Below are 104,067 nucleotides of genomic sequence, written 5' to 3' on the forward strand. Positions count from 1 at the left end.
ACCACGTTCCAGGCAAGATCAGGGACCTCATACTGGACTACTACAGCTGCTTCAGCTTGAGATTCACCTCTGGAACAGTAACTTCATCGGCTTGAGAAGGGCATTATCACTGGATGCACTATTTCGGTGATATTGTTGGCCATGAATATGGTGGTGAAGTCGGCAGAGGCCCACTCACCAACTCTGTCATGTGCAGACCCCCCATCAGAGCAATTATGGTTCACCTGACAGTGACTTACAACATCAGTCCCGGGCTGTAGATGGATCCTGCAAGGCCTAGAGCGTCTTATTAGCTGGGCACGGATGGACTTCAAGCCAGCCAAGTCCAGGTCACTGGTGGTGATGAGGGGGAAGGTAGCAGAGAAGTTTCCCTTTACAATAGGAGGTGTCCAGATCCCAACTGTGAGAGAGAAGCCAGTAAAGAGCCTGGGCAAGATCTACGACTGCACCTTGAAGGACACAACAGAGGAGTTGGGAACCTGGCTCACAGGGGTGGATAAGTCGGGACTTCCAGGCAAGTTTAAAGCCTGGATCTACCAGCACGGCATCTTGCCACGACTCCTCTGGCCACTGCTGGTGTATGATGTGCCAATGACCACCGTCGAGTGCTTCGAGAGGAAAGTCAGCTGTTTCCTCAGGAAGTGGTTGGGCCTACCCCGAAGCCTCAGCAGCATTGCCCTGTACGGGAAAAACAACAAACTAAAACTGCCCTTCAGTAGTCTGACGGAGGAGTTTATGGTTACCCGAGCTAGAGAGGTGCTGCTGTACAGGGACTCCACCGACCACGAGGTCTCTTCGGCAGGCATAGAAGTGAGGACCGGCAGGAAGTGGAAGGCTCAGGAGGCTGTCAACAAGCCTGAGGCACGGTTGCGACACATTGAGCTGGTGGGAACAGTAGCATTTGGACGGGCAGGTCTCGGAAGTAACCCAAGACCTCGCTACAACAAGTCCCAGGGAAAGGAGAAGCGACAGCTGATCCAGGAGGAAGTCCGAGCAGGGGTGGAGGAAGCCCGCTGCAGTAGGACAGTAGGGATGCGGCAGCAGGGCGCATGGACCCCGATGGGAAGAGGCAGCTGACCGGAAGATCTCATGGTCAGAGCTATGGAGATCTGAGCCACATCGGATCAAGTTCCTTATACAGTTGGTGTATGATGTACTCCCAAGCCCATCCAACCTCTTCCGCTGGGGCTTAGCCTAGACCCCACTGTGCTCTCTCTGCCAGAAAGCCGGATCGTTGGAGCACATCCTGAGCTGCTGCCCACGTGGACTTGGAGATGGGCGTTACCGTTGGCGCCATGACCAGGTGCTGTGGGTCATTGCAGAGGTCATAAGCACAGGGATCTCCACCCTCAAAAATCAACAACCAACAAGGCAGTCCATCGCCTTTGTAAGAGCTGGGGAAAAGCCACAGCAGCGCAGGACTCAAGCAGGGGGGCTGCTGGCAACAGCTCAGGACTGGCAGCTGAAGGTGGACCTAGGAAGACGGCTCAAGTTCCCTGATAACATCGCGGTGACCAAACACAGGCCAGACATAGTCCTGGTGTCTGAAACAACAAAAGAAGTGGTCCTGCCGGAGCTGACTGTCCCCTGGGAAGACCGGATGGATGAGGGCCAAGTATGAGGAGCTGGCAGGCGAATGCCGAAGCAGGGGATGGAGGACACGATGCAACCCAATCGAGGTCGGGTGCAGAGGGTTCGTCGGCCAGTCTCTCATCAGGGCACTCGAAATGTTGGGAGTGAAGGGACTGCAGATAAGGAAAGCCACCAGATTATCACCGACGCAGCAGAATAAACGTCAAGGTGGCTGTGGATCAAGCGGGGAGATCCGTGGGCTAAACAAGCTACTTAGACATGAGCCGGGGCCTGATCAACCCTTGGCTGGGTCACATGGGCGAGGGTGTCTGTTGCGAGACCCGAAACACCCTATGAACCCAGGCTACAACACTGATGATGTGTCTAAGCTGCACCAAGAGTGTTTGCTGTCACATGATTCTGTTGTTGACTTCTACAAAAGAGGAAGTATTTTAAGTCAACGTGGAATCTGCTTTTGAATTTCACTTGTGAGTATTAATCTCTATAACCTGTCAGATTAAAAGTAGCCTTTAGTTCAGTGTTGGACACAAACATGAGCGACTCAGAGATATTTAAGAGTCAATTTTGTGTTTTCAATGAATCCAGTTTCCTCCCACAGTCCAAACACATACAGAGGTTGATTTGGAACTTTGGGGAAATTGTCCATAGGTATGAGTGTGTGTGTGAATGGTTGTCTGTCTTTGTGTGCCCTGCGACAGACTGGCGTCCTGTCCAGGGTGTCCCCTGCCTCTCGCCCAATGAAGCTGGGATCGGCTTCCCGCGACCCCGATAAGGGATAAAGCGGTAGAAAATGAATGAATGAATGAAAAACATGAAGGCCAAATCAATCAATCGAAAATGAAGAACTGATATAAAAATTAAATGTGTCACATATTTAATATCTTATTTATATATATATATTTATTTATATATCATGTATTTTTTCCACTTCTCTGAGCACTCTGGCTTCCTCTTCTGTCGGTTAATGATTGGATTTTTAGCAGGTTCTTCTGGTGGAGATGAAGCACGTCATGGCTCATTTAGACTCTTAAGAGGCAGTAACTGCAGATACATTTTTTAAATAAGATCAATGAGCGTGAAATGTGCTACAAAATAAAGTGGAACATCGACCAGATGGTTTGTTTAAAATCGAACTGTGTTCGTGTTGATGTGATGTGACAGTAAAACTGAGGTTGATGGGAGTTTGATACTTCCTGTTAAGACAGTTTGGTAAATGTGAAATGTGTGTTAGCAAGAGAGCAAAAACATTTTGACACCCATGATCTAAACATCATGCGCTGAACCTTCAACGGTCATTGACTTTGTTCTAAACTAACTAGTGCAACATGGTTATTCATTTATTCAAAGCATCTGTAGTTTTGTTTTCATTTCTAGCTTCTTCCAGGGATGAGAAGCAGTGAAACGTATAATAAATTCAACTCTCATTGTACACAAAATAGTTTTTAAAGGACAGAATCAGTCTTGTATGTTGAAAGTTCGCTTTAAAATTAACATATACATGTAAAACTATGAGCAATTTTGAAAATGAAAGTATACATTACATTTCCACCTTTAATTTCTTTCAAACGTCTGTAGAAATGAAGCAAGATGTGAGAAACGACTCTGGAGTCTGTTGGAGTTTTGAAAATAATTGTGGTTTATAAAACCCAGATATGACAGGATCACCAAAAGTGTGTACAGAAATACAAATACCATCATAGAACAGTGTTATACACTCGACAAACTACTCTGGAAGAAAGGGGGGGGGGGTTCTGGGAAGGATGATTAAAAAACTAAGACATTTTTTTCTTCTTCTTTTGAACGTCTTAACATCTCTTCGATCACATTGAGCCACAGTGAAATATCTTTACGGTTCATATCAGAACATCCACGAAACTACAGCTACTGTCACGGTCCACTAGATAGGAGCTACAAACGACAGACATCGAGCACTTTCAGTCCACGAGCAACATTTCCTCATCAATGAATCCCATTTATGTGGAGAATTTGAACCCCCGGGGGTCAAAGTGCGCCCGACAACAACAGATCCACAACATCTTCATGCACATTCACAAATGTACAACAACATCACGGCTTCAGCATCAGAACCTGTCCTCCCTCTTTTATTCTGTGAAAGAAAACCAACATCTCCCCTTTTTCTTTTTTTTTTTTTTTTAACAAACACATTGAAAACAGCTTTACACATGGAAAAAGTGCAGGGTCACAAAAAATGTCCTACAAAATACTGCTCGTATGAAATCTGAGGCATCGATGAGGCTAATGTACAGAACATCGGGTCAAATAATTTAATCGTTATGTACAATGTAGACAGAAAAAGCAGCATGCAGGTCTTTGTACAAAACTATGGGCTGTGGTGTTGTGCTCTCTGACTGTGTGTGTGTGTGTGTGTGTGTCTGTGTGTGTCTGTGTGTGTTACATGTGTGTCCAGCAGATCAGTCTGTTTAATTGTTTAACATCTTTTTTTTCTCATTTAAATTAAAATATTTAGGATAACATGTTTCAGGTAGTTTTAATTTTTGATAAGATCAGACTATATTTTTGATGGATTTTTAATGAAGGGAATCAGGAGTAAAAGACTGAAGAATGGATCTGTTTTTTTTTTACTTCTCTGTAAGTCATGGTTATATAATTATTATATATGTTTTAAACGGCAAAACAAACACATGTTTTGTTTGCTCTTTAGTTTATTGTGATTATTTTTTTCTCTTTGCACTGATTTCTTTGTGGGAAATGTCGCCTCCGGGGATGATGGGTGGACAAGAAAACGAATTCATTTGGAATAATAAAAAGCACTGAGATCAAAAACATTCCTGAAAAATATCCAACAGCTGCACTAAGCGAAAAAGTCACAGATTATAAGCAGTTTTAGCAACGAAACAAAACATTCACCTGTCACATAATCATAAACAAAGTTCTTTAAGCAGAAACACACAATTTTTAGACTCATTTTCTTTGTCATAAATGTTGAACCACATGAGGGTCAAAATGTTACTTAGTGCTGCTTTAAACGAAGAACATTTTGACAAGAACTGATAGTATATTTCCCTTTTTTTTCATTTTAAAGTATTACAGTTGTGCACGTCACTCGGACCAGCACTCGAGTGAACATTTGTGTCTCAGCCGTTACATTACGACCACCGTAGAGCATAGACGCTTGTGGTCCTATTGTCATGGCACAGGTTTGTTATAAGCAGCAAATAATTGAACAGTGACTAAATCTAGGGTCATATTGGGATATATATGATATTGTCAAAGGTCGACCCCCGGCAGCCGTGTGTCGATCATGTATCTGGTCATATAAATATGGCACTTTTGCCAGGAAAACATTCGTCACTGAACAACTTTGGCAGAGTGATAATGCACTTACAAAGACCACGACTGATGTGTGAGTTCGGGGGGCGACTCCAGGACTTTAGTAAAAACATGATACAGTAAAACATTAAAAAAAAAAAAAAAAAACATTCCACAGGTTATAAAATACATAAAAACAATCATGGCAGAGGCTGAAACTAGTCTCACGAGTATAAACAACACAAGTAGAAATACTCCACCACAGTCGAAGTGAAGCACGTCCAGTTTACAAAGCAAATCTTCTGGTAGTTTAAGTGCACTTTTCCCGCAAGTGCGTCTCCGCGTGACGAAACAAAGATGGCGTATTCAAAGAATCAACCGGCTGAAACCGGCTGACTTCTCCTGACGTGATGTTCGAGCGGCTCCTGCGTCGCCTCACGAGTCTGTTGTTGGCTTTTGTCGGGATTTGTCCTGATGTAAACAGTCGTCTGCAGCCGCGAGGGTGAAGGGTGTGTGTGTGTGTGTGTGTGTGTGTGTGTGTGTGTGTGTGTGTGTGTGTGTGTGTGTGTGTGTGTGTGTGTGTGTGTGTGCTATTCCACTATGCTTGTGCTTCTGTAAGATATTTGTCGTGTTAGATGTGATCCTAGGTTCCAACTGAGAGTAAAGATGAGGTAAACTTTGACCCTGAATAGGATCAAACCAGATAAAATATGTTGATAAAAACTTCTATGAGGTTTAAGAGTGGTCAGCAGGTTGACGTGTGTGTGTGTCGGCGGCTCAACTGAAGGCCTCGTCGTCCGTGTCGTCGATCAGGACCTTTGTGTCTTTCTTGGACCTGAAATCGATGAATACTTTGTTGAACCTGGACTCGATCTGTAATAACTTCTTTAAACTCTTACTGTGACGTGGACAGCAGGGGGCGCCGCAGGGACAGGCTATAGGATCTCTTCCAGGCCTTCTTGCCGGAGCGGTTCCGCACTCCCTCGTCCTGGTCCATCATCTGCTCCAGCAGGGTCTGGTCGTCGGCGTTGAGGGGCGCCACGGAAATATCTCTCACCGCTCGGAACTCGCCGCAGTTGTTCAGGTGCTCGTTCTCCAGGCGGAAGAAGTTCCAGACAAAACGCCTGCGAGGGGTGAGAAGTTATAATTAAAAACGGAACCAGAACTTCTTTGATTCCTCTTTGTCCCAACACACCTGAAGACCTCCAGCGGAGCCAGGACGGTGGCGATGATGTCGCCCACCGAGTGGATCTTGGTGGTCGTGGTCAGAGTGATTTGGATCGTCCAGGCGAAGCGAAGGATGACGTCTTCTATGATGGCGCAGTAGTAGTAAGCCTGGTGGAGGACGGCACAGAGAAGAGTTTATTCTCCTTATAATCTTTAAAAAATACATTTTCTATGCTATCAAATCAGATCTGGGTAAAATAGATCTATAAATATATATTATGTGTGTTGTATTTTTGTCATTTCTGCACTCGGTAGATGTCGTATTTCATATTAAATAATGTGTATATGCTAAGTGTGGGGTCCACAAAAAGGCCCTTTGACTGTGTTCATGAGATCAGAGTAGAACTGATCCGAGTAGAGTGTGTTGAAAACATCTAGCTGACAATTTTATCTTAAATACATTAACTTAATATATTTAAGTATTAGGTTATTTTCTAGATAATCTTTCTTTTGTTTAATATTTGTTGCTCCTCATAATAATTTGAGTCAACATTGAGATCATATTTGTAACTTTTTATTTTGTCATTATTTATCACTTTAAATGTAAAGTTTATATTTATTAATTTCAAATATATATATATTTGGCATATTTGGGTTTTATTTTCATTGTTTATTACCCCTAGTTTGATACTTTTTGGGGGCACTTACAACAGTCCAATATCAAATGAGGACCCTGAAGATTTTTTGTTATTATTAAAGAAGCAATAACATTTTTAAAGTTAACATTTAATCTAATTTTATTTTATTGTTTTGTTTTTTACAACATTGACAATAAACGTTTTCTGAGCTCGATGAATAATATCATTACATATTTTTTCTTGATATATATAAAACACTTTTTTTATTTAACCAATATTACCATTATTCTTTCATATATCATATAAATATCTGAACTATATCCTATTATATTCAACAGTTTTTTTCAGCCTTTGAAATATAATTGATAGCAATGAGCTCAACAGGCCAGCAGGTGGCAGTAGCGTAACAATCACTCGTCAGACATGAACGACTAATACTAATATTAAATGTAACTTGTTTACACTGAGGCTCTTAATCCCAAGTCAAGTGCACCTTGTGTGGGTAGACGATTTCTTCTCGGAGGAACGTGTTCTCTCCGGCGCCGCGGTCAAACAGACCCCAGTCCATCCGCAGATCCCAGATCAGCGTGTACAGGGAGCTGATGGTGGAGAAGATGATCAGCAGGTAGAAGAACGTGTCGGCGTCTGTGTGTCCTTGTTCTGGAATGACAAGAGGAAACATCTCTGATCGACACACGTGGAGTATTTAGTGTTCACGGTCCAGACTTGAACCTCACTTAACCTCATGGTAACACAAAATGAGTTCATTTTGACTCACAACTGCTTCGTTCTGTTTCTTAAATATTGTTTTTTTTAATTTACTTCTTTAGAGCTTGTACCATCATCTCCATGATGCACGTCTACAGTCCACAAACTTGTTGGTGGAGGTCATGATGTGTGTGTAATGAAACACACTGACTCACACTCAGAGGCCTCTGCTCTGCACCATCAGTCACCGTCACCTTCTCCTCCTGCTCGGAGCCAACAAGACGCCGAAGAGACGAACATCTCCGGCTGCAGTGACTCAACAATTCATCCACAATTAACGACTTGTTGGCGTAGACCTCCCTCCTCAGACCTCCTTCCTCAGACCTCCCTCCTCAGACCTCCCTCCTCAGACCTCCTTCCTCAGACCTCCTTCCTCAGACCTCCTTCCTCAGGCCTCCCTCCTCAGACCTCCTTCCTCAGACCTCCCTCCTCAGACCTCCCTCCTCAGACCTCCTTCCTCAGACCTCCCTCCTCAGACCTCCCTCCTCAGACCTCCTTCCTCAGACCTCCTTCCTCAGACCTCCTTCCTCAGACCTCCCTCCTCAGGCCTCCCTCCTCAGACCTCCTTCCTCAGACCTCCCTCCTCAGACCTCCTTCCTCAGACCTCCTTCCTCAGACCTCCTTCCTCAGACCTCCCTCCTCAGACCTCCTTCCTCAGACCTCCCTCCTCAGACCTCCCTCCTCAGACCTCCCTCCTCAGACCTCCCTCCTCAGACCTCCTTCCTCAGGCCTCCCTCCTCAGACCTCCCTCCTCAGACCTCCCTCCTCAGACCTCCCTCCTCAGGCCTCCCTCCTCAGACCTCCCTCCTCAGACCTCCCTCCTCAGACCTCCCTCCTCAGACCTCCCTCCTCAGACCTCTCTCCTCAGGCCCCTCCGACAACACCAGTCTTTTCACAGCCTGGACTGAAACCATCTCCATCCTGCTCTGCCGTTTCAGATCCTAAACTTCTTATCCTTCGATTCCCTTCCTGACGTCGGGACGAAAAGATGAAGTTTTCAAATGCGTCCGACCTCATCTGCATTCCAGGTGAGTCCGGCGCGTTATTCTGCCTCCGGCGGGCAATTACTCCGTCTCCACACCTGCTCCGCCGTTGGTCTCGTATCTATCAAATCCCTGAACCGACGTTCCTTTTATCTCCTTCGACCTCCTCTTCCTCTGTAACCTCTTCACCTCCTCCTTGAGACCGACGGCTCTACCGCCTTCATCGTGCGTCTGTTTAAAATGATTCAAACCGTTTGTAGACGATGAGGATCAGCTCAGCTAAAGTCGAGACCATGGTTCTCAGGCAGAAAAGAAGTGGATTTTCTTTGCTCGGTTAGAAATGTGTAACGGATCTGACGGATCCAATGTTCGCCTCAATGTAACAGGAGAACGTTCAAATGGAACTCCTTGGCTCTGATCAATGATAATTCAATGGAACTGGACATTATTTTCAAACTTGGATCATAACACAGTTGTTTCACGAAGCTTCATCAACACAGTACTAGTGATGTGTCTAATGGTGTCGAAGCTTCGAAGCGCGAAGCGTGTATCGATGCATGTGTTGGTGACGTATTTCTCTAGGCCTCTTGAACCAGCCTATCACGTGACAAAGTCAGGATGCCCTCGAAATCTGAAATGTAGTTGCCTTGAAACGCAATCTTTTAGATTTAGCATATTTTCTCTTTATAATCTTTAAAAAAATACATTTTCTATGCTTAAATAATCTCAAAAGAATAAACCGCCTGAAGCCAAGCACTGTAGAAAATTACCTATTCCTGAATAACAATTAGTAATTGTTCCACCGAACACACGAGCAATTCAAACACATTTTTGTTAATTATCAGAAGTATTTACCGTATTTTCCGCACTACTAGGAGCACCGGATTATAAGGCGCGCCTTCAATGAATGGCCTATTTTTGAAATGTTTTCATAAATAGGTCGCACCGGATTATAAGGCGCATAGAATAAAAGATACAGTCAAACGTTTGACTGGGGTTACGTTATGCATCCACTAGATAAAGTTGTGCTAAAATGAATGTTTAAGATGCTTCAAGCAGCAGCGCGTGAGACTGGTGTTGTGACAAATGTTGAGTGCGCGGCAGTGAAGTTGAGCGCGTGCATGACAGCTAGAGTGCATTTGTATGACATGTTGTATGCACGTGTATGACTGGTTGAGTGCACAGCAGAGTGATTATGCCCCCAAAAAAATGTTTAGACACACTCGCTCAAACCGATGGCAGTAATCTTACTCCATAGACGTCCGCCATGATGTGACGTGCGTTGTTAATACCACCCTGTGATGACGCAATGACGTAATCCCGCCCACAACATGTCGACACTGTCGTTTTTTTTTAATTTAAAGGCTTTTAAGTGCGCCTTATAGTGCGGAAAATACTGTAAGCACAAATGAGCTTCACACTTATTGACCACTTGATGGGGAAGTAGAGCAAGTGAAGTATCACTTTCATAATGCAAAGAAAACTTATAATAATGTATGTATGTTTTTGCTGTTTAAGTATCACCTAAAACATTCATAATTTCCCAAATGAATTTGGGAAATGATAAAGTTACATCTAATCTAATCAAAACATCGTATTGTCCGTGAAATGAATATTTTTATTTTCAATGATCTGTGTTGATGGAGCTGGATCTGAAACGGCAGCAGTTTTTCTGTGGAGTGAAGCGAACGCTTGTATTGATCCTGAGATCATCTGCCACGTTAATGGCACATGGATTTGGAATTCTTTGCTTCGACAGGAAATCCTGTGAGCCGGAAACTCAGACTGGCGTCAGTTAACATTGCCTCGACCTAACCCGACTGTAATGTCTCCATGTGAGCAAACAATAGTTCTTTATTAAATAGTAGTTCTTTAAGTGTGGCTAGGCTAGTTAGCAACAATAGCTTCCTGACTGAGTCGACTAATTACAAAAATAAATGTATTTAGTTTCAAAAGTATTTCTGCTCATAACCTGAAGTATTAATCACAAATTATATCTTTAGTCACGTTAGTACTAGTACCAAAATGATGCAAACAAGCTAACTAGCCATAGCAACACTGTCTTTGCTTGATCGCTTTGTGCCTCTACTGGCTGAAGACGGTACTGCACTTAATATTTACTAATAGTTAAATATTTTATATATTTTTAAATAGTCACCTACCATTGAATCGAATATCTTAATGTCATTTAAATACACTCAAATTACCGGGCTAATACTTAAAATGTATTTTTCTTTTTAAAATATTTTCAAAACTATTTTATTGAAAGTGTCAAATCATCAACGAAGTTACCTCAAGACAGTTTAAGTAAGAAAGTATGAAAGTGTTTACTTAATCTGGACACTGATGTAGCTTTGTTTAATATAATTACAATAATTATATACAATTATTCAACAGCTTTAATTAAACTTATTTCACTGCAACATGAAAGAAGATGCCACTGAAAGAGCTGAAAAATCAACATATATTGAGGGTAAAAAAACAAGTTTTACCTCAATATATGTGTTTTTTTTAGCCTTTAGGTCTGAAACACTGATTCAAGATTACAAATCTGATACTGGTGTTATTTTAGCAGGTATTTGATGGATCATCGGTCACTACGTCCCTGTTTTCCTGCAAAAACACATTTCATTGAAGTAAATGTACTCAAATTTGACCAATACTTGGCAAACATTCAATCTTTCTGACCAAACTACTTCTTTTTTTTCTGTAATTTCTCGCCATAATTACATCAACAATGTTCAAAATCTCCGTATCCTTTCACTTAGCGTGAGAGTTTCCAGCTCCTCACTCGCGCAGAGTGACTCCATTACTGCGTGGGATGAAAACGTCTTCACAGAGAATAAGACATGAGTCGAGGCCATTAGTGCGCGAGCTCACAGGATACAGTTTAATGGACGCCTCTCGTAGCCACCGGTTTCATCGGCTCGGCTAATGAATCATGGACTTGATCGGAGTTTAAGAAAGTCGATGGATGGAGAAACATTTTCATGCTAACGTTGCAGGATCGGCTACAAATTAAACGGTGTTTTAAGTGGAAACATGAACTTGTTAGAGTGGATGTAAAAGGAAGGAAGGATGGAAGAGGAAGCTTTTATCTTCTCTTCAGCTTGAACGTCTTGTGAAGTGGACTTTGATTCAGAGTCGTAACAGGCTAATCGAGCAGCAGACCATTGAAACCTCTCGCTCCAGTTCAGTCAGTGTTTTACTATTATTGTGTTTCCTGCCAATCTGTTTTCTAACCTTTTACCTTCGAGATGGAATCTTGTTTATCCAGCTCCGTGTTTGACGAAAACCTTTTTCTTCTAGTTTCAATTATCGAGCTTCCGGCAAAACCGAGCCGAGGCCGACCTTCTTCCAGGAGCTGAAGGTCATCGGTGCTTTCAGTGCGGCGCTCGCCTGTGTTGACGGAAGTCTGAGACGAATCGTGACTCACGGGTTCATCAGGTGCACTGGGTGTTATTACACAACTCGTGTTTGAAATCTGTTTTGACGGAGTGAGGGGGAGACGATGGAAGAGACTGCAACAGTTTTTTCTCCTCCTCACGGTTAATTTCTCACCGACTCTAAACATGCCTGCAAGTGACCTGGAGCGTCTGCCGACCAATGAGGCGCGTGGGTTTGGGTCATGTGATGTGGGAGACGGGAGCGACTGGTGTCGATAAAGTTTTGACGCTTTATTGACAGCGACACAAGCTTTTAAGAACGATTATTAAAAAATATGAGAAGTAAAACAGAGGATTATTTAGGAACATGAATCCCTGTTGTAGTATCGGTTACGCGACGGTTAGAAGCCTCGACTACACGTGTAGAACGGGTTAAAAACATTGACACGCCTAATACATACATAAAGTGAAATTATTATTTTCATTTAATTTAATTTAATGATGTTCTTTGTTGCTTTATTATCAAGTCTCCTTTTCTACGTTCCTTTAGAACACTGCAGAGGAATTGAATTTCCTCAGGGGCCACATGTATTACAGCGGTTGTTGTGAGGGGCCGTCAAGCAGAAAAATGAAGGGAAAATAAATAAGTAATACAAAATGCACTTAAATGATTGCTTTTTATCTTATTATTTTAAATAACTTATACTTTTAAATATTCACTAGATAGATTCTCACAAAAGGACAAAAGTTCTGAAACAAAATTGTCATATTGACAGACAATAAATGAATAATAGAAAAATAAATACAAAATAAAATGGTTATTTTCCATGTGATCTGTGACTTCATAAGGGCCACACATGTCCAGTTCGAGGGCCGCAGACCTGAATAACTCGACCCGTGTCTCTGCGCTCACCTCGGTGTGTGGCGTACAGTGCGGCGAAGGTGACCACGAAGAAGGTCGTGGAATATTTCCCAGCATTCACCAGGTGTGGAAAGGCCCTCTTGGTGTCCCGGTAGCGCCTCAAGCACTGGATGAAGCGGAACCAGGCGGGCAGACACTGGATGACGGCGCGCAGGCCGTACGAGTAGCTGTGGCAGAAGAAGCCTCTGGAGTCTGCAGAGAAGTTGAAGGTTTCACTGGGAACGTTGTCGAGATGCTGGGGTGAAGGGTCAGAGAGCGGCACCTGTCAAGGTCGGCAGCAGACCCTTGCTGTTGCTCCACTGCAGCTCGAAGATGTAGAAACACACCAGGTACTCCAGGTCCATGAGAACCACCACCAGAGAGTTGAGCTGATCCGCCAGCCAGAAGTCTGCGAACTCCACCCGGTGAAACGGCGCCGTGAACACACGGAACTGGAAGATAAAGACACCTGGTCAGTGAACTCAATCTTCTTTTTTAAAAGACAAAATAATAGAAAAATATTACATTTTTGACTGTTGGCATCTGATAAATCTTGATTTTATTTCTAATATTGCAGAATTAAAACTCACAACTTCCTGCTAGAACTTAATACAAAGTGCAAGCTCAGCATTTTTAGTTCACGATCATTTCAATACAGGAAATACATTTTTATATAAATATATATACAAGTATTCATGATATGGGATATTTTCAAACGCATATAAAGTAAATTATTATACAATTTTATTTTTTTAGTCTCGCACAGGCCGGCGCTAAAGATGGAAACTAATATTGATACATTCTTACTGGGGATAAGTCGTCACGAAAACAGATTCAACAAATAAACATATCATATTGAGACATACAGGACACATATTAAAAGTAATAAATTATAAAAAATAATAAATATAATGCAAATAAATACAATAAATATAAACAATAATCCTTATAGAATAATACAAAATTACAACATAAATAATCGTAACAATCATAATAAACACTAATTTAATGTTATTTATATAATATTTATTAAATATACTTTACTTGATAAAATTATCATGACAATGTTGTCATCTTTTTCTGTTGTACCACAATTTATACAGTACTATTGTGACGACCTGTCAATAAGTCATACATTGTTTTATTGTGTATAGTATATATTTTTTAATATTGCGATACAAATATTTGGAAATTAAGGACAATATTACACTAAAATAAATCCGTGGAAAATAAAACTTTATAAGGTTAAACACAATATCAGGGTCATATAGAGTTTGAACTAGAAAACAATATAACAAAGTGTATATATTTAAATAATAGTTATATTGTTTTAAACAGTAGATAAATACACGTAAACTAAACTGAATAATAAAACATGAATCATAAACCCCCGACACTATCTATGATGTATTAATTAACTCTGAGATAAGACGAGCTGAACACACAAACATTACATCAGGTTTGCTGCTGAACACTCTCTTGTAAAGCAGGCCGTGAGTGAAGGAGGCGCGACACTGCTCCGGATAATGAGCGTGTAATTGAAGGATCCTCCATCAAGTCATTGTTGAGACTCCAGCAGCTTATCACGGAGCCTCAGGAACCCGAGTCACACTCACTGTGCGTTTGTTTGTTTGTGTGTCAACGCTTCTGTGGGAACGTTATTTGGGGACGTGACTTTGGCAGGAGCCACGCTATTGACCAGACTTGGGAAGTTGATCCGACCCGACCGACTCTTTCCATTAACCCTGACGCTCCCTCGGGCCCCGTGTGACATTTTCAAAAGTCCCCGCACGGCCCCTGAACCCTCGGCGCGAACCTGCGCACGAGGGTGGATTGATCCGTCATCGGCACCAATTAAATCGGTCGTTATCGATCAGGCCCCGTCAATCAAGTAAGTATCGATCGAGGGGTTTCGCAATATGAGCGGCTCAGATTTTCATTTCTTCCTCAAACATCGTAATCCAGCCGCTACGAGAACCGACCCTGCCTGGCTTTTGTTCGCTCCTTCGAATTTGTTTCGATGAACCAATCGGGCGAGGCGTGATGGAGAGGACGAGGCTCGGAGGGAAGGGTTGGGCGCAGGAGAGGAGGAAGAGGAGCGATGAAGAGGAGGATGAGGAGGAAGGAGGAGGGACAAAGAAGCTCGGGGGTCTCAGCGTACTGATAGATCTATGACTATAATGATTGCACAGTCACAGCCTCCACGTCCCCCGAGACCGGGGCTGCATTCTATTATCCCTCAACTCGCTGCCCTCACACACACACACACACGCTGACACACACACACACACACACACACACTCACTCACACCGACACACACACTGCAGTGCGGCCCTGCAGCTCGGCCTAGACAAAGAAGAAAGAGACGTCGGAGGATTTGTAAACACAACTCGACTAAATTATACATGTTTCAATGTTTGACACGAGAAGAAACACACACTGGAATTGTTGCTGCAGAGAAAAAAAAAAAAAGAAAAGAAATTCCATCATTGTTGCTTCTTCTTTTTCATCAAGAAAAAGAATCAAACGTCACATTTCTAGAACGGAGTGAGAGGTGTAGTTAGTCTGCTGAAAACTACAGATTATTTTTATTACGATAATTTTCAAAAAGGTTTATTGTGACTTTACTACACACCTTATGTTTAAAAATCTCTCGTTTTTTTGTTTCCGGATCTTAAGAAAGATGGATTATAGGCTCCTGATGACACACAACACTTGATGTTTAGTCATTTTCTTCGGTGTGGGAGAAAAAAAGCCGTCAAAAATATTTCTCATTCAGTTATTTTGACTTTAAACATATGTTTCTTGTTGTTTAAGGAAATATGATTGTGCTTTAAAAAAATATTAATGATTTAAAACATTTTCTTGATCCGCTTTTTTGTCATGACGACTGGACTGAAACGGTTGAGGTCTGATAACACAACGTAATATTTACGGTTGATTTTTACTGAACAGACATTACCCTTGTGTAATCTCAGGGTCAAGATGACCCGAAGGCCTTAAAACAAATGTGTTTGGGGTATCCCTTTTGTTGTCTCAGGGACAAGGTGACCTGAAGGCCCGGTAACAAAGGTGTTTGTGGTATCCCTTGTGTTGTCTCTGGGTCTAGATGACTGACCTCTATCACTGCATATGTATTTATGAAAGCCAGGGAAGTCGTTCACCTTGACCAAGATACAACACAAAGGATACCCCAAACACATTTGTTTTTGGGCCTTCGGGTCACCTTGACCCTGAGACAACACAAATGATACCACAAACACATTTATTTTCGGGCCTTCAGGTCACTTTGACCCTGAGATAACACAAAGGATACCTCAAACACATTTATTTTCGGGCCTTCTGGTCACTTTGACCCAGAGATAACACAAGGTATACCTGAAACTTATTTATTTTCGGGTCTTTGGGTCAACTTGACCCAGAGATAACACAAGGGACACCTGAAACACATTTGCTTCCGGGCCTTGGGGTCACTTTGACCCTGAGACAACCCCCCGTTCAAGCTCTTAAATAATCCTACTGAATGCCTTATTTTCAAAAAATAAATCCCAATAAATACATTTAATTCCGAACACACAGAGACAACAGAACTGACCAGAAGCTTGAGGAGCCAGAAGCGTGACTTGTAGTAGCAGGTCTTGAAGGGGTTGATGAGGAACAGCACCATGAAGCCGTAGAGGATGAGAGGGTTGATCTGCATGGGTATGTAGGTGTACTCGGAGTAGAGGCAGGAGAGGATGCTGACACACCAGAGTACCCCGAGGAAACCAGCGATCTGTGAAAACAAGGATATAAATGTAGAGAAAACAGGATATTGTCGCGTGACGTTACGAGTCGCACCTCGAACAGATGCTGGTGCGAGAGGTTGTTCCGAGGGTTGATCTCAAATATCAGCACGTGGTTGACGCCCGCCTGTCTCCAGCCGTACGTGTTGATGCCCAGCAGGAACAGGAACTGGATCAATAGGAAGCCGCCGCGGTAGATCCGCACCAGCGGCCACACATTCTCGTGGTGGATGAAAACAGCACCTGAACAAAAAACAACAACATCCATCAGAGACCATTTTTTGAAATTTCAGTTCATTTTAACGACGTTGAGTGACATACCAGTGAGGACGAAAGCGATGGCCAGGATCATGAAGACGCCGCAGTAAAGACCGACACGGAAGGTGGTCCACGCCAGAGCGGGCTGATTGGAAAAAAAAAGTTTGTATTTATAAGTTCAACTCCCTTTCTTCAGACTCTCCCATGAAGCCACGCCTCCATAGGGCTTGGCTATGATTAATTGATCCCTTTATTATGGTGGAATTTTCAAGAGCGAGGGGGAGGCGGGACAAACGGCTGCTGAGTTTGACGGACATATCGCCCTCAAATCGTCTTGGTGGGTTGATGAAAATACAACAAACCATAACCGCAGCCACTCTGCTGTGATTGGTCAAACATCAAGGTTTGTCACCACGCGTCATCAATCCCGGAAGTCTCCATCTCCAAGGGATCCGTTGTATAAACAAAGCGGGGTGTGATTACAGATGGCTGGAGGAGGAGTGAAGCCATTATTACGTCATAATGGACTCCGCTCTCGTAACCTCTCGTTCGCCCAGATTTCAGACGGGGGAGAACTTTATAAAGTAATAAGTTCAAAACATGGTCATGATGAGAGACTTACTGCATCTTGGAGAGGAAGACTTCAACATTTGAAACCTGAGAGTTGACATTAACTTCCTTGAGTGTGACCTCTGACCTGAGCTGCCCCCAGCGGAGGAACCCTCAACCTCTTCATGGCCCTCTGGCGGTCTCCGCCCTCCAGCTCCGTGGTCACGAGAGTCTGCAACGAACAGACGAACCAGGGGTCACGAGCGGTTCTTTCAGAGGAACGTGCTGAAGAAGTACTTCAGTCTCGTTGATCAGCTGAGTGATCTTCTTGCAGGTGTAGAACGGAGCCACCTCCACGTGGGCCACGCGCCAGTCCGCCCCGCGGGGGGTGTCCAGGATCTTGTCGTGCTTCTTCAGGATCTTGCGGAAGCCGGTGAAATTCAGATTCTGGGGAAGACGAAGGGCGGGATCAAAGGTCGTTCTCTGTGCGAGCGCGAGTCTTACCTGGTAGTTCTGCAGCAGGATGAGGCTGAGGTAGAACTCGCTGAAGGCGAGCTTCAGGTCCTTGATGTTGTGGTGTTTGCAGCGTTCCTCCTGGGACAGGTGGAACATGGTCTTGCGTCGACGCAGGCCCGGAGGAGCGTTGCTCTCGCGCTGGGCGTCCAGAGACGACTGCAGCTCATTCTGCAGGGTCGCGAACCGCCTCTGAGCCTCGGCCAGTTTCTCTGGAGACACAAATGACTGAGATGATGACTCGGCTCTGAACCCTGTCCTAGAAGTATCAGCATGTGGACTACTGATCGCTCAGGTCAAGTTGTTTGGGGGAGGCAACTCCATTAGGTCAAGGAAAGGGGGCAGAAGACCCCCATGAAAATCAAAACTTAAATTTCATTTAAGTTAAAAAAAAAAAAACCATAAATATATCACACATATCACCCAAAAATTGAAAAGGTCCAATTTCAATCAAATCTACAACATATTTAATAAATATTATAAATGGATGACCCAAGGATCTGAATTCACTCCCTCTCTCTCTCTAGAGTAGTTTTCAGGCTGAGTTTGTTTTCAAATGCTTTATCACACTGTGGGAACACTTTCTTTTCCAGCCAGTTGTAAAATTAAATCTAGACTATTTAGCCTTTTCACAAAGAACAGTTTCCAAAAAAAAGAAGTGCACAAAGACAGGTCAAGTTCCAAAGAACTTTTGGTTTTTATTTCAGTGTTTCCTCGTCTCTTCCAGTCAAGTCTCAGAGACTCTGGTCTCAGACACAGACACCAGCGGAAACACTATCCTGTCTATTTCAAAGAGATAAACCGACGTCTCCTCTCGCTGGTTTCCTGTCGAACCTCAATCTTATTAGAGAACCTGCTCCTCACTTCCACTCCTACCTCCTGCTGAGCTACAAGCAGGTCCATCCTTAGGTCTCTTTTGACGGGAACAAACGTCTTTTTAGTTCAAGAATATGCTTAGTTTCTGGTGGACAATTATAACTAATATTAAAACACTTGTTGAGGTGATTCTTATCAGGCTCCTTGTCAAAATTGATCATGAACAAATGGATACAACATATAAAATAAAATAAAATAATGTAAAAGTAAATACAAAAGAAGTAAAATTAGAGGCTGAGAAACATCTTTCAGAAAAAAATGGAAAAGAAAATGCTCTTCTTGTGAAGAAATATTAAAAAAAAAAAACAGAAAAGAAAAGGAACAATATAGAAACAATATAATAACACGAAAGTACATTTTAAGGGTGGACAATTACATTTCCAGTGAGAGTAACATCATAAATAGTACTGTTGAACAACCTTTAATGATTGGACAAATAAAGTAAATTAAAAAACCCTATAATACTTTTGTATAGGTTTATTATTACTTAATTATTATATTATATAGTAATACTTAAATAATAAGATGTTAAGAGGAAAGGGTAAAAAGAAAAATCGGTGAATTTACATAATGTAATTTAATACAAAGTATTTTATATGTATAAAGGAAAATACATTATTATTTAACAACACAAATAATAAAAAAAAACTTAATATATAAGGCATATAAAGGAAATATAAATTGGATTTTAGTTATAAAAAATGCATTGATATAAATTGAAAATGAAATATACATGCAAAAAAGGAAGGGAAATTATAAATTAGATCGACTGAACATACCATTTTGAAACATTTTTACACTCTTAAGTTAACAAATGAGGTCCAGATATACTTGTGTCCTCCTCGTGTCTCAGTGTAAATACTATTGGACGTCTCTGTGATAAAGCGTCAGATCAAATATTCTTCCATCACAACTATAACAGCCGCCCCTCTGTGCCATCACTCCTGTAGTTAAGCTGCAGTTTTATTGCCAGTCTCGTTCTTCATTATGACTCCAGCCGGTGAACCTTGACCCTCAGATGACCTGCTTGTCATGTCATGGGCAGCCTCTAGAGGGAGCTGTGTGTAGGGTGCTCACACTTGTCCTGCGGTGCAGTTGAAGAGCAGCGAGGGAATCTTTCACTACCAGAATATATTATGACCCCCATCTCGTGTTACACGCCCACACACTCCCTGAAATACACTCACGCCAGCCTCTGCATCCCAACACGACACGACCGTTTCATTAAGACCTCAGTTAAGGGATGTGGGGGTGAGGAAGAAGAAGAAGGGTTGACGGTAAATACCTGAATAAAAAGTGTTGATTTTCAAAAGCTCCTTCTCGCAGGTCTGGAAGAAACGCTCCTCAAACTTGGCGTAGTATCTCTTGACCGTGTCTTCATCCGTGACTGAGGACAGAGAGAAGTATTAGTGTTTGACAGCTCGAAACATGTTTCTGAAGGTCGATCATTTCGTGGGTCGACATTATGAACAACATGCTTTCATAAAGCCGTTCATGTCGGTTCACATCACGACGAGATGAACTCAGTGGACCAAAGATTCAAATATAGAATCTACATTATATGATATTAACACAACGTGAATTCATCTTTTTGCCTTCTTGTGAGGTTGAATGTCTTAGGTTAGAAGATCGACTTCACTTTTTGGGGAATATTACTTAGTAAAATTAATTAGATTTGTTTTCAAACAAGTAAAATCAGAATGAAAAAATCAACAAAATAAAAGTAATGACTGCTGCCTAGCGGCCGGAGGTTTAATTGCAACAGAAAAAATAATAAAAATGGCAAAATTCGAAACAGCCCCCCCTCATCCTCTTGGACCTGTATAAAATATTTTTAAAAGGATATTTGAATTGACAATACTATACATTTAACGATACAGGGTCAACGTTACAATATATTGCGATACTGTAAGTTTATATTTGTAGTATTGTCGAGTACTTGACTGTGGTGTTGCAGAATTTACAGACCGCATGACTCTGTCTGGCTGTTTTAATTTGTTTTAAAAACCAAAATGTGTCCAAAAATCAGATGCAAAATATGTTGGAGTCGACTGTATCCTCTCATCCTCAGTCGAAAGTCGAGGTGCAGGTCTAAAGTTAGCGGAGAATCAAAATGTATAGCTCTGAAAGTAAGAACCAGAATTTTAAAATGGATCCTGAAAGAAACTGGCAGCCAGTGAAGAGTTTTAAGGATCGGAGAAATGTGAGTTCTTCTACTAGAGCAGGTCAGAATTCTCGCTGCAGAGTTTCGTATTGTGGGGATTTCGCAGAATTTTAAGGTTCATTTTGCCGTGGAGGAGATAATGACTGCTGCCATCCAGCGGCCGGAGGTTTAATTGCAACAGAAAAATGTATAAAAACGACAAAATTCATAACAACATTGGCTCGACTTCAGGCTAGAATTAAAATCCACCGTATTTTCTAACTTACTAAACACTATTTCTTTTAAACTCTGCTCATTGCCCAGCTCCCCCTCAGTGAACTCATCCTGGTGGACCTGTGTAAAATATTTTTAAAAGGATGTTTTCATAATGCTCTCCAGCATCACAGGAACCATCAGGCACGTTGTTGTGCAGTGAGTGTGACAGGAACTCACATCCAGACAGTCTGGATTAGATCACAGTGTTCTTTTTATCTTCAAGTCCAACCAAGAACTGAAGTCCTCCCCAGAACCACCTTGTTGGATCAGATCCCCCTGTGTCCCTCATATGACACCTGACATTGAATGAGCAGCTGGAGGCTAATGAGTTGTTGGTTTGATTCCAACACGGCATCATTCCAGTGGTTGAGGAATCATGTTGATTCTTTGTGATCCTCCATCATGTAGAGCAGAGTTACTCAAACATGAAGATTCTTCCAGACTCACGGAGGAGAGAAGAGTCTGTGGAGAACCAGCCAGACGACCTGGACGGAAGCCATGGACAGGATAACACAATAAGAAATAAACGCTGCAGGCAGCAGACTATTGATAACTGCTCGGATTCAGACGCACACACACACACACACACACACACACACACACGGGTGATCTGCCGACGATGAAGAGGTGAAAATTGAATTGAAGCCCGACAGCTTCACAGCAGAATCACCAGGAAAGTAATTTAACAAGTCAATGACGGAGAGAGAGAGAAATACAGAAGGAACAGATGATTGTTACAGGAAGAAAAAACAACACAATGCGACTGTAATTCATTTATGAATCTTCTTCTTTGACGCTGAACCTATTGTTGCCTCTGCCAAGGAGGTTAATGGGATTTTCGATCAGAAATTCTTGATAAAAGGACGAGAAAACAGAATTATTTTTGCTGCTATTCTGATTCACCGCCAGGATCCAAAATTATTTTGAAGGATTTGTCACTGTCTGCCACCTGCTGCTCCATTTATACAGCATTTCAAAGGCTGAAAAGGTGAATTAAAGAGATAAAAAAATATTTTGTATATGTTTAATATTATTAATGAAATAATAAGATGGTAAAAAGAGGACATCAATTAATATAATTTATTTAATACAAAGTATTATATTCTCAATATGTATAAAGGAAAATACATTATTATTTAACAACACAAATAATTAAATAACTTAATATATAAGGCATATAAAGTAAATATAAGTTGGATTTACACTTTGTTTTTTTTTTAAAATACATTTATATACATTGAAAATGGAGAAAACGATTAAAAAAACTAAAAGAAATGACATATAAGTGCAAATTACTTCAAATCTGGGATTGAATGCATGACATTTATTTTGAATTATTTTGTAAAAAGAAAAAAGAAAAATTGTGGGGAAAAATTAACAACAAACACAAACTCCTTGGCAGAGGTCCTAAATAGTAGCAACACAAATTTCTTTTTTTAGTCCCATTTACACATAATTGAACATTTCCAAGTTGAATAAAACTAAAATATGAATCCGTTAAATTTAATAAACACAACTTTGTACTTCCGCACATGAAGGTATAATGTACACACCTGCACAGGTGCCTTTGTTTTGTGTGTTTCTGAAGAGGAAGATCAAAGTCGATATGAGTCATGATGACGAAATGACCCTCAACTGTCTTGGTGCACTTTGACCCCGGCACTGACAGAACTCTTCACATGTGTGAGTGAGAGAGTTGTTTGATGTGCTGCTACATTCATCTCTCGATCGCACACTTTATCTCAAATAAAGCGTCTCTTGTCTTAAATACTGCTTCATGCAGAGACTGTGATGGTCCCTCATCCCTCAGCGACACAAATCTGTTTCCATCACAAGCTCTGGTTTAATAACTGCTGTTATTATCTTCAATCATGCGACGATATTCAAAGGTCTGTGTGAGTTTGTGCAAGTGTGTGTGTGTGTGTATGTGTGCGATCATGTTTGTGGGTCAACGTGATGATGACGGAGGGTCTCAGAGGCAGTAATAGCACCTGCAGGCTCCAGGGGTGTGTGTCCCTCACGCTTGTGTGTTGAGCAGTAACACAACTCACAGGACAGTGTTTCTCAAGGTGGAATCTTTGTCGCATCTTTTTATGACAAGACAAAGAAAATAAAGAGTGAAAACACAACATAGTAAAGTGTCTAATGAGGATAATTATTGAATTCTTGAATCAGTTTCTTCTCTGAAAAACTTTTTGTTGAACTGGTTTAAGGTAAAGGTGATAATAATGATAATTGAAACCTCTGAACATATTTCATGACAGTGTTAACGCCTTATGTAAAGTCAATGTTGGAGCTACGATGTCGAAGTGGCAGGGAGGTCCGGTCAGGGGAGGCAGGTGAGACAGTGCCTCACCTCTCAATGCTCAATCCATCACAAACTGTCTTGATACCAATATAATGCTCCCAGAGGTTTATGTGCCTTGGTTTTCCACAGTCTGTCTAATGCATTCAAGCATTAAAGTTTAATGTTTGTAAGGGTCTTATTTAGTTTCGCTGATCGGAAATACAACCACGGTGAAAAGGCAAAGCTTGAGAGAGCAGAAACTGTTTTAATCTCAATCGTAAAAAGACTAAGACAAATACAATAGAATATTGTATTATGGTATATCGTATTATTATTAGAAGATTTTAGTCTTGAATAAAATATTATTTGTTTTTCACACGCTTCTATCGACCAATTTAATACTTTTTAATTATCTTTTCATGAACTATAGTCCTTTTGCGTAAATCTAGCCAATCACAGAAGGCCCCACGACATATTAACCAATCAGAAGCAACGAAAGGCGGGTCTTTTACAGACGGAACCACGCGGTATTAACCAATCAGAAGCAACATAAGGCCGGTGCGTCTATCCTGACAGCAATGAGTCTAACAATGTGTGATGAATCTCACCTCACAGCCCTGCGAAGTGACTTCATATGTTTTGTGTGTCAGTGTGTGTCAGTGTGTGTCAGTGTGTGTTTGTATCAACTGACCAGTGATGTCTTTAGTATTAAACTATCAAGAGAAAGAATCTCAACTTGTGTCAAGTGATAATAAGATCTTAGATTTCACTGTGATGTATGCAGAGAGAGAACATTCCTCGTGACAAAGAAGTCAAATGGAAAACTTTGCTCACAGACTTTGTATCTCGTCCTTAGAACCGGATGGTTCCAGAGATGTGTGTTTACCTTTTAGCATCAATATTAGATAAAGAGATATATTCTGAGAAAAATCTCTAAACTTAGGAAAATTATGTCACAGCACAATCTGGATCTTAAAGTCCATGTGTTTGTATCTTCTTGTTTAGACTATTGTAACAGTTTATTTTCGTGTCTAAACAAGAAGGATCTGTCTCGCCTGCAGTTAATACAAAACTCTGCAGCGAGAATTCTGAGCTGCTCTAGTAGAAGAACTCACATTTCTCTGATCCTTAAAACTCTTCACTGGCTGAAAGTTTTTTTCAGGATCAATCTTAAAATTCTGGTTCTTACTTTCAGATCTATTCATTTTGATTCTCCACTAACTTTAAACTTGCACCTCATTTTTTTTTAGATGTGACTCGAAAGAAGTCGTTTAGACGCCATATATATATATATATCAACGATCCCTCAGATGCGAGCAGCATAATAAAGACACTAAAGGTTTGAAATAAAAGAGGAAATAATGGTTTGACGTCTCTTTGGATCAGTGTTAATGTTTATTACTGGTGTTTCCATTTTGGTTAATGGTGCATTTGGAATGCATTTGACTGATCGAACAGAGCCGTACGAGTCTTTTACTGATGTTTATTGACACCTTAGCACTGGATTTAAGAAGCAATAAACAGCATTCATTTTCTGAAAGGTTTATGAAAATTACTAGTTTTACAAAAACACAAAGGAGATAAAGAAACCACTTCCTTGTCTCTCTTTCGCCTCGTGCCGTTAGCAAGTATGTGCTTCTGGTCGTGCGGATCAAAACAGCACAACTTCCGGTTAAAGGTTTTCAAAATAAAATAACAAATAAGAAAATAAAATCATTCAAAACCCTTGCATTTACAGTATTAGTTGATAAAACCTCCTTTTTCTTCAACAATATACACTCAAACAAATACAATTTTACTGTTTAGCAACGTATTAATTGATTTATTGAGTCATACAAATGCAATTTTAAGTTTCTATCCATGACTGGTGCTCGAATCGAACTCTACGACTTTTTTTCTTGAAATCTAATCGTTTATAATCGACACGATTCATGGACTCAACGTATTATTTCAGCGAATATAAATACTTGCCGACTCAGTAAAAAGGCTGAAGTGGTTCGATCGGATGCGAAACCACTAAATATAACAACACAACAGCAACACAACAGCAACACAACGGTGTGTGTTGATGCTCCAACAGACAAAGAATTGTGCTGCTGGGTAGAAACACAGCTCTTGACCTCCAGAGATCCCCTGGCGGGACGTCGACTGCAAACCCCCCCCTCACTCCCGCTGTAACCCCTTCAGTAGATTGTATCAATAAATGATGAGAGAGCTTCCCCCCGAAACCTTCTACCCCCCCAAAAATAACCCCCTCCACAGACACAGCAGCAGCAGCAGCAACACAACTCTGTGAGCTCGTAAAAAACCCACTTGATAAGACGCTCGCTCTCTCGACAAATACTGCTGACACGGTAGTTTGGCGGCCGTTAAAATCATGGCCGTGTTATTTCCTAACGACGGCGAGACGCTGGAGACGATGAAGCGGCGGCGACGACAACAAACGGCCTGACAAGTGGAAGGATATTAACAAGTGGAAGGATATTAACGCTGATATCATGGGCGTCAGGGGAGCAGAGGAGGCCATTACGAGAGGAGGCCCGTGATTGGTCGACGCCCGCATGATCACCAGGTGTGATGGAGTCATAAGTAGCTGCTTAATAATAGTCGGAGGACTAAGACTAACTAGTTATTATTCGGCCCCGCGGACACCATTAAATCCCTGGTTCTCCTGGTTCAGTCTCCGGGCGAGACGACTCCAGGGTCCTCAGAACAGCAGTGAGGAGGGTGTGGACGAGGGGCGAGCGACAGACTGAGGAAGAGAGGGAGGCACATGTGTGAGGTTAATGACTGTGGTGTGAACGTGTGATGAGAGCAGATGGACTGAACCAATCACAGTGTTACACTAGTATGAATATTCAACGACTGAGTCTTGATTGAAGACTTTTGATTATTTTATCTCCTCAAGCTTCACTGTTGGTGATACATTCAACACTTTACATCCATCCATCTGTCTGTCATTCATCCATCCATCTTTCTATCACCAATCTTTCTATCATCCATCTGTCTTTCACTCATCCATCCAACTTTCTATCATTCATCCATCCATCTGTCTATCGTTCATCTTTCCATCATTCATCCATCCATCTGTCTATCATTCATCTTTCTATCATTCATCCATCCATCGTCTATCGTTCATCTTTCCATCATTCATCCATCCATCTGTCTATCATTCATCTTTCTATCATTCATCCATCCATCGTCTATCATTCATCTTTCTATCATTCATCCATCCATCTGTCTATCATTCATCTTTCTATCATTCATCCATCCATCTGTCTATCATTCATCTTTCCATCATTCATCCACCCATTTGTCTATCGTTCATCTTTCTATCATTCATCCATCCATCTGTCTATCATTCATCTTTCTATCATTCATCCATCCATCTGTCTAAGGTAAGGTAAGGTAAGGTAAGGTAAAACTTTATTGATCCCTCAGGAGGTCTCCTTTGGGAAATTGTTTTTTACCAATAGCCAGCAATTTTTCATAAACAATAAAAAATAATACATAAAAAATAAAGTAAGAAGAACATAAAGAGGAAGAACAAGATGACACAATCTAAGTCTAAAGACAAAGACAAAGAACATAGGTCAAGGAAAAAAAAAAAAAAAAAAAAAAAAATCTATCATTCATCTTTCCATCATTCATCCACCCATCTGTCTATCGTTCATCTTTCCATCATTCATCCATCCATCTGTCTATCGTTCATCTTTCCATCATTCATCCATCCATCTGTCTATCATTCATCTTTCTATCATTCATCCATCCATCGTCTATCATTCATCTTTCTATCATTCATCCATCCATCTGTCTATCATTTATCTTTCTATCATTCATCCATCCATCTGTCTATCATTCATCTTTCCATCATTCATCCACCCATCTGTCTATCTTTCATCTTTCCATTATTCATCCACCCATCTGTCTATCATTCATCTTTCCATCATTCATCCATCCATCCATCTGTCTATCATTCATCCACCCATCTGTCTATCGTTCATCTTTCCATCATTCATCCATCCATCTGTCTATCATTCATCTTTCTATAACTCATCCACCCATCTGTCTATCGTTCATCTTTCCATCATTCATCCATCCATCTGTCTAGCATTCATCTTTCTATAATTCATCCACCCATCTGTCTATCGTTCATCTTTCCATCATTCATACATCCATCTGTCTATCATTCATCCACCCATCTGTCTATCGTTCATCTTTCCATCATTCATCCATCCATCTGTCTATCATTCATCCACCCATCTGTCTATCGTTCATCTTTCCATCATTCATCCATCCATCTGTCTATCATTCATCCATCCATCTGTCTATTGTTCATCTTTCTATCATTCATTCATCCATCCATCCATCTGTCTATCACCCATCCATCATCATCCATCTTTCTATCATTCATCCATCCATCTATCATCTATTCAGCAATCTTTCCATCATCCATTCATCTTTCTACCATCCATCTATCTTTTCATCTTTCTATCATTCATCTATCAATGTCTCAGCAAATCTGTTCTCTCATCGATTCATTCATCTTTCTATCATTCATTCTTCCATCATAATCAATCATCCATCTTTCCAAATCCACTCATCCATAAATTTAGCTTCCATCATCTGTCCATATATTTTTCTTTTATCCTTCATCCATTAATTAATCTTTCAATAATTCATACATCCAGCCTTTCAACCATCATCATCTTTTTAGATCCATCAATAAATTCATCTTTCTAATATATATCCTTCTCTGTGTTCATCCATCCATCAATTCATCTTTCTATTATTTATCCATCCATCAACTCATCCTTCTATTATTTATCAATACATGTTTTCACTCATTCTTTCATCCCATCGTCATCTCATATTCCATTCATTCATCCGTCCACCAATAATCCATCGTCAATCATCTACTCCTTTCATCTATTGCTCTATCAATCCATCCATCTATGTTCCTCTCATTCATCCATTCATGCATGTACAGTATTAGTTGGACCCAGAAGATGCTGCAGATAAATAAAATAACCTCTTTTGTTCTCTGATCAATTTGTTTTCTGTCCCACAAGACCGAGAGAGAGTTTGTGATGAAGTCTGGACCTCATCAGTGAAGATCCTGGAAAATAAACTGGAAAAATGTAAGCGCTTACATGCTGTATATCTCAGAAATAATTGCCAATTGACTCAGAGGAAGTTTTCAAGTCAGATAAGACGTATCAAAGTGGGTCATACTTTCACTAAACTTTCCACAAAGTTGTACTCGTGCAGCTGGAAGAGGATTCATCCAGGTGAATCCTAACAGGATCTGCAGGGACTCTAATGGCCGGAGAGTCGGAGAAGCACAGAAGTGGGTCACTTTTTTTTTTTTAACTGTGTGACCCCACTTTGAACACAAAAACACACACAGAAGAAATGGCAGATAATTGAGTAGCTCCTGTCTCACCGCCTCACTCCTGTCTGTCACTGTGGAACAAGCATCTCCATGTTTGCTCCACAGCAACACTATAAAATAAATGTCATCTCTGCCTGTCAGCAGCAAAACTCTGGCTCACACGTCTGCCTCTCACACCTTGAAGAACGTTTCTCTGCGTCTCGCTGCCTCCTCAGGTAGATAAGAGTCAGGAGGAAAAGGCAAAGTGATAACAGCTTGAATTGAAAGACGCCTTCATCTCGTCTGGATTTTCAGCTTCAAATAAACACTGAAATCTAGTCATAAGAGCTGCACCTGTGATGAGATCATTAGATTATTTTATCAACGTTCAAACTCATAACTCGCGTCACATTTGTATCAGTGTCTCAGTGAACAAACTCATCTGCTCAGAACCTGTAACTTAATTCAGCTCTTGTTTCACGGAGGCTGGCGTGAGCTGCAACATGAGACGGACCGAGATAATGATATAATAATACTAATAACACAGGAATATACCTGTGTATGCAGGGGTTGGTCGACTCGGTGGGAGAAGTTATCAAGGCAAAGTCTAATTATAAAGTAATTACAGGTGAACAGCAGGAAGAAGCAGCAGGAAGAAGGAAGAAGAAGAAAGACTGGAGCTCATTTGTCCTGAAGCCTCCAGAGTCTGTGGAATGAAAACATCTCTTGTTTTCTTAATGAAGGATCTTCTGTGTGAAGTATTTGAGATTGACTCTGGTTTTATGTCATTTTGTCAATAAAATCCTTATTATTTTTGCTGCACTCGTTTTGTGAAAGGCTTGACCCTTATTTTTTTGTTGCTTCTTATTACCAGTTCAACTCTTAATTTGATTTAGTTTTCTTTCATTTCCTTCTTGCTCAAACTAAATAAACACAATACACTTCGAATACATTTTAAAATCTAAAATATGTAATAAAATTCATGTTTAGACACATTTTGTCTAATGTTTTTTTTCATGATTAGTATTCACAGTCTTTAAATAAAACAATATATATATAATTAAATAATATGGAATCAAATAAAAACTATGCTCATTTTTTTGTATAGTTACATTTACTTACACAAAGTATTATTGTTGTTTATATCGTTAGTTATTTATTTGTTTTATTCTTTTGTCTTTCCATAATATTAAGGCCCTTTTTATCCACCCCTTCTTTCTTCTTGCTTGTCGTCCCTCACAACTGTCACAGTAAAATCAATGTGGCTCTTTGTGTAATTCAGCTATTCACCACTAGTCTAAACAGCCGCAGTACGTAAGTAAGTACATTTTATTAATATAGCACTTTTCCAGAACAGGGTCACAAAGCGCTTAAAAATGAAAACCAAAATTAATAAAATATATACGGTGATCTGCTACACATGAACATTCATACAAATAATGCCTGCAGAAAAAAAAACTGAAAAATTGAAAATATTTGAACCTGAACTTGTATTATATTATTTAGAAATTAATAAATTAGTTCTTGGGAAAAAATCCTACCTTGTTTAACCTATGTTATAAACAACAATTTTAACGTGTAATAACAAGATAATCTCTTGTATTGATAATTGAAGTTGTTTTATATGAAAAAACAACAACTTTATTTAATCAGAACAAAGCAAAGTTACGTAAATTTTCGATTCAATTTTCTCATCATCACAGCAGCGTCGACAGTGAAGACATTGGACACAGACTCGCCGGCAGCTTAACCTCATTAGTCAGAGCCGATCTACGTGGTCACGCCTCATTACAGCGACAATACGTTCGGTGTCTCCGTTCATTGTCAGGCAACATGGTGGATATTCATCATTGTCTCGTGACTCTCTTGACCTGCCGCTGCAGTCGTGTCTATTTAATGCTCCGCTGAGAGCAGCTCAGAACCACCGACTCTTTCTCTTCTTTAGCGTCTTGTTAGTGTCGTTACACTCTCGATCCAGACCTCCTTCTTTCCCTCCTTCCTCCTCAGAGTTCTTTCACTTTACCCTTGAAATGAAACCAGAACACATGCAAATAAACAGAGTACCAGCCTGTCGATTTGGATATTTGTTTGCGTAATTAAGACTTTATTTGGTTATTGTCTCGATTCAAATTTTATTTCATTCACTTTTGTCTTATTATGAAGTACATGTCGCTCATTAACACGCATTAAAGTTCATTTTATTTAGCGTCATGTACGATTACAAAAGTCAGACGTTGAGACGGCGAACAAGTCCCCTTGGTTTTACATGAAATTACATCATTCTCAACAGTCGGGATCGTGGTCTTGCTTTTATGTCCCCCGACATCGCGGCATGTCGTAAGATGAACGAAATATGAGAGTCGGTGCAAAAGCTGCCATGTGTTGAGCAGCAATTTGAGGTGAAAGTGTGATAAAAAAGAGCAGCGGACGTTGAGAACAGAGACGGATGGATGTAGGAAATGAACATTCCCACGTGTCGGGATCAGCAAAGACTTTATTGAACAAGGTTTGATAACATCTAGCAGTGGTTAAAAGAGACACTAAGTAGAAGATATATTGATCTGGACAACGACTCAGTAGCTTGAAAAAAGGGTCATAAACACCTGCTAAAGAAAAGCAATAGATACAAAAATGTAATTACAAATATTGCGAAAGAATTGAAGACTTAAATATATGTATGTTGTAAAATATAATTTAAAATGTAGCTGTTGAAAAACATTAAAATATGGTGAATTAAATTTATTTTAAAACAGTAAGTCAGTGAGTGTATCAAACCATATTGACTTTCTGAAATTTCATGAAAATAACACTTGTTTTTAAACTCATTTACTTGTCATTTCTATTTATTTTGTTTGTCTGTGGACAGAGGAACAGATTGCGACTTGAGAAAAGAAAACTGTGATGAAATCTCAAGAGAGTTTCAAGGCTTCAGCCAAACAAATCTTTAAATAGAAACACATTCATTGTTGACATTGAATTTGAAGAACTAAAATCTAAACCAAAATCATGTTGAAACAAAGAGAATTAAAACATGTGTTTTAAGGAAATCACGTCGTTTTTCGAGGTGAACTAACAATTTTACGAAAGTAATCTCGGACACATGATGGTGAAAATCCATCCCAGAACACGCGTGACGAGACGTGAGCTCCTCTAAAGAGCCGGTCGTCCGCGAGTGACATCGTCATTATCGACGTGTTCCTTCGCTCGCCTGGACGCTGTAGCCGTTAGCAACCGCCGACGGGAATTGGCCTCCGCTGAGGCGGACAATCGTTCTCCCGCCGCGGTGAATAAGAATGAGCAGGTGCTCATGTTTTCGGCCACACCTCGTGAAGGACGTCTGTGATTAAACCGCTAAACTTCATGATGGAAAAGACGAGCAGAGAACATCAGACGTACAGGATCGATGGGTTCTTGACGAGGCCTGCTCTTTGTGTGGCTGGAAATCAATACGCTGATCTCTCACTGTGAGCAGGAGAGGCCGACTGACTGTGAAATGAAGCTGCTTCGCTGATGAATGGAGGAACAAGATTCATCAGCGAAGCAGTTTCCCGGAACACAAACGAAGCTGATGGTAGCAATAGTTCAACACGGTGGACGGTCCTGCAACAACAACGGCGGCTCAGTGAAGATACAGAAGCCCCGAAATAAAAGTGTTGTTGAAAGACATCTAATAATGTGGTGAAGAATTGTGTGACTCACCCTCATGTCAACTAAGAGTTGGGATTATTTTCAGATTGTTCCTTTTTAAAGGTACAGACAAAAATGTTTGTTCATTTTAATGTAGCGACGGGAGTTCAGTTGTCTTCATCTTCATCTTGGTCCAAAAAGACACTTAAAGGGCGCCTAATATTCTGATTTAAGTGTGTCTTAAATTGTTCTAGGACCTCTATTATACTCATCAGTTTCTTTTTGCACAAAACTCTCCTTTAATTAAGATATTTACATAAGAAAATACGCATAAGCCCCGCCCACTTAAAATGCGCCGTTACAGCTGAGACTAAAATCTCTTCCGAGCAACCACGCCCACTCTGCTCTGATTGGTCACAGAAACACGAGTTGCATTCAAGGACTCTCATAAATTTCAAACTCACCCCTAAAACTCCCGTTTTGTACATTAAAAACGAATAATAAAAACAAGGTTTACACATTACAAAAACACCTAAAGGCAGAAGTAACTCTCACCATGTTTACATAAATATTTGTTTTGTTTCACGATTAACATGTAGGTTCTTAACTGATTTAGGGCTTCTAGGGGAGGACACCTGCACCAGTGTGATGTCAGAATGTTTAATTTAAACCAAGATCTTGTTTGGCGAGATTTCAAACGGGAGAGAACTTAAAAGTAATAACTTCAAACGAAAATTAATGACCTACTGCATTTTGAAGAGGACGACTTTAACATTCAACATTTTGATTATTTTCAAAGTAATCTGTTCCTTTTTAGAGTTATAGACAAAAATGTTTGTTCATTTTAATGTAGCGACCGGAGCTCAGTCGTCTTCATCTTCGTCCAAAAGGACACTTAAAAACATCTAAATACCTCCATACTGCTCGTCTGTAACGTCCATCTTGTATTGAAGCCTCGGCATTAGGAATCGTTTGGGAAAAAGTAAAGTATTTGCTCAATTCTTTCTGGTAAAAGCCAGAAAAAGTATTGTTTCTTTAACAAAATATATATATATATATCGTTGTTCCTACAGTAGCGCATATATCGCAATATATCATATCGTCACACATGTATCGTATCTCCAGATTTTTTGCCAATACACAGCCCTAATTGGCAACATTAAAATCCTGTCTCTGTGGAACCCTCTGAGAAAAATGACTGTCCAAGAGTCAGTGATAAAAAAAAAAGCGAGTGAAAAAATGTGTGCGACGGAGACGCACATGATTGTGATGCTAATAAGCGGGTCATGTGACAGGCCTCATGCGCCCACTCTATCAGGAACACGGGCAGGAGTGAGTGTTCGTGGCAGATCATATATTACGGCTACATTACTGCTGGATTTAATCAGGCGCTGCTGGTGCTGATGGAGGAGGGTCCTCCGGGAGGGGCTTCTCTTTGTGTCTCCCAACCCCCTGCGGACCACTACTCCTGGCTTCCCGGCACCATCCCATCATCATACATCTGAATCATGAGCGACCACACACACACACACACACACACACACACACACACACACACACACACACACACCTGTACCCCGGTGCTGTGACACATGATTCATGTGACAGTCAGGATGATGGTGTATTCATTATGGGGGTACGACGCTCCTTGAAAGACCCTAAACCGTCCCCCAGACACACACACAGTGACAGACGCTAAGATGCATGTGGCAGCGTTCGAGTCTCTCACAGGTGTCAGGTCTGCTCGAGTCTCTCACAGGTGTCAGGTCTGCTTAGTGGACACTTTTTTTTACTCAATTATGGGGAATTTAAAAGTAAATTTGACATTTAAAAGTAATACAAATGTTGAACTATGTGACGGCTGGCATTAGAGAATTAAAGACACAATCTTGGATCATAAAATTCATAATTTAATTATTAAAGGTGGTCAAAATTTGAATGGTAAGTGACTTTAGTAAAGATCTGAATAAAGGTTCATGTTGTCTACACTAAAATACTTTTTCACCAAACCTTATAATGATGGGATTAACAAAGTATATCTTCAACACATGTGTGATGATAGAGTTCATCTTCAATTTGAAAAAGCAAATGAAAAAACTATTTCAGTATTTATTTCTTATTCATAATTCTACTCATTTGTTACTTATACACAAGTATTGTTCTAGCAAATCTGCGTTGGTGTCTTTTCTAAACTGTATCGAAGAATTCACTTGTATTTGTATTAACAAGTATTTTTTAAATGCTTCGTTGTATTTTTATATATTTTTTTCTGTTTGATTTTCTATCATCAATATTGATACATTTTTAATTATTCATTTAATTAAGTATTGATGTATTTTTGTCTTCCTCGTTTATGTTTTTATTCTATTATTGTCTTTTTTAATCCTTGCATTATCTCAGAGTCAAAGTGACCTGAAGGCACGAAAACAAATGTGTTTGTGGTATCCCTTTCTGTTGTCTCCCGGTCAAGGTGGCCCTAAGGCCCGAAAACAAATGTGTTTGAGGTATCCTTAGTGTTGTTCTTTGGTCAAGGTGACCTCCCTTGGCTTCCATAAACACACCTGCAGTGGTGGAGGTCGTCACCTTGACCAAGAGACAACACAAGGGATACCGCAAACACATTTGTTTTCGTCCTCTGCTGCAACTTAACCCTGCGATAACACAAGGGTTAGCAATGTTTTTAACTGAGGTGTTTTTAAGAACCGTACATTATTATTATGAATGGTTTATATTTAAATTTAATTCAAAGTATTGTGTTTCAAGAAGGGACAGAAGAATCAAGTTTGTCATTGACACACATTTAAAAATAAAACTTGGTATGTTGAATGGTAAAATTGGAAACAAAAGCAAGTAATTAACCATCTTGTTTTTTGTGTTTCTATTCATCAAGAGTTGTGTATTCATTCACTCATCCTGTGCAGAGTTGTGTATTCATTCACTCATCCTGTGCAGAGTTGTGTATTCATTCACTCATCAGCGAGTGTGTTTTCCAGGCTATATAAGGAAGTTGAGCTCAGCAGACAAACTCTGTTAATGATACACAGAGGTGAACTCTGAAGTGTACTCAGCAGTTGTGCGTCCATACGTGTCATTCAAATCTCTTGTGTCGACGACTCTCAATGTGTGTGTGTGTGTGTGTGTGTGTGTGTGTGTGTGTGTGTTGTCCCCTCCAGCTCCACATGAAGCTCCTCCCTGAAGAATCCTAATGAGACGCATGTATGTCTTTATTCCCTCGCGTGGCATTTATGCCGACATCGGCCCATCCACAGTAATGGGCACTTTTCCAGAGCATTACCATGGAGACGCAACAGGATTCCAGCTTCAGGAATCCTCGTCTGTCAAGAGACACGCACACACACACACACAGACACACACATGGACACACAAACCATCAGATATTTACTTTAAATATATTTTAAATTCAGTCCAAGCGTGACCTTTGTGCCACTGAGCCGCACACATCAGTGTTCAAATGTCAGGCCGCCAGGGAATCGATGTGAGTCAGCGATTCTGTGTGTGAAAAGTGTGCGTGTTCCGAGCACGTCGCACACTACTAACCACGCACAACCAGACAAAAATTGATCACAATCATGCAGACAATCGCTCTGAGTGCTTTTACAGAAACTTGTGCAGACGAGGCTCGGAGAAGAGCCGCCGGGTGAGGAAGGCGAGGGGGGGGTTAGGGGGGGGGGGTGATGAAAAGAGGGGGTCTGCAGGGTGTTCCCGATTCCGAGGGGGGCGAGGAATCCGGGCGAATGACAACAAAGGACCAGCCTCAGGTTCAGAAGTAAAACGGGCAGAAGAGCAACTGAGCACAATCATCAGAGGGATGTGAGACACTTGTTTGTGGGGCGAGACCAGATCATGTGGGGGAGACCTGATCATGTGGGGGAGGTTCACTTCCCAGAGGGTCCCACCACAGACTGGGAATACTGGGGGACGGAACAGCAAAGACTTGTGTACGTGACCGCAGACGAGTACGACAGGCGATGTATAATCAGCAACAATATCAGAACAACCTCTGTGACCTTAAACAGACTTAAAGTGAAACAAAAAACTATGAAAATATATTGATATTAATGAATAAAAACATTTTTGAATTTTGCTGAATCTATAATCAGCAAATGTAGAGGGAAACTGTGCAAAATGTTTTTTTAAGTGTATTTTACAAGTTTTATATTTCAATATTTTATGAAATGAAAAAAAAAAGAACCCAGAAATGTAGAGGGAAATTGCACAAAATATATATTTTTATTTATTTTACTAGTGTCTTATTATAATATTTAATAATATTTTTTATAATTGAAAGAAAATCAAGAAATTTTAATATTAAATGTATGTATTTTACTTGAAATATTGAAATAAAACACTTTTTTTTTTATTAGAAAATATAAAGAACAATACAGAATACAGAACTGCAGAGGGGGAACTGCACACAATGTATATTAAAAAACGTTTTTTAAAGTGTATTCTACTGGTGTAATGTTTCAATTATTCATAATATTTAAGTTAAAAAAAATATTCTGGAAACCTTGCAGGGAAACTGCAGAAAACATGTTGAAATGTATTTTATTAATGTTTTATTATTTCAATCATTTATAATATTTTCATGACATGGAAAAATGTGTATTTATGGAATATTTAATTGTAAATATATTTTTCTTTTGGGGCCAGGCAGTGATACTGAGCATATTTGACTTCCTTAAGTACACAAACTATAAAAGAGGAAAAACTGATAAAACTATTATAAAATGTATTTTCTCATCATTGTAATGCACAGAAAAGATGAGCAACAAGTCAATACATTAAGTTTCATTCTTGTTGTATTTTACACTTGAGTTAAAACATCACTTTGAAGCCACATAATTGTGTATCATTACACACAAATGTCAGATTATATCTCAACTGTGTCATTTCATACCAACGACAACAGTTAGTTTTCATAATGGGCTCGATCTCCATCTGTAATGATGCACATCAAACGCACACAGGTGGACACGAGCCACACAAATAAAAGAAGCGACACTCGCTGACCTGGAAGCTCTTTAGCCGTCACAGTTGAATCTGTGAAAAACACTTTTGCTCAGACAGAATTTACATAATTGCTGCACTTATCGTTCCTGAAACAGCGAGCACTTAAAAAACATCCAACGTGAAACAGTTGTCACGGCAACTGAGGCGCCGGTTCGGATTGAAGCCTGTCAGCGGCCTTGAAACACAACAGAGGAGGCGGAGCTTGTCAAGGTGTCGCTTGATGGGAGTCACTGTTGTGTACCTGCACACAATACAACCTGTGTGTGTATGTGTGTGTGTAGGTATGTTTGTGTGTGTATGTAGGTATGTGTGTGTGTGGGGGTGTTCAGGTGTGTGTGTGTTCAAGTGTATGTAGGTACGTTGGTATGTAGGTGTGTGTGTGTGTGTGTTCATGGGTATAGGTGCGTGTGTGTGTAAATATGTATGTGCATGTAAATATGTGTGTGTTTGGTGCGTGTGTTTGTATAAATGTGTGTTTATGTGTGTGTAAATATGTGTCTGTATGTGCGTGTCTAAATATGTGTGTGTGTAAGTGCATGCGTGTAAAAGTGTGTGTGTCTGCAAGTGTGTGCGCAGGTGTGCATTTGTGTGTGTGTATGCGAGTGTTTGTAAATAAGTGTGGGTGTGTAAATATGTGTGTGGTAAGCATTTGTGTGTATATATTTGTGTGTGTGTGTATGCGAGTGTGTGTAAATAGGTGTGTGTGTGTAGGTGTAGGTGTGAATGTATGTATTTGTGTGTATGTGTGTTGAGGTTTGTGTGCGAATCTTACTGTAAAAAGTGTATTCGTTTGTGTATTTTCCTGCTGCTTCATTGTGGTATGTCCTACAATAGTCATAATTATAATGAATATTTTGACTATAATAACTACTAATGCCACACTTTGTACACAGTTTATTTATTAAAAACATGATATGACATAAAAGTTATGTACTTTTGTACAGTTGATCTTAATCAATATTTATACCTTGAAAACATCTTCAAATATCCAGCTGCAATAGTGTGTGTACGTGCACACAGTTCACACACACCAGCGATACTACACAGCAGGGAGAGAAGAACTAAGAAAAAGACAAAGATAAGAAAAAGGTGTTAATGAGGGTCGTGACCTTTATGGTAGTGACCAGGTAACGAAGTGTTGATAACAACGAAGGAGCTTCTTTGAGCTGAGAAATATAAATGACATGTTAGCTACAGAGTTGAATCATTTCACAAGCTTTTTGTTTAGTGTTCGTTCGGTTGAAAACCATTCACTTGATCTGGTGAAATGTGTAGAGATTTTTCAGCCCAAGAAAAAATTAATTTCTAAAATGAATTGAATTAAAAATATATTAAAAGAAAAATAAAAAGCCTTCACAACATCGTGGTGTTAAATAGATACAAAAGTAGAAAAGTAAAATGTTAAATCGATGGAAATCAAAAGTTTTCATATAAACAGTTTTTACTTCTTATTAAGATCATTAAATAGAATAAAAAGCAATATAACTAATAAAGACTTTTCTCGTGACTTATTTCAACATTTCTGTTTGTTTCTAATCTCAAAGTGTGTTTGTTGTGTTTCTGTCACAGACAAACCATCCTCCACAGTGTCGTAAAGTCAGATCCTGCAGTGGAGCAGCATCAAGGCCGCAGACAGAAGGGCGACCGTATCCAGGCAACCTGACGGCTCGCATCATCAGTCCCCGTCCAACCACCACCCACCCCGGCCAATCACGGCCGTCAACTCCCACCTCCTCTAATCGACACGGACCTCCAGCTGGAGCTTTCATCGCAGCAGAACCACGATCCAGAGGCACCTGTGGAGCCGCCTGCACCTCCACACTCGAGTACACAAGATCCATGATCCTCTACTTCATGGAGCAACAGCCGCTTTAACAGAAGTCACTTTATATTTTTGGATCCAGGAGAGAGAAAAATAAACATGGATCCGTTTTTTTAAGCCGTTTCCTGAGGGCCTTTATATTCTCAGGGCCGTGTTGAGGGGCCATCAACAAAAACAAAATGTATAAAATCAATGAATACAACCAAGTTTTAAATTATTATTTGAATGTATTTTATAAAATCTTTATTTATAAAAACTTAATTTATAATCTGATATATATTCCAAATTTTTATCCATCACACCAGAAAGTACAAGTAGTTATCATGTATCTAAGGATCGCAGCTTTTCAAATTAATAAATTGACGAATCACGAGCAATAATGACGTTATCAATAAACCTTCATGCTGCTGAAAATCTTCTTCCGTCATCTTGCTTTGTTCCTAGTTAGCTTGAGGAAGACAGTCCGTCAATCCGAGCGATCTCGACAGACGCCGCTACAAGGCGCTCGCTCTCCAGCGTTTGATCTCTCAGGTACACAGGAAGTGAATCCGCCAGAGATTTCTCATCTGCTGGTTCTCGTTCAGTCCTGCTGTGATCTGCTGAAGACGACATAACAGCTGAACAACCTGTGAGAAGAAAGTCTGGCTTCTCTCCTCTTCATCGTATCTAATGTGTCGACACTTACACTGTGAAGGGACAATAATGAAGATTGATCGTGTGTAACAATTAAACATTTCTTATATTTAATAGTTAAGTTAAGGATAATGGGATGATGATGGATTTTTAAATCGGCTCTCTTGGATCACAGATGTGTAAATAAAGCAACTAAATATATATATTTAGTTTGACTTTTCTTTGAAAAATATTTTAACTTTACAAGGAATACAAACTGAAAATATTTGGACGACAAATGAGCCGCCAGGGTTAAGGTAAGGTAAGGTAAAACTTTATTGATTGATTGAAATTGTCAATGCTTACATCGTATTGTCTTGAATGTATACATAGTTCTGCTGCTATTGAAAGGCTGATGAATACATATTGGTTTGTCGATACTCAGGTCTGTTATATTGTATTGCATCAATAAGATTAGACAAAAATCTATTTCTTATTGACTAAAACAAGATGAAAATAGTCTGACGAAGACTAATAAAAATGGCAAAGACTAGATTTAAACTAAAACAACAGAAGGATTTCTTCCTCAAAAGTGCAATAAAGTAAAAATATATAATAATATATAAGAAATGTTGTCATAATATTTGTATTGTGAAGAAAAAATCCTAAAACAATCATAACAGTGGGATTTCTCGCTATAAAGGTGAAATAAAGTGGAAAATATGTACTTATTTTTTAAGAAATATCGTCGGAATATTGGTTCAGTGAAGTAATAAAAAACTAAACAAGTATTACTATAAAAACGACAGTATTCTGTGTATAGAGTTAAATAAAGTGAAAATATATAATTATTTCCAAAGTAAATATTGTCAGAATATTGGCAGTGTAAAAAACCTAAAACAGATATAACAAAAAAAAACAACATTAGTATATAGTATATTAGTATATTAGTGAAATAAAGTGAAAATATATACTTATTTCTTAAATAATTATTGTCAGAACACTGGTACAATGAAGCAAAATATAAACAACAGTAGGATTTCAGGGTAAAAGGGGTTAAATAAATTGAAAATATAGAATTATTTTTTTTAAGAAATATTGTCAGAATATTGGTAAGTAAAAAAAACGGAACAAACTTCTGGCTATGAAGGTGAATTAAAGTAAAAATATATACTTATTTTTTAAGAAATATCTTCAGAATATTTGGTACATTGATGTAAAACAGTGAAGTAAAAAAAAACTAAAACAAACATAACTAAAAAGAACAACAGTAGGATTTCTGGCTAAAAAGTCCAAATTAAGTTAAAATATATATTCATTTTTAAGCAACACCATCATAATATCGGTATGGAGAAGTTTAAAAATACGAATATATATATATATATATATATATATATATATATATATGTAGGCAACATCATTCACCCATGTATGAAAAATAAAGGAAAATAAAACTCCAGCTGCTGAAGGTTTTATATAAATATTAAACAGGATGGATCCACAAAGTTATCACTGAAGGTCCAGATTGAATCTACTCCACCAGTTTGGTCGGATGTTTAAACATTCAGAGGTGTTGTTAGCACAATTGAATTATGCTGGTCTGGGAACAGTCAGACGTCCCAGGAGGTGCATGAGAAAATCTGGGTTTATGACGCGTCCGCTCACTCACTCGTCTCTCACTCGACCTCCAATGATTGAGTCACAGATCCAGGTTGAGAAATAAACAGGGAACGTCGTAAATTACTGCCTAAAAGTCCATGTGGGAGCGTTTGTGTGCGCGACCGTGCGCACGAGCGCCTGCAGATAGAAGCCGCTGGACTCGTAAAAAAAAAACAAGATAAGTGCTGTGTCAATAGTCCACGTCAGGACCATAAATCACGGTCTGGTAAGAGCCTCCACACGGCTACAGTGACCGGAGAGGTGCTGGAAATTCAGGATCCATTAACCTACAAGGGTGGTCCGACCATTAAAACCAGGGGTCACGGCTGTAAAGCTGGAGCTGGAAAAGCACTGATGCACCGGATACCTCTGCCAAGGAACTCATTTTAAACGACAAAACAACAACTCCATAATCAGAGATCTGTTTTGCCACAAAAATAACAAACAAATTAATTCATTTCTTTAAGGATATAAGGTTAAGTAAGGTAAGGTAGAACTTCATTGAAATTGTTTTTTTTCCCAATAGCAAATACAGCAATTTTTCACAAAAAATAAATCAAAAGAAAATAAGAAGAAGAACAAAGAGAAATAAAGAGAAAGAACAAGATGATACAATCTTTTTTTTTACTTCACAATACCAATTTTCTAACAATATTTCCTTTCAAAATAATTATATATTTTCACTTTATTTAACCCTTATACCTAGAAATCCTACTGTCGTTTTTTATAATATTTGTTTAGTTTTTATGTGTCTAAGGTGTCCCCTGCCTCTCGCCCCGAGTAGCTGGGATAAGATGCAACTAACTCCATTATAATAAAGAATGATTGAGTGAGAAAAATGAGTTAATTTCCTGCTCAAGCTGGATAAGACTTAAAGGAACATTAAGAATATTGTGTATCTTCCTGTAGCTACACAATAATGTTACACACTCGTGTGAAGTCTTCGGTCCTGGCGTTCTAACAACAGCAGCTGCAGCTCCTCGATAAGAGTCCAACCGAACGGCTCATTTAAAGGAGCTGAACTGAACCACGTCGACACACATGCACACACCGCTGATATTAAGAGGCTTAGCAGACATGAAACAAGACATTTTCTGCGGCCAGGGAGGAGAATTTAAAGTGTGGAGGCTCCTGAGACGAGCGGGCAGGTCGCTAACTTATGCTGGTTTACAAGGTTACCTGCTCTAACTAGGATTGTTGTAGTTGAGCGACATGAAGATGAACGCCTCTTACAACATGTGGATTCACTCTCATGTTCAGTCCTGCTGTAGGTTTTTATGAATGACCGCTCTTACTACACATCTACCATTCAGACAGTCGGGAGAGAATCCAATACTTAATTTCATTACACAAGGAGCCATTTCCTGACACAATTGCATTAAGGTCAGAGTGACCTTGAGGGGCTCCAGAATTATTTCATTACCTGGAGCAGGAAGTGAATTCTTCAACAGCAACAACACATAGTGATGCATCATAGTTTCTTATTGTGATGAAGAAACTACATTTTTATTAACAGTCATGTCTAGAAGAACTAAAAATAAAATAGAACAGAAATAAAATAATGATGTTGTTCTAGTTATCAGAAGGTTTTTAATTGGATTTCTGACTCTGGTAACTATTGAGGTCAACATGTCCATGTAGAGCTGACAAAACATTGATTTAAAGTGGCTCTACTGATTATAAGGTCATCCTCAAGATCTTTTTTTGGGGGGACATTTATAGTCCTTTTTACAATTTGTTGACTTCCCTATTTTTGTGCCATCAACATATATTACCGGTCACATTGTGATAGTTCAAAGTAGCGTTTACATATGAGTATTTATGTTATATTATCCTTAACAACTACAATAATATACAGCTTTATGTAACGTTTTCTTTTAGACCTTTACATGTTATACTGAATATATTTAAATTATATTAAATAAAATCAGATAAAATAGTTTTTATATTTCATCATTCATGATATTAATACATTTTTCAATGTACTTTTCTACTTTCTTAGTGTTTTTATTATGCTTCCCTTTTTTAGTTTAAGTTTCTCCTTTTTTTTTTACTTAAAGGCTCCTCACAACAGTATAATGTGGTCTGTTGTTAGAAAATGTAATTGTGTAGAGTTTCATTGATGAATCTATATAATTATAAATGTATCCTCAGGTCGAGGTAAGAATGAAAAACAGGAGGTGAAGAAGAGAGTGCAGACGGGGGGGAAAGGTGGAGATGACTGAAAAGGGGTGTTCAAGAGGTTTAACATGGTTTAGATAGATAGTGATCAGATTTGTTAATTAAATTATAAAACGAAGCAGACTATAAGGCGAATTAAGCGAAACAAAAAAGTAAAATAAGGTAGTCCGTTGAACTTTATTAAACACGTTAACTTTCAACCTCATTCACGGTTGTAACACATAAAACAAAAAGGCTCATACCACTAAATCAAACGTAAGCGTGTTCAAAATAACTATATCAATTATAAATCCCTATAAAATTCAACACAATACACTTATTTTTTCAGTTCATTCCTCGTCCACACATCCCTCAAATTCTTCATCTTCAGTGTCCGAGTTTTAAAGCTGGAGAGTAGCTTAAGCAGTGCGACTGTGTGGTTCTTTTAAGTGAACCTTATAGTTCAGTAAATAAGGTAGTTAATTGTGTGGTATTTTATTGACTAATGTGGTTATGACAGACACATACATTGTAAATATTAAGAATCAAATGTATGTTTTGCATTTTTGTAGTAGGTCGATTATTTTGAGTTTGATAAGAAGCTTTCAATGATTGAAAAAGTGTGAAAAAACCTGGACTAACTTAATGTTGAGATGTCATGAGAGCTGAAGGTCAAAAACTTTCTCAGCTCTTCACAGATTTAGAGCGATGAAGCTAGACTCAGAAGAGAGGAGATCACTGGACAAACCACTGTCCATCGTGGATGATGACAGTCATCCTCTGAACACTGTCATCAGTGAACAGAGAAGCAGATGAAGCACGAATGCTCCTCCCATGATGCAACACTAATAGACTCAGGGACTCATTCATTCCTCGTGCTATTAGATTGTTTAATTCTGAGTTTGGGGGCAGAAGTGGAGTGAAAAGATTATGTTTTTCTTTATAATTTCTTTTAACTATGTTTTTTTATCTCTAGATTTAGATTGTGTCATCTTGCACTTTCTTTTTATTGCACTTTATTCTTGTTTTTGTTTTTATGAATCTATCGTCTGTGTTGCTGTGAGCTGGAAAAACTATTTCCTGAAGGAGACCTCGAGAGGGATCAATAAAGTCTATCCATCCATCCATCTTTATTTAAATTCAACCTCGGCCTGAAACCCCACAACCTTTCTCGTGTTCGGTGCAGAGTGTTGAAACAAAGAGGGACTGGAGTGATTCTGGACTCTTTCTCTGATGTCATGGTAACCAGGGAACAGCTTTGTAAGGTCATTCGAGAGAACCTTACACCAAAAAGAGTGGCTCCCTTTTTATTTATCGTTTAAGAAAATCAGAAAATACCATTTTTTAAAGCATAGTTTCTTCAGGAACTCGGAGGCGACGAAGCTCATTGAAGTTGCTACAAATATCATCATATGAAAGAAACACTCAAACAATAACGTTCCTATAATCCTGTTACAAATGGCTCGTGCCAGCAGGACAAACATCCGGCTCCACGGAGCTGCATACTAATGCAGTGATTATGAGCCCTGATCATCAGATGGCACTTGTCAGGAGAAAGCTGTGCCATTTGACCTCCAGGCAAAATGCAAATCTCAGACTAACTGTTGTTCTTGTCGCAGAAGCCAGCGAGGACCTCGGCGGTAAAAACGAGTCAATTATGCCGAGATTTAAAGCGTGACGTGAATATAAAAAAAAACATTATCAGACTCTCGTATCCGAGCCGAGGCGTCAAGAGACGACGGACACATTATTTATGGTGAATACATCACGTATGACGTTAAAAATGGATGTTCTCTGGAGCAACTGGTCCAGATGAAAAATGTATTTGCAAGCAGCAAGGGACATCTTTTTTTCACAAATGCATATTTATTGTTGATGCACAAGTTAGGATTGACATTCTTACAAAGACAGTGACCAACTGTACATGCATTGGCTTTTTTAACTAAATTAAATGGACAAAAATAAAGAAAAACACACAAATATAACAAAGATGGATAACATTCAATCATAAATTTAACATTATATGGTTATACATGTCTAGCAATGTACATAAATTAAAGCAAAAATTGGCAGTTACATGAGTGTAATCTATTTATGAACCATTTATCTTGGATATTTCACATTAAAAAATCCATTTTAATCGCAAAAAATAATTTGTTTTGTTGCAGCTTTTAATAAACGATTAAATGATAATTCTAAACCAACATTTACCGACTCTTTCGCTAAGAACTACAGAAGTAAACCCACAACTCTCTGTCAACGGAACTATCGTCTGTTACTGTATTAACTCCAGGAGCCAGATTTTTCAATCCAAAACGCTCTAAAGTGTCTCGTGGCGAGGAAGAAGACAGTGTGGGGGATTCTAGAATCAATACAATAAAATCATCACTTACTTTTAATTGTGTTTGTTAAGCTGGCTGTCTAGAGTAAGCTTTTTTTTTTAAAGGAAGAAGCACCAGGAGGGAGTTTCATCATATTTTCAATCTCACACACTGTTAATAATTCAACATTTAATATGAAACAGACCGGCTGTCCGGGCTGAGACAATAGCTATAAATTATTGATCGACTCTTCCTCCTTTAGATTAGAGGAAGACAATACAGGGTTGGATCTATACTTTGATAAGAATCAGAAGATTAAAATTCAACAAACTAATAATAGATATAGCAATTTTCTTAAGGATGGTTTCCCCTAATAAATCCTGTTCTTTGAAGGACATGGTGTGTCCCCGAGGCTCCGGCCGACCGTCCTTCAATTACCACCAATGTCACCTCTTCTCTACTTCCATCTGCACAGCTGTCATTGTCACCTCTTTATTCCTTCACTCGCAGCCCCGACACCCTCACCCCGTTTCTTTCATCCCTCTTGACTGCATGTCTAACTGTACCCCACATTCAAACTGAGACACAGGCACGCTATATTACACCATTTTAACTCGCATCAAAGCATATATAATCTGTATTTGTGTGATAAGAATCAATCAAAAATGTGGTTTGGTACATTGTTTCCACTGGCTTTAGAATCCAAGGACTGAAAGAGCCACAAGTACAAGAGCATATGGCCTCGCTGTCATCGACAATACCTCGCATCACACCCACACTGTGTAGCACTCAGCTCCGTATGTCAATATGTGTGTGTGTGTGTCTGTTCAACAGCCTTTCATTTTCTATAGAAGAGAGATGAGGATAGAAACTATAGGTTTAAAAACATGTTTTGTTCTCTTGACTACAACCTTAATTATAACCTCAAGATTTCGTCTAAATAGCTTTAAACGTATTTAAAGTTCAAATAATGTGTTGATTCAAGTGTGAATTTAAGCCCCGCCCACTCAAACCACTTTGTTTTTCTGGAGATTAAATCTTGTTCATAACCACGCCCACTCTGTTTTGATTGGTCAAACAAAGGTTTGTCACTGCGCTTCATCAATCCCTTAAATCTTGACCTCCAAGGGACTCGTTGTATAAAAAAAGCGGGTCGTGATTACAGCTGGCTGGAGGAGGAGTGAAGGCATTATTACGTCATAATGGAATAATGGTCCATATGAAAGAAATGAACAAAATTGGTTCACAAAGCACTTCTTCATTTTGAGTTGTTTTTAAATAATTTTGGTGAGAGCCTTTGAGATCGACCTAACCTAACCAGTAGTCCCGTACATTAACTTTGTAAGTTACAAAACGTGACGTCATTAATCTTGGTGAATTGTTCTGGGGTTGCTAGATGATAATAATAATGTAAGTATAGTGTTGACACATTAGGAATCTTCCTGGGCCTTCTGGTTAATATGTCTTTTTAATTATCGTGAATCATGAAAAGTTGTTTTTATCGATTTGACAAAGTGTGTAATTTGCATCTTGGCAGAGGTATGTGATGTCTTAGTGCTTTTCTTGACATCCTTGTTTTACTTTTTCTTACATAAAGCCTGCTCTCTGTAAACAATAGCATTTTGTAGCAACAAATGTGATGTAACTACTCTCTCTGCAAGGCCTCTCGTGGCAAATTAAAAACATTAACCGTCCGCCTAATGAAGGTTAAGATGATCATTTGTAAGCCGAGCGGAGGCTAAACAAATAAACCAAAGCCCTTTATCCTCGACGGATGATTCCCGTTCGGACCGGGCCCGGGATGAGTGGGATTTTGTACAGATGATGCCGTGATCCACCTACATGATCTCCGGGCGACAAGCCAGATCATTCCACTGCTGGTGTGTCTTTATTTACTCCCGACGGGGTCACATTTAAAAACACTGAATGGATGTTGCACTTCTGTCTAGACAACATGGAGTGAACACATGTGTGAGTAACAAGCTGACCTGCTTTCAGCATCTAACCTGTAGAACCAACAACCATTTCTTCCGCCGACACATCCGACAAACCGTTCTTCCCTCAATCTTCCAGGAGTCAATCTTCTGAACTCTTCACCCTCCACCAAAACAGGGATTCCTACACCACATCCTCCTCGCCCGAACCCAAACGCTTCTCTCTCTCTCCCTCCATTTCCTCCTTCCTGCTTCATTCAAGCAGGATCTAATTCACGGATGAATAATGGATGGATGGACTATCAAGAATCTTCCGTCTCCAGCTTTTCTTTCTCAGGACGGCTGGGGTGCTAATGCAGGGCAGCATGCATTGGTGATGAGCCCAGGGACCTCCCACTCACTGTTGGTCTGTCTCCCCCCTTTATCTCCCCCTCTCTCTCTCTCTCTCTCTCTCTGTGCTGGTCATTGACCATCCTGGTTCAATTCATTTTCAGCATTTCTCTCCATCAATTTCCTCCCGTTTTCATCGATCATTACCTTTCGTTTGATTGGTTGGAGACCTTGAAAGAGCAACCTTGGGCTTTGACCCCGACCCTCCCTGCTCCCCTCCCCTCTAATACCCACAGAAGCCCCTTCAAAGAAACAGCTGCATCAAAAGCCATCTCTCTCGCTCCCTATACACTCGTCTGGATTTACTGCAAATCCTGATGCAGGCTCAGTGTTCCGTAGACCCTTCAACTCGGGATGTCAAGAAGGTGTTGTTTACTTGTAGGCTGGTGTTGGCTGGCTTGTTTCTTATCCTGGTTTTATCATATTTTTCCTACCATGGTATGGTCATGAAACGGTAACTACAGGACAACCTGGTGCACGGTTTACCAAGTGGAACTTTCCCCGAATAAAAAACCATGGCCTCAGACTTTGGAAGAGCAGTTGGAAATCTCAGATGCTTTACTTGATCTGCAGTCTAATCCACCCTGTTTTCAAATTTCCAAAACCCTGAAGCAAGATCTTTTCAAATGGTTGATCCATCAGAGCTTCTCAATTACATACTTAAAAGTGTACGAATTCAAGTAAGTAATTAAGTAAGTCATTTTTATTTGTATAGCGTTTTTCCACACCAGGGTCACAAAGCCCTCAAACAATCAAAACAATACTCAATAAAGTATATACTTTAAAGATCAAGATAAAACTGATAACACAACAGGAGTTCCAGAAAATCAGGAAAAAGCCTGAACAAATAAGATGTTTCTTAAAGTAAAATAATCTTTCAATAAATGAACTACATCTTTTAAACAATGTTGTTTTAGTTGCACAGCTATTTTTTTTCTAAAAAAAATCACATAATTTTCAATGAAAATACAGAAATAAACGAAATAAAATTTGTGATTTTTTTGTTCGATATTGGCTCAAATGCTTATAGTCATTCCCTTGTTCATTAACAATGTTAAAATAAAAAGGGTGTCATATTTTCTGGTCCATTCGCTGTCAAAAATCACACTTTATGTGTCTAAGCTTGTTTTTTGTGTTTCGTGTTTGCTCTAAAAATATGAATGTATCTTTTTTCATGATCTAACAAAATACAGAAAAGATGAAAATAATCAAATTAACAAGAAAAAGTTAATTAAAACAACAATATATTCTAATATAAATGCATATGTGCACTCTCAGTATTATTACTACTACGTTTTATTACATCACAACCCGAAAGTCGGCGACAAAAGAAGGTGAAATTTGCTCTCAGCATAAAACACTTGAGTCAGCCATTGAAGTGGATATGTTTATTTTATCTAATCTGATTTTGTTTATTGGGAGCAGGCATGTGTAACCTCAGTGACAATTAGTGTCTGAAATAAGCCGAATCAGCAAATCCGTCCGAGATCATTAATAATGCAGGCGCGGGTGGTTGACCTCGCCTGCCACAGAGGCGTCAAATTTCAACCCTTCTTTTATTATCTCTAAAACAAAGAAGACTTTTTTTCAATTCTACTTTACACAGGTATTTGCTGTAGACGTGCTTTAGAAGCCGATCTGATAATCGTCGTGAAAATCGTCTTCCATAAGAAATCCACCGATCACAGCCGTCCTCACAAATACACCGTCTGAATAACAATCGGGGCTGCCATTATTTTCTCGTCATCTTTTCAAAACACAGACAAAATGGCGGCGAAGCGGGAGCGATAAGCGACAGAGGTATCGAGAGTCCACTGCCCAACCAGGTGCCCCTGCAGTGATGCATGTTACAGGTGATAAACACTGCAGCGCTGAAATATTGTGCTAATCTGGACGGATTATTGAGAAAATATGTGATTATTTAGGACCAGAAATTCAATTCTGACTAGAAGAAATAAAAATAAAAGTGTGATTTTTTTTCTCAGTTCTCATCAGGCCTGTTGTTATTTATCATCATGTACCTTATTAGATGTTTTTAAGTTTGAGTTTTAACTTTTTTTGCCTGCTTGAATAGAAGATTATATTTATGATTTAGGTTAGAAATGTTTGAGTAAAACATATAGAACATTTAAAATAATACAACACATTTTAATTAGCTCATTTTTTGTGTCCTGGCGTAATTATACTTTTTTGTCCTGTTACTTTATATCTTCTATCGCTTGTTTTTTGGCATATAATGCATCCCATAGATTTACATTCCACACCTCCAAAAGACCCGTCATATGAAAAAAGCAGATACCCACTGTGGAACCAGCGGCTCCATCTCAGGAACGTTTAAAACCATTTCCAAGTCTGGAGTATTTGATTCTTCTGGGGCCTCCGCCTCTTCACAAAGGCCACACTAGAGCTGTTTATTGCTGCCTTAAGCACAGCCAGCTTCTTATTTTCTCACCATTGCTTTTATAACGTTATTGATTTGACTGCATAAAACATGACAAGCCCTGGAGGAATAGGGCTGGCAGCCAAGCCACAGGAAGGTCCGGGGTGTGTTTGTGGAAATGCATTGAGAAGAACAGACGTGCGCTCTTTCCATGCGTTCACGTCCAGAGCTCGATCCATTCACCCTCGGACATCCAAGCCCTCTCTGGGCTCAATGAGTGCCTTCCCTGGTCTCTTGAGTTGTAACTCAATAGTGAAGCATCACGTGTGTGTGTGTGTGTGTGTGTGTGTGTGTGTGTGTGTGTGTGTGTGTGTGTGTGTGTGTGTGTGTGTGTGTGTGTGTGTGTGTGTGTGTGTGAGTGTGAGTGTGAGTGTGTGTGTGTGAATCTGATGATGGAGAAACCCCACCCCGCTCGTTTTATCACTGGAATCCTAGAGTTGTGCACAGATAACATCCTGAATGACTGGAAGGATCGATGAATAAACGGATGAAAGCGTGAAGGAATGAATGCTCAAAATAATGTTGGGCACCGGCATCGTACATGTTCAATTTCCGACGACAAGAGGTTTGTAAAAGAAGAGGAAACAAGGATTGTTTTTTCACTATTATCTGTGAGACAATTTTTTATATAGTCATTTCAGCACCAAAGTCTAGATACCATTCATTATTGTGATGAAGTCTTTAATTACCCTGAAACCAGTGAAGCGGGACTCGTAACAAAGGACGTTAACGAGGGGTGAAAGGTCAGACACAGTGGCGGAGAACAACAGCGACGGTGCGATTCAATTTCAGCCTTTTATTGACGTTCATTCATCTCTTCTTGCCCAGGTGATCATAGATCTGGGCAGTTGTTAACGATACAAGGATTTACACACAGTATTCCTGTCTTCATGGTTTGGACCGAATGAAATGTTATGTTTTGGGTAAATTATATGAAGGAAAGCTTTTTTAAAACCTGCTCATGATCACTGTTTAGCAGCGTGTTGGGAGTCAAGTTTGTTTAGAACAAAAGCAAATGTTTATTTTGCCTGGGAAAAGGCCTTTGACCCACTTTAGGGAACCACTGCTCTAGACTGAGAAAGCCACTAACTCTTCAAGAATTAAGTGCAAAGATTAGAAATCGGTTGAACTGGCATTTTTTGTGTTGGAATTGAATTACAGGACTATTTTTTATTGCATAAACCAGTAAACCTCTTTAAATAACCCAAAATTAGATCTTTTTAAGATGCACATTATTAATAGATCTCATTGGTGACCATTGGAAATATATCTTGTTTCTAGATCAATCAAAATATATACAAACACAAGTTAAGGCTTTTATTTATTTATTATATTTACATGAATTCTTCACCAAATCTACTTCCTCTTCCACCACACAAGTCTGTCAGGTAGTTCAAGGGACATGGGTTGGTGAGAATAATACATGAGTGAGCTTTTAAACTCAGTGAACTGTCTCCCCCCCGAGCAGGACAAAATGTTTTCTCTACAAGACGAGTTGCTATTTGTACACACAAACAAAGTAGGAACATACCTTTAAAGCTATTTTTATTAAGATTCCACAAGAAAATTAATTGTAGAATAGTATTTTATTAAAAATACATAAATCTCTTCTAAAGCATTTTGTGCTCACGTCATCCGTTTATTATCTTATAACTTACTAAAAGATGTATTTTCTAGAGTGTTTGGATTTTTTTAACAATGAATCATACCATTGTATTATAAAATAAATTAAACTCATAAGTTGTGCATTTTAAAGCTAGAAATAGCATCATTAACTACAGAAAAAGATACAGTTTGTCTGAAGACAGTGAAAGAAACTACTGGAAATCTACTTCTCGACCAGCAAACCCAGTTAAACTAGAAATAATATCCATTTCAAATCAAACCCTGTTGGAGCTAAAATCCAATCACCGGCTGTCAGACTGCGAGCGGGTGAACGTCGGGAAGCCAAATGCTTCAGTGAACTCTTATTTTTTCGCGCCACCTAATCTTGTTTCTCTCATGAAAAGTCAACAAAGCTGCCGCCACCGTGGAATGCGCTCAGCAGTAACACAGTTTGTCGGCTGATGTTTTCATTACACCGGCGCTCGACTGCCACCAGAAACATTACCAGGTACACATGGTTGAGATGGACACGGATGATGGGTTTGAAATGTTGAATTATAATAAAGTGATTAACAACGACAACGGTTTACCTAGTGTTGGTAGCTCTGTTAATATGTGTCCAGTACGAGCGTTAGACACCTATTCAATACCAGATATACACGTCTTAAACTCAGTCATTCTTTATAATACATAAAAAGTCACACACCGAACACTCGGACTGATTGATTGACGTCGTCTCCGAGCGTTCGAAGCTTCCAACAATCGGGTGACAGGCTGACAGAGGTGGAGCAAGAGAGCGATGATCAGTGTTTAGTGCGGAGACGGGAGGTGATTTATCTTCCATGTTTAGCTCACTCGCTTCATCCTCCGGAGACGCTCGGCTCATTTGTCATCACAGGACCAGACGATCGTGGCGTTCTTGTTAATTATCCATAACATGACGTCTCAATCTTGTGCATCAACACAATTCACATGCGATAAAATAAAAACTACGTTCATGACACTTCTTCTAATAGCCGACAGATGTTTAATAGTCCATGTAAATACAAAAATATTAATTTTAAATACATAGTCTACAATTATATTAATTGAAAACATTCTTCCGGAGTTTGTATGTTCTCTACATGCTGCGAGGGTTTTACTCCGGGCACTCCGGTTTCCTCCCACAGTCCAAAAACAAACAGAGGTTGATTGAGAACTTGGGGAAATTGTCTGTAGGTATGAGTGTGTGTGTGAATGGTTGTGTGTCTTTGTGTGCCCTGCGACAGACTGGCGTCCTGTCCAGTGTGTCCCCTGCCTCTCGCCCAATGAAACAGGAAAATTAAAATGATTACACTTAATTGTTTTTAGATTTCCTTTATCCTATTATTACATTAAACCATAATTATTATTTCCATTTATTCATCAACTACCTTAAGGATGTTTGTGATGGTCTGGCAATAATAAGCAGACGACTCCTAAAATAAGTGTTTCTCAATACTTTGTAGAAGTCGCGCCGGTAGTTGTTTACGCCCTTAAACAAGAATCTAAAATTAAAAACAAATGGTTAGCATTCTCGTTGCATCACATATCGCAGCAGCCTAAAGCCAAGAATTAAGAATAGCCGGCACTCTTATCTTGTCTGAGCCACGCTGCACTGGACCAACTTCTTTTTCAACTCAAAGTTTGTGTAACCAGAAGGTACTCGCCAAGATGTAACTAAGCATTTTAGGGTGTTATTATAAAGTATTAGCTTCATCCCTAAACAAGACATACTAGTTCCCACTGTCCATGATTCTTCCGTCCAAACATGAATCCGATTATTTCCAGAGTGGTGTGAGTCAGCAGAGTCAGAGCTCGTGGAAGAGGAATTCTATTTTTAAAAGGATGTTATTCTGGGGGGCCATAACAGTCCCCGGGCGGCGGCCGGTGGGTACAGTGAGCCGGTGTGTCGGCTGCTGATGTCCAAACAAGGAGTCGGCTTACCTTCTGTGGATGGAGCCTGGTCCTGAGCAGCATACAGCATCTCCTTGAACGCCTGGCGGAAGAAACAAAGAAAACTTTAAACCTGATACGAACTGCGATCATGAGCGATGTGAAATCAAGTTGCCATTCAAGATACTTGAACTCACATAAACAGTATTGAGGTATTATGAGTTCACAGACACTCCAGATATGCAAGAGCGACAGCATCTAACCTCAAATGAACCAGTGAGGTGAAAGAAGACCAAAATAAAGTAAGCAAATGTAAAAGCACATGATCATGTGATATTTTTATGGAAGTTGATAGCGTCATTACAGTTTAATTTAATTTAATTATCAATATAATTGGATTTAAAATTAGATACATTTAAGATTGAGTTGCTTGTTTGAGGAGTTAATGTCCAAAATGTAAAATGTTCTTGTTATTGTCCTTTTAATTCCTTTTAAAGTTTAACTAATGTGTTGATTTAAGTGTTTTTTAAATAGATGTTGGACTCTATTGTATCATCAGTGTCTGTTTGTACAAAACTGTCTTTTCATTTAAATATTTACATTAGAAAATGATCTTAAGCCCCGCCCACTGAAAGCACTTTGTTTTTCTCCTAATTAAATCTTGTTTACCATAACCACACCCACTCTGCTGTGATTGGTAAGCAACAAGGTTTGTCACCAAGTGTCATCAATCCAGGAATTCTCCACCTCCAAGAGACTTGTTGTATATACAAAGCCAGGCATGATTACAGCTGGCTGGAGGAGGAGTGAAGACATTATTACGTCATAATGGACTGCGCTCTCGTAACCTCTCGTTCGCCCAGATTTCAAACGGAGGAGAACTTTATAAAGTAATAAGTTCAAAACATGGTCATGATGAGAGACTTACTGCATCTTGGAGAGAAAGACATCAACATTTGAAACTTGAGAGTGAGTCAGGAGAGTTGGAGTTCCATTAGTTAAGACTTGTATGAGTGTAACAGTGGCAACATGTTGACACTATGAAGTGTTTCTATCTTTAGATTTATCCTCATCTGATCCTCACCATACCTTCACTTGAATGGCATCTATTCACTGCTGCTTTGTTTCTGTGGTGACTTAATGTTTTTGTTAATTATATATTGAGATGCAATGACTTTAAAATGCAGCATTACATAGCGGATAGAAATCCTGCATGTCAAAGTGTTGAGAACCTCTTCAAGTACTTAGCTTTTGCGGTGAACCTACACAACTCTTGAAGCATAAAAGTTCTTTCAGTTATCCAATAAATTGATCTTAGTGTCATTATACGTGGATGATAATGGTTATTGGCCATATCTCCGCTTGTCAATATTAATATCAGGTATTAATAATAATTTCTGTTTCTTAAATAAGAAATATTTTCAATGTGCTTGCACAAATCCACAGATACCACCCAGGGTTCAGTACTACGGTGTTTTTCGCCATATATACACCCATACTGTGAGATCAATAGCATAAAAACATGAATCATTATCCCAAACCGAATGGATTAAATACATTTAAACACTCAGACAGACTTGTGATATGCTTGTTCATTACAAACTCTATAGTGTTTGTGATAACCGAAAAAGTCAAAATATACATTATAATGGAAGCACTTATATGTATTATAATAAAAGAGTGGAAAAAGTAAATTACAGGCCAAAAAGTTATGTGTGCTCAGTGCTTACAATCAATCAAATCAATATCTTCAATGACTGAGGAATTTTGTCGACCGAAGACTCGACAGTCATCGATCTCGTCTCACATCTGGGCCACCAAAATGAGAGTGCAACATTTTTTATCACTCCAGCTTTACTGGTATTAGTGTAGCATCATTTCTTTTTTAAAGCTTTTGCTATCTTACCTAGCAACCTTAAAAATTGCTTATTTTCGTGATTCATTTGTATTATGCGTTTTATAACGTAACGCTATAAAACAACGATTCAGTCGTTTATCATCATGGTAGTAGAAACCAGAGCATCGTTAGGATGGACTGTAGTTGTTCATCAATGTCATCCTATTTTAATCATGGCGGAAGAGGAATTATACATAAACCCTCTGATGGTATCAACAGCTACACAGGTGCTAACATAATGAGGACCACACTTTCTGGCATGTTAATCATCTTGTCTATTTCAGTATCACATCACATGGGTCAGGAGAGTACGCAGGGAAGAACAGCAACAGCAGTGACAATTAAACGGGTTGTCAGTGAGATTGAACATTTTTCCTCAGATAAGTAACAGAAAATGATCTCGAGCAGACGTGTGGATTACTAGAGGATCTGATGGTTCCTAACTAGAGGTAACATTAGTCCAAACACTGCAAGCTTCAGTCCTGTGTCATCTAGAGGTTTTTATATAAATAGTTAATCTTGTTCTAACATGTTTCCAGAACAAATGCCAAAGGAGAACAAAGTCTTCTTCTGTGACATTTAGTGCGGGATGAACCTCGAATAAGCCCAAGATCAACGCGTGCCTAAATGACCCTCCACACTCCGTCAAAGAGAAGCAAAGTCCGAGGGGGAGGACACTGTGGAGTGGTAAACAATGTTTGTTTTACTAACTGTTCATGTTCATACTCATTCAATAAACAAAGACTAATAGATCATGTTAAACATTTTTTTTAGTTGTATCATATTGTTGGGGATTCAAACTGTTCCTGAGAACTGCAGAGTGGAAATTCAGCTTTTTATCTTAAGGATTAAGGTGTTTTCTGTGTCAACTATATATTTCTGCCCGTGTTGGAGCAGCAAAATAACGTAGGAGGTCTCTGGTTCCATTCCACCGAAGCTCTGTCGTTTCTTTAAGGAGTTTTCTTTGCTTTCCGAGATGACTAAAAGTGGTCCTTTTCGCTTAATAAGAGTATTGTTTCTGACCATTTTTCAAGGTCTAAAGAAAGATAAGATAGTGATGCATTGTTGTTTTCTTAATGTGCAATTGATTTGTTTTTATTGTCAACTGATGTGTAGATTTAAGTGTGTATTAAATAGATGTTGGACTCGTACTCATTGTATCATCACTGTCCGTTTGTACAAAACTCTCTTTTCATTGAAATATTTACATTTTTTTTACATTTACTTAAGCCCCGCCCACTGAAAACACTTTGTTTACTCTCGAGCTAAAATCTCTCGTTGTCACGCAGTGTCATCAATCCAGGAAGTCTCCACCAACAAGGGACTCATTGTGTAAACAAAGCGGGGTGTGATTACAGCTGACTGGAGGAGGAGTGAAACCCATATTACGTCATAATGGACTTTGCCTTCGTAACCTCTTGTTCGTCCAGATTTCAGACGGGGGAGAACTTTATAAAGTAATAAGTTCAAAACATGGTCATGATGAGAGACTTTCTGCATCTTGAAGACACTTGAAACATGTGAGTGAGTCAGGACTCAGGAGAGATGGATTTTCAAGTTATTTGCCCTCTAAAAAAGAATAGTTGAAACATTTATGTTACAACCTTCATTAACTTTCAGTTAAGAAATTATAAAGACAAAAATGACACTTAAAAGACAAAAGTCCGGTCAATTCAGATACATAAAAATAAGGAAATCACTATAAGAATGTCTCACAATACTGCAGTTATTGGTCCATGGAAAGGCTATTTATCATTATGACTAAGATGCTCAATGAATGTATGAGTGGTTGAATCTTTAGACAACAGACAAGGGTTAGGATTGATTAGGATTGAAATCTGTCTGCGGATCCAGACAGAATTATTAGATGTGGTCGTTAGAAACAGATGGATTGAGAAGATAATGGGAGCAAACAAATACCAAAGTATCTCTCGTAATTACAAGCATTAGCGGAAATGACTTTGGACTCTTTATAAAAACATGTCCTGGAAATGAATCCTGCCACAGGAAAAAAAAAAAGTCCAGTGCGAGACATGACTGTCAAATAAAGGGAACCATAAGTAACACACAGATCTGTGATGACGCCCAGGAGAGCAATTGTGTGCCCCCTGTTACCGAACCCCCTTTGTGTAGTGTGTGTGTCATACACAACCTGCTGCTTTTGTTACACAAGTGGTCTCAGTGAGTTATACTGTGCAGAGATGGTAGGCACCCACGGTAAAGCGTCAACCTGGGATAAGGCTTGTTTGACACTCGTCTATAAAGTGAAAGATCAGCACTGGTACTGTACAGCCGAACTGAAATAGATCTGAAGAGCGGTGGTTAGCAATCCACACAAAGTCCTTCACCTTGAACAGCCATGCAGCCCCATGTTTAGGCCAGTGAACTGAACTGAATCCAATACTTCAATGACTCCGTGTGTCACGTCAATGACATACAGAAATGTTTAAGTACTTCATCCTCAAACGACTGACTCCAGATCCTTGAGTCTTGCTCATGAAATGCTCTCGAGAATCAATTTGAGGATGAGTTGAAAGCCGTTACTTAAACCTCTGTAGACCAGAGGGCCTGAGATGATCCTCATGTTGGAGGAAGAGTTGAGAGGATGGGAGAGGGATAGAGAAGGGAGGAGGAGGGAGGGAGGAGCAACAAGGGCAGGTCTGGTTGGGGACCAGATGTCCTCCCAGTGGGGGAGGAAGGAAGAGGTGAGAGGAGGAAGGTATAGGGAAGGGTGGTTTCTCAGCAGTGTCCCTGTCAGGAGGGTAGTATTGCTAATGCTTACACTGATCAGACAGTATTTTAAAGCTTATCGTTGCAGTCGTTTCCATCTGAAAAACTCAGTGTTCGACTCTGATTTAAGCACATATTTTACAGGTGTGTGTTTCAAACATGTCCCCCAGTCCTCCTCCTCCTCCTCCAACACTTTCATCAAACTGCCGAAGGTAAATACATAAGTGGCCTTGTTCACTCGCCCACACACCTGCAACTGCACGGTGTAGCCACAGTCTATAGTGCACGGACAAGAGCTTGACGGACACGTTCGGATCGCACATCCTTCCATACTAACCAGCCGTTTAACATACAGGTTCATAGCTATAGATCCCGCCGGAGGATAACGACACAAATCTCTCAATCTCCCTGTCAATGCTCCGAGTCCACATGAGGTCCAAGTTGTCGCATCCATCTTATCTGCGTGGAAACCGAGCGACCAATCCGCGAGGGAACAAATGCGTTCGTACACAATGGAGTGTTTCGGAAATAGGAGGCGATGAGAACTGGACCCCCGGGTTAATTAATCCAATTGATGCCAAAAGAATAGGCTGCGACTTTTTAATAGTCAATTTAGAAGACAGCCACAGTGGGAATAGAATTCATTAGCAAGTTGTTGCAGTAATAATAGAAACATACACGTGAAAACTGAGGCATAAAAAGGAATATAGGGATGAAATTTGACACAATCTTCTTTACTGGTATGGATCAGAAACACATTTGTGATTTGAAATGATATGTTTATATTACATGTACATTAATCATTTTAAATTGATCTAAATATGGGTTGGCTACGTTCATAACAACTTTCAAATCAGTATGTAAGGAAATAATTCTTCAAGGCTCAATTGATTTCATTGAAAGATTTGTCTAGTCACAAGTTTTGAACCAATTCTATAATCAAATATGGTTAAAAAAAACAACTTAAAAGTGAAACATACTGTATACTGTACATAGTTGTGGGATCTGACACAGCAAATATGTAATATTGCTAATTGATTTCCTTTTGGGCTTAAAATGTCAATGTCAAAAACCTATAATAATTGATCATAATGTTAAAACGTTTAACGTATGAAATATAAATGTTTTCTTGATGAAAAGAAGATTTTTCATTGTGAAATATATTTTTCACAAAATTCTTGGCATTTGTTTTTAAATCCTAATATTATCTTAACAAATAATCAAACTGACAATCCGGTATAAGTCCCTTTATAACGACATGACATGGATTTTTTCCAACACAGCCATGAATGCAGATGATAGCCGCCATCATCCTTCTCAGGTCAGGGACGGCGGTGCAGGAGATTGAAGGTGTAAAATGGCTGTTTGGTCATGTATGTTCATGACAGCACTTGTCTAACACCAACATGATTCATTTAAATGATCAAGTTCAAATGTAGTTTTAACCCCATATTCCATATCGTGAAAGACGTCATTTCACAGTGACTGTGTTCTACAGTGAACTGTGCGAGTTTATAAAAGGTCATGCGTCCAAAATAAAAGCAGTGCAGTGAGCTTCTGGTAAAGCTGGATGACGAGAAGAACATTGTCTTTGTCTATAATTCATAGAGCTAAATGGAACGGAGCAGGCTGCCCTGTCACTGCATGTCTGCACCAAAGCTCCTAATGTACAGGCAGCAAGAAGTGGGGTGTGAAGATAAAGTACTCAGTGCACTACACCACACAACAAAGGCTCAGTGTGCACACAATGATGTCTCCACTCACAAGAAAGATATCAACACACCAGAGCCAGTGTGTGATGTGTGAGCTACAGTTGAGAGACACTTGGTTTTATATATAGTGTTCAAGGAAAATGAATATATTTAAAATTCAAACAGGATGCTTTAAAAAAAAAAATAGTATTTTTTATTCATTCATTTTCTATTCTAAACACAAAAGAAAGAAATGAATCATTTATATTTGCAAAAAAATATGAAACGTCAAATTTAATTTAAATTATATTTCTACTGTATAATTTAGGTAGGTAGAAATAAGAATTGTTGTTTTGTTTGACCAAAAACAACACCGCTTACATGTTTCCTAGTTAAAAAACATAAATGTTTAACTATTAATAACACATTTTCTTTACAATATGAATATTTAAAAAGTTGTTTTATCGAAATAAAACGACGATCAGACGCTATTGTCTGTACATTATAAATCATTTACTGACAACAACTCCATGACTTTACCTCATACTGTAAATACTGCTTCCTCCACTCGGGAGTGATATGCGACGAAAGATGTTCCGCGAATTTCATTTTCCCGTCAGTGTTGTTTCCAGAAAAGATCCTTTAAATCCAGAGACTCAGACGCGCTTCTCTCAGCAAGACTTCACTAGTTCCGCTCAAAACTTGCAGTTTAACGCGTCGCCACTTCGAGCTGATCTCCGGGCGGGTCCCGGGTCCACATGCTACGAGGTTCTGTTTTTTTGAACAGGTGGTCCGGTGGCAGGACGGCAGAGCCGGAGAGATCGGCGTCGGTGACTTTGCTCCGTCCGTCCCCGGGCAGGTCTGGGGACATTTGCACGAGTCCGCTAGCGACGCGCGGTCACGTGGTCTACGTCAGCAGGAGCGCGCAGTAGTGACGGGACCTTCTGAGGAGGACCTGCTGAGGAGGACCTGGTGAGAAGGACCTGAGCACGGACCTTTAACACGGACTTTAAGCTTTTTAGTGCCTGGAGTCAAATAGAATACATCGAAATACAGACACGCCCTGTTTGTGTTGATCGTCTTCTAGATAAATAAAACTTATTTTTTTACCAACATTTTTATGAAATTTGAATTTATATTTATATAAGTACAAGTTCCGTCGCTACGCAACTTTTTGATAACTATTATTTTTATTTATTTTGTCATTATTGTAAGTGTGTATGTCCAGCCACTAGGTGGACTAGAGACGCCTCTTCAACCTGCTGCTCTGAAGCCACACCCCGATATATAATGTAGCAGATTTAAGTATTTGATATATTTTTTGTATGGAATAAACATTCAGTTTGTCTTATGAATTAACTTATTGTGAGGTTCTACCCTTTCCATACACTTTAAGGAAAATACTTTTGATTTATATTGTATTTGGTTGAGCAATACACGTTTTAATGTTAAAAAAAACAACATACATTTGCTAGTTAGTTGTTTTTTCTACCAATACAATTTTAAGTGAAAGTAAAATATACAACTAGATTCTCGTAATAATTCACTTTTACTTCTTGAATGTATTGTGTAAATCCAACCAATTCTAAATGTGTTAAATCAATTTCACTTATCTATCTTGTTTAACTTTTTTAAATAATGTATTTGATCGATTTGTGAAATAATGTTAATATAATTACCAAAGAAATTATATATGTGCTGTGGAGTACCTGGACGATACTCAAGTCTGAGGACTCACTGGGAAACTGTTCCAAAGCCAATGCTGCCCTCTGCTGGATGCTAAGTTAACTTCACCACGATTACATTTTTTTTTCTGTCAAAGTATTGACTTGTCAGTCAAGTTTAATATATAAACTTTCATATAAATGAAATGAAGGTAGAGATATATTACTAGTAGATACAAAAAAAAAATATTTGAGTAAATATTGCATTAAATCATGCTTAGTAAATCATGTTTAGTTAATGGTCAAACTATCCAGTCTTATTTGAAAATGGAATAGATGCCACAGCGATTTAATTTTAATAATGATAATAATTCAATATTGTTTTTTTTAAACGCAATACATAAATAAATTAAATAAAAGAGATGTTTTTTCTGAAACTGCATGGCATGTTGTTGTTTCTGTGTTGTACCAAGTACATACATTTATTTTGCTTTATGATAGAGAATATTGTTGGGTGAGGGGTCACCTGTTAGATTATAATCATATTGCAATATCAAAAGATATATATACTTGAAGATTGGAATATACAGGTATTTTTTAGATAAAAACACTTCTTGTTTATGTGAACCCTTGTTGATAGGAACCCTTTTCTGCAGCGTCGTAGAGTCGGCGTCATTAGAGGGACGGACCACTGACGGACCGCCAGGTTAAACAAATCCAACTGTCAGATATTTATTAACGACAGCGAAATTAAGTCGCCATTTGTTTTCAGATAAAACCCATAAAACATTTCGTTTTATTATCAATTGAATTTTTCTCATCTCGAAACAATAACGACGCGTGTCGTCGCTGACGTAACTACATAAACAATAAGAATGGCTTCCCGGTCGCCGTCGTCCTCCGCGGACACTGCGACAGGTTCAGGTACCGACCCAGCTCGACCGGACACAGGTGAGCCTCTGGGCGGTGCAGGGTCGGACTCCGACTCGGATCTCGGTCTGGATAGATTCGACAGTGGGGAGACGGGGGAACGACTGGAAGGCGAGGATCTGGAACAAGAGTTCGAGTCTGCAGCTGATCGCGTCGGAGGTCTGGTGCAGACTGCAGGCAGAGACCAGCTGCTGTACCTGTATGCTCGCTACAAGCAGGTGAGTGTCATTGCAATCCATATGCATACAACATAAACGTGACGATTTAATTCTTAATTCAGGTCATGGTTTATATGCATGTATATTGATGTAAGCTCAACAAATTTAAGCATATTTACTCACATATATATTTGAAAATTACCTAAACACACTTCTCATAGACAACATTTAATAATCACATGATTACATTGAATCTTTTTCTGCTAACTTGTCAATAATGTTATGCCTGGATGTTGTTTGTTGATGCTTTCTCACATGCACACATTTTCTTTTTTCTGTAGGTCAAAGTTGGAAAGTGCAATACAACTAAGCCAGGGTTCTTTGATTTTGAAGGACAGAGGAAATGGTATGTGTGAATTAAAGTGAAATAGTTGTGTATTTTTAAAGAAGCTTTTTCATGGCACCATGTTTTGCAATATGCATACATTTATCAGAATGCAAGTATTTTAAATTAAATATATACAGTACTGTGCAAAAGCTTGAGGCAGGTGTAAAAAAAATTGCTGTAAACTAACTATTTCTAATTGCTTTCAAAAATGTAAATAATAATTGTTTATTTTTTATCAATTTACAAAATGCTAAGTTAGCGAACAAAAGAGAAATCTAAATCAAATCAATATTTGTTCATCATCTACTGTCCGGAGAAGTCTGGCCAGAAGTGTCTTCATGGAAGAGTAGCAGCAAAAAAGACATTCCTCCCACATGGAAACAAGGCCAAGCAACTCAACTATGCATGAAAGCATAGGAACTGGTTCAGAAAAATGTAAGCAAGTGCTCTGGACTGAATTGAAATATTTGGCTGTAGCAGATATATTTGGTTTGTTCGCCGAAGGGCTGGAGAGCGCTACAATAATGAGTGTGTACAGGCAATAGTGAAACATGGTGGAGGTTCTTGCAAGTTTGGGGCTGCATTTCTGCAATAGAGTTGGAGATTTGGTCATGATTAATGGTATCAATGCTGAGAAATACAGGCAGATACTTATCCATCATGCAATACCATCAGGAGGCATATGATTGGCCCAATATTTATTCTGCAGCAGGACAACGACCCCAAACATGTAGCCAGTGTCATTAAGCACTGAAAGTGATGGTATGAACCCCACAGAGCCCTGATCTCAACATCATGGAGTGTGTCTGGGGTTACATGAAGAGACAGAAGGATTTGAGAAACATCTACAGAAGATCTGTGGTTAGTTCTCCGAGATGTTTGGAAAAACCTACCAGCCGAGTTCCTTCATAAACTGTGTGCAAGTGTAACTATAAGAATTGATGCTGTTTTGAAGGCAGAGGGTTTTACAGCATTTTTTCACACTTACCTAAAAACTTTTGGACAGTACTGTATATTCATTATTTGAATTACAACTACTCAAATCTCTTATTTTCTTGACTGCAGGCAGGCGTGGAAGCAGCTGGGAGATATGGAGGCAGAACAGGCCATGAGGGAGTACATTTCCTGCGTCAATGTATTAGATCCTGAAGGCAGCCACAGGGTAAGGCTAAACTCTTGTTCCCTTCAAAATAATCAAATATTTGACTTCATGCTAAAAAGAACGAGATCAAATTAAACATGATTAAAGTGTGCATTAGCTGCTATGCCACTGTTGTAATGTAACATTTATGCCAGAAGAGGTCAGTGTCTGCACTCGATAAACCCAACCGATTTTTCTTTTTTATTTCCACTTATATTTGTAAATTTCAAGCTATTCTTGAAACGTTTGCCTCTTACTAGTTATAACCAGGTTTTAGATTAATGAACAGTTAGGAGGGATACTTAGATTTTTCCAAATAACTTTTCTAATTGTATTTGATTTACACAAATAAATGAATTACCATTGTGTATTATAACAACTGAGCATTGTTCTGTTACCCATTATAGAGAAAAACATCCCCTCGTGATTCTCCCTTTTATTAATTGATTCTGTACAAACTATTAAAAATACACACAGTGTCTTAATCCTTCTTAGCTGCGTCATTTGAGTAGTAAATATGACCAGCATTCTTTATCAGACTAACCAGTGCCCACCAAGGTAACCATCTACAAGGGTCAAGAGCACAATAATGTGTATGTTATAATAACATACAAGACATTTTATAAAATGGTTCATAATGTTTTTTCTAGCATGTTAATAAATTAAAAAACGGAACCAGAAAAGAATATTTTTCTTTCTGTATCCTATAATTCGTCATCCCTTTTCTTTGTCAAGTTTGTCTCTAGATTCTTTTGTTGACCCTTTAAAGTTTATTTCTTTCTGCTTTTTTTTACTGATTGATGTTACTTTAACGTTGTCAGTGTCAGACGCACGTCGTGCTCTCATGATTGTGTACGAGGCCGTGCTGCCAGGGCAGCGGTCTCTAACTTTGTCCCTCAGTTGGACCATTATTAACCACACAAAAACCATGCTTGGAAAAGACTGATTAGATTAGTGCCAACAAAGAGTGTGTGTAGCTGTGTCTATTAGTGTAGTGGCACCATTAAACGGTGTAAGTAGAAGTGGATCGGCAGAGGAACACAGTGGAGAATAATAGCCAGAATCTGACCTTTGTTCCTGCCTCAATTGTTGAGCCGCCACTAGATTTATAATGCATTATTTTGTGGACGACCAGGACCAGTGCATCAGCGAATATTCTGAGTTTGAGAAGTGAATTAGGTTGTCCCAAAAGTGCAGGCACGGTTGTTTTGCTTCGCTCGTCGTGTTCCCTCCACTCTTCCCTTTCTCTAAAATCAGATTTGTGTGGCTTCTTTTGTGAGTCAAGGTTGGTCAGCAAAGAATAGGCTGGGCAATAAAGGCTGAACTGAATGTAATGAGAAATTTCATAGAAAAAAAAAGGCCAAGAGAAGATTTAAAGGGGCTAAATTAAGTCTCCATATATGTTATATTGCTCTCATGATTGCTGTTGGCACTTTATTACCTATGAGGTCATGTCTAAGACCTCGACTTCTATTCACATTCAGCATGGTTTTTAATTCCTCAAGAGCTATATTGTGTGTTTACTGATTACTTGTCTCGGCATTTGGCCATGTGCAGCACTGAATGCAGAAATAAGAGTAAAGTTTGGACACATATATATAGCACATTTAAGTACATGCAGGTTGAGTATTATTATTAATACAGATTAGAAATATCCTAAAAGCTTCAAAGCTACATCATATAAAGATTTAAAAAACGATGACATGAATCTTCATAGAACCAGACTACAGATGCGTCTTTGCGAGGTGCTGTGATAAGTAGGATATCAAATGTTAAATGTACAAAAAGTGTTTTGATGTTTTTGTGTATTTTGTTGTGCTGGCAGGAATGTCGAGGAGCTGAGAGGAGAACTGGGTTTGGAGGAGCAGCTGTCAGCTCTTTATATCAGGAGGAGACAATAAGGTACACGAAGTAGCTCAGAATTCATACATGGACATTAACTAGATGAAATAATTTACCTGATATGATTATTTTTTAGTGTGTATTATTGCTGATACATATAATTATAAAATATTAGAATATAAGTCTAATGTTCTAAAGATCTGTATTGTTGACCTGTATTTAGATCCTGAAAACAAATGTTTGTGGTATCCCTTGTGTTGTCTCAGGGTCAAGATGAACGACCTCCCTGGCTTCCATAAATACATGTGCCGGGGTTTACCTTGACCTTGACCCAGAGACAACCCAAGGGATACCACAATCACATTTGTTTTCAGGCCTTCGGGTCAACTTGACCCAGAGATGATAATTAATTTTATTATAAAGTCATTCTTGTTACAATTACTGTGCTTGAAGTAGAGTTATAAGAGTTTTACATCTGAATGTATCAATAAAATGAAGGGAGAGTGGGTTAAGTTTAGTTTGTAGTGCTGCGACAACAAGCTCATCAGGTGAAAAGACTTGTTTAGTTTTTGTTTAGTTTCAGAGCTTTAAAGAGGCAAACTAGTTTCCCTTAATTCTGCATACATATTAGTAGTTTTAACCATCCCAAAAAATGATTAAAACCCTTTGAGGGAAAACATGCCGACACATCTCGACACCAGTTAGCTGCTTCTTCAAAGCTCATGCTCAACAATGTGTTTCTTCCTGACGAGCCTCGACTCATTTTCTACACGAGGAAATTTGTCCAAAGACTTTTTGTAGGATGTTTAAATGACCATGTTCAGTACAATCCTAAAACTCCTGGTTTACACAACGTTGATTTCTAGGTCAGGTTTTGAATCGTTAAGTAAAACGTAAAAACACCCTTTTTGATAGTTTTGTCAACAAATAGCCTTGTTTGAAACTCCAGAAAGTTGATTTTCTTTTTTCATTTTTTTCATGATAAGCCATTGTGTTTCTATTCAGTTTCTCATTTCAAATTGAAAGTCAAATGACTGGCTCTACACGGAACAATTCCATAAAGACCGCTAACAAGAACATATTTTTGTTTTTAAATCTTTTTCTCAAAAGGCTTGAAAAAGGACTCGACCTTTACTGTTGATTTTTAAAAGATGTTCTTAGCTAAAATAAAATTAAACTTGATATACATTTGACAGTGTTAACCACTTATCCTGCCTCAGTATTTGAGAATATTCAACAGACTAACTGCAGTGAATTCCTGGAGACATCGTACCCGTCTGATTTATGTTAATGAAATATATTCTCCATTTACTCTTCCCTAGCAGACTTACTGAAGCCTAAAAAGCTCATCTTCCTTCCAATAGAGGGGAAAAAAGTTCCTTTTGGTTATGAAAATGAGACATGTGAATCCTTCAGGTTTCCGCTAAATGGCAGCGCGTGATTAGTATTCAGTCTTTTGAGGAGGTGGCCAGAGTCTCCCTCGCCTAATTACATTAGGATTCAGGAATCTAGTGAAGGGTCCATGGGGGTTGTGATGAAGACATGCCAGTTACAAGGGGGGCACGAAGGTAGAGCAAGGTTTCCCAGAACGACGATCCTCTCGGCGATGCCGGTAACACCCAGAGGACGACGCAGTCAAAGTCCTGCACGCATCACATGCCCCACCGTCGGCTGCATCCATACGTCGACACGATTGCCTTCTATCTGGAGCAGAACCTGCCGGAGCGGTCATGGTCAACGCTTCGCTGCATTTCAATTTTCTCCTCTTCTCTCTCGCGCTCTTCCCACACAAACACACAAATTCTCTCCGTATTAAAAATCTAAGCACCTGTTAGCCCGACAGTTGCTCCTCCTGCTCTACACACGAGTTTGTATTGGAAAATATTTATTGATAAACGCTCACTTTGTGTTTGCTGGTTTTGTTTCTGTAGCCCGACAGCGTAAAAACATTAGGGTCGTGTTCCCCACATACCCGGCTCGGGAATGATTGTGGGGGCCTGTCAAGGTGGAGGTCGTGTCGGGGTTGTGTTGACAGATTGCACGTGTGTGTTTGTGATGGATTCTGGTGCTGTGTTGTTGATGAGTGTAAACTAAGGCCAGGTAGATGAGTGTTCTCCAGTTTGGTCTGATGGATGAAGGACATACGCCATCTGCCAGCACACACACACATACACACACACACCTACACACACAACCCTAGGATGCCCAGCATTGCAGGCCACTCTGTGATGACAGACTATCTTGTGACCTTCCCAGCATGCATTGCGGCACCATTGATGCCACATTGTTTATTGCAGTGACATGAATCATTTGTTTTTGTGTAACCTGTGTGTCTTTATACGCTCTTGCCGTCTTATTTATCACAGACGCTCCACGTGTCGTCCACTTAAACACACAACAGTAAAATACATATTTAAAGGCGGGAGTAAAAGGGGTGGGGGGGGGTCTGTATTTATACGTGTCGTACACTCGTCATGCCGGACCTATCTGACCGTCAGAGTAAGACTGATGAGCTGGCCTATTGATTAGTTGCCTGGAGAGACAAATGGCAACCACCCATCAGGGACACTCGGGGTCACCGTGGCCATCAGACTGGAAGTGGGCGTCGCCCCCTCGGAGGAAGTCATGAATAAACATGGCGGCAGTAATCAGGCGTATGTAAATGAATGAGCTCATACATAACACGGCGGCGATAAAAGTGTAATGAGTAATTCATAATTTGTCACAGGCTGACGGAGGAGAGAGAGGAGGAGGAGGTCCGGGGAAATAAAAAGAGAGCATGACGCGGGTCCGTGATGAAAGGATGATTCAGAGGATCATTAGAGGGAACACAGTGAAGTTTGTGCGTGTCAGCTATTGTTTGCATTCGGTTTGAGATCATAAGTTTGAAGCACTAAAGTTACATACTCGGGCTTCATGGAGTATGTTGTGTGATTGTTGCATACGTTTAATTCATTTTATTGTCACGATTTATCACTTTTCGTTCTGATCTCTTTCTTTTAATTTGCTTGGATTTAACACTTGTTCTTCTTCCATGTTTAGTTATTTCCTCGTTCATTTCCTTCATATTTGCTGCTACTATCTTAAATATCAGTTTAGATTTGTACAGAAATGATATCTCTTGTGAAATTGATTCTAGACTAGAAAAGCTTCGATGATAAATCTTTATCTGATGTTGAGAACTAAAGTCCTTTATAGCAGTGTTCCCTAACCCTCGGTCCGGGGAATGGTACCTGTCCGTGAATCATCTGTTACCGGGTCGCACAGAAAGAAAAAACAATGCATATAATTTCTGTTCAATTGATTATTACTGACTTAAAGCTGTTTTGTTTTGAAAAAATAATGTATTTTCTCTGAAGTAACATTAGGTTGTAAATCCTGACAGGTCAAGACGCTTGTTTCAGTCAAATTTACTCAACAAATAATCCTGTAAACTAGTGGAAAAATGTTTTTTTATCTGTGAATATAAGGCCCACATTAAATCGGGCCGCGGTGCAGAAAAACTTGGGGGACCCTTGCTTTAGAGCATGTGTGTCAATTCAAGACCCTGAACCAAATCTATAATCTCAAATTACGAAGATTAGACTTCATATGGATATCAGAAGTATATAGATTAAGATGAGGAGCAGAGATGATCGTCGTAACACTCAGATGTCAAATAAGAGTAAAAATGATGAAGGAAAGGAATTTGTTGGGAATTTGCTGTTTATAATCAGACTTCCTGTTAAAGACGGTTTGGTAAATACAAATAATGTGTGATGGAGGTCGACACGGCTGCATTAGAACAATCGTGTGATAACATTTCTAAATGTCTCTTGAGGAGATCGGTGGCATCGCCAACATTTCCCCTCAAACACACAACAATGTTGCAGGTCTCACGTCAGGAGCAGGAAGTGAGGGATTTGACTCGTGCGATATATCTGCGGGTCCTGGAGTGTCTGTGTGACAATGGGAGACCTAAATTCAATTAATCTGAATGCCCCGTATGGGCAAAAGGGAAGGGAAAGGCGTAAAGCTCTAAATGAGATTTCGCCCCTTTTCCCCCTCTCCGTACAACAGCCCCCTCCTCACCCACCACCACTCATTGCTGTCGCCAATGCCAGGATGTGATCAGCAGGCAGCGAGATAAAATCAAAGGTGGGATGGTGTCAGTGACACTAGAGTTCAGCCTGTCATGTGACTAAACTAGCCAGTACTTTATGTGTCTGATGCCAAACATTGTAAAGGAAATTTATATTTGTGTCTGAGGTCAATGTTAACTGTGAAGGGAATTAAATGTTTACTATAGTCGAACCTGAGGAAACCACGCCTGATTTTACACATGTGTTGTGGAACTGAGATGCTGCATATAAAGTTGATGAAAGAATAACTTAAAATGGATTTAGTTTAACTTTAAAAACTGTACTGCATTCTCTTAGTGTTGCTTAAGAACAGCAATACTTTTGGACTTGGAGCTGAAATCATTGCCTTTTTTCCCTCCAATCTTTCCCTCCTCAGTCGCTATTCTTATTAACTTTTTACCTTTTAAAAATCCAATTAAATTTCAACCAAAGTTGCAATGAAATGAAGCTACAATTTAACCATAATTGTTTGCTTGTATAGCATTCTGTCCGAAACATTATTTGTTTCTCTGTCACTTCCAGGGAAGAAGATAAGAACGTATTTGATTACTGCAGAGAAAATAACATCGAACACATCACCAACGCCATCAGCACCCAGAAGCTGGACGTCAATGCTAAAGACGAGGAGGTAAGAAAGAAAAACATGAAAAGTCATCTCTTAGATTCTGTATTGTTTGACATTAAACTCAATATATTGTTTATAATATTGTTGAATGTTTTAGAATAAGGTTGTTTATATTGTTCATGATCCTACTCGAGCATTCTAGTCCACGTCACACTGCCCGGTGTCTATTGTGGTTCTTTTGAGACAGATGGTCTCGGGGTACGCTTTTGTGTCCCTCGTACTGCGATTGTTCTGCACCCGGCTGCAGTGAGCATACGCGCCAGCAGAGGGCACTAGTGAAGTTTCTGACCAGCGATACATTGGTTCTGTGGAACCACGTTTGTCTTTAGTTTCCCGCCTTACCTGCACAACATCCTTTAAGCGAAGACAATATGGCCCTTAATACGGTTTATATAGTCACATCCAAGTGAAGAATTCATAGTTTAAATGTGGAATTATTTTGTAATTTCACCGATTTATTTAAAGTGGTTTGTTTGAATTAAAATCAGTCTCAAATCTGTGTAAACCTGCTGTGAATTTGAACGAGTCAATGCGATCTTAAGTGGTTTAGATAATACTCTGCCGAGGAGGGAATTTACTTCTTATCACAGCGAACACTTCAGCGTATTAATTTAGGTCAGCGAGGAGCTGAAGAGATGTTGGCAAGATATGAACATCAGCTGAGGAGAAAAAAGATTGTGACTGAGTGTTGATGTCCCTCCTCCAGGCTCTGGACAATCCAAGAGTCGACGGCGAGAGCCAAAACACTATTAACCTTTGAGTTTTTAAAGCTAAAGCAGCTAAAATAAAAAGGTATAGAAACACAACATCCATCATAAGCTCATGTTTATAAGTCTGTTTGTCCACTTACTCGCAGAGGTGCCAATGTTGATGGTAGCGAAGCAGAATTAAATGAGTAACAGAGTTTATTCTATACCTGTTGATGTTCTTAACTGGTCTCCTGCTTCACATGGTTCAATGAGCTATTGAGCAATTTTCCTTAAGTCCATTTAGGGGCCTTCAAGCAAAGAGCCTTAATATAGATAGAAATCATATCAAAGTATTCTGGAGCAAGGGAAAAATTAATAATAATAATAATTATTATTTTTATATTATTATTATTATTGTTAAGGTTCAAATATTTGATTTCATAATTTTTTTTAATTTATGTCTATATTTTTGTATACAATTTATAAACGTGTTACTCGTAGAGGAACTACGGACAATACTTATAATTAAAACACTTTATTTTTAATTTGTAAAATTACTTATTGGGCCTAAAATAAAAAAGGATATTGTCATGTTTAGAATTTAACTCGTGTTATAGAATGTAAGTTAAAAAACCCAACTAGTTAAGCTACATAAATGCTTCTACATGATCGGATGAACAGTTGACCCCCTGAGGGCCGCAGAAAGTCAGTCACGACCGCCTCAGTTCCTCATGGCCAGTGTAAGTACCATTAGTGTTGAATCATCATTCTAGTCAGGTTAGTAACTATTACTCCGCTACCACAAATACTCACCCTGATTAGTTTTCTAACTACCTGGAGGACGGACTTGACTAATTTCTACTTCACAACTTCATCCTGATTGAAGAAGAATTCTAATCGGCAGTCCAGAGAACGTCGGCCATTTTCATTGGCAGGAGCCACACACCTGGATGAGAGCGGGTCGGGAGGGTGGGGGAGAGCGCGTGGGGGAGACGGGTGAGGAACCAACTTATTGGTATTCCAGCCTGACTCATAAGTATCCATTTTAACATGCAGCCGTGGTGATCAATATGATTTAAGCAACTGAATTAGACTTGGAGAGTTTGCTTTACCTAATTGGCCTCGCTGAAAAATGAGCTGGTGGAGTTTTATTAGAACAAGGATCTTGGACCCGGGGGCGTGTGTGTGTGTGTGTGTCTACGTGCCCGTCCGTGTGTTAGATAGAGAATGAGGCCACTTCTTTTTACGTGTACAACCTCCCATCAATCAAGCCGGTGCAGCTTTCTACCATTTGTCTTAAAGCACCGGCGGATACAGACTCACAAACTCTCTCACACTGGTGTTTGATTTATTTTGCATGAAAGCAAACTCACTTCTGTGTGTGTGTGTGTTTGTGTGTGTGTGTGTTTGCAGGGTCGAGCTCTGCTGCATTGGGCATGTGACCGGGGACACAAGGAGCTGGTGTCGGTATTGTTGCAACATAAAGCAGACATCAACAGTCAAGTAAGAAACGTGTTTATCGTGGATTTATGTTGAACAGTAGCAGCAAACTAACAATGAAGAGCGAAGGAATGGAATACAAAAGTGTGCATTTAAAATCATATTTAAGGCCAATTATAATTTTCTTTATTATAGTTATAAATACATATATTGTTGCATCTAAGTAAAAGAGGTTAAAAAAACTATAATCAATTATAAATAACATTTAAAATATACGCTGTAATGTATATATAGATATATATCTATATATATATAGATATATATCTCGTCTAATTGGATTTAAATATATTTCAAATTTTTCCTTTTTTTCCTGACAATTTACTTTTTAAATGAACGAAAGCTTTTATTTTTCCATTTTGTAGTTAATTAAAACATTGTCCATCCATTAAACATCAGGGTAACTCATCCCCTGACCAACATTTCTCCGTTATCTTCTTCTTCCCAGCTATTAGCAGGATTTTAGGTACGCTTAAGACTTTTTTGGTCCATTTCTGAGGGTTCAATCTGGAAGGAAACCAAATAAATAAATACAAATAATGGTCCAGTTGTAATCCAACAGTCTCTTGTGCACTTTAAGGATTATAGGACAGTCCAAAAATATGATGATGGTTTGCTCGTGAGGTTTTCGTCTAGGAAACGGGGGAACGTTTTTGTTACAGTGGGACTTTTGAAACGGTGTGATTAAGAACACTAACTCTCCATGGATGACATTTTAAATTTGATTTTGTAAAGTAGTTTATAAAAGACAAAAACCTGCATGTTACTGTTTGTAACAATTTTTGTTCGCAAAGTTTTAGTTGGAGTTTTAGACGACACGTCTACAATCTATGTCTAAATATTCTTTCCCGAATGCATCCCAACAGCATTCCCGTTGCCCTTCTCTCCTCCGGCCTCACTTCCCTGCAGAAGGTCACCTTTAATTCACTTTGTGCCGCAGACAAATCCTTCAGGGCTTTGGCTGACGGAGTTAGCTTGGAGCTAATGTTTTGCCTCCGCCGGGTTTAGCGGCATCCAGGAGGCTTTAGCCGCGGCTGTAAGCTGGCTCAGCTGCACATCGGAGAAATTACTCCACCGTCTGCCCAGCGGCACGACACGGCACTGCTGCACAGCTTTAACAGTAAGACCGAATCAATTGGAAGTAATCAGGCAAATTGTTTTATGTTGCACAAGCCACATAATCAGGACATTTCACAAATGACTTTCCCTTTTGTGGCCTCGCGTGGTCCTTTTGTTTGGGATTCCGGGGGAGGGAGTGGATTTGTGGCGAATGCCTCGTGAAGGACTTAACAGCAGGATGACTCGAAAACATTTGACTGATGACTTCGAGCCATATTCAGATGACGGCGGTTGACGGCAGCACAGAGGATTTTTGGACTGAGATTTACGATCATGTATAAATCATCCGGGGCAAGATGAATAACTCGAGAGGCTTTGTGGGGAATTTTATTGATCATTGATCAGTGAAATCTGGACTGATCAGGTGAAGATCATACACTTTGCCAATGAATGCACTTTGTTGTTCATGTTTAGCTTCCAAGTGCAATGATTGACAGTCAGTGAAATAACATATGAGTTTTAAACGTACCAATAGAAGTCTTGCAGAGTTCCATATGTTTTTACAAATGATAATTTTTATTGATAACATTTATTCGAAATTTTGAAATATACTGTAAATATATATTTTAATAGACACTAAAGTGCGTTTTAACATCACTTTCATATCTTGATCAATTAACCAAAACATGGCTACGGTTGTATGAAGACAAAAAGCATCTTTTTGATCAATAAAAATGTAATGAAATTCCAGATTTTCAAATTATTAAATAAGGTAGAAAACAATGAAAAGGCCAAATCTACAGAAAACATAACTACTATATGAATTATAATATTATTAGGATAGAAATGAAGCAAAACAAGACGGGATGATCATTTTAAAATAATAAAAAGGCTACATTAGTAGAAGCATTTAGGATGAATGTTCTGAGATAAAGTACTTAAAATGTTTAATTAAAATTGTTTATCCATAACCTACCATCTACTTTTTTGTCTTAATAAGCTTTATTAAAAATTGCAACATAATTAAAGTCTATTCTTCAATGATAGCCATTGACGAGCAAATTTAAAAAAACAAGTGCAATTGTGCAAATGTTGATAATTGTGTACATGAAGATTTCATAAATAAAGTTGAAACAGGTCTGATATGCTTAGACTTTATTCAGCTATAACATGATTGATATGGTAATACAGTTGAACAATGTGAAATAATATCCGATCAATCAAAAATACTGTCAATCAGCATTCTTTTGACCTAAACTATCTTCTTAATGAGTCCAGAAGTAAAGATTTGTTTGCCTTTTATTTACAGTCACATTTTTAATTAATTAGAAATTCCCTGTTTGACAGTGTTCTCGACCAACAAACCTACATTAAAATAATAAACTTAAATGTGGCCTGGAATCTAATCAAGGCTGCTATTGGTCCTTGCAACACACGTACATCCCTGAGATTTGAATATGGAAGCAAATGATCAGCATCTACACTGATGTCACTGTGTCTTTGTAGCAATGACACAAGAATTCCCTCAAGAAAAGTCTTTTGAACTCGTCTACAGAAGAGAAGCGCTGACGAGAAATGAGAAAAGTTTTATGTTGGCATGAGTAAAAAAAAAGAGTCTTTAATAGATGTGTCCTCTGCAAAACTCTACACAATGTTGTGTGTTTATGGGACAAACGGAGGAATGTTAGGGTTGCTCAGAGCAACCCATAATCTCCCTTGACCTCCAGCAACTGCTGAGCTACCAGTAAATAAAGATCAAACATGATTTATGCTTAATTTGTTGATTAAAAAAGGGGGCGGGGGACTTCAGAGTTACTACAAAAAGTATTATTTGCCTCACGAAGGACAGAAATCGTTGGAAATTAATCAACTGATTGTTTTAGCAAATTGTTCACAAACCCTGATAACCTGCATTAAGAGCTCGTTTGATAGTTAATCCTGGATCAAGACAAACGGGAGCACAATAGATGTGTGTCTGTGTGAACGCACGGATCCCACTCCTGCCACCTGCCCTCTGTGGACCCGAGCCCGGTGACGGTACTGTACGTTAAGCTCCGTCCTCCCGACCCGCCCCGAAAGTGGGACAGCCGGCACTAACCGGCGGGGGGGGAGAAAAACTCAAACTAATTTAATAATGGAAATTAAGGCTGAGCCTGCTGTGAGCTGATATGTTTTGAAGAGACTTAACCAGGCGGAAGTTTGGAGCATTCCATCATGGCTCAGGTCAGTCCTTTGTTAGTGCACGTGTTTTTGAAGCAATTTTTGAAAACATAACGGGCAAATTCTGCTTAACAATCAAATAATAGATTGAAGAGCAACTCAGATTTTGTAGTTTCATTTCAGTTTCTATAGATTTTTTCAATCAAAAAATGATAAATTGTTGCGCACGGTGGCGCTCTGGCATGATTTCCTCACAGCAAGAAAGGTTTTCAGTTCGCTTCCAGGTCGGGACGCAACTTGTGACCCTTTCTTTATGGAGTTTATATGTTCTCCCCGTGTTGCGTGGGTTTACTCCAGGCACTCCGGTTTCCTCCCCAAGTCCAAAAACATACAGAGGTTGATTGGGAAATTTGGGGAAATTGTCCGTGAGTATGAGTGTCTGTGTGAATAGTTGTATGTCTTTGTTTTCCCTGCGAAGACTGGTGTCCTGTCCAGGGTGTCCCTTGCTCACGCACGAAGAAACTGGGATAGACTCCAGCTCCCTGCGACTCCCATAAGGGACTAAGCGGCACAGAAAATAACTGAATAAATGAAAATGCCAAATTTGTAAATATACAGACGCCAACTCCCTCTTCACTTGAATGCTCCTCACACACACACAATTTTGCCCCTAAAATTATACTGAAGATACATTTTAGACACTTTTATCAGAACTATTGTACGTTGTGGGAAAAAACAAACATACCTATGATTTTGCAGGAAACCTGTACACTTTTTTTCCATCTTTAGTTGAACAATTTAAGCATTTGCACCATTCAAATGTACCAGTTTTGGCATAAAACCTAAAGAATTCTCAGTAATATCTATCGTAACCCTGGGACGATTGTTTAGGCTCATGTATGTGATGTTTTTTTTATTGGAGGAAATTACCTGTTTTTGCTATGTTTTGAGAAAGTTAAGTTGTTGCAGAAGTCATCATTTCACCAAGAAGGATATGGTTAAAAGATTCAGTTCTTCCATAGTGTGAACTGGCTTTTCTTTTTCTTTAAATCTTCTTCCTAAAAACTATCCACAAATCTTCTCTGATATCACTCGACGTCCTCTGATTTACCACACTCATCCGTGCTTGTTTAGGTTTTTTATTTCACACGTCACTAAAAAGTACCAGCCTCTAACCAACAACCACATATTTGAGTTGTACACACCAGTGGTCCCCAGCCACTTGGCCGGGGTCTAATACCGGTCCATCCGGACACTTGTTACCACATATAAATAGAAAGTATTGTATAACATTTTTTATTGATTAATAATGTTTGAAATGCGTTTTATTTTGAAAAAAAAAGTAAGTAAGTAATAGTTATTTGTAAAGCGCCTTTCTCGACCAGGGTCACAATGCGCTTGAACAATTAAAAGTAATACACAGTTAAAAATACATACAAATTTAAAAACGCTAAAAGGTCAAGACAAGATAAGACAAACACAGGACTCCCAGAAAAGGGAAAAAGTCTGAACATAAATGGTCTTAAGATTTAAGCAAATATGATTTTAGAGAAAATGTTACTTGTTACTCTTAGGTTACTTTAGGAGTCTGATAAGTGACTTTGTGGACTGGAGTGAGAGGAACCACTTGCAGCTGAACACCTCAAAGACCAAGGAGCTGGTCTTGGACTTCGGGAGGTCCAGGACAAAGCCACGTCCAGTGTCCATCAGAGGCGACAAGGATAGTTGACAACTACCAAAGTACCCCGGTGTGTGGCTGGACAGTAAACTGGACTAGTCCTGCAATACAGACCATGTATATAAGAAGGTTCAGAGTAGACTGTACTTTCTGAGGAGGCTTCGATCATTTAACATCTGCAAGAAGCTCCTCTGCATGTTCTACCAGTCTGTGGTGGCCAGTGTCCTGTTCTATGCTGTGGTGTCTTGGGGTGGAAATGTGTCCAAGAGGAGTGTCAACAGGTTGGACAGACTGATCAGGAGGGCTGGCTCTGTGGTTGGAGCTGGACTCACTGGTGACAGTTGCTGAGAGGAGATCATTGAACAACTACTGTCCACCATGGATGATGACAGTCATCCTCTGAACACTGTCATCAGTGAGCAGAGAAGCAGATGAAGCACGAATGCTCCTACCCAGGTGCAAAACTAATAGACTCAGGGACTCATTCATTCCTCGGGCTATTAAATTGTACAATTCTGAGTTCAGGGGCAGGAGTGGAGTGAAAGTATCTGGATGTTCTGTTCTATGTTAGTCTTTGTATCCTTTGTCTTTGTTGTTTTTCTTTGACCTATGTTATTTATCTTTATCTTTAGACTTAGATTGTGTCATCTTGTTCTTTCTCTTTATGTTCTTCTTCTTATTTTATATGTATTATTTTTTATTGTTTATGAAAAATTGCTGGCTATTGGAAAAAAACAATTTCCCGAAGGAGACCTCCTGAGGGATCAATAAAGTTTTACCTTACCTTACCTTTACCTCTAGACACATCAAGATGCTTGTTTTTTTCACTCTTACTAACTAAAATAATCCTGTAAATCAGCAAAGATTATAAAAGACAAACTCTTGTTAATGAGAGGGTCTTGTTGTAGAGAAACCATCCCAGGGCTCCTGCTGATCCAGAGTTCTGTTGAAGTTTCATGCACCCGAGGTGTTCCTGGGTGAAAAGATCGGGGGCTCATTGTCCACATCAGGATGACATGTATACTAGTTTATAGAAACAAAGTTGTATTGAATGATTTTTGTAATCACAAAGTGGAAGTGCAGCTGGTATTTTCCCAACTATCTTTCTTGACAATCGTGTCTGGGACCCTTTTAAGGTGGTCTTTCCATGCCACACTTACCCAAGGTCTGATGGATAAGTAATGATGGATGTTGGGAAAAGAAATACAAGTGAAAAATGGGTGAGAAAACGCACAGCTATTGTTGCCTGTGCTTTGTTAGCTCTCCGTGTGGTCACCAAACTGTGCCGGCGGTGTAATCCCACACCAGATGCTAATCCCCGTCCCACACACATGCACCTTTTGTTTTCAGGTAGAAACCCCAAATCTTCCTCTAGACACCACCTTAAGGTGAATAGTTGCCATGGAAATATCCAGACGTGGAAGTGTGTGTGTGTGAGCGGCCCAGAGGAGCTGCAGCCGGTGACAAAGGTCAGGAAGGGTCCAGAGTCTATTAACACAATGTCAGACTTAGACTGTGATTATGGAGAGTTAGCGGCGGATTAGGTCGAGAGAGCAGCGGCAGGTGAGCTGCAGGTTAACACAACAATGCCAGGAAGGAGGAGGAAACTGTGAGAAGAAGAAGAAGAAGAAGGAATGAGGGCTGAAGGAGGATGTTCTCGTTCCAAACTCATCTGCACGATTGTGTCTTCTTCTTCGGCCTCTTGTCTGTCCTCACCGACTCCTCATCCCTCTGCCCTCCCTCAGCTCCTCTTCACTCTCTCTGCCTTCTGCTTTGTATTGAAACAACATGATCCATGAGGCGGAGAGAGCCACGCGCGGCTAATTCTAATTAATCCGGCGTGGCAGCGCGACCACGGCGGGACCCGCGCTCTCCCAGTCTATCAGATAGAAATTCATAACTTAATTGAGGTCAGAGCCTCGAGCCGGCAGAACAAAAGTCTCCAGCCATGACCAGCTGAATCAATAGTAATAAATATCGGACTCAGGCCGCTGCAATCGGTGGCCGGCGAGCGCAAAACAATGCTAACCGTGGCATGATCGGATTGCGGGACCTGTGGAGAGATGGCTCCGTTTGTGTGTTTCCAGTGCGTCCTCGTCCTCCCGGGCGTGGGTTCGATTTCCACGGTTGACTTTTACTAGAGCACAGAGAGCCTCAGAGTATGGATCATCGATTTACTATTGACGTGAGCTCTGTGGTGAGACTCAAAGTCAAGCTGGTCTGTGATGAAAACTTCACTGATGGAAGATGACACGTGTCAATAAATCATGAGGCTGAAAAAAATGTACAATTGTCTCTGCAGTGGACAACATCACAGCTAATCTTACTTTTGTAATACAAATCAAATCAAATAATAACTAGATAATTCAGTAGCGTTGCATGGATGTTGATTTATTTAGTGATATAATTATACGATGTGTTGTTTGAAATACTTTTTTTGGCTAATTCTGAATATATTGGTGCGTGAAGAGCAGCAAGGAAAATCCATCGAACCCTATAAAACCTTCCTTAATCCAGACAAAATCCAACAAACTATAATCGTCTTCATCTTCCTGTTATTTCCTGACATGTGCATATAAATCCATTCATTACATTTGAGCTTGTTAACAAACAAACCAACACCAGTGTAGGTACCATGTTTTCTCCGCTGTCAGATGTTTTCGGGTCGCTAGGCCCCAAAAAGGGATTACATGACAAAATCATGGAAATACAAATGAAACATTTGGAGATTTCTAAACAACTTCTCTGGTATTCCAGTGGCGTCAGTACATGGATACCAAAAATGTAACGAATCGAATACGTTTTAAGAATACCAGCATCTACAGTAATGCTGGCCTGTCCAAACCTTTTCTTAAAGTGGGTCATTTTTGATGATGTGAAAAAAAAAGCTGGGGCCAAAAGTGACATCAATCCAAAGAGTTATCAAATTCAAAAGCCTCTTCTCCCTCATCAAGTTCAAAACAATATTGGGTTTTATCAATTTCACACACAAAGCTGTTGTTAAATTGAATATATATTTTAGCTGCACCAACAAAAACCTTTCACCTTGGTAAGAGATAAAGGAGAAACATTAACAATACATTTTCACTTGTGTATTATAAATAGAAGTCAATATTCTGAACACTTTGTTTTGTAGCTGTTGCTCACAAAGAGCAGTTTCATCTGTGTCCTCTACTCCAGTGACACAAACGTGTGTGAACAAAAGCAATACCACACACACACACATGAACACACAATGGTGGCTGATTGAAATTCCTCACTGGAGGTATTATTACACTTTTGAATCCCTCCCTTTTCCCAGCACTGCAGTCCGTAACTAATGGCGCAGTCAGCCCAGTCATAACAAATACACAGTCAGATTTGTCATAATTGTGAGTGCGTCGGTGGTTGTGTATATGTGTGTATAGGAGCAACTGTTCCTGCACAATATTTGCAGTCATTAGGAGAACGATCGTGAAATACAGCAACGGCTTGTTGCTTGAAGAATGACAATAACTCGTGCAGTTTGTAATGCAACACAATTGTTGTCACGTGCATCAGCCTGCGGTGCTGCTCGTGTCAAGGAGACGGAGCTCCTCTCCTGCCTCAGACTAATAATGTTGCTCACAAACACCTTGAACCCACTCCATGAAGAGTCAATGAGCAGCTGCAGCCTTTTTCCTCTCAGTCTCACCTGTGGTGAAGAGGTCTTTTTAATAGTTTGTCACATGGTGTCTCATAAGATTTGTTCGTCTTTAGCGACACGTCTTTCAGGAGTCAGACCAATTAAGTTTGTCTCTATATAATATTTTAATATTGGCAGAGGCTTTATTAGATGTGGGTGTTTTTGTGCGTCCGCCTCCCCGTGAAGCTTCAGTCTTGCTGTTGATGTAGTTTCCTCCGTTTCTCAGAAGTAGTCGATAATTAAATGTATTTATGCAACATTTGAATTAGGAGACGCCATATTGGTTTAGTTACGTGGAATGAAGACGTAAATATACATGAAGAACATTTAATCCATGTGACGTCATCTGAGCTTCACCTCAAAACATGTTAAACTTCATGGTTATTAGTCGGGAGTTTCGCAATAAATAACAGGAAATTATTTTATGTTGCAGGGAGGAGGAAACTGCCTACTATAGGCTGGACAAGCTCACCTGTGTTCATCCTCTTTAATAAATATGAATTGGTTAACAAGTCCTAATATGAGCTGTGGCAGCCTTAGAAAACGTTTAGGGTCAAGATGCCACGACAAAAAGAAAAAATGATTTAAATCAAGTGAATTCTCTTGTAACTTTCTAAATACTTATTATTTATATGCCACTCTTTTCCTACTTCCTCTTGTCCTCTCTAGCTTTGTGTGAATTTCCCTAGTAAAACACCCTTTTCCTGAAGTCTTGTTTGTCTGGGAGCGTTGCATCTATAGTAGCGTGACTAAGAATTGTAATGAATGAGGAGTGTGCCATGATCTTGTGATATAAGTTATGGTGGCATTGAACGGTGACAATATTTCTCCTTCAAGTAAAAGCTACCTTTTTTGACATTTTGAGTTATCCAAACATCTATTAGTGAGTTAATAATGGGGCAATAATGTACATTTGCCACGTCTTTTCTGACACCTGTTTCTGCTGCAGCATTTTGAGTGAAAATAATAGTGTTTGAGAAGATTTGGACAATGAGTTAGATGTTTTAAAAAAAAAAGGAATTTGAAACAAACTAACAAGTGGCTGATGTAGATTTGCTGAGGTTGTAACCCAGCTCCTAATTCATGATGTATTTATAATTGTTCGATAACTTGGTGATACTGCAGGTACAGATGTGGTCATTAGATAATTTAATAAAAAGATAAAAGGTCAGTTGACGATGTTGATAGTCAACAAAATATATCCAGAAGCATTACTGAGTACAACACAATAAACTAAACCATCCTAACTATTGGCTCCTACACTGGAGCAAATATAAGCACCATTATAAGACACCTATAGAATAACCTTATCAACTAAAATCCACTGCATTGGACAAAACTGAAAGAAACCTTTAATATAGAAATAACTAGAGGCAGTAGTGCTTTTATTGAACATGATATGATGCCAGTTTCTGTGCTGGAAAATCCAAGAGAAAAAGCCTAAATGCTAAATTGACTTGGTGAATGGAAGTCTAGAGTAAAAAATTGGACAGTTAACTCTATCACTTTTTTACTCTCTTCAGTAAAAGAAAAGCCAGTTTCTAAAATCACATTTGGCTATTGTAGTTTTCTGAAAAGTGATTTCCCATCTCGTCTCTTCTCACAAGTTGACTTTATTATCACATACTGATCATATACAGTAGGTATAATGTGCAACATTATTGAGTCATTATCACAGTTTTTGTCGCTTCAGTCCTTTTATCCGTGATACTTTTAGACGGTATTCGTCATCCATCTCAAGTGACCGGACCCGCCGTGGATGTAGTCGAGGATCTCTTTAAGGGAATCACACTAAAGTGTAGTTTAGCTGCTCTTCTGGGATTGCTCTGTAATGCTAGCACTACATCAGCGTGACTTGATGAATAGAACGCTGCTCCAGTGCCGTGTTAAGAGGAGCAGTCAGACACAGATACGGCCATGAATCTGTAATATCAGCACTAGGAAAAAGCAGCAGTGACTTGACAGTAATAGCGCAGCCTAAAGAGCCTTTCCAGCAGGTAAGAGTCGTCTTTGCCATCATCAGCTGTTGTTCCTTTTCTTATTGGCCACTCACTGGGCCTTGCCTACACTCAACTTTTTGATTTCCATCGTTCTTAACCATCCACATAAATTGTCAGGAGCATTAAAGCTGTCCTCGACCATTTCAGACACAAGGGGGGAGAGAGAGCGAGAGGGTGAGAGCTGGATACAGACAGCCGGGGGGAGGAGGTGGGGGTGAGGAGAGAGAATAAACAAAGTAAGTGTTTTGCCTTCCATCAGTCTCCCCACAGTACTCAGCTTTATGAGTCCCTCAATCCAAATGCCTTCCGTGGCAGCCCCCGCCGCCATTGATTTTCATATTATACTCTTTTAGGCATTTATTTATTTCATATATTTCTTTTTAAACATCATCGATGAGCCGCGGGAGGACAGACGGGGCCTCTGGAGATGTTAATTTTTGGCTTCGGCCCGATCCTCCTCACTGATGGCTCTAATGGAGGCTAAGGTGTCCCGCGGGAACAAGCACGCTTGGCAGCGCGAGGAAGACGATGCTAATAAAGATAGCGGGGCTGCTGCGGCACGGAGATCGAAGGAACATAAATAAATAGGCGGTATGTTGTTGTACAGATTGTTCTCGCTGTTGCTTCCGTTTGCACCACATTAGTTTGTCTGATACCAAAGCTGTTGTGTTTCCTGGAGATCTTTAAGAGAAACGCAGCTCCCACCAAGCCCTTGATAGAAACGTGGGACAAGGACATTCCCAGGTGCTGTGAAGGGCAGTGGAGTGACTGTGGACATGACGCCTCACGGGCGGAGCGGGAAGGTTACTGCTCCCTGCTACAGAAGAGACCCAGATTAGATTAGGGCCGACCCCTCCGCACACATCCTTTTAACACCGGGCCTTCCCCAACACTCACACGAGCCGAGGCCAACACTGGGGGACGCATCCGTTTATTCGTTTTTATTTGTTGTTTTATGCTCAGTTTAAATTAATAATAATCTTAATAAGTAAGTAAGTAATTTTTATTTGTATAGCGCTTTTCCAGACCAGGGTCACAAAGCGCTTAAACAATCAAAGAAAAATATTCAATAAAGTATATACTTTAAAGGTCAAGATAAAACTGATAACACAACAGGAGTTCCAGAAAGTCAAGGAAAAGCCTGAACAAATAAAAACAATAATATACAAAGATACAAAGTCCACTAGCTTAGCAAAGAACTATAGCATTCAGTTAATGTGTTGATTTAAGTGTTGTTTTAAGTGTGTCTTAAATAGATGTTGGACTCTATTGCATTATCAGTATGTGTCTGTTTGTACAAAACTCTCTTTTCATTGAAATATTTACATTAGAAAATGGGCTTAAGCCCCGCCCACTCCTGCTGTGATTGGTCAAAAGTGGAGGTTTGTCCAAATTATGTGAGTAAGTCAAGAGAGTTTCATATCGTGTTTCATTAGCTTTCTGTGATTCTTCTGTGTTTTCAATTACCTGAGATATAAACTTTCTTCTTCTTCTCCTTTGGACTTCTCCCTTCAGGGGTCGCCACAGCGAATCAACATCCTCCATCTTACCCTGTTCTCTGTATCCACCTCTCTCACACCGACCAACTTCATGTCCGTAAACCTTCTCTTTGGTCTTCCTCTAGACCTCCTGCCTGGAACCCCAGCATCCTTCTACCAACATACTCACTAGTCCTCCTCTGTACATGAGCATCTCATTCTGACCTTCTCTCGAAAAAAACATCTAACATGTTCCTCTGCAATCAGAGGAATGCAACTCATTCCTGATCCATCTCCGTCACTCCCAAAGAGGACCTCAACATCTTCATCTCTGTTACCTTATTTTGTCCATGTTCTTGGTGAAAATGACAGAAAACTTTAGTTATATTGAGATTGATTTTGTAATAACCAACAATAATTATAACAGTTTTGATTCTTTTGAATACATTTTAAAGAGATCGTGAAGTAGAATCATAATGATTTCTACTTTATGGTGGAAGTCCAGATTTGTTCTTGCTGCTTTTAGGAGTAGAGAATATTTACGCCCCAGAGGACCATTTGTTGAATAGCTTCAGTGTGTCGGGTGTTTTGTTCCGGCTGCTCTGCTAACAAATGAGAGCTGGTGAAGTGAAGAGGGTCTTCATCTCCTTCATCTTGCTTAGATGGTTTTGATTAATGGCACCTGCTCATCATAATGCTATCTGCTGGAATCTGCATGCCAATGATCCCAGTCCACCAATCGATTCACCCCTCATCTGTGCCACACACACACACACCCTCTGCAGCATCACACACACACACACACATACACACACACACACACACACACACACACACACACACACACACACACAGCCCATTCCATTCCTCTCCCCTCCCCCACCACTGTCATTATAAAAGTCAGCAGCTGCTGCATGCATTGATCATAAATCATAATTGCTTGTCCATTTTTTCCCACTTGTTTAATGTTGCTGTCGGGGGCAAAAGACGGAGAGACAAGAGGGAGGAGAGGAGGGGAAAGTGAGGGAGACGTCCAACTAAGTTTTTGTACTCCGAGGAAGAAATATATTAAGTATACTTCAACATTTGTATTACTCTGGTCACTCACCGCAGGCATCACCCTCCACCTCCCTGGAATACATTTATTAAAGTGAATGAATGTAGTTTTTACTTTAAGGATGTTGAAGGAAGTGAGACACAACATTTCTATCAAGTTCACCTTGTTTTTTTCAACCCTTATCTCAGGGTCAAGGTGACCCAAAGGCCCGAAAACATGATTAACGACCTCCCTGGCTTCCATGAAGACATATGCAGTGGTGGAGGTTGTTCACCTTATCCAGAGAAAACACAAAGGGATACCACAAACACATTTGTTCTCGGGTCTCAGGGTCACCTTGACCCTGAGATAACACAAGGGTTATGAACAAAACTGGAATATTTTTCACGTTTGGTCATTAATATACTTTAATTTCATTGTCTATTTTAAATTATTTGTTACCACCACACATGGAAAAACATTTCATCTGAATTTACTGTGAACATTTGCTTTGTATAATTCAATTTTTAATCCTGTAAATATTTCCCAAATTTTCAGAAATAAGATATTTGAAATTAGTTTTTTATTTACTGAATATTAAACTGAATTGCTTTTCACAATATACAAAGATACTATGTGTTACAGGGGACTACAATAGCACTTTTAGCAACAATATCATTTGAACATGTATTTAGTTTACAATGAAAAGAGTAAGATTACATTACAAAGGTCATCTTTGTATGTAAGTATTCATGTATCATATGTTACGGGGTGATAAGGTTCACCTCAAGAAAGACCTGTATTTCTTTACTAACCTGAAGTCATGCTGTCGGTCTTATACTCAACATTCATCTTCATTTAGCTTCTGGACTTGAATCTTTTGTGACTGTACGTATGTATTTGAGTCGAACCTGTTAGTTTCCTCTGAATCGTTGAGGCCCACATCCAAACTCTTCCACTCACTTCATTCGTTCTCCTTCTATTTCCTCCGTCTGTCGCGTTGTTTGTCTGGTAGCAACGAAGGATTGCTGTGACGTTATGTTGAGCAAAACTGCAATTGTAACTGGAGATCAATCTGAAGCTGCTGCTCAGCATATTGGCCGCGGCCCATTAGGTTGATACACTGCTGCTACTATTGTGCCGGCGGCTGCAGTGTCCAGCACTCTGCTGACATCCTGGACGGCGTTTCTGCACGGCAAGGCAAACTTTGGATGACATGTAAAAGCCCGGGTTTTGTGTAACCTGCCCGCGTAATGGGATAGAATAAAGGGGGTGCAGCTGAGTGCTGGGGGGGGGGGGTCGCCAGAGTAGCAGGTAGAAGGTGGGGACGAGCGGAAGGGGAGGAAGTGTCTCTTCCAAGCTGCTTCCAAAGCAAATGGAAGACAATCCAATTTCCTGTGATTCCATCAAGCCTCCGTCCTGAATCCCAGGGCATTAGGGAAGGCTGAGAGGACGGGCCGCTGACCCCTCACATGAACATGCGAGAGGCGTGTGCTGCACACGACTGCACACCAAGATACACACAACATGTACATCAACACAAAATAAAAAAATATTTTATTGGATGAGAAATGTAAATTATGGAATCAATATCAATAAATATTCTTGTTAGACATACTTATAGTGTTTTTAAAACACTTCTATTGTTTATTTTATCCTGGTGCGTGTGGTTATATCAAGAGAAATATGATTATCCTTTGAGTAAATCTGATTTAGGTTTTAAAACTTGTCAAAATAAACTGAATATCATCTTAATTTAATAATAATATTAATCATCAAGTAGTTGACTTTATAACACTTGAATAAATAGCTTGAAATTGAAGAAATACATATTCCTAAATACAGGGTTATCTTAAAAAAACAACAGTTTAATTTCTTTATTTCCATTATGTTAAAACAACATGACGGTCTTGAGACTTTTGGCCTCCATTTAGTTCTGAGCATTTCTTGAGGTGCAGCACAAAGTTGTAGCTGGGTTTTCATTCTTAAGACTAATTTTACATGGTCACCTCAAAGTCCAGACCTTAGCCTCCAGATGTATTTCTTTGGTGCTACTTTAAAGACGCAGGGAGACTCCAGACCATCAGGGAACTCAAGGATGCCATCAAAGCCATACCAAGTTTTCATATGATGTTTTAAGCATAATTCACAAGTAGAAGAAAGTCTAAAGAAATAAAGTAATGAGACCTATTGAACGTTTTTTATTGTGGGTCACCCTTTAGAAAAAAAAGGAGTCAAAGTGTGGAGGTGTAAAGGTGTAAGACTGAACTTTCTTAAAAACTTCTCAGAGAAACTAATAAGAGGTTTGAAGAGGGCAACATGAATAACATTTATAAAAACAATATATTTGAAACTCCTCGTGCTCGCGTGGGTGAATGTGGTAACATTTTGACATTATTTATTGTATTTTCTGGTTGGTTTAATGTTGAGTCTGTGAGTGTCATGTGACCATCAAACTGCTTTAAGTCAGTGGGTCAGAGACAATGTTTTTATATAAAGTAAGTAATTTATATTTAGAGGGTGCTTTTCCAGACCAGGGTCACAAAGCGCTTAAACCATCAAAACAATACTCAATAAAATATATACTAAAAAGTTCAAGATAACACGGAGATACCAACCAAGATACTGTGTTTACTCACCAGCAGATAAAACCACTGACACAACGAGAGCCTTTCAATCATTTTGTAAACCAATGTACATCCAGTTATATGGCAAAGGCGCATCAGATAAATCACGACATTGCATTACTTGTTGCATTGCGATCAGATGCAGAATCTCACAGTGTTCATCAAACCATGATCTGTGATGATCGTTTATTTGGATATAAAACTGCGATGAAAACGTAACCTTATGCTGATCCAGCAGTCGATGGCGTTACAGTTAATGTCCAAGATTGTCCTTCACAAATAGTGAGGAAGAGATTCTTTCTCATGAACATCACAGTCCTCTAGAAAGAAGAAAGTTATCATGTTTTAGACTTTTGAACCCAATATGGCCTCTAATTGAATATGATAATATGCAGTGTTTTGATGCAGGATAGATGGATGAATGGATAATGTACATTTAAATCCTTCGATCCACTTCCTGATCCTCCCTGTTACTTGTTAACCTGTAAGTATCAAGGTTAGGTATTGTGTGTTATTTCAAGTCACAGTGTCAAATTTGAGTCACAACATTTAAATCTGAAGACTCTTCCAATCACTGTTTTCTAGATTATAAATGGACACAATCCATCTAGAAAACTTCCTGTTAAGGAAGATGCAAATGGTTGCAAGTTTCTGCTTCAAAAATAATCCGTGAGTCACCGTTTGAGACAAAATAGAAACCACAGATAAATGTTATGTTATTTTCACTAAATGCATTTTTTGTTCCGCCCCCTCTCGGCCGCTCACGGACTTCTAATCTGTCGTCAGTTTCTCATGTCGACATCAGCGCAGCATCAGTTGTGTATCAACACGGTGTCGGCGATACGTCGCCCGGTTGTGATTTGACTCGTAGACAGACGGCTTTGTTGTCCCGCACTCGTCGCGGCGGCGCTTCCCACCGCCGGTGATTTGCATCTGTGTTCTGTGAAACACCCGGAGGGAATAGAAGGCTCTAATCCAATCAGGAGGTCCCCGAAGTGCTGCCCCCGAGTCGCGGGGAGAGCCACAACAATAGGATCACTCTGCACCGAGCCAAGCAGCCAGGCAGGGATGGAAGGAGCCCGAGTCAAAGGAGGGAATGAAAAGAAAGGTATTAAGATTGAGGAGGAGCCTGAGCGGTGGGGAAGGAGAAAGGTGGATGTGGTAATGAAAGCGGAGAAAAGGGCAAGAAAAGGAGTGAACAGACAAAGGTGACTGGTAGGTAATGAAAGAAAAGAACGGCGGAGGTCAAAGAGTAGAAGGAGGGATTAAAAGACGGGAAGTTAGCGAGAGTGCCGCAGCAGATGAACGAACGGATCAAATACTCTGTCATAATAGTTTGAATAATTGAGAAGTGTTTCCACCGCAGAGGGTTTTTACGACGTGGAAATGTCCCGGAGAGGCTGCAGCCTTTTAATTTGTGTCGGAGCGCCGGCAGCCATTGTACTTGGCTCCGCAACTGTTCACTGACTAAACTGAGGAAGCAGCGCGGCCGTTCATCATCATTATGAGGTGCAAAGACGGGCCAAAGCAGTGATTAAGAACTGAATCTTCTGTTGATGATGCCTGTCTCCGGATGCCACACAATGTGCCCACATACACACACACACATACACACACACACACACACACAGTAGGAGTTATGTTTGTGTTTGACATCACAACAGGCGTGATCGTACATTCTCACTCTTCTCCTGTTGCTGTCTTTCATCAAACATGTTTGTACTTATGTTGGACCTAAATGTCTAGATGGCGGTTAGTGTTGAGACACGACGATCGTTTGACCGTAAGACACAGTCATGTCCTAATGATAGAAGCGGAAGATATTTAAGAGAAAGTGTTTATTTTTTATTATTTAAATGTTTCTTATATTTTCTATCATCTGCAAAGAACGAAAAAAGTTTCGTTCCGCCGAAGGCGTCTACAGTCCATGCGGATCTGGTGACTCTTGTGAAAACAGTGGCCGGAAATTATCTCACAATATTTCTGTTTTGTGTCATTTAAATGTGTAATTGATTGAATTATGTTTTCAAAATACTTTTTTTTCTGTAGATAATTGTTATTACTGTTTTCAAATGGCGCCAATACACATATGAAGGTACTTCAAAATTGTACTGAAAAAACTCAAAACCAGAAAATAAGAAACAAACATAATGATACTTTTTTCTTTTTTTTTGGACCACAAAAATACTTTTTGTAAATTTGCTCCATCTGCAGATTCATTCTTGGTTAAAACTATCAGGGAAACTGTGTTTAAAGACTTACCTAATAAAGGTAATGGACCATCATTGATGTAGCAGAAACCTTGAGCAGAACAAGACCTCAACATATCAGTGATGAGAGGAGTTAGAAAAAAAAAAAAAACTTAAACAGTAAAGATACATTTAACAGTTAACAGACCATAATAATCACACCCTCTGACAACCAGATGATTTACTGAAAAATATGCTTGTTGCCCCTAAACTAGTCATTTCGTTTCAATCATCAAATAACTTGACACTCGCTGCTGAATGTCAAAGAATTGTGAAGCTGTTGCAACAGCAGTAAATATTGGTCCCTTTGGTCCTGTTGTGATCATGTGACACCAGCAGAGAATGATACTGTTTACAAATAAACTGTCTTTTAACTTTTCATGTTTCTCTTGCAGGACAACGAAGGACAGACGTCTCTACATTATGGTAAGAAGTTCCTTCAGTGTGTCTTCATGAAGTCGTTTGCATAGAAACTCAGTTTGACCGACACGTGTCTTCAGACATAAACCCTGTCAGGTTTGACCTTCAAAGATGGTCACGACCCAACAGGACTCTTGCTAAAGTCCTTGAGCAGGACCCTGAACGCACCACCGGTGTCAAAACTATCTTGGTACATGAGGCTTTAGTGGGTCCAGAGCAAGTGTGTGTTTGCGTGGACGCCAACTCTGTTTTGTTCTCGGTGTACGATGTAATCATCAACAAACCTCCCTGAGGAAATCAGCTCATACTCCCCTGACCCGCTGCTGCCCCGACAAACTCGTCCCCGAGGGGCGGTTCTGGCTCTCCCCTGCTAGAGTCCAGACCAGCTGTGCTGGCCTACATGGACCCCTGAAGATCACACACACTCGGAGAGGAAAATGGCTGGATCTGGAATAAAAAAAATGACTGATAAACATAAGCGATGAACTCCACGAGACAAATAGTAGAGAATGAAAATTCATCTCCACCTCTCCGTGCTTCGGGCCACGGCGGCTGGCAAGTGATTAATTGAGGGTTGAGTGCTCGCCATAAATTGTTCCCCTCCTCAACAGCTCCCCGAGGGCCGGACACTTTTTACAGCTCAAGGCCCGGGCGAGGCACCCGCCACACGCCACCCAGATAAATAAGGGTTCGGAGCAGCGAGAGCCGCTTCTGGGTTTCTTTTCATGAAAACAGTGTCTTCGCGTCGCACACACTCGCAGCAGCAGCAGCTTCTGAGCCGAGGGTCGAAAGGCCCGGCTGTCAATCAGAGCGTCCGCTGACATCAGCGATCATTCCAGAGAACACAGATTTGAAAGATCAGTCACAAGGAGAGGTTTAGAAACTCAGCGGGTTAGTTAGCTCCAGTGATCCGCTTAGCTTTCTGATAAGACATTATATAATTAATCTGACGTTCATAATAAAAATGAATACTTTTGATTGAACAACTTTGGTATGTTTATAGTAGTTTAAGTCTGAAAATATCCATAAAGGATCAGGAACGTTTTGATCAAGTAGAAAAAAACATTAAATACAATTAAACAATCAATAGCGATATGAGGAAAACCCAAAAATAAATGTATACAAAATTAATATAAATAACATTAAATGACCATTTACAAAACTTAACAATGTAGGAGAAGGTTTTTGGTTTAAATCCCCGAAACAAGGTCAATGGCAAGTCATGCCAATCCATCCAAAAACTCAATTCTAATAAAGTATTTCAGTCGTAAAAGAGAGAGAAGTCATGTTATTCCAAGATATTAAAAAACAAAAATGATTCACAATTTACTTGTAAAAAGTTGTTAAGATTGTGTATAAAGTTATTATTCTTGTTGTTTTTTTTTAAACTAATCAATTACGCTTTATTTTTTACTTAATATCTTAAAATAAGAACCTATTTCTAGACTTGTGAACGTAGAGACATGATTTAAAAAAAAAAAAAGAGTTTTGGACTACTCACAGTACTACATCTAATATCCTTTTCTACTGGAGCCTTGTTGAAGACCTTTCATGGAGACACCAGGGTGCTTCACGATGGGTTGAGTGACATAAAATCGAGGTCACTTTTGATCAGGAATCCCCTCGTGAGCAAGATTCTGATGGTCATTCTGGCCCAAGAACACCAAGAGAAACTTTGAAACAAACTGCAACAGCTGGTCGTAATGTTTTGCTTCCGTGTGTAACACAAATCAGTTTCTACCTCGAGAAACGACGATAACTTTCTCTTCTCCCCTCCAGCGTCGGCCTGTGAGTTCGCAGAGATCGTGGAGCTCCTGCTGAACTCCGGCGCGGATCCTTCCATCAGAGACCTGGAGGGTTCGCTGCCCGAGGAGGTCACCGAGTCGAGCGCCATCTCCTCTCTGCTGCGACAGTTCACGGCTCCCAAAGGCTAGAGAGCGTCTCCTCAGTCTGGAGTCAATATACTCTTCCTGTCCAGGAGGACTTGTGAGGCTGTGATGAAGGTTTTAGTTTCGAGGACTGCAGGTGAAGTTTTCTTTTAAACACGGTTTGTTCTTGACTATTTAGGAGATGAAGTCTGAATGATCATTGATCAACATTAAAGTCGACAAAACACACACGCGTGTTACATATTTGACCGACGGCTCTGATTCGTGCTTCAAAACCACCGACCGCAACTTAAAGTGCCGTAAAAAAAAATCTGGATGTTCTCCAGCACATGGTCCGGTTCTGCCCTCGGATCAGCATATTCTGCTCCTCGACTCTCACACACACTGACAGATGACGCTAAATCTGGATCTTAGATAAAGCTGCTGAAAGATGCTCTGCAGCAGCAGATTAATCCTTTTCTTCAAACCTTTACACGTTTGCCCTTTTCCCCTCGACACGCCTGCTGTTTTCTCACGTTAGATAACATCTGGTCTTCAGTGACGTCCATCGATGGTCTCGATCACTCTTTATTTCAATAAAAAATGGTCAAGAAGGATCACAAAAGTAGAACCTTTAGAACAATAAACAACATTTAAACTATGGCTTATTGTGTAGGAATATATTTTGGAAACTGAAGAAGCACTGAAGGTGGGCATACCTCTGCCAAGGAGATCATTTCACATGGATTTTAAAACACAACAAACAATAAAATCAAGTTAAAGTACCAGGACTCTGGAATTGTTGTAGCTGGTGAACAAAACAAATGGACTAGAACCCAAGGTATTGTCGTGAACGTGCAATGATCTAATCACACCAAAAGGGGTGTGAGTTCAATTCTGACCCTAAACTTTTTTATTGGTCACATTTGTTTTATTTTATTTTAGTATTTTTGTGTTTCTCAAAGTCAATTTTTACATGTTTGGATATTTTTAACTGAGCAGCAGCAGCATTGACAAACCATACAAGTGAATCCTTCAAAACATACCTAGATCCAGACGGAACTGCAGAAAATAATGATTATTTCTACCAGAATGACTTGTTGACTAATCCAGTTGAAATGAGTTTAATAGTTTAAGTTTGACCTCACAAGAGTCGGTGAAAATTTGGGTCCAACCGTGGAGCCGATTTCATTCTCCACATTTTCACATCGTGATTTAAGAGGAAACCTTGACTGGAACCGGAGACGGAACCTTCTTGAGTATTCAGCCCAAGTCTGAGACATGATGTTGTAAAACCTCTTAAATTGACAACCAGTGATGGTTCCTCTGTTCTGAATTCCACGCGCATCCGTCCATTAGGCGCTCGCTCTCGCTAAAGCTTGTTTAGGGCAAAACTGCGTCTCCTTGTTGCTCCTAAACCCCGTTCCGTGGGATTGAGGTAAGAGAGGGTGACGCCCCCCCCCCACACACCCCCCCACACTCCCGCTCGTCTGCAGGACTCTGACACTAAGCTCGTTACGCTTCCATTATGGGGCTTCAATTTTCCTCTGAGCTCCTCACTTTTGACACGGCATCTTCTTCCCACTCAAACTGCAGACTCACGACCCGGTGTCTTAAGATATTGCCTGGAGGGTGTGAAAGTGAATTTACATGAAGGCACCTGCGCGTCCGTCTCTGGATCTTAACTGCATTTTTGTTGGAGGGGTTTGTGTGAATCTCTGTCAACTTGACACATTAACATGCATCTGCAGAGTCGCATTAGAGGAACTCGTCGCCGTGCGACACGTCAGCGACACCTCAGTCCAACGTTCCTCCGGACCAGGAGAAACTTGCTAGTGTGTGAGTCTGTTTGCATTGACTGAGATCTCTCTGTGTACTCAATCATGTGCACTAAAGGCTCATAATACTAGGGTGAACATATTCTCAATTGGTATTTTTTTACGTTCTTCTAAATCATTTACACATATTCAGGATTCATATTCAATACACTATACTAGACCTCTTTAGGAACAAATGTGTTTTTTGTAAAAAAAAAAAAATGTGATAGATAGATAGATAAAACTTTATTATAATCTGAAGCATTTCATGATACAATTATTTGAAAAAAAAAAACATCCTCAACAACCTTATGGTCTGTAATACTTCTGTTGGAATATTGATAATCTTATAATATAATCTCTTTTATAGTCCAACCATTTTTATTAGGTTGTGCGTTCTTCACAATAACCCTATTATGTATATAAGTTATATGAATGTAAATTATGTGTACATCCTTTATCATGAACCTATACGGTAATTACTGTTGTCATTGGCTGTTGTGATTGGTGGGCTGGGCGGCAAAGCATCATGGGAGCCGCTCAGGTTGATTTCAGTTGCGTTTGATGTTCCAACCTCACAACTCGACTGATACTTCGATGTCGTCATGGTTTCTGAAATGGTCTGTGATGCAAAGATAAAATACAAAAACTTAAAACCCTGGACATTGAAAGGATTTGATAAATTTCCTCAGGATCGGCTAGAAAGCCCCAGAAAGAGGGCTAGACCAGGTCCATGGTCTAGTGGTGTGTATTGACAAACATCTAATGATACGATATCTATCATGATAATGAGCATCGATACAATATATTGTGATACTGTAGTAACAGTAATATATTTGTAGTATTGTCGAGTACTTGACTCTGGTGTCGCAGAATGTACAGACCACATGACTCTTGATGAAGTCGTAACTGCTTTTATTTGTTTTGAAACCAAAATATGTCAGACAATCAGCTTTAAAAGCTGCTGGAATCGACTGTATCCTCTCGTCCTCAGGATTTCAATGTTCATTTAGCTGCGGAGGACGCAATGACAGATGCCATCTATAGGCCAGAATTTTAATTGCACTAGAAAAATGAACAAAAGGCATCAATACTTGTCTTTGCTTGTTAATTTTGAAAACTAGAATCATTTTATTTTGAACACGCATGAACTTTAAACCATAAAAATCTAAGGTAGCCGTTACAATATGATTTGCGCGCCAAAAACAAAGAGAAGAAAAGAATAAGGTTTATTTATTTTTATAATCAATACAGTGCTGTCGAATGTCGATAAATCATCGTTGAAAAGAACATCTCGATATTTCACTAAAATTTTCTAACATCCCTACTATGGTCACACTAACCATTAGTAACTTAGTGATGACAAACAAATAGAAAATAGAAATAGAAAAAAACTTATCTGACCTCTTGAAAATGATGAAGATTTGTGAAGTGTTGACTAAGTGAATGACTTACTAAATGTTTCATTTTATCAATTTTTGTGCAAGTAGATTTCGGCTCCGTCAAAATACTCACTGACGCCCTCTTGTGGACACACAAGGCTTCTGTGTTTGCTGCTGGTAACCCGCTGTTAGCATTATATTAACCTTTCTTGATTACGGTTGTGACTTTACAGAAACAAAAGTTTAACGTCTAACAAGACGCAGCAAAAACGAGCGACAAATGATTGGATGCTAGTCTTGCATCCTTGAACACGCCAAGTGGTTTTTGATTCTCCGTTGAATGTTCACATGATGATTAGTTCGAGTTAAAAGTTCACTTCAGTGTAACTCACAAACTCATTGTAAAAGTAGCAGCGATCAGAGTTTCTTTATTTTGTCTTTTTTTTTAAATGATTCAAATTTATGCTGATTAATGCGTGTTAAATGTTTGTTTTTTTATACATTACTTCCACGCATAAGTGAGCCGTGATTAAAACGGATCAAACGTCGACTCGAAGAGACGCCTGCTCTGTTGCTGGGCCGCCGCTGCCAACTGTAAAGTGATCAGGATGTTCTGCCTCCAGGAATCACCGACCTGCGTCCCTGCTTTTCCCGCTCGCATTGCTTTTCTTCTGGTGGTTCAATCATTCCTCACTTTGGCCGGCGCTCCCGCCGCCTCTCTCCGCCCGCCTGTTAAAAGCAATAGCATGTTGTTGCACCGACCACCTCCTAATGCACCTCCTCCTCCGCCTCCTCCCCCCGTCGCCCCCCCGTCAGAGCGCGGCGGTCCGGGAACCCCTCAGTAAGCACAAATCCCCGGGCTTTGCTAAAACACTTCCCACTAATACCGATGAGGCTCGTTCGCTTGCGTCCGACGGCGAGCGTGTCCTGAGGCTCGGATCCAAGACTTAATGAGTAGTTTATGGTGATGAGTAAACATTTCTGCCACCCGCTGGCACTCCTGACCCGAGCTCTTAGACTTTAAATTGGCCAACAAACACTGAGAGCACACTTAGAGCCTCGCATAACAAATCTGTGTCACACACAGGGGAGATAAAAGATGGAAAAGATGAATGTGTACGAATGTTTCTGACGTCTCCAGTTGATGGATCCACATGAATAACTTCACTTGACTCAGGGATTTAGCTCAAAGCATCTCAGTCTATTGAACAGTACTTGTCTTTTCTCTACTTTGAGGTTCATCTCGAGCGAATACATTCAATGAAAACTGACTCTTATATTTTCTTGTTGCTGCTAAACCAGACGATTTCTTCCTTTCTTTTTATTTGGCGTATTCCTTCGGACTATAAGGTTCATCGGATTAAGGTTCTGACCTCGCAGAGTAATACTAAGGAACCTCCTGGTGCAGCTAAGTAGCGTACGAAGGTCTTGCTTAACATTTTTAGACGGATTTTAGGAGCAGCGTAGTAAATAAAACTGGTTCTAGGTCTAGGTAAGCACCAGCACAAGCAAACCTGAATGGATACATAAGGAACACTGGTATATCAGGTACACTGTTAATGTTGAGAAAACTAAAGGATTTTAAGTATCTTTATTGCCTGTTTTTGCAGAACAATAACACTGTTGCAATATAAATTGGTGAAAAACTATGAAGAAACCAATGAGCCTCAAGGTCACATGCTTGCCTGACGTTTGAGCCTCTTCGTAGACTTGAATCATCTCGAGCGTCACATATGAAGAGGTTTTTCAACTAAATCAAAGTGTCTTTTAATCTTTCCTAAACTGGACTTTAGTAGGGTTAGTACCCGGAGCAAAAAGGTTAGACCCCCCTGTCCAGAGGAACCTGCTTCAGCACATCAAGGAAAGAGAAGAACAAGATGTTTAACAGGACACACGTCTTACGTCTCCCTGAGGTCTCTTCCCAGTTAGATGTTGACTTAAACATCTCCCGACTAGGGATCAAACCGAAATCTGTCCCGAAATGACCTTTCCTCGACAGAAGTAAGATACAGGAACGACCTCCACCACTGCATATGTATTTATAATAGCCAGGGATGTCTTTCATCTTGACCCTGAGACAACACAAGGGATACCATAAACACATTTGGGTTTTTTTGGGCCTTCGGGTCACCTTGACCCTGAGAAAACCCATAGGTTAAAAAGATTGCGTAACAGTCTTGATGACAGTTCCATTCATCTCCAAGTTGACTCTCAGCGTTTGTTCTCTTGACACATTATTCAGCCCCAAAATAATTCTGACAGAACAAAACATAGGTTGTTACAATAGAAACGTGTTCAGAACCAAATGTTATTTTGGGATATTTTTGGAAATATAGCTTTAATTCTTGAAATAAACTACTAAAAATGAGTTTAAAAAAAAGCTTGTTTCAGGTTCTTTAAGCAACGTTCAAGCATCAGCACATCGTTGGTTTGTCTTATTACGACAATAAATACAAGTGTCATTTGAAAAGTAAATCCAGGCCCTAAATCCAGAGTCACCTGAGAACCTGCAACACTAACTAGAACCAACATTCAACTTGAGATCTTCACCATCACTCAAGTGTTCCTCGAACACCTCTGGAGTCGGAAAAAGACCCTCTTTCCCACGAAAGCCCACGACCTTGAAGGTGTCCTTCAGAGGCCTGCTCTGGACTCCGAGACCCTCTTTAAGACTCGCTCCGTCATCCTGCACTTCAGCGTTCAGCGCTGGTGGAGGAGAAACGTCTCGGTGCAGCTTGATGGAGCTCCAGCTAAAACACATCTGATCTATTCCGCGCGTTAATTTATTCCCTCCGGCTCGAGACGTGAAGAGGAAAAAAAAAACAGGAAGTTTGTAATAAAAGCCTGCGATCGATGATAATGGCATCTGTGCTCGTGTTTGTCATCTTCGCAAAAGCAACAGTGGTGGAGTTTCTGCAAATTTATTTGTATACTAGTGCTGTAAGTGGTGTGTAAATTATCCTAACTGTCCGTGCGGCGCTTTATCTTCGTACGCCTCTGCGATCCCATCCATTACAGCCTCCACCGGACAATCAATGCCCAAATAAATATCGCAGCGATTTGAAGCGTTTTATGCAAACTTTGCTGCTGTTTCTTATTTTAATTGCGAGGAGAAAAGCAGGAACAGGAGAAAACACTTAAGTTTGGCTTGTTTGGACGAGTACTTCCTGTTGGTGCCAATGAGACGCCGGTGTTTATATCTGAGTGAGAAGAAACCCTGAGTGACGTGGATGATGCTGTTTGCTGATGACATAGTGATCTGTAGGGGAATAGGTTTTATGTTAAAATCGATATTAAACTTTTAAACAGCCCTCAAAGAATGAAGATAAAATTGGACTAAAATTAATATAAAATAAATTTTAGTGTGGGTGAAGTGGTTATTTTTTATCCGATTATTGGTTAAAAAATGTAATGTTTTGGGTGTTCTTTTATCTTTAATGATTAGTTAAATTTTAAAATATGTATTTTTCAGCCAAAGCAACAAATGGATTGGTTATCTCTGACATCAGTTGGTTACTCTCCTCTTTTTTTCTCACTATATCCTCCCTCATTCCTCTCCTTATCCATCTGTCTACCCCCCCATCCTTCCTCTCAGCCGGTCAAAGCGGGAGGCCGTCAACAATGAGTCTGGTTCCGCTCGAGGTTTCTGCCTTCTAAAAGGAAGTTTTTCCTCGCCATAGTTCACTGTACAGTGTTTCGCTTCTTGCTCTTTGTTGAATTGCTGGGATCTATTTTTCCTTAATCAACTATAGTCTTATTTCAACTGTATAGTGTCTTGAGATAACTTTGTTATGATAAGACACTTTAAATAAAATTGAATTGAAAATTGAATCATCAGGTGAAGTCTTCAGGGCCATCTCATTTACTTCCATTGAAAAAAATAAAATGGAGAATCCAGTGAAAAAACTGACAATTTGAGTGATTTTTCACTTTATTTATGATGAGGATGATGACACAACGTAATGGTAAAAGATGCAGTTCAACTGAAATGAACCCTATATGGAACATTTTAGGTCTGTTTTAAGACAACAGAGGGAGGTTTAGTGTTGGTTTTTCAAAGTATTTTTATCTTCTCCGGGCCTGACTATTTTCACACTCTAGTCATATGATTGACATGTAGAGTACTATGATATAAATATATTCTGTTAACGAATATTAAATCACAATAACTCAGATATTTTTTAATTAGCAATAGTTGCGACATTAGCAAATACTGAATATAACGGCAAACAAGAAGCTAAAATAAACATCTTCTCCACTAAAACGACCACCAAACATGCCTAGATATGTACACAAGTTTTACTAAGACTTGGTGCAGTGAACAGTTTGAACTTTAGGATGATGTAAAACCGGGATTTCAGCGGAGATGATAGCGGAAGTAACGGACCCTTCACACGGACAACAACCTGATCACTAGATAAGATATAGACATATGATAATAGTGTTGGACTTGCATAGCACAGACGTCTACTATCAGGTCAGTTATGTAGAGTTATGAGAGATCCTCAAACACTGCTATGTACATAAGTATTTTTAAAGTATAGTCTAATGTTCAGATCCTTGTTATACAGAGTTAAATAATACATAACCAGCTCCTCTGTTTCTGCTGGAGATTACAGCTGTTCGTGGTTCTTGACAGAACCATGTGTTCAATACAGACCCGTCTCCTGCTATCACTTCTTCTTTTGAGGGTTTGAATAATCTTTATTAACAAATCACACATTCTTTTGACATCATTGGTCATAATTGTGATTAGATCTGAGAGATGTCAGTGCCAGAAGTATTCTTCATTATTAGAACATCTAAACATTTCTGGTCTGTTCATGTTGTGAAGGATGTGGCTTTCTGTCAACGTTGAGAAGTTTCTGAGCGATGATATTGTCTTGAAGAATGTCTTCACACATGTATTACTTCCACTGGTCGTCCAGATGGAGGTGAAGCGTTGTATGAGTTACTACTAAAGATTGAGGATGATTGCAATAAAAGGTAATAAATCATCCCTTCTACTTTAAAATGGTTGTAACACCTTGTCTGTGTTGTGTTATGGATGCTGTCAGGAATATATATTTAGCAAAGAATTATTTGACCAAAGTAAAAAACAAGTTTATGCTTTTCAGTTTAGTGTTTGCTTTTTATGTCAGAACTAGTAAAGTAAAATGTATCAGTATCAGTATCAGTTGCCCTCCCCATGGATGTGTTGTTACAGTTAGGAGGAAGTTTACAAGAAGATGTCGAGAAAGGGAATGAAAGTCAGTCCAGAGTAGAGGACGGAGATCTAAGGAGGTGCCGACGAGAGTGCAGCCATGGTGTGAATGGATGGAGACGACTGTCAGGTGTGATCTTTGACTGGCAGATCATTGTGAGACAAAAGCATTAATAGATGATGTTCTCATCGGTATGAGTAGAAGAAAGTAACGCGTTCATCACAGGAACAACTGAAGCAGAGAAGTCTGAAGAGTTAAGAGATTTTGAAGGTCGTTAGAAGAAGAGAAGTTCAACCAGTGGGTTCATGGATGTGGTGAAGACGAGTGACTAGAAAGGATAATGGAATACTGTAGGTTCATATTTACCGCTGATGGAAACTGCATAAATATATATACATATATATATATATACCTGAGAATCTAGAACAAGCTTCAGGAATATACTTATAATTTGTTCTAAGTCAGTCGTGATTTTCTTCTTCCTCCTACTAAAGGGGTTTTTCATTCAAAACAATTTGCAACGAATACAGCGTTTCAGAAAAACAACTTTCCTCTGTTTCTCAGCTATAGAACATTAGAGTGGGGGGTCTAAAGTTAGTGGACATTCAAACTAGTGGACGAGAGAGAGGCAGAACTGAAGCTGCGTATCTAACGTGGAACTAAAGGGTTCAGAAGCTACGTCTGCTCTCTGTCATTTATTAACTAAGTAAGTCATTTGTATTTATATAGCGCTTTTCTAGACATTTATTTAAACTTAGGAAACAGATCGTTTAACGCGAGGGACTCGTCGCAAAAGTTCAGATTTGTCGTAACAAAAACAAAAGACTAGCGAGACACTGAACCACAAACCTTTAGGAGAATCTGTATCAGATCATTATAAGATGAACTAAAGCACCTTTTATATCGTCTCACACTCGTTGTATTATGTTGTCGAGACTAACTTGACATTGTGACACATTTTTAGAGCTTTAAGTTCAGCTCACAATAATGGACCTTGACGTCTTCTTTGAGCGGCGTATCAAGTCCAGATGAATGCGCCTCAGAACACTGTTGACCGACGAAGACGACCATCTCTCCCTCTGCTCTCGCGCCACAGTTTTTATTCTCACAAAGGATATTTGCTGCATTTTCAAAGCTGCGCACAATTAGTTAACAGCCGGAGGATTAAAGAAGAGTTCAGTCCAGCGCCGCAATCTGCTTCTGTGTCTCTTCAGCGCTGAGAGGATCAACCGGGCCGGCATCTGTTTCTCCCCTTTCTTTTTTTTTTTTTTCTCTCTTTCTCCTTCTCTTTTCTCTTCATGCATCTTTCTTGTCACCCCCCACCGGAGGGGCGTATCAATCACTGTTAACTGAGCGACCACTGTCTGCTGGTGGTACTAAATGGATCTCCACAATTGAATAGAGGCCTAAGTGTGTGGTAAATGCTCTCAATGGGTAAATGAATTTGTGGGTTAACTCTCTCTAAAGAGCGCCTGGAAAGACAAAATAATAAAAACAACATACCACTGAGATTTGTCTTCTGGAGGATTCCACGGGGAAGTGGAGGCCGAGATTTCAGCGTTTTTTTTATCAGTCCTGATTGTGAGAACCAGGAAGAGGAAGAATGGGAAGTACAATCGTTTTTTCTATCATTAAAACTTCAGTCAGACTTTAGTTATTAAGAGACAATTCACTTGATTGATTGGTGTCGTGTGTACTGTGAGGCTTGAGGTTGAATCTTGTTTGTGACTTTTTTAGATAAAATT

The 104,067-nt window shown here is 39.6% G+C and overlaps 2 protein-coding genes across 2 annotated transcripts; one reads left to right on the top strand and one right to left on the bottom strand.

The window, feature by feature from the left end:
* Positions 1-3,211: 3,211 nt before the first annotated feature.
* On the bottom strand, positions 3,212-61,535 carry xpr1a (xenotropic and polytropic retrovirus receptor 1a). The gene is made up of 15 exons (XM_087783686.1): positions 61,166-61,535; positions 54,359-54,410; positions 19,995-20,096; positions 17,825-18,045; positions 17,618-17,767; positions 17,469-17,552; positions 16,835-16,916; positions 16,569-16,756; positions 16,324-16,503; positions 13,011-13,179; positions 12,740-12,940; positions 7,183-7,349; positions 6,080-6,219; positions 5,784-6,008; positions 3,212-5,719 (listed from the first exon to the last, which is right to left on the bottom strand). The coding sequence occupies exons 1-15, from the start codon at positions 61,232-61,234 to the stop codon at positions 5,662-5,664; spliced, it is 2,088 nt and encodes a 695-aa protein (XP_087639812.1). The 5' UTR covers positions 61,235-61,535; the 3' UTR covers positions 3,212-5,661.
* A 1,449-nt stretch (positions 61,536-62,984) lies between these two features.
* acbd6 (acyl-CoA binding domain containing 6) lies at positions 62,985-94,705 on the top strand. Its single transcript, XM_087782600.1, has 8 exons — positions 62,985-63,437; positions 63,719-63,783; positions 64,831-64,927; positions 66,732-66,808; positions 71,392-71,497; positions 73,597-73,686; positions 92,027-92,057; positions 93,831-94,705. Exons 1-8 carry the CDS (start codon positions 63,165-63,167, stop codon positions 93,983-93,985), a joined length of 894 nt encoding a protein of 297 aa, XP_087638726.1. The 5' UTR covers positions 62,985-63,164; the 3' UTR covers positions 93,986-94,705.
* Positions 94,706-104,067: the final 9,362 nt, after the last annotated feature.

The sequence above is a fragment of the Callionymus lyra genome, chromosome 2, assembly GCF_982586985.1.
Source record: "Callionymus lyra chromosome 2, fCalLyr1.hap1.1, whole genome shotgun sequence".
Taxonomy (NCBI): Eukaryota; Metazoa; Chordata; class Actinopteri; order Syngnathiformes; family Callionymidae; genus Callionymus; species Callionymus lyra.

Coding starts and splice junctions, on each gene's coding strand:
- acbd6 (XM_087782600.1), top strand. CDS start 63,165: ATGGCTTCCCGGTCGCCGTCGTCCTCCGCGGACACTGCGACAGGTTCA. Junction 63,784..64,830: donor TTTGAAGGACAGAGGAAATG/GTATGTGTGAAT, acceptor TCTTGACTGCAG/GCAGGCGTGGAAGCAGCTGG. Junction 64,928..66,731: donor ATCCTGAAGGCAGCCACAGG/GTAAGGCTAAAC, acceptor TTGTGCTGGCAG/GAATGTCGAGGAGCTGAGAG.
- xpr1a (XM_087783686.1), bottom strand. CDS start 61,234: ATGAAATTCGCGGAACATCTTTCGTCGCATATCACTCCCGAGTGGAGG. Junction 16,504..16,568: donor CGCACCAGCATCTGTTCGAG/GTGCGACTCGTA, acceptor TTGTTTTCACAG/ATCGCTGGTTTCCTCGGGGT. Junction 12,941..13,010: donor TCTGCTGCCGACCTTGACAG/GTGCCGCTCTCT, acceptor ACTTCTCTGCAG/ACTCCAGAGGCTTCTTCTGC.